The sequence below is a fragment of the Canis lupus genome, chromosome 22, assembly GCF_003254725.2.
Source record: "Canis lupus dingo isolate Sandy chromosome 22, ASM325472v2, whole genome shotgun sequence".
Classification (NCBI taxonomy): Eukaryota; Metazoa; Chordata; class Mammalia; order Carnivora; family Canidae; genus Canis; species Canis lupus.
In genome coordinates, this window is record NC_064264.1 from 39,811,764 (window position 1) to 39,955,942 (window position 144,179).

Consider the following 144,179-nt stretch of genomic DNA (forward strand, 5'->3'; position numbering starts at 1 on the left):
ACTTAAATTTACATCATAATCTCAGGGTCCTGGGATGGAGCCCAGCTCTGGGCTCTATGCTCAGCAGGGAGTCTGTTCTTCTTCCCTTCCTCCTTCTCCCCCTCCCACCACTCATGCACATTCTCTCTCTTTCACACAAATAAACAAAATCATAAATACATGTTGGAATGTAATTTTTATTATATACTCCGTTGAGTTTATTTATTTTTTAAGATTTTATTTTATTTATTTATTTTAAGATTTTAATTACTTATTCATGAGAGAGAGAGAGAGAGAGAGAGAGGCAGAGACACAGGCAGAGGGAGAAGCAGGCTCCATGCAGGGAGCCCAATGTGGGACTCGATCCCAGGACTCCAGGATCACGCCCTGGTCCGAAGGCAGGCGCTTAACCATTGAGCCACGCAGGGATCCCCACTGTAAGAGTTTATATAAGATTGCTAACATTTCTTCCTTAAATGTTTGGAAAAGATTTATTAAAAAGCCATCTTGACTTGAAGAAATCTTTGTGGAAGAATTTATCACTATTTATCCTGTAGCATTTATTATAATGCCTTTCCTCAAGGAATCTCCGTATACAAAATGATTTTTCAAAAAAAAAAATAGTTGCATAAGTTATTGTAAATGCTATAATTATTCTCTATATTTCTGTAGAATCTGAAGTAGTGTTTCCTTTTTTATTCATAATATTTGTAATCTTAGTTTTCTGTATTACTTTACCAGTTTTGTTAAAGATTTTCTTTTTACTTTATTTTCCAAAAAAAATATTTCGAGATTTTCTATTACATGTCTGACTGCTATGTTACTGGTTTTTGCCTTCATTTTTATTATTTTCATTAATTAGTTTTGCTCTACTGTTTATATATTTATTTATGTATTTATATATTTATTATATATGGTTCTTAGAGTGGAGTTTACATCATTGATTCTGTTTTTTTTTAATTTATTTATTTTTGAGAGACACACAGTGAGAGAGAGAGAGAGAGAGAGAGAGAAAGGGAGTGGGGGGGCAGACACACAGGCAGAGGGAGAAGCAGTCTCCACTCAGGGAGCCTGATGTGGGACTCGATCCGGGGTCTACAGGATCAGGCCCTGGGCTGAAGGCGGCGCCAAAATGCTGAACCACCTGGGATGCCCGATTCTGTTTTTATTAAATGAATTTACTTATTAGAAAAGTTTTAGGTTGGGGTGCCTGACTGGCTCAGTTAGTTGAGAAACTCAGGATCATGAGATCTGCGTCAGGCTCTTTGCTAAGTGAGGAATCTGCCTGGGATTCTCTCTCTTCCTTTGTCCCTCCCTGCACCATTTGCTATCACACCAAAAGAAAAAATTACTCAAGGAATAAAAGATCTGTACTCTGAAAACTAAAACATTGATGAAAAAATTTCAAACAAATGGAAATATATTCCATGCTCATGGATTGAAAGAATTAAGACTGTTAAAACAGTCTACAGATTCAATGAAATTCCTATCAAAATACCAACACCATTTCTCACAAAACTAGAATAAATAATACCAAATTTTCTATGGAATCACAAAAGACCATGAAGAGCCAAAGCAATATTGAGAAAGAAAAAGCTGAGGCCTCACAATTTCAGATTTCAAGAGATATTATAAAGCTGTAGTGATCAAAACAGTATGGTACTGGCACACACAAAAAAAGAAATAAAGAATAGAACAAAATAAAGATTCCAGAAAAAAAACCCATGCTTATATGGTCAATTAATCTATGACACAGGAGGCAAAAGTATACAATTAGGAGAAAGTCTCTTCAATAAATGATACTAAGAAAACTGGACAGCTACACGTAAAAGAATGAAACTGGAGCACTTTTTAATGTCACACATAAAAATCAACTCAAAACCGATTAAAACCTAACTGTGAGACCTGAAACCATAAAAATCCTAAAGAGAACACTGGCTTTGGGTTTTGCTGGACAGAATACTTCTACTTAGTAAGCACACCGCATAATAAGCTTTAGTCTATCATCTCGCAATTTATTTTCTAACAGTTTTATCTGCTTTTGTATTTATATTTTACTCCTTTGCTTTCTCTTGGATAATTCAGGTTTTGTCCCATATTAAGCTTTTCTTTTGCCTTGAATCATATATTATTATTTAGTTGTACCTTATGTTATTTGATTATTCTCTATTAGATTTATAGATGCTATGTTCTTTTATTCTTTTAGCAGTTATAATACCAATTTCAACATGCATCAATGATATATTGCAATCTACTTTAAATTAGTACTTGTCACTTGCCCTAAAGGCAAGAAACTTCCAGTAGGTCAACATTATTTATTCCACTTTTGCTATTATAATAGCATATTTTATTTTACATGTTACCGATTCCACAATATGTACTATTAACATCACACTGATTTCTATTTACACATCTATTTACTGCCTGCTGTACTTTTACTTATTTCTTGAAGTTGCTTGACTTCATCAGATTATTTTTTTCATAGGAAAGGTTATAGCTTTGAATTACTTTAAATTTTTGTGGGGAGGTTAAAAACATCTTTATTTCACCTTCGTTTTTTGCACAGTTCTATTTTACTCTGCTGCAGTATGGACACTGTCCTCAAGGAAACAGCTATATGGATATGGGTCACAATTTATGATCTTCTTTTCAAGCTATTCACACTGTTTGATCGTCTGGTACAATAGTTTTAACTAATGTATCAAGATTTAATTGGAAGAAGAGCAAGTCGGATACCTACTACTCCATCATGGTCATAGACAGAGGTCTTCAAACTTTCTTCATACTCTAATTCACCTGAGGCATTTTACCTATTTTTTTTTTTAGTTTTGAAAAGCCTATAAAAACAGACCACTTTTTATTATTAATGTAAAGTTATTCAGTAATGTAATAGAAACAGACATAATAGAAATTTCTTAATCAATGATTCAAAATTACAACTTTAAACCTACATTTTTCCACAACTTAACTGATTCTATTTTTTTTTTAACTTAACTGATTTTGAGTGTTTTCCAGCAATGTTTAATTATCTAATGAAGAATGATTTAAAATGATAAAAGCATCACCAAAATTGTAGATAGAGGAAAATATTTTTACAAATAAATTGGTATAGTAATTATTGCATTATCCATAGGCATGCTTTGATATATTTTCTAAAGTTAGTTGAGATTGTTAAATGAGGATGTCTTCCTGAATACAGTTTTATTATGTTGTAATAATAAAATGGTGCTATATTATATGTGAAATTAAACATCTACATTATTATGATTTTTGAATAATTTATAATTTCAGATTCTGATGCTTTATTTGATGAATGTTCAAGTATTTGTAGTTTTTTGTCTTGTCTCCCTCTGTAGATACAGAGTTAAGGTTGGCACAGTAGTTTGCATTCTTGAGATTTCAAAGACTTTTACCTCTCATAAATTTACTGATGTCCTTGTGGTTTCAAAGATTCTTGGTCTCATTAGGCATCTGGGCTTTCTAATTTCTTTTTTCTTATTTTAGGTATGCATGTTCTCAACTGCCAGATCTCTACCACTGCTACTAATATCCAACATGACAGCTATTTTATATTCTATTCTAACTTCCCCAACATATTAATTTTGTCATCTCTTTATTTTATCTGTCAATTTTCAGAATGTAGGAAGGTGCAATAATCCTTTTACAAAACTGTCTTTTCTTCCTTTTGATGATTTTTTTTTCCTTTTGATGATTTAACCAATACGAGTGCATAAAGTATAATATCTGACATTTCAGTTTATAGGAGTCTTTATCTTGGTGAAAATTATATATTTAGATTTTACATTACAGATAAAAGACTTTCACATTCTTCAGTCAATAAGTATGATATACTTTGATAAATAAAACATTCATACGTATACAGACTCTTTATCTTTACTGATGATGAGGGATCCAGTGTTGGTTATAATCTAAACAAATGGTCACTCTCATGTCACATTCATCTCTTAAATGCTGTCAATAATTTAGAGTGATCAAATGTACCCTTGTAAATTATGCTTCAAGTGAGCAATATTTTTTAATAACAATTAAGCACTCATGCAATATTTTTAATAACAATTAAGCACTTATGAAATGACTTTTTTGGCTATAAATTTAGAAGGCTAGTTCATAAAAATACCAAGGTGAGATTATAATATTTATCATAGATCTTGTTTATTTTTCAAAATTACTCTGCTTATGTAAACATTATATTCATGAAGATATATGTATAAATATGAAAAATTCCAAGTTTTCTATTTACTTACACACACATACATCTGCACACATATCTTGCCTATGTGATAAATGATTAAACATTTCAAACATGGTCAAGAAAACATTTATTTTTATAAACACATGTGACTGATATCATGTGAGTTTTCTTTCAATCAGCAATAATTGTAACAAAAAATAATTTTGCCAGGGGCCATTATTAGAAAAGGTATCATTGTAACTAAGAACAAGTGATACTTTCACTACCTTTGTCAAAAACATTGGAAAATTGTTCCCTAAATTGTTCCCTAAATTTCTCCTTTATTTTTTTACTCTACAGGAACTATGTCATCATGTATTATTTATGTTGGGCCAGGGATAGAGTGAAAAAATAATATTGTGAACATGAATTTACAGTTTTGTAAAAGACATTTTTCAGAATTTTTAATGGAGAATAAACCACATTTCTATAGATCTGAGTATATTATCACTATAACCCTTGACAATAAATTGAATGCTTAAAATTAGTACATAAATTAGCCCATAAACAAAATGTAAATTTCATTTTTTAGCCCAAATTAAGCTGTGCAATTTTATCATTAGAAAAATATAAGAACCCAGTAAGAATCAGCCTTTCCCACTAATAATTCCAAAATATGACTTATTTATATTCCAAAGGCTCCAACAATAATTAGTGAATCAAAGAAATCTGACATAAGCTTCTTAAATTAGCCATCAGTCCTTATTAATTTTTGTATACTTAGACTCATGTAATGTCTCTCACTTGAATGAATGGGTGGATAAATGATGTAAAATGAGCAAATGATTCTTAAAGTAATTTACTTCTGCAAGGCTGTTCATGTTGATCATTTCTTGATTCATTTTTCTATTGCCTTTAATTACATTAGTGTGATGCAGTATCACCAAATAGTATCCTGAGTGATAGAAAACAGGTAAATTAGCAGCAAATATTTAGTCAAGAACATACTTTAGTAATGTGTTCGTATTTAAGTAACAGAAGTAACAGCAACAGCAATGGCAGCAGTAGTAAAAATAACAAAAGAAATAGCATTTTTGTAGAACACATATGGACAGGAAAGGGTTAAGTGCTTTGTATACCTTATATCAGTTCATATTCACTATAAGTCTGAACATTACATTAACATTCTTCTTATAGATAAGGAAGCCTGGGGTCTGAGAAACTTACAAAATAATCCAAATAATCCAAATGTCATAAAAATTATATACGATAAAGCCAGCTCTTGAGCTCAGGTGCCCTGGGGTTCATACTTTTAATTATTAATATGTTATAGTGCAGGTCTATGGGGATAAATGGATAGACAGACAGATGGATAGATATATAGATGATCCAAAGGTAATACCTTTTCAAATACCTACCAACAAGCAGGAAAGGACTGTCTTCAGTTCAGCATTTGATAAATAATTTTCACACTAAACATTTAATGATTTACAGAATTCAGAGATTTACAAAAATCTGTGAGTATTTAATTAAGGAGAATTATATATATGGCCACATGTTAACATCTGAGACGCAATGAAGCTATTTGGGGGATGATGATGTTGTAGACAGGCTGCTTATGCAAGAAGGGATTCAAACATGGTCAAGACAGTAGAATTCTAGTATATAAGATTCATCTGTAAAGGCAACAGAGCCTCTGACAATAATATCAGATATGATACTGCCCTTTAAATATTATAAATGACCATGCTGTATAACCATGCATTCAATTTGACATGGCTATGTATGAATGGACAACGTCACTATCTATGTAGGTCTCATTTAATATAGACTAGTGTTCAATGAGCTCTTCTATTGGGTAAAATATCAATCCCTGAGGATAACCTTTTCAGTTGGTCATCATGGAGAGATGAGAATGTTCTTAACACAGTTGGAATTTCCTGTGTTCTTGTATGTGAAGAATTTAGATGTGGTGTGAGTGGGAGTTGATAAAATCTCATTCTGTCTCAGTGTTTAGATCCTTGTAATGACTGAAATCTCTGAGACATTAATTATGGGTATGATTGAAAAACAGACATAGCAGTGTGTGTGTAGAATAGGAGTAGGAGTCAAGGGGAAGGGAGATGAAGATGGAGAGTTTGAAGGTGAGTACAAAGCATATAAAGTAAAAAGGGATAAAAGATACAGACTTTGTAGGGACTTTTGGGTCATATTGAGTATTCTGGATTTTAAATCTGAGAACAATTAAGTGTTATGAATGAGAGTTCCATTACTTAATTTAGAGTTTAAATATTATTCCTTCTGAGTTCACCAGTTGCTTTTTTACGTGCTTTCTTTGTTCCTCTTATGTCTCTTTCTATTTGTGTTCTCCCATAGCTGCTTCATCTCCTAATGTGATAGCCACTTAATTGTCTTCTCCATTTTTAACTCCTTTCTTTGCTCATCATGTCATCAATGTCATTATATATTGTCTATTTTGTCAATTCTTAGAGAGAAATGAATTGTCTGAAAAATACTTAGGTATTTTTTAGGTTTCTTGATTTACTCTGTATTTTAGTATTATATTTATCATTTTTTTAAAAATCTACATTTCAGGAACCTATGTCTTTTCTTGTTCTCTGTGGTGTATATATTCTTGAGTAATTTTGACCAGCTTTATGTCATTAAATTAATTTTCCTAAGCATTTGGCAAAGTCCTTTCTTGATTAAAACTCTTCACAGTGTAGGGATAGAGGAAACATACCTCAATATCATAAAAGCCATATATGAAAATCCCACAGCAAATATCATTCTCAATGGGGAAAAACTGATAGCTTTTCCCCTAAGGTCAGGAACACGACAAGGATTTGTACCATCACTACAAATGATATCACTATCACTCGTCTTAGAAGTCTTAGCCTCAGAACAGACAACAAAAAGAAATAAAAGGCATTTGAATTGGCAGCAAGAAGTCAAACTCTCACTCTTCACAGATGACATGATACTCTGCAGAAAATCCTAAAGACTCCAACCCAAAATTTCTAGAACTTATTCAGGAAAGCAGCAAAAAGGCAGGATATAAAATTAATGCACAAAAGACACATTGCATTTCTATACACTAACAATGAGACAGAAGAAAGAAACATTAAGGAGTTGATCCCATTTGCAATTGCACCAAAACCCATAAGATACCTAGGAATAAACCTAACAAAAGAGGCAAAGGATCTGCACTCAGAAAACTAGAGTACACTCATGAAAGATATTGAGGAAGATACAAAAAAAAATGGAAAAGTTTTCCATACTCATGGATTGAAGAACAAATATTGTTAAAATGTCTATACTACTCAAAGCCATCTATACATACAATGCAATCTCTATCAAAATACCATCAACTCAGGGATCTGGGTGGCTCAGCGGTTTAGCACCTGCCTTCGGACCAGGGCGTGATCCTGGAGTCCTGGGATTGAGTCCCTCATTGGGCTCCCTGCATGGAGCCTGCTTCTCCCTCTGCCTGTGTCCCTGCCTCTCTTTCTCTCTGTGTCTCTCATGAATAAATAAAATCTTTAAAAAACTACCATCAACTCTTTTCACAGAGCTGGAACAAATAATCCTAAAATTTGTATGGAACCAAAAAAGACCCCAAATAGCCAAAATAATGTTGAAAAAGAAATCCAAAGCTGGGAGCATCACAATTCTGGACTTTATGTTATATTACGAAGCTATAATCACCAAGACAGCATGGTCCTGGCACAAAAACAGACACGCAGATCAATGGAACAGAATCGAGAACCCAGAAATGAAACCTCAACTCTATGGGCAACACATCTTCAATAAAACAGGAAAGAATATCCTATGGAAAAAAGACAGTCTCTTCAATAAATGGCGTTAGGAAAACTGGACAGCCACATGCATAAGAATGAAACTGGACCATTTTCTTACATCACACCGAAGAATAGACTCAAAATGGAAGAAAGATCTAAATGTGAGACAGGAATTCATCAAAATCCTAGAGGAGAAACAGGCAGCAGCCTTTTTGACCTCTGCCATGCAACTTTTTGCCAGACACATCTCCAAGAGAAACAAAAACAAAAATGAACTATTGGACTCCATCAAGATAAAAAGCTTTTGCACAGCTAAGGAGTCAGTAAAACTGAAAGATAACTGATAAAATGGGAGAAGATATTTACAACTGTCTTATCAGATAAAGAGCTAGTACCTAAAATCTATAAAGAACTATCAGGGACACCTGGGTGGTTCAGTGGTGAGCATCTGCCTTTGGCTCAGGGTGTGATCCCGGAGTCCTAGGATCGAGTCCCTCATCAGGCTCCCTGCATGGAGCCTGCTTCTCCCTCTGCCTGTGTCTCTGCCTTCTCTCTGTGCCTCTTATGAATAAATAAATAAAATCTTTTTTTAAAAAAGGAACTGATCAAACTCAACACCCAAATAATCCAGTCAAGAAATGGCCAGAAGACATGACAGACATTTCTCCAAAGAAAACATACAAATGGCCAATAGACACATGAAAAATTGTGCAATATCACTCAGCGTTAGGGAAATGCAAATCAAAACCACAGTGAGATATCACCTCACACCAGTCAGAATGGCTAAAACAAACAAGTCAGGAAATGACAGATGTTGGCGAGGATGCAGAGAAAGGGGAACCCTCTTACATTGTTGGTAGGAATGCAAGCTGGTGCAGCCACTCTGGAAAGCAGTATGGAGGTTCCTCAAAAAGCTGAAAATAGAACTACCCTATGACCCAGCAATTGCACTCTAGGCATTTGCTCCAAAGATTTAAGTGTAGTGATCCAAAGGGGCACCTGCACCCCACTGTTTCTAGTAGCAATGTCCACAATAGCCAAACTATGGAAGGGGCCCAGATGTCCATAGACAGATGAGTGGATAAAGAAGATGTGGTATATACACACAATGTAATACTACTCAGCCATCAAAAAGGTGAAATCTAACCATTTGCAATAATGTGGATGGAACTAGAGGGTATTATACTAAACAAAATAAATCAATCAGAGAAAGAAAATTATCGTATGATCTCACTCATATGTGGAACTTAAGAAATAAAACAGGATCATAGGGGAATGGAAGGAAAAATCAAACAAGACAAAATCAGAGAGGGAGATAAATCATAAGAGACTCCTAATCATAGGAAACAAACAGGGTTGCTGGAGGAGGGGTGTAGGGGGATGTAGTAACTGGGTGATTGGCATTAAGGAGGGCATATGATGTAATGGCACTGGGTATTATAGAAGACTGATGAATCCCTGAATTCTACCTCTGAAACTAATAATACATTATATATTAATTTAATTTAAAAATGAAAGAAGTATAGAAAAAAATTATCCTTATAATTCTTAATAAATAAGTAATCTAAAATATTAGTTTTCCTTTAAATGTATTGATTCCTACTCTAGTACCTGCTTATCATTTTTTTTGTTTTTATTTTTTTTTAGTACCTGCTTATCAAATGGATGTATAAGATAAGAGACAGAATTATATGTAATAGACGGCACTATTTAATTTGTGCTCAAACCCTGCAAAATAAACATTTAATCCTGATTTTTATGAAAAAATAACATTGCTCCAAATTCAAGCTCATTTTTATTTTTAATAAATTTCCCTTTTGTGATATCCTTACTAAATACATTCAAGAATGAAAAAATCATTTTTACAGCAGATTTTTAGAAAGAGTTTTCCATGACTTACTTTTTTAGTAACCAAAAGTTATACATACATCAAATATATCCAAAACAGGCTGCTTATGCTCAACATGTATAATTATAATTCTTCAGCTGCAGGATAAGTAAGGAAACAAATATATACTTATATTTGTATATTTATATGTATACAAATATTTATAGTAATATATTTATATTTCTATAAATATACAAATATTTTGTCTTCTGGTACCAGAAGTGATAGCTTGTACTAATAAAATGGCTTAATAGAAATACAAATATACAATTGGCCATTTATAAATATCAGAAACAGTCTCTCGGATAAGACCAAGTCTCTTGCTGATGAGTTAACACATCATCTTTAATATATTATTTTCATTTCCTTTCTGATTTCATTCACAACTATTTACTCAGGTAATCCGTAGTCCTGTAGTCTGGTTGGTAATTGACATTCAAATAATCAAATTACACTTCACTTTAGTGCTGTAGGGAAGGAGCTGAAACTTCCCACATCATTCTGTAGGTCACATGGTCTTTAACACCAGTGTCCACTAATATTCTATTCTTGATTGCCATTTATAGGATCGAGGAAATATTTGACAATCACTAGGGTAATTAAATAATGGTAAAGCCTTTCATATTCCTATAAAAACTCAGAAAGTCTGCAGCTGAGTCTAAACCCAACAACATGAAGGAAATACTCAATAACAAGTTTGGACTTTGTTAATTTAGCAACAACATTATGAGGAATTTCAATCATTTTAGTTTTCAGTAGTATATGAACAGGTTGGCTTTAGAAAGCCAGGAGTTTGAATAATTTCAATTGCTTATAGTCTAGCTAGTAATGCAGAACACAAATGAAACAAGGAAGAGGGAAATGAGGAGTTGTTCAACGGATATAAAGTTTGGATGGAAGATGAATAAGTTCTAGAGATGTGCTATACCATACAGTGCCTGTAGTTAACAATATCTTATTAGACACTTAAAAATTGTTAGGAGAGTAGATCTCTTGTTAAGTAATCAGACAAAAAATAAAATAAAAACAAGAAAACTGTGAGCTTCATGAAGCTATGGTAATGGCAATATGCGAGGGTAAATAAAGTTGTTTTCAGATAAATTTTCTCAGACGTTAAGGAGAAAATATTTTCCTTATATTGTAAATCAGAAAACCACTGTAAACATTACTGTCAGTCACCAATTCTTCCATTTCAGTGATAGGAATGGAATGCCCATGCCATTTGAAATTAAGTGAGGCTTAAAAAAAGAGCCAGTACTATCAGTCTAAACCTTTGAAAATGTCAGAAGCCTGTTTAAGTCTCAGAAAATCTATCCTTTATCTTCTTTAAATTGCTTTATCACATTTAAAGATAATAGAAACTATATCTTATTTAACATTATTTTCATTTTGATTGAATTACTAATACTGCAATATTTTGGGAAAGTACTATTTTTTATTTATTTTATTTTTTTAAATTTTATTTATTTATGATAGTCACACAGAGAGAGAGAGAGAGAAGAGAGAGGCAGAGACACAGGCAGAGGGAGAAGCAGGCTCCATGCACCAGGAACCTGACCTGAGATTCAATCCCGGGTCTCCAGGATCACGCCCTGGGCCAAAGGCAGGCGCTAAACCTCTGCGCCACCCAGGGATCCCCTATTTTTTAAATAGTACTTTTAAAATGCATTTGATTAGGCTTGAAGAACAGTTGTCAAAACATAGCCTACTACCTTCGGCTACTTCAGTATTTTTTATCAAAAATAAACATTTGAAAAACTACATTATTATTAAATGTATTTTAACATTAAGCTATAAAGCTATCATCAAAACTTTATCATGTTCAAATGTGAAAATATTTATACTGGCTTGCTGGGGAACCTGGGTGGCTCAGTCAGTTAAGCATCTGCCTTCAGCTCAGGTCATGATCCCAGGGTCCTGGAATCCAGCCCCAAATTCCTGCTCAGAGGGGAGCTGCTTCTCTCTCTCCCTCTGCTGCTCCTCCTGCTTGGGCTCTCTCTTTTTCTGGTTCTGTCTCACTAATAAATAAAATAAAATATTTAAAAAAAAGAAACTGGCTTGCTAAAAGAAGTACGATCTACCATAAGTTGAATATTCCTTGTAAATGCAATGATTAAAAATGTACCAGTTTTGTACAAAGCTGATGACTTGGAATTTAGAAATACAAAATATAAATTGAGGGAACATTTGTCCTTTATTTAGAAATTTAGAATTCGAGTTTAGAAATACAAAATTTAAATTGTATTTAGAAATTTAGAATTGGAAATTATTTATTAGAAATTCAGAATTGGAATTTAAAAATACAAAATATAAATTGAGGGCAAATTTACTTTAATTTTATCAAAAAAATTTTTTCTAATTGTATGCCAAATGATTAAAAATATATCTAAAAAATACAGGCTTGGAGAAATGGTAGGAAACTAATTTTATAATGGTGAGAAAGTTAATATAAAGGAACTTATAACATGTACATTTACACATCTATTTTAGAATTAACATATGCTATTTTGTTATTTGTTTAGATAAAAGACTACTCTTAGAAATATTATTTTTTATGTATGCTTTATGTGGGGCTTGAACTCATGCATGACCCTGAGATCAAAAGCCATATGTTCTTCCAGCTGAGCCAGCCAGGTGCCCTTATTAAAAAAAAAAAAAAAAAAAAAATGTAGTAATTGATTAGTAAAGGGTCCAATATAATTGATTACTTCTATTTAGACATAAAGAAAAAATGATTAACCCAAATAATTACTATTTATGAGATAAATTCAAAACAGCTTTATCTTTTTTAGCTAATGTAAAAATATTTGATAAATATATACGTAGTACTTCTAGTGTGAATCATTGGAAAACTGTAAACATTTTATGTTAGTGAGTCCTTAAAAAGGAAGTATCTTATTGGGACAGCTTAAAATAAGATTCATTTTGGGGAAAAAAAGAAAGAAAATAACCTTTCAAACATATGTAATTTACAGAGATAATGGTATTTGAGTAAATTTTATATATATATAAAACTTCAAGTGTGAATCATTGGAAAACTGTAAACATTTTTTGTTAGTGAGTCCTTAAAAAAGAAGTATCCTATTGTTTGTTTTTAAAGAAATATCTTATTGGGACAACTTAAAGTAAGGTTCATTTTAGGAAAAAAGGAAAACAAACTTTGAAACGTGTATTATTTACAGAGATCATGGTATTTGAGTAAATATTAGTTCAATAAGAATTTATTTATAGACAAAGAAATCCTCTAATCACAGGGAAAATCTAAATGGCACAAAATGCAATACAGTAAAATATGGATAATAGGACAGAAAGGGAAAAAACCTATCAAACTGTGGGATAAACATTAACTTTGAAATTGCATAGGATATAAACCTCCTCCTTGACAAGAGATTGGAAGTTAAACAGACCTAAAGGTGGGGGAGTGCACCTGGGTGGCTCAGTCATTTGAGTGTCTCCCTTTGGCTCAGGCCATGATCCTGGAGTCCTGGGATGGAGCCCCGCATCAGGTTCCCTGTTCAATGGGGAGTCTGCTTCTCCCTCTCCTTTTACCTCTCCCATTTCTCAAATCGCCCCCCCTCTCAAATAAATAAATAAAATCTTAAAAAAAAAAAAAGAATTATAGTGGGAACTCAATTTCAGTAGTTTTACTGTGTGATCAAACATACAGAAAAGAAGTAAACATGTTCTGTTAACTGAGGTGCGACTTATACCACTAAAATGTTCATTTTCTAGTGGACTAGATTATTGTTGCCTATTCTATGTACTATTACTACATTATAGTTAATTTTTATCAATTACAAAATCTAGGTAAATGTGTACCGAATATGTACAAAAAAGAAACCAATCTAACAAAAGCAGATTCACCTACTAAGTACACATTTATGGAGGACCTGCTAACCCTAGTCATTGCATTCAGCTTTGAGAATACATCTGTCAGCCTGAAAGGCAGGCCTCTACTCTCAAAGAATTAATATCTTAAGTGATTGTTTTTCCCTTTTTTTGGTAAAAAATATATTAGTTATGACAAATCAAGCTGTCCTGCAGGTATCAGGCAACAGCAGTTTAGAACAGTAATTAAAATTACAATGTACAAAGATTTTTGTCCTACTCTTTAATTCTGGAAAATACACTGCTATGTCTTAAGGAATTCTAAGAGAAAAATGAAAGATTGTTTGAAATTATAATTCCTAGCTGAGATAAATAATAAGCTAGCTCATGTGTAGAAAAATGAACATGAAAAGTGAAACCACCCTGACTCAAAACAGATTCTGACTCTCCCTCTCATAAATCTTTCTTAAATTTCTTCAAGATGTAGAATTCTAGATTTAGACTACATAACTGAAATACTATAATTCAGCAGTTTAAACATAGAAGTATTATTAAAGTTTCACATAAATATTTCACAGAATCTTAGTACCTGATATGAAAAAAAAAAAAAAAAAAGGTGAATCAATTCTGAAGTGAAGATAGTCCAATTTCCTGAAAGCTAGATCCTGATTTTGGCTGTCCCAAGTTGGCTTGTGAGGCTTTCCAAAATCTCTACTGCAAATCTAAGGATCAGAACTGAAAAATTCTTCACTTACCCATCTTCATTTAGCAAGGAATACAGTCCAGATAATTTATTTCCATTCTCTTTCCACAGTTATTTGTGGCCTACTCGCAACTAAAACTTACTCCTCTAAATACCAGTTTATCAAATCTTCCACCATTGTCAAACTGTTTGGAAAGAAATGGTAATGTGTTATTCAAAGGGAGAATAAAAACAAATATTATAATCCATTCTGTTAGAATTCCCTGCCAAAGTGAACACCATTTTGTTAGATGTAAAACAAAACAAAACAAAACAAAAACAAAACAAAAACACCTCTCTTCTACCCTGATTTTATAGGATTTTAAGAAATGGGAAATCAGAGGACAAATGCACAATTTGGGATGGATGTATTATAATGATACCTCTCCATGTTGTCAAGATAGACAAACTTTATTATTTATACCATGCTTTTCTCACCATCCCTTTTCCTAGATCAATTTGCATTTAAAAGTATTCGTGTTATGAGTAAAGATCAAAGCCATGCCAGTTTCTAAGGCTCTTAAATTAATCAATTAAACTAATATTAAATGAATATGCAATGAACTCCTGTTTACTAAAAATAATGTTTATATTATTCATATAATAAACATAATGTTCATATATATGAACTATAATCAATATAATGCTGCTAAGTTATTAACCAATGCTACTAGGGTTTATTTGCAAACTCTTATAGTTCTTAAGAAATGTTAAAACTTGGGCAGCCCAGGTGGCTCAGCAGTTTAGCGCCACCTTCCGCCCAACGCCTGATAGTGGAGATCAGGGATCGAGTCCCACGTCCGGCTCCTTGTATGGAGCCTGCTTCTCCCTCTGCCTCTCTCTCTCTCTCTCTCTCTCTCTGTTTCTCATGAATAAATAAATAAAAATCTTGAAAAAAATAAATTTTAAACCTTTATAAGTAGTTGCAATGAAATACTGTGCAGTTGTCACTTTCCACATAATCTATTGATACTCCTCCATTTATCATTATCTAATTTCAAATAGAAATGTGATAGCACCCTGCTTAGCCCAATAATTATTTTGCCCAATATAATCTATTTCTTAATAGCTTATAATAAATAAGATATAATTTGGTTGTAAGTTGTACCAAATTGTCAAATTTACTATACTTGCATTGAATTCTGTTGGGTTTTTTGTATTCATGAAAAAACGTTTCATTCAATAGCCAAATCTATTGATATTTGGGAGATACTGAATTTTTTATGGAAACAGGCAGATGAAATAAGAGAAAGGAAGAATGAAAAAAAGAAGAAGAATGGAGATAATTAAAAGAAGATAAAAGAGAAAAAATGAAGGGGAGGGAGACACTTTAAAAATCAAAAATGAAATATAGGATATTTTATTTATAACAAAGCACAAAATATAAATGTATGAATAGTGCCATATTTATACTTTAATCCATCCATGATTTATTGAATATTTGCTATGTTCAAGGCATTCTGAAGGTTGACAGGAATCCAGGAATCCAACGAGGAACACACAGTCCACTGGGAACATTGATAAGTCAATGGATATTGTATTACTGTGTTATGAATGTTTTAATAAAGAGAATCCCAGCTGCTATTAAAGTATATAAAAAGGACATCCTTATAGTTCTGTAGGTCAAAGAAGTCCTGTATGGGTCATCAAAAAGTCCACAGGGCTCTGTTCCTTTCTGGGGGCTCCTAGAACAAAATCTATAGGGCTGTGTTCCTTCCAGGGGCTACTAGAACAAAATCCACCTCCTTGCTCAATTCTATTATCATCAGAATTCAGCTCCTTGCATCTGTTGGACTTGGACTAAGGCCTCTGTTCTCTCGCTGGCTGTAAAACCAAGAAAAAAAAAAAAACAAAGAAACGAAAAAAACTAAACAACAACAACAAAAAAACCCAAACCAAACAAACAAACAAACAAACAAACAAAACTAAGGACCATTCCCAACTTCGAGAGGCTGTCACATTTCTTGGCTCTTATTCTCCTTTTCTCCTCAAAACTAACAGTTGCAGGTTGAGTCCTTCTCACATTGTATCTTCTGATTCATTCTTCTACCTTTCTTCTCTACTTTTAGGGACTCATGATTTGATTGGGCCCACCCAGGTACTGCAAGAAAATCTCCCTACCTTAATGTTCTCAGCCTTAATCACATCTGTAAGTTCTTCTGCCATTTTAGATAACATATGCCTGGAGATCAGGGTTTGGACATCTCCAAGGTAAGGGAGCATTATTCCATCCACCAGGGATACAGCAGGTAAGCTGCTTAACCAAAGCATATATCTAAGACAAACTTTAAAGAATAAGTAAGATTTCCCCAGAGGGAGAAAAATTAGTTTAGCAAGAACATTTCAGGGAGAGGTTTTATGAGTCAGAAAAAAAGGGATGGCAGTTCTGAAAAAATGTCTTCAGTTTAGCAAGTTTAGGTGTCATGAAAGCCTGAAGAGATTATCAAAGGAATGAAATGTTTCCTATGCCTGGGTGTTTGAGTTTTGTTCTAAATGTGGCAGAAAACCATGGAAGCTTTTTAAGAAATAAAACAATATCAAATGTTCATTTTATAAAAATTAATGACAGCAGCCTAAAAAAGGAATTGCAGGAAAGGGTCAAAACTGGAGGAACAGAGACAAGTTAGAGGCTAATTCAATAAATGAAAGGAGAAATGCTATTAGCTTTATCATAGACAGTGACAGTGATGACCTTGAAGAGAGGATGGATTCTACAAGATCCAGGAAGTATAAGTAAGAGAACTTGACAATAAATTGGATGTGAGGGATAAAGGTAATGGGGGAGAAAGAATGATTTCAAGAATTGTAGCATTGGAAGCTCAGGCTGGGAGATGAAAATGTCAACTCATGTTCCTTTAAAATGTATGCCTGAGGAATTGTAGTAAGTAAGCCTGGAAAGCCTGATTTACTCTGTGATACATTGAGTTTGGCTGCTCTACACTGAAATTTCAGTTAGAATGAAGAGATTGAAAACAATTATATCTTTATAAGATGTTGCTCAGTTCTTATAAAATCCATACCATTGCTGTTCCTCATTAATATCGTGTCATTTATCTATAATTCGAAATTGACAGAAATTTAAATTGCTAATTGACACAGAAATTCAGTGCACTAAAAGTATAACACCCTTGAAGTTGAAAAGGAAGAGAGGACATATATCAAGGCATGAAAATGTCCTTGGCATCTACAAAGCCTCACAGTGTAAGAAAGGTGTGTTATAATGGAAAAATTAGTTGGAAATCAGTTACAAAAAGAAATACCTTCCAGCTCTATAATCTCTAAAAGTATTTTTTTCTAAAAGTATTTTAATAGAATAACTTCAACAATTTAGTCCATGAAAAATTTTCATGAACATCCTTACAAAATAATTCAGATGTTATTTTCACTTGTTATTAATCTCTACTAAAAGTTACTAGGGCTCCTTGGAGGATCCTTGATTTCAGGGCTTTGGGTAGGAAAAAAACAAATAGGCTTGGTATGAACTCTCTTGGCACTACCTAACATTAAAAATACATTCAGAAAAATAAATAAATAAATAAATAAATAAATAAATAAATAAATAAAGTACAATACAATACATTCAGGATGTGTTATAGTTATCTTAAAGGGTCTCTCACTGCCCAAGTTGTAATAATTAAATAGACAATTAAATATTAAAAATTATTATGATGGGGCACCTGGTTGAGGGTCTGCCTTTGGCTCAGGTTGTGATCCTGGGGTCCTGGGATTATGTCCTGCATTGGGTTCCCTGCAGAGAGCCTGCTTCTCCTTATGCCCATGTCTCTATCTCTGTGTCTCTCATGAATAAATAAATAAAATATTTTTTTTAATTAAAATGGTAATTTGGGTCATTTGAGTTTATAAAAATCTATGAGTTCAAAAGAGAACATTATACGAGGTACAGAATAATGTATTCACTTACACAAGATTAAGAGGTTGATAAAATAGTATAGTTATCATTTTAAATTATTTTCATATAGAGGGACATTGTATCTTAATAAATACGTACTTTGTCATGAAACATATAAACATATATATGTTATATATTTAAATGTATAGAATTTTTAAAACTGGAAAGTACAAATACTAAAATGTTCAGGCAAAAATAGCCTCAAATACTGAAGAAATGCAGCAAAAACAAGGATAGAAGTGAGTTCATATATTGACTATCACTAGTGATCATGCCAAAAGACCAATTATTAAAAAGATCAGTCTCTATTTTAAAAAACATAAATTAGTCAACAATTTAAAGAATAGATTTGTGTAGACATGATCTCTTAGTCAAAATATTGAAAAACTGCTAAATTCCTTTATAAGTTTTGAAGAAATACTGTTAAACTATATATCGGTTTTCATTCATAAAAGATGGACATAAAACCTGATAATATATAAAGTGAAACTTTATTACATTGGGAAAGAAAAGAGACAGACAGACAGGCAGACAGACACACTCAGGATAATATTGAATGCTTTAATTTGAAACAATCTTCTTGGACTAAGCCCTCGTATCTTAGGTCCCTGGCAAGACTCAACTCTCCAGCAATCATAAATTTATAACTTTAGCATGGTCTTCTTTTTACTACGTATTGAAAGAGAACTAGAGCAAATGTAAAAATAATGCATAGTATGCTAAACGAAACCCTAGGAATATGGGGAAATGGCAATTAAGTGAAACTATAGAAATACAATGCAAAGAAGTTTATGTTACAAGCACCTTGTAACTTTGAACTTTTATTTCTGTCTCCTTAATTCAGTGAGGCTGTGCTCTGCTTAAAATTGTTTCCCAACTTTGCAGTTGGGGAAGGGCTTCTAGGTCCTGCCTGTGTTCTATTGTTCAAAAAGTGATGGTTGGGTAAGTTATGTCTCAGTTATTCAAGAAAATCTAATGGCAGATTTCTCTCCAATACAATTTTGCCAACTTAACAGTTTCAGTGTCTAGGCTACGCCTCCAAAAGCAGGCCTTGCATTTCTCTAACTGGATTATGCTGTAATCTAGTTTTATTACAGACCTTTTTGTAATGGGGGGGAGGTCCTGTAAAGTGGGTCTTGAGGACAATTTCATCCATGCATAAGACAAGGTCAGATAAAATCATTTCAGGTTTTATAGATAGATAGATGATAGATAGATAGATAGATAGATAGATAGATAGATATAGATATAGATATACAACAGAAACTTATTCTCTGTTCCCTTAATTCCCCTTACTCCACTTTTGCATATTTGGAGACAATTCTCCATGGGTTGCTTCCCTTCTACACAACCATTCAGTAGAGGTACAGATTGCCTTATTTCTACACTATATTTTCAAGGTTGTGTGTATAGCAAACAGCCTTCGAAGATATTTTCCTCCAAAGCAAACAACAGGTATGTTTACTGTCCACTATAAAAAAATCAAATTTCTTAAGAAAAAAATTTCTCTTCTGTAAATCAACCCATTGTGTATGCAAAAGTCACTTGCCTCTTTTTGCATCACCTTTTAGAAATATGAGCTTATAGTACAGGTGCAATAAGAACATGACACTGTGACTATTGCTACTGAAATGACTAATTCCTTTGTCTCTGTTCTAGGAGGGTCATATCTTCTGCCAGCATCTATGACAAAGTAAGAGGCTAATGTTTAAGCTTTCATATAGGGTAGCTAACATCTCACACCCTTCACAGTTCTTTTTTTTTTTTTAAGATTTTATTTATTTATTCATGAGAGACACACACTCACACACACAGAGGCAGAGACACAGGCAGAGGGAGAAGTGCCCAACCTGGGACTCGATCCCAGATCTCCAGGATCAGGCCCTGGGCAGAAGGCAGCACCAAACTACTGAGCCACCCGGGCTGCCCCCAGACCCTTCACAGTTCCTGAAGCTTGGCAATGAGGATGGGCTGCTGACAGAGACATGGCTTTCAGGAAGAGGAAAGATTAGTCCTGGTGGGCTTGATTAACAGAATTTGAGGGAATGAGAAAGCAGATTAAAAGGCAGCTGCTCCAGCGGTACCATAGTTATTGCTAACCATTCTCTGGGCATGTGGACTTTGTTATCACTATGGCAGTCAGACTTCGGTCCTCCTGGGTGGGCAGAAATTACTGATCCCTTTCAGGTAAAACTAACAGAGATGTGCACCTATACTAAGCATGATAATAAATTTGCAACTGCTATATGCAAAACCAGATGAATCACTGAAGAAACTTTGGATAGTTCACTTGGGTGAAGAAAATGAGTACATAATGCTTATTAAGGGATAATTATATCACCTGAACAACTTTACAGTCCACCTTCCCTTTAATGCATGTCAAGCCAACCTTAGTCCATTTGAAGACAGGGATTATCTCAGAGATTTTTTGCTGTTGGTCCTGACTGTTATAAAGCTGCTCATTAGCCCTACTGGGGAGATTTCTCTAAGAAAGACAAATTCCTTTATGAAATAACAGATGACAAATGAGTAGTATTTGTGGTAAGGGCTGTTCTCTGATGTGATCAATGGCAATCCAGCCACTGATCAAGTCTGCACCTCACAACTCTCACTGTTGCTGGCTGGATCTATCATCCAATCAGATGTGGAAATACATTCACTGGACATAAATAAAGGACGCTATTGTTCTGATGTGGAGTACACAACTCTATGCCAAATAATGACTCTTACCAGAAGCTGACCCATTCGTATGCAGTAAGAGAGGCAAAATCATATGAGGCAATTGCCCAAGACTGCTGCCAGGAAATTAATTAAATCAAACTTTTGTCCTACTCTCAGGGTGAAGCTCTGCTACTAGAATGGGAAGCAGTGATTTTGTGGTTTTGGAAGGAGAACAATCACCCCAATCTATGGGAGGTATAAGGGAGAGAAAGAAACTTTATAGCTTTAGATATATATGATCCAAAGGTATAGATACGATATTTATTCTATTACAACGTCTTCATAATGTCCCTTTTGTGAGCCTTCCTCACAAAGAGAAATGTTGTGGTGTGGTTTTCACCAACAGTTTCAAGCTCCCTAAATTTAACTCACCAAGATAGCTGCTGTTCTCCTCCAGTGACTCCAACCATGATTTAATAATCACCATTTCTCTTATTATTATCAAAACTCTATCAGAAAAAGCTGAGAATGTTCCCAGCTTCTGCATCTTCCAGAAAAAAAAACACCTCCATATGTCTTCCCTACTCTCATTCATTTGAACTCAATGCAAATATCCGGGGCTGATATTGGAGACCTGGGATCGAGTCTCACGTCGGGGTCCCTGCATGGAAACTGCTTCTCCCTCTGCCTGTGTCTCTGCCTCTCTCTCTCTCTCTCTCCTCCTTGTGTATTCTCATGAATAAATAAATAAAAATCTAAAAAAATAAAAACAGGTTTAAAATAGTCATTTTAGATGAAGATAATTTAGTTTTTATTCTATTTTATACTATTAACATTTTTTATGCAAAAAGTTACTTGTAAAAGCATAGCCTTAACCTCTTATGAGCATATAAATAATGAATACTCCTTTTACACACAATTAGCAATTAAGTTTTAAGATTAGTTATTTGTCACATTGAAAAGAGCACAGATCTCAGATTAAGGTATGCTCAGCAGATAAGAATAAATGTTGGACAGATTTTCATAAAACATTAGAGATTCAGTAGGTTGTCCTGGAAACCTAAGGGCAACTTAAAATGAAAGAGGAAACGAATGAGAGATTAAAACATAGATGATAGGAAATTGTCTACTTTTCTACGTCACCTAATTCTGCTCTATGTTCTAGTGCTTCAGAGAAGCACCACAATTAAAACAGTGGAAATACTTAGGTTGTTTTCATATTTCCACTATTGTGAATAAAGCTGCAATAAACACAGGAGTGCAGATATCTCTTTGGGGTCCTGATTTCTTTGGATATACATCCAGGAGTTAGATTGCCTGACTGGATTACTGAATGGATGAGATGTGTTTTGGGTATGTGTATGTGTACATGTGTGCAGATATATTTGTATATATATATTTTTTTAATTTAAATTTAATTAGCCAACATATAGTATATCCTTAGTTTCAGATGTAGTATTCAATAATTTATCAGTTGCATATAACACCCAGTGCTCATCACATCACATGTTCTCCTTAATGCTCATTATCTGGTTACCCCATCCCACTGCCGACCTCCCATTCAGAAACCCTCAGTTTGTTACCCAGAGTTAAGAGTCTCTCATGGTTTATCTCCCTCTCTGATATTTTTTCCAATTCAGTTTCTCCTCCTTCCCTTATGGTATTCTATACTATTTCTTATATTCTGCATATGAGTTAAACCATATGATATATATCATATAATTATATTATACTGTTATAACATATAGTAATAATACATATATATGTGATATATAATAAGGGATAAGACTGAAGAGGAAGAAGGAAATCTTGCCATTTGAAACAACATGGACATTATGCTAAGTGATGTAAGTCAGAAAAGGGAAGACAAATACAGTATCATATCACTTATATGTGGAATCTAAATAGCCGAACTTCTATAAAAAACAAAATACAAAACTAAACTACATCCTACAGAATGGGAGAAGATATTTGCAAATGACCTATCAGATAAAGGACTAGTATCCAAGATCTATAAAGAACTTATGAGGGATCCCTGGGTGGCGCAGCGGTTTGGCGCCTGCCTTTGGCCCAGGGCCTGATCCTGGAGACCCGGGATCGAATCCCACGTCGGGCTCCCGGAGCATGGAGCCTGCTTCTCCCTCTGCCTGTGTCTCTGCCTCTCTCTCTCTCTCTCTCTCTCTGTGTGACTATCATAAATAAATAAAAATAAAAAAAAAGAACTTATGAAACTCCACAGCAAAGAAACAAACAATCCAATCATGAAATGGGCAAAAGACATGAACAGAAATCTCACAGAGGAAGACATAGACATGGCCAACATGCACATGAGAAAATGCTCTGCATCACTTGCCATCAGGGAAATACAAATCAAAACCACAATGAGATACCACCTCACACCAGTGAGAATGGGGAAAATTAACAAGGCAGTAAACAACAAATGTTGGAGAGGATGCGGAGAAAAGGGAACCCTCATACACTTTTGGTGGGAATGTGAACTGGTGCAGCCACTCTGGAAAACTGTGTGGAGGTTCCTCAAACAGTTAAAAATAGACCTGCCCTACGACCCAGCAATTGCACTGTTGGGGATTTACCCCAAAGATACAAATGCAATGAAACTCCGGGACACCTGCACCCCGATGTTTATAGCAGCAATGGCCACGATAGCCAAACTGTGGAAGGAGCCTCGGTGTCCATTGAAAGATGAGTGGATAAAGAAGATGTGGTTTATGTTTACAATGAAATGTTACTTAGCCATTAAAAATGACAAATACCCACCATTTGCGTCGACGTGGATGGAACTGGAGGGTATTAGGCTGAGTGAAATATGTCAATCGGAGAAGAACAAACATTATATGGTCTCATTCATTTGGGGAATATAAAAATTAGTGAAAGTGAATAAAGGGGAAAAGAGAGAAAATGAGTGACAATATCAGTGAAGGTGACAAAAGATGAGAGACACCTAACTCTGGGAAACAAACAAGGGGTAGTGGAAAGGGAGGTGGGCAGGAGGTTGGGGTGACTGGGTAATGGGCACTGATGAGGGCAATTGGCGGGATGATCACTGAGTGTTATGCTATGTTGGCAAATGGAACTCCAATAAAAAAAAATTTAAAAAAAAGAAAGTTTGGAGCCAGATGGATGTGGGAATTGGGGAAGAGATAGCTCCCTCTATGTTACCAACGAAAGAGAAGATAGCTCTTTTACACATAATTTGGTTTAATTCTTGACAAAAAATATAACGTTCCTACATATAGAAATAAATAAATAAATAAATAAATAAATAAATAAATAAATAAATAAGCTGAACTTAAACTTACTTAGAATAGAACAAGAGTTATCAGGGGCTGGGGTGAGGAAATGGGAAAAATGGGAAGATGATGGCCAAGAGGTACAAGCTTCTACTTATAAGATAAATAAGTTCTGGGGACCTAATTACAGCATGGTGGTTATAATTAATCCTACTTATATACATGGAAGTTGATAAGGGAGTAAATCTTGAATTTTCTTACTGTAAAACTAGAAACAGTAATTATGTGATATGTTGGAGGTGTTTGTTAATGCTACAATCTTAATCGTTTCATAACAAATACGTGTAGCAAATCAACACATTGTACACCTTAGACTTATACCATGTTGTAGGTCAATTATATCTCAATACAGCTAGAAAAAAATGTAAAAACAAACAAAAAACCCAGAAAACCAAACCAAAGCAAAAAGTAATAGATAGTGGAAGTGCTGTACCATCTTCTAACTGAGGAAGAAAGTCAGCCTAATGAGATGAATGAGTTGGACTTTGGGAAAGAGCTTATAGGACAAAGGGAAAAAAGGGAAAAATTTAAAAAATATGTCAAACTATATCATAGTAGATAAGGCAAAAAATTCTTTTTTTAAAGTTTAAGTTTGTATACAATATGCTTTTAATAATTTAATTTTAATTAATGAATTCATATGACATCAAAATACCACAGAGTAGGGGCACCTGAATGGCTCAATCAGTTAAGCATTCAACTCTTGATTTCAGCTCTGGTCTTGATCTCAAGGTGTGAGACTGAGCCCTACATCAGGCTCTGCACTGAACATGGAGTCTGCTTAGAATTTCCCATTTCCAAAAATAAATAAATAAAATAAAATAAAACAAAATACCACACAGTAGTAATATTAATGGGATAGTTCTAGAAAAAAATAAAGTGACTGTATCTCCATGTGCAACTGGAGAAATTTCCTCTGAAATGCAAAAGGAAATAGAAAGTATTTCCTTGTTTGACCATATTACTTACCTTTATGATTCATTCATTAAGCTCTTTTTACACTAAAGGAATAAATTTTAGTTTTCCTCAATAATCTCTGTGACTATCAGAATAATACGAAGGCTTTTGTTTCTCCTGCAGTGGATTTCATAAAACAATGAACACAGTATATTTGAAGTTTTCACTGTCATTGTTTTCCCTAATAATTCTTATAAGAATCCTAATTTTAAAATTATGCCAAGAAATACAGTCAGTGGTAACAAATATAAATTCAGTCTTACTCGTTAGCAATGGTTCTAGATTCTGTCACAATCAATGTGTATAAATTATAAAATGTCCCTATTAAATTCTAAGCTCAACATTATTAGATTAAAATTCTCTCTTTTGTTTTTAAGGATGATCCTGGTGAGCATCTACTAAAATAGCAACTTCAAAGAGGAAGCTTCTCTTTTTCCTCTGCTGCTGTCCTTCTTCATTGTTGTATAAAATCAACCATTCTGAAAAATCGAAATTCCCTTCTACATTTAAATTTCATCATTTTCTCTTTCATTTACTAGTGAAGAGATATGCACCTATGACCTCCCCTATCTACTACTATCTAGAGCTTTCACCTCTGACTTCCTCAAAACCTTCCACTTGGTCATTTTCTCAAAAGGACATAGAATTAAAGGAGGCTGAGTAACACATTACAGATGTCGGTACACTGATACGCTCCCTCTTAAATCAATCAATCAATTAATTAATTAATCCAACACAAAACCCAGTAATGTAAGTGCATTTATTTTATAGTACAGCTACACAAATAATTCTATATTTCTATTTCTCTTAATTGTCATTCATTGATTCATTCAAAATATTTATATCAAATGTTCATCATGCATCTGGCACTGAACTAGATAGATATGGTTGTGCCCATGAGAGTGCACAAAGTGTGCTGACCATTAATTGGGGCAGAGAATGTGGGTATGTGAATAAGCAACAGTAGCCCACAGAAGAAACAATAAACTCAGGCATCAGGAAAGACTGAAAAAGCTGAATCCCAGATTATGAGAATTTGGTGAATAGATAATAGGGCAATAGGAAAGAGACCAGCATTTTAACCAGAAAGATGTTTGAAAGTCTATAAGTGAGGGGGAAACAATCAATCACAGATCAATTTTTTTTTAAGATTTCATTTATTTATTCATGAAAAACACACACACAGAGAGAGAGAGAGAGGGAGAGAGAGAGAGGAGAGAGAGAGAGAGAGAGGCAGAGACACAGACAGAGGGAGAAGCAGGGTCCATGCAGGGAGCCCGACGTGGGACTCGATCCTGGATCTCCAGGATCACACCCTGGGCTGAAGGCAGGCGCTAAACCACTGAGCCACCCAGGCAGCCCAATCACAGATCAATTTTATATGACTGGGTCAGAAACAGAAAGATAGCAAGTCTGGCTAGACTACATTTACATAATAAAGAATCTATAGGCATCATTGAAGCACTTGGATTTCAACTTAAATTAATATGAATTCAGTTGAGGGTGGTGACAATTTGTTTTGGAAAATTCACCTGGATTGCTTTCAGGGAAATGAATGAAGACTGTCCCTTACCCAAATTAGAATTATTAGTTGTCTGTACCATATATGTGAGAACGCAGATGGCAGGAAGAAACAGACAAGCTGAGAATATAAAAGATGGAGTCAATCAGATTTAGTGATGGATAAAGAAAGACAAGAGATATAAATGGGTATAGTCTGATCTCAGACACTGGCAAATAAATTTATGGTGCTGCCAATCACTGGGAAAGAAAACTTAGGTGAGAAGCTGTTTGCTAAGTAAAGTACTGCATTCAATTTAAAAGAAGAAGGTAGTTATTTGGTATTTAGATTTTTCCGATTGTATTAACGATTTTGGCAACAGTATTGATCTAAAACATGTCCTGTAACTTTCTCATGATGTCTTCATAGCACCTCAGAATGGAGAACAGAAAAGGTCTAAAAGGCATGATGTAAGCAGTGAGAATCTCTGGTTAATAAGACTTTGGGAGATAGATTGGCCTACTTGGCAAATGAAATACACATGATTTTAAATCTGCACATGGTGTAGCTTATAAAAAATATGAAGTCAAAAAGCACATCCAAGACCTCCAAGGGTAAATATTTAAGCCAGTAATAATTTCAACAGAGTCAAGTTACTAAAATGCTGATTTTGTGTTAGCTCTAAGTACATATTTAATTCTTGGACATATCTTTGATCTATTGGTTTTAGGATTGAACACAGAGAAAATAAAAATTAGTGAATTAACCGTCTTTGCCTCATCCCAAAGAAGTAATAAAATTCTGACAGTTTTATGCTTTCTACTGACATATGTTAGCAAACTCTATGATAGATTTTTTCTAATGGTAATAGCACATTCATATTCTTAATGTTTTGTCTGTACATACCAAACATATTTCCATACCACAAACATGTTTAATTGTTTGATAATTTTAAGAAAAAGTAGCTAACATGTTCTTTATATAAATAAATAAACAATAAACACTGCAATATCTCTTAGTAACTTTATTATAGCCAAATACAGTGATCAAGAGGACAAAGTTAAAAATTAACTCTGGCAAGTCTGAATACTTTTCAAAAGTGTTCAAATGCAAAGTACATTGACACTACCTAAGTTTTCCCATTGTTCTACTGAAAGGGGATTAAAAATTCAATACTTAGACTCTATTTATAGAAAAGCCTTCTAAAGATCAGCATATTAAAGAAAATGAGTGATTACTGAAACACACCTGTTGCTAAACCTTCATGTAGTTCAAAGATATCTTACAAGTATGTGCTAGTCCTTCATTTAAAATAGCTTCCTGCTTATTGAATACAATCAAGAAAGTTTGGATTATTCTTTTTAGGAATCATCTCTTAAAAATTATATTTACTTCTTTGAATATTTTTTTCACTAGGTTGCACAGGAAAATTAGGCCATCGATTCTCATGTAACTACTGAAGAGGATATACCCAGAATAATGTGCACAGTATTTTTTAAGTTTCTAAATTAAGGCACATTCAAATATTTCCATTTACTGTTTATAGCACTTTTCTAAGATACTCGCCACATAAAGCAGGTTTGGAGATACTCTCAAGTGTATATAACAACCATTTCAGTTACTTTTACATTTTGCATAATAAAGCAATGCCATTTAACCATCATGCTCACAATTCTCAACTTTTTAAGATAGTAGAAGATCAGGGCACTTTGAAGTGATATAAAATTTGAGCTTTATAAGATCCATATGAAATAACCTTTTTCCCTCCCTATCCCCTATGTATGCACCTACTTTCATAGGTGCATATAATATATATCATCTATCTATCTATCTATCTATCTATCTATCTATCTATCTATCTATCATCTATCTATCATAAACCCCTTCACTCCCAAACCTGTATAAATTTGTACAAACTCTGTATAATTCCGAGTGCAAATAGTACCTGGTCTCTCAACAGTTTGATAAAAGCAGCTCTGGAAAGAAATATTCTGACAGTTTCCAGAATGAGACTGAGAATGAATAAGAGACATGGAAAAATGGAAGAATCTCCAGTCATTCTGACCACAGATTTAATGGCAGTTACAAATGAAGAAAACAGTGACCTGGGCCTGTATCCTTCTTTCTCCTTAACTTATATAAAATTTCTAATTCTGCTATGCCTTAGGGAATTACCTGATTTTCAGATTTTCCCTGATGTTCAACAACTGAATAAAAGCTGTTACCTCTGTTTGAGCCACTAAAACTATTTTTTTTCATTGACAGGATCTATATAACTAATTCTTATATTGAACAGTCAAAACTGTAGGTTTTTTGTTTGTTTTGTTTTGTTTTGTTTTTGGTACGGGCAGAGAATATAGAGCTTGTGAATGGCAGGAATAAGCTTCAAAATTTAGCTAAACTAAATTCCAGACAACTTTTTTCCCATGGTGTCGTGATGTTTTCTGAGTTATGTTTGGGTTTCATACTGTTCAGAGATCTTCAGTGAGGTAAGGGTAGAAAGGCAATATTTCAGAGTTCCTAAGTCACTTAGAGAGACATTTTAGGTAATTTCTTCCTATTACCTACATTTCCCCATAGCTGCCCACATCACGACTAGTCTCACTAAGTGCTTCTTATCTCTCAAGTAGATGTCAGATAAGTGCATTGATTTCACTACTGATATAAGAGCTTACATAGCACAGAAGCTGGTCATACATAGCACAGAAGCTCCATGACACTAAGGTGTTTATTTCTGTATATTTAGTAAATACAATAGCATTTAGCACACAAAAGAAATTCAATACATGCTATATATAAATGTATTATATATTGTCACCTTTTATTTTTTATTTTATTTTTTAAGATTTTATTTATTCATGAGAGACAGAGAGAGAGACAGAGACAGAGACATAGGCAGAGAGAGAAGCAGGCTCCATGCAGGAAGCCTGATGTGGGACTCAATCCCAGGGCCCTGGAATCATGCTCTGAGCCAAAGGCAGATGCTCAACCGATGAGCCACCCAGGCGTCCCCATATAGTGCCACTTTTTAAAGAACTCCACACATCACTAGATGGCGGTTTAGTATAAAATTATAAGGAATATAAAGCCTAAATTTCCTTCTACGGATGAGTTAATAACAAATGCTTTTATAGATAATGAATCTTACTATTGGCTGTTTAAGTGGAAGACTTAAAATAAGTCAACTTATTAACTTCAAATTAAAGTTAATTTAAAGAAATAACGTTTTACATTAATTTAATATTTAAAGAAAATTTGATCAGTTTCAAAGGGCTAGATTTTCCTTTAATGAGAAATCTTAGTTCTAAAGTCATTCCATTTTAGGAAGTTAAAAAATATTCTCTTGTACCGTTTAGGATATTTATGATGAGCACATGAATGACCCAATGAAACAATGCTAAAGAAATGTTTACACAAATATACACATATACAAGCTAACACACACACACACGCACACACACACACATAAAAGAATCATGCAGAGAAGAGACATTATGGGGAAGGCTAAGTAGATAGGAATATATACCATGTAAACCACAGTTAGAAAGACCATTAAAAAGGCAGTATTACAAATGGTAACCCTTCATTCTTTGGTCAAGAATTTCCAAATTTAGTCTTAGAGATAAGGCAGTTTCAGATATGGTAGCAAGTGAAATAGGAGCCAAGTTGATTATTTCAAGGAATGGTTATAGCTTTTACAGTTGGTATCCTACTTTTACATGACAAGTAAAATTTTACCCCAATGAAAGCAAATAGGAAATTTAAAATGTCCCAAGGAGGTAAAAAAAAAAAAAAAAAAAAAAAAAAAAAAAAACCCTACATAAAATAAAATTAGATTGGCATCAGGCTACTTATTACTAACACATGATATTAGAAAAAAAAATGGAAAATATGTTTGAATTGTTAAGAGGGGGATCCCTGGGTGGCGCAGTGGTTTAGCGCCTGCCTTTGGCCCAGGGCGCGATCCTGGAGACCCGGGATCGAATCCCACGTCAGGCTCCCGGTGCATGGAGCCTGCTTCTCCCTCTGCCTGTGTCTCTGCCTCTCTCTCTCTCTCTCTCTCTCTCTGTGACTATCATAAATAAATAAAAATTTAAAAAAAAAAATGAATTGTTAAGAGGATTGAAAATACCTTTAATCTGGAATTTTTATTTCCCATAAAACTATCAGCTGGGAGTGAAAGCAAAACGAAAGGTTCTGAAATTTTTTGAGCAGATTGTTTCCATATATTCTTCTTCACCTACCACAAAAAATTATATACATTATTATATATTAATTCATTTTATAAACTATATATTGTTATGCATTATATATCAACACATTGCTATATCATATATATTTCAAGTATATAGTATATTAATAGTATAAGTATTGCTAGTTTAGAAAAAATATGGAAGTTAAAATACACAGCAAAACATGGTAGATAATTCTCTAAAATAAATCGTGTGATTAAGAAACTAATTTATTAAAATGAATGCATATTAATTATTTCTTGTTTCTGTTTTTGGCCTAAGCAGTACTATATTTCACTAAAATAAGTTAAAAATAAATTAAATTCTAAAGACAGAACTAAGTCACAACTGTTTCATGGCCTTTTTTCTCTATCAAATATAATACCCAGATAACGTTCAAAACCCTCCTGATTGCATTAAGCCTTCTGACAGAGAAAGCAGACACTGTAGTAACAGGAATCTTTCTGATGTCTAATAATCTGCTCTTGATAACTGAGCCTATCTCTACTAACTCAACCAAATACTATATTTCCCCAAGAAAAGGCACATCCTGATCCTTATAAATTAGTCTTCCAGGTCTGAAATTGTGTCTTAAAGGGGTATCTACTTAAAACAACTCTTCTACCTAAAATTCAAAGGCATTATTTCTCTTCAATTAACTAATGAAAACACACACAAAAAATGTGATTTTAAAATAAAAATAGGTGTAATTTCAAATGAAGACATGTTTGCCAATTTCCAACAGTTCAGACACACAGTTGCCTTACAATAATGGGTACAATAAATGTAGCTACTATACTAACAGATAAATAACAAAACCAACATGTTCTGGGGTTTTAAGACCAAAATCTTGTGAGAGGGGAATCAAGCTATACTCTTCAAATTTCACAGTCGGTTTGGGGACTCAACACAGATTATTTTATGTTCCTATTTGAAGAAATAAAAATTTAAATGTAGTATGTACTTCAAAATGGGATAATAGCTATGATAAAAATCTAGTATCTTAAATGTTATAACAGTTTACTTCTGAAAGAACAGGAGTTCAATGTGGAGGGAGGAATGACTTTTCCTTTTTCTTTTATACTGTTTATTACTATATGGATTTCTTACCATATGCTTGTATTACTTTTATTATGTTTATTATATTTATTTGGGGGGTTATATATCCTCCCAGCTTATTTTTATGTGCAGATATCCATTTTTTTCTTTTACAATTTTGGAGTGATATTGTACTCTTTGTAATCTTTTATTTTTCCCAAATAACATTGAAAACATTTCTAAACTACTAGGTAGTCTTGGTGTAAAATGATTTTTCAGCTTTACTGAGGTATAATAAAAAAAAATACATATAATACACAACTTGATGTTTTGATGTGTGTATGCATTGTGAAATGATCACCACAATCAATGTAATTAACATCCATTACCTCACATTGTTGCCTTTCTTCCTTCCTTCCTTCTTCTTTCTTTCTTTTCTTTTTCTTTCTTCCTTTCTTTCTTTTCCTTTCTTTCTTTCTTTCTTTCTTTCTTTCTTTCTTTCTGTCTTTATTCTTTCTGTCTCTTTCTTCTTCTTTTTCTTTTTTTTCTTCATTCATTCTTCCTTAATTCCTTCCTTCCTTCCTTCCTTCCTTCCTTCCTTCCTTCTTTCTTTCTTTCTTTTTCTTTCTTTCTTTCTTTCTTTCTTTCTTTCTTTCTTTCTTTCTTTCCTTCCTTCCTTCCTTCCTTCCTTCCTTCCTTCCTTCCTTCCTTCATATAGTGAGAATACTTAAGATATACTCTCTTAGCAAATTTCAAGTATACAATAAAATATTGTTTACTAGTCACCATGCTGCACATCAAATCTTCAGAACTTTTTCATCTTGTATAATTGAAACTTAATGTTATTACAACTACTGGTAATTTGCAATATTTTCCATATTCCCTGAGTATGTGAATGTGATTTTAAAATTAAAAAAAATGTGATTTTAAAATAAAAATAGGTGTAGTTTTAAATGAAGACATGTTTGCCAATCTCCAACAGTTCAGACACACAGTTGCCTTACAATAACGGGTACAATAAATATAGCTACTATACTAACAGATAAATAACAAAACCAACATATTCTGGGGTTTCCTTCCTTCCTTCTTTCCTTCCTTCTTTCCTTCCTTCCTTCATATAGTGAGAATACTTACGATTTACTCTCTTAGCAAATTTCAAGTATACAATAAAATATTGTTTCACTTGGTTGAGAGTTTCACTTGGAAAAGGAATGTTTATTAATAAATATGCAGAAAATGGTGACCTAGAGGGTCAATTGTGAGGAACGCAGGGAGCCTGATGTGGTACTCCATTCCAGACCTCAGGATCATGACCTGAGTATTATATTGGATGTTAAGGCTGATCAATAATAATATATAGTTTCACTTGACAAACGTTAACACTTGGTTTAAATAATGTTATAAGTCACATACACCATACAGACACACAGAGAGTTGAAATAGGCAAACATAGGACCTAGGCTTTCCTCCTATTAAAGAAGCAATCTGCAATAATATAAAGGGGAGAAAATGTGTTTTGGATCAGAAGTAGAAATGTCAGGTTAAAGAAATAACTAAATACATATGTATTCATATATATCTACAACTGTGTATATGCATGAGTGTGTTTATGGGTACATACTCATGCATCTGGCTACATTTGTATTCTCTAGTATGTATGCAGACAAATCCTGGGAGCAGTGACCTCATAAAAACAAAGAACACATTCAGTATTCATATATTCCATCCCCTCTGCACTTATGTCTCTTCCCCTGCATGGGCATCCTGCATACTGTGCTCCGATTTCGATACAATGTGTTGGCCACTCCCTTCAAGGATTCCCTTCCTAACCTGGTTGGACTTGAACACTTCACTCCAAATGGTCCCTCATAGAATGTCCATCTTATCCTGCTTGATTTCTTTTTTTTTTCCTGCTTTATTTCTTATATACTATACCAGATTGTACATCTTCCATGTGTAGGCTGCACTCAAACTCTGAATTCCCATGTTGTTTGCCAATTCCTTCTCCACTCCAAAACTTTCCTACCCACCATTGTCTCTGACAGTCTGCACTGGGTAGTGCCTTCTCCCATCTCTGCTGTCTACAAAACTGCCTAGGTGTGTGAACACCTTCCTAATCCACCCCTTGTAAAAACACTCCTTACCCTGCTTTGGCCTAACATACTGCTCAGATACCCTTCTCACAGTGACTGAGCTGGAATATCTCACACTAAATATGCTCCCACAGCATCCTTCTCCATTCTCTCCCACTTTCCTGATGTCTCCTCTGGAATACTGCCTCCCCCATCTCCAATTTAGATGCATACTTTGTTCTAAGATAAAAATAGCTGATGGAAAGAAAGGAAGGAGAAATAAAGTGGCTTTGAAAGAGAAAAATAACAAGAAGAGATAGAGGCCAAAACAATCTTAAAGGCCATCAATTATATGTATAATGATGGCTAAAAAGTTGAAAAATAATCAATCTTTGGATCTTTAATAAAGATATATCTAACATATAATAATTTGGTTCAGGGTTTCACTTGGAAAAGGAATGTTTATTAATAAATATCCAGAAAATGGTGACCTAGAGGGTCAATTGTGAGGAACGCAGGGAGCCTGATGTGGCACTCCATCCTAGACCTCAGGATCATGACCCGAGCCAAAGGCAGAGGCTCAACTGCTAAGCCACCCAGGCGTCCCTGTCATAATAATTTCTAAAATCACAAGATTTAGCATAAACAAATAAAGATTTTTGGACCATGGTGGCACATTCTAAATATTTCAAGGATTCCCATATGTAAAAGTGTTATATTTATTCTCTATGATTATGGAGAGATAACCAGGATTAATGGATAAGGCATAAATTAAAATTAATGAAAACATATTTGATCCTATACTAATATTGGATACTCAATGAATCCTAGATTTCAATAAAAAATGTTTAATATATATTAGTTTTTGTAGGAATTGTTTTCATATACAAGGAAACATGGTTTTAACTCATTTGCCCAAGGTCAAACTTTTCAAGCTGGTACATCCAAAAACCAAATATCTGACAAAATGATCCTATAATCCATGTTCCAAAATAAAAATTAAAAGGTCCTTTTAAACATAAAAGCCATTAAGACATATGATTAGTGTTTCCTTAGAAATATAGTGATATGAGCTCATGCATCTGTCATTTTCCTCACTTGATACGCCTTATACTGTTACTTATCAAAATACATGATTTGTGCAAAAGCATGTGAACACATGGGAAAGGTTGGATGCATGTTAGAGACCCTGGAGTCTATCTTCAAATAGAGACTTTATGGAAGTTCTTGCCACTATTGTACAGACAGTATAAGATAACCTGAAATTAAAAAGAAAAACATCACTTCCTGAAGTATTTCTGCAACGTCATGAGAATTAAAATAAAGCAATATTAGTACAACTCCACCAGTAACTTCTGGGAGAAACATAACTCTGCTAATCACTTGACTACTCCATAGGCAGGTGTGTTTGATTTGGTATGCCATCGTGTAGAAAACCTATGGCATCCATCATGGCTTCGCTTATCAGAGCTTTCCCTGACACAGTCTTTCCCCACGCTTCTTCACCCTTGTGAATTTAGAGAACCATTTAAATCTTGGAAATAACTGGAAGTAAATACCAAATTGGGAAAATAGATAGAATGAGTATTTTAAGCCACTGAAAAGAATAACTGTATACTATGTCTAATTTACCCTAAAAAAATGGGATTTCATCCATTTTTTATTTACTAAATGCTCATATTTACCTTGACTTTTCAGCCATTATTTAAACGTTTGGGTTTTTTTTTGGAATTTCTTCATTTGTTTTTGTCTGCTTTTCTTTGGCTCTTCAGTGGAATGAACAAAAGAAGGAGGACAAAGAGAAGGAATGAGAGAAGCTTATTCTGAGATAAGTTTAAATATATAAGGTGAGCTGAATACTAGAAACAATTGTAGCTAACTCTTAAATATATGAAAGATTGTAAAGTGGTATTAACAGAAATGTGTCAGGCTGAGGTAGAGGATGGCATACACACAGTCCTCATTTGGCAGAGGACAGACAGTTCTTCCTTTTCTCTGTGATTCTAGTACAGTGGCTGATGCCAGGGTGGTGGGGTGAATATAGGGGGTTAGAAAAAAGAGAATTTCATCTCTGTAATGGAAGTCATGACATATGGAGGGGGGAGGGAGAAACAGTATATATGTGACATTCTTGTGTTTATCTAAATATTTGTGTTTATTGAAAATATGGGTGGCTGAGAAAGAGCAACAAAGATATACGGAATTTATTTATTTATTTATAAAGGTTTTATTTATTTACTCATGAGAGACACACACAGAGAGAGGCAGAGATACAGGCAGAGGGAGAAGCAAGCTCCACACAGGGACCCCGACATGGGACTCGATCCCCGGTTTCCAGGATCACACCCTGGGCTGAAGGCAGTGCTTAAATTCAGCCATTAGAAATGACAAATACCCACCATTTGCTTCAAAGTGGATGGAACTGGAAGGTATTATGCTGAGTGAAATAAGTCAATCGGAGAAGGACAAACATTATATGGTCTCATTCATTTGGGGAATATAAATAATAGTGAAAGGGAATAGAAGGGAAGGGAGAAGAAATGTGTGGGAAATATCAGAAAGGGAGACAGAACATAAAGACTCCTAACTCTGGGAAACGAACTAGGGGTGGTGGAAGGGGAGGGGGGCGGGGGGTGGGGGTGAATGGGTGACGGGCACTGAGGGGGGCACTTGACGGGATGAGCACTGGGTGTTATTCTGTATGTTGGCAAATCGAACACCAATAAATGAAATGGTAAAAAAAAAAAAAAAAAAAAAAAAACTGAGCTGCCTGATTTATGGAATTTAAATCAAATAGTCAAATAGTTTATAAATGAAGAAAGCGAATGTCTTATATATTGTATACTTCTTTTAGATACTTCATTATTTTACGTAAGTTGAGTTAATTTGTCATAGACATTTAACTTAGTAAGTTTTATTTTTATTTAAACAGTTTATTTATTTATTCATGGGAGACACAGAGAGGCAGGCAGGGACATAAGCAGAGGGAGAAGCAGAATCCATGCAGGGAGCCTGATGTGGAACTCAATTCCGGGACTCTGGGATCACGCCCTGAGCCGAAAGCAGACGCTCAACCACTGAGCCACCCAGACTAACTTAGTAGGTTTTAAAGAAAATTATTGAACTATATCTATCTTTTAAAAATAATCCTACCGGATAGTCATAAATGTTCATTCCAGTAACATACTTTTACTAATTATACATTTTCAAGAGAATTTATAGTGCATGTAACACTATAAACTCTATTTACATGATCTTTTAGATCCTCTGAATACACATTTGAAGCTAAATGTTAAAAATGTAACAGGTATTATCACATAGCTAGATTAGGACTATTTGACATGACATCTTTTTTTTTTTAATTTTTATTTATTTATGATAGTCACAGAGAGAGACAGAGAGGCAGAGACACAGGCAGAGGGAGAAGCAGGCTCCATGCACCGGGAGCCCGACGTGGGACTCGATCCCGGGTCTCCAGGATCGCGCCCTAGGCCAAAGGCAGGCGCCAAACCGTTGCGCCACCCAGGGATCCCCGACATGACATCTTTTAAAACAGTGCTTCAAAGTCTAAAAACCTAGCAGTCTCAGTTGTAAAACATGAAGCTGAAAAGAGTACCTAGCGCAAGGAGAGTGTTTTGCAAACTGGAACTGCTAATGAAAGAATAGTTCACATGAATTAATAATACCATTTCTCTTCAGCTTGAAACCCACTATGCATCACTCATATTCTTTGATTCATAGGCATACGTTTCAACAACTAAGTCTCTCTTGTTATTTCTTTGAGATAGTTAAATTGAATAGCAGGCAGTTTTCTCATTGGGTGTCTTCAATGAGACCTTAATAACTCTGTACCTGTATCTTGTCCATAAAGGTAAAATCTGAATTTATACATTACATGAAGCATGTCACTATGCTGAGATCTGTGTGGTACCAAACTAAATTTAACAGTGATTATCCCCCCATAGCGGTAGAATTGCCAAAGGGGCATTGTGATACTGTGTAAGCATTATTTTGAATACCTGTCTCACTCACTAGTACAGCATATTCAATATGCTTATAAATAAAAAATAGGCGGTAGCTTCCATTCATTTTCATAGCAATCTAATAATCAAAAACAATTTATTTTTTAGTGAACTCTGTACAACTTATAAGACTAAAAGGCAAATGCTCATACAGCCAGAATATTTTTAATGAAGCTAAAGGTATTCATAAAACATCAGGTAATGAGGTAAATGAATTATACTTCCTGCTCCCCTAATAATGCTAGGATGCTAGGAATTCAGTATAATTACACAGATAAATTGGAGGGTCAGTATTAGAATTAAAAGATAGGGGGAACAGGACTGTGACTCTTTTAGCACAACAAAACTAATTTAGAAGAAAGATGATAAGAACACATTTGTAAACATTTCAGTTTTTCACAAGTGTTAGAAAATAACACGGTGCATAATTATTTATAATAGTATAATCTCCAAACCAAAACTAATAGACTCTGAATAAAATATGCCAAAGAATACAATAATGTGCTACATAAAATATGTAGCATATATTTGCTTTTTAAGTTGAACTCAGGGTTCACACATAAAAAAAAAGCCAAAAAACACTTCATATTTTAAATAATTAAATTAAAATTTATTTCCATTTGGACTGAAATATGCATCTAATAAACCATTTATTATTCCCTATTATCAGAATATTATATCATTATCCAAGCTTTGGGATGATGGGTGGATGCTAGATATGGACAATGAAGAAAGAGGAACAAAGATCTCACTCTCCCTTTTAGGAGAATTACTAAATGTAATTCTTTGGATGTGTGGGCCTTATATGCTAATATTCAAGAACTTATTTACTAATCCTTTCAATAGTTGCTGTTTGCATTTTCTAACAAAACTACTGACTGACATATTTTTGAGCTACTTTGAGTGATTTTCCTTATTCATAATCACTTTGTCTATTGTAGCCAAAGGGATACATTTGTAAAGTGAAGAGCCAATTATGAAGTGCCATCTGTTAACTCTATGTAATATTCTTTTTGCTTGATGTGCTGTATAAGGATCAAACCCTCAAACTTGACCTCAATAGCATCATGATCTAGATAATGGATCTGGTTAGTACCAATATGACTCATTCTTATTCTATTGCTGAACACATTGCAGTCTCAACTCATATTTGATTAAATTTCCATTAATCATTATTAAAGATTCCTCTGTGCAAATGAAATGGCATTTAGTTCATTTAACATATAATTGGGTTCTAATTGAGCAGCAACTGTTTCATAGAATTGTTAAGTACTTTTGAATGTAAAATAACACAGGTACCAATTTTGTCAGTAAAGTCTTATGTACCATTCACTCTGTTTGCCTATTAACTTTAATTTCTAGATACTGGACAAATAGTTATTAGTTTATCTTGATTAATACTCTCCTCATCAACTAATCTCATTTTTCATTCAGTTATGGGGTCTTGTCATTTCAGGGAAATATATTACACCTTTGTGAATCATTTTAAAATTATGTAATTTTTTAGTTTTGAGTGGAGAGATAAATGTCTTATTGTAAAAAGAAAGGAGGATGGTTTATTAGAGAAAACTCTTTCTTTTAGATGATGCTACCCCTGGCTTATGAGCAGTGCCTACAAACAGAAGAAAAAGCATTTTATTTAGCTTGATCAAAATCATAAATCAAATATTTCCTTCTCAATATTTTTACTATGCATTCTCAATTTCAAAATGGAAACCACCTCATTTTTTTTTTTTGGTTTTATATCCGTACTATGCAGATTTGAGACCCAATTTCATTTTACTTAATTTTTCTTAATAGTTGATCTCCATTTTTCATGTATTCCATATTTGTAGATTTGTCTACTTGCTAAAATTTATTTGTAACCTCAAAATCAATACTAGTGGCACCTTCATGATTATTCATGGGAGAGTGTCGAGTGGTGCAAACAGAGTCACTATTGCACACCTTCCCAACTGAAGTCAAGCAAGGCAAAACTGCCTTCTTGTTTCAGTTCTACTATAAATCAGAATCCCTTCCATGGTCTATTTAGTGTCTTTTTTTTTCTTTTTGTTTACAATTTTGTATTTTTTGTTGGTGATTACACTGTTTAAGATGGGCCAGGAATAGTGTTTACATACTGTTTTGTTTTCCTAAATGCAGAAAGGCTATGCTATAACTTAGAAAAAAATAAATGGGTTAGATAAGCTTCATTCAGTCACGAATTACAGTGATGATGGCAGTGAGTTGAATGTTAATGAATTAGTATATTTTATATTAAATAAGGTGTTTTTAAATGAAAACTCACATAAAACAAGGTTATGTATTGGTTGCTTTATGAAAATGTGACCAGAGGCTCACAGGAACCTACCCTGTATTCCCCTCTAAGAGCAGTGGTCGGTATTTGTTGTCTTCAAAGTAAACATTTAAAACATAACTATCAACAATAATGAAAATCACCTGTATCAGTTGTAGGGATGTTCAAAGAGTCAGAGAAATGAAGAAAATAGTTCAAAAAAGATCCAATAAAATTAGAAAAGAATACACAGTATCAAAAGCAAACCTAGCTCTAGTGCTAGCCTGTGAAGTGTTTCAGCTATAAATTCTGGAGCCAGGCTGCCTGGACTTGAATTCTGATATCACGCCTGTAATCATGATCATGTCAGTGAAGTCTGTTTCCTTATTATATAAGCAATAATAGTATGATTCTTGATCATGATCACATCAGTGAAGTCTCTCAGTCTGTTTCCTCATTTTACAAGCAAGAATAATATGATTCTTACCAAATAGGAAGAACGGTATGGATTAAAGAAACTATTGTTTGCAGTGCACTTAAAACTGTGCCTGGTAAATGAGAAATGCTATGCAAGTATTTTAAATTATTCATCATTATTAAGGGAATAATATACTTAACCAAATGTGATTTTTTCCCCTAAATGCTAGGGAAAATGGTTTGTAATTCTAGAGACCTGGTCTCTTATCAAAGTGAAAAAAAAATGCATGTGAGAGTAGGTAAAAGTACCTGCAATACAACATTTTTCCCCCTGAAAAACTTTAGTTTCTCTTCTAGTGTGAATCAGCTAAAGGGCCATACTCCTGGTGGTTCTTTAGCTCCCATTTTGGGCTTGGTAGACTGCTTTTACAGCTGTAAGAGTAGAAGAACAAATAATAACCTAGTAATTGACTAAAAGAGTCCGTTGTCCAAAAAACAGAATGGGGAATTGGTATAACATTTTTAATAGTTTTATTATTTGTAATTCTCAAAAAGCTGACTCATTTAACATACAAAATAGGGACTATATTGAAACTAGTTTCAATGCTTCCTATATTAATCTCATTATCAGACTACCCATCACAAAACATGACTTATGAATGCATCCCTCTAGCATTGCTCTTCTTTTTCTGCTTTTCAATTATTCTCAGATGTGTCTTAAACATTAGAAGACATTCTAGTTTACTGTTTGTAGGGGGTTGCCAGGTTGCAGTACAGGTAGAGAGACTCTAGAAAGAACCCTATAGTCATGCTGAACTGAGAAGATAATGACAGTAAGTTCAGGAAGACAAAGGTGGCTGGAATTTGTTGGGCAGAGTACCCAAGAAGAGGAAGCTGCATAGAGAAAAAGTGCTCCAGGAGTGTACTAAGGAATACCCTTCTGTCTTGCTGAGAAATGATCTACACTTGTGTGAGTGGAAATTCCCCAAGACAAGGACAAGTCAAACCATGAGGCACCCAGGAGACCAACAGTTCCTGGAACTTCCACAGGGCTGAGAATAGTTTTGCATTTCCATAAGCTAGTGTGGAGAAACCTTATCATACAATGGAAAGGATTCTCAGAAGCATCATATCTTAGTAGCAAGTATCAAATAAAGCAAAGCTGTTCTGGACATGGTAAGCAAAGTGTTAGGGAAAAATGATATATCATGGCAAGACAAAGAAAAAGCAAACTGAAATAGTAGGCCAAGAAATATTTCTAGAGATAGAGAGGGATATTTCCCAATATGAAAGCAGTAAATTCATCAACAAAGCGTACCAGTCCTAAATGTATATTACTTAATAATCGAGTATCAACAAGTATGAAGCAAATACTCATAAAACTGAAAGGAAAAATAGGTCTTATTTTTTTAAGTAATGTAAATAAAAATTGTGAATCAATTTTTGTGATCTCTTTCCTCCCATCTTAAGAAAAGCACTCTTGAGTTCAGACATTTTGTCTTTTTTGTTCTCAATACATATTTGTGAAGAGATAAAGTGGTATTTCTAAGCAAAGTTTTGCTCCAAATTTGCCATTTCATTTTTGTTCTATCCTTAAATCCTTACAACCTTTTCATTTTCTTCACATTGTATGTCTTTATTATTCCAAAATGTTTCTATGTTTTCAAGGATAGTTCCAAATTTTCTGAACTATCCTTTTTCCAAATATCTGTCTCAGAATTTTTAAACCCTGGGCTTTTTGGGTGTCTGACACACAGAATGGATTCCTCCTCATATGGTACAAGGACCAGAAGAGTCAGGCTGACATTCTCTCTTTCCTGAATTATCAGTTATGTCTTTTCCAGCCGCTTTTTATCTTCCAGAAATGTATTGTTATCTCCCCTCTACTGATTGTCCTATTTATGTAAATGTGGTTGGTTTAGATCTTCATTGTTCCTTTGAGATATAACTGTGGTCTCTTAAAAAAGGAGAGATTAATGTGTGGTGAGGCAGCTAATAGAATTAGGGACCTTGCAATTTTGAAGATATTTTCTGCACTTCGGTCTTCATTTCATTTAAAAAGTGAAGGAGTTTATTGAAAATCAAGTTGAAGCAACCATTACAATTTTTTGATGAATGCATTTCTCCTTTTTTTAAAAATGTATTTATTTATTCATGAGAGACAGAAAGAGAGAGAGAGAGAGAGGCAGAGACACAGGCAGAAGGAGAAGCAGGCTCTATGCAGGGTACCCGATGTGGGACTTGATCCTGAGACTCCAGGATTATGCCCTGGGCCAAAGGCAGGTGCTAAATCACAGAGCCACCCAGGCATCCCAACATTTCTCCTTTTTAAAACATTTAAGTAATTACATATTCATGAGGAGTTGCCAAATTAGAACACAGGGGTCTCATGTACCCTTAATCTACAGAAAGGGCTACCAGTCCTGTCTTCCCTTTTAGCCTCCTAGGACACCGCATCAGAGAGAAACAGAAAGGGAACTGCATTACCACAAGGTTGGTGTAGAGGTCCATACTGCCCTTATGGCTTTGCTGGGAGGAAGGGCTGGAAGCTGAAGGGTGGAAATGGAGGTGTGAGGGGGGTGTCTTTACTGCCGGGTGGTAGTGAAAGCTCTGGCTTGCTTTTAGGCCTCTTCTCATGCCACCCCACTAGGGAGGGAGAGGGTATTTCTTACAGCCAGGCAGTGGTAGAAGTTGGCTTCCCACATAGCCTCTGTTGATGTGTGTAGTGTGGGGTCAAATTTTTCCCATGTGTTTGGATAGATTAAAGAAATATCTAAGTTTTCTGTTGTGCTAGGCTGTCCCTTTCCCAGTCCTTTGGGTAGAGAGAAAGAACTTTTCTTTTTCCTTTCTTTTGCATGTGTGTGTGTGTGTGTGTGTGTGTGTGTGTGTGTGTGTGTTGGTGGTGGGGGGGGGGTTTGTTTGTTTTTTAGTATGATTCTTTGGTGTAGGTTGTAGGCCTATCCAGCACCCAGTCTAGAATAAATGAGGCAGAAAGAAAAGCCAGTGAACTCACTGCCATGTTGCTTTTCAATTACAAAGACCCTAGCTGGTCTGCCTTCTTCTCTCCACTTTTTAGAGTTGTAGGTTGGTGTCATATAGCTGTATCGAGCATGAAGACTACTGAGAAGTATATCAATTTGTCTTGTCTAGGACTTTACTTTTTTTTTTTTTAATTTTTACTTTTTATGTTTTAAATATTTTATTTATTTGAGAGAGAGAAAGTACCCACGTGTGCATGTGTGCTCATGTGCATGGAGGAGGGTTGTGGGCAGAAGAAGAATGAGAAGCAGACTCTGTTGAGCAGGGAGCCAGACTCAGGGCTTGATCCCAGGACACTGAGATCATGATCTGAGCCCAAGTTAGATGCTTAATCCACTGAGCCACCCAGGAGCCCCTTTTTTTTCTTTTTAAAGCAGATTTAGTACATAGAAATTAAGCTTTAAAAATGTTAATTTTTCACGTTAATATTTACTTTAACATAAAATTATTTACCTTGCACAATATTTCACTTTGGAATTGAAGTAACAGCTTTCCTAAATAAATTTAATACATAGTCCAATTTCTTTGGATGCAAAAATATACATGACTTTTCAGGAATACATCATTCTGTAAAATGATGCATATTTGTATTGCAAATTGTAATAGTGACACTGGGATGGTGATTTTAGAAATTACCTTCTTTATCTTTAAGGCATGCCATGCAGTCTTTATTTCTTTGTATTTATGTTAATAACAGGAACTCACAAATGACTGGCATTCATTACAAAGCTTTTTATACTTTAATGTATGGTTGTAACCTCTACAGAGATGGAAGGCAGTGCCATTTTCTCAATTAATATAAGAAAGTAAGGCTAAAGGATTTATTCAGGCTGAGAATACACATACAAGATCCTTGGACCATTAATACATCCATCATGCACAGTTATTACACAAAATTTAATTTGAATTTTGTTTTCAGTTTTGTATGAATCACCAATTCTGCAGCTAAAACAGCATAATATGGGAGAGTATATACACTCCATTATTCAAAAGAAAAGTTGTATATTAAAAGGTCTCTAATGTGTACAGACTCCAGAAAAAAAATGTGAAAAATACTTTTTTCCCAATTATATGCTATTTGCCCAGCCTTGATGTCTCTATCAGAGTCTGTTCTTCCATTGCCTTACCCTATTTTCTCTCCTTTAGTCTTTTATCTCCTCTGCCTTCCCCCAGATACCTTACTGCTATACCCTGAGGTCTTTGACATCTTGGTCACTCCTCTGGCTTCATGGGCAGTAATTATTCTGCTTCATTGGAGGGCATCATCATCTTGGTATCACCTTGGACGACTGGCAACAGTATTTTTTACCCTGTTCCCATTGTGTTATTTCAACTTCCATACTCTATAAAGTACAGCTTTAAAAAAAAATAAACAAACCATTTCCTTTGGAATGTTGACCACACTGACAGCAACACTTGAATGAATCATTCTCCTGGAGTATGTTTCTTCACTCTTCACTAAGTCAAGCAGAAACAGGAAAAGAGTTGTTGAAGCAGAATGAAGATTTTGCTTTGCCATATGTGGTTTAGTTTTTTTTTTTTTTTAAGATTTTATTTATTTATTCATGAGACAGAGAGAGAGAGAGAGGCAGAGGGAGAAGCAGGCTCCATGCAGGGAGCCCGACATGGGACTCGATCCTGGGTCTCCAGGATCAGACCCTGAGCTGAAGGCGGCGCTAAACCACTGAGCCACCCGGGGTGCCCTTGTGGTTTAGTTTTTAACTTAGTCTTCAAATTTACTTCTGTCACACAAACTGTAAAAATTAGAAATAGAGGGATGCCTGGGTGGCTCAGTGGTTGAGCATCTGCCTTTGGCTCAGGGCATGATCCTGGGGTTTGGGATTGAGTCCCACATCGGGCTCCCCACAGGAAGCCTGCTTCGCCCTCTGCCTGTGTCTCTGCCTCTGTGTGTGTGTGTTTGTGTGTGTGTCTCATGAATAAATAAATAAAATATTTTAAAAAAGATTAGAAATAGAATCTTTAAAGTCAGTAAAAATTCAACATGTTTGTAGTGTATTTATATTTTAATTATTTTGTTCATGTAAATATGGAAATAATATATTGTATATAGATATTTATAAGTATAAATATCCCAAGTTGTTACATATATGTAATTTGATGCTCCAAAATAAAAACCAAGCAAAAGCAAATGTATTTTTCCTAAGAAATTAATCCCTCAGTTAAATTGGAAATACATTTGATTTTTATGAATGACTTATTTTATTGAGGTCAAAATGAAGTCCATAATAAGGTCCATTGGAAGTGGAACCAATAATAAGCTAATAAGCAATGTTTGAATAGCTAATCTGGCATTTGAGATATGACACCCAGAAAATATGAAGACAGATAATAGCTGGATGTTGATGTACAAAGCAGTCAAGGAGGTAAAACATGGCATAGTAGAATTTGGATGGATCATAATGACTAGAGGAACGGGAGCAGGAAAAATGGGGAATTTTAAGTAGATTGTCCAGGGGCCAGACAATTATGACTCCAGTTCTCATTCCAACCCTTACCATTTTAATTTGGAACAGTAGTTCTAAAGCAGGTGTGGTGATCAGTGGGGGTGATGATGAGCATATATTAGAATTACCTGGGGAACCATTTCATACATACTCTTGCACACTAAAGGACATAGATAGGGGAACTGCTAGACAATAAAATCCAGAGATGTTAAAAAGTAGTCCTCTCTGGGCAGCCCGGGTGGCTCAGCGGTTTAGCGCCGCCTTCAGCCCAGGGCCTGATCCTGGAGACCTGGGATCCAGTCCCACGTCGGGCTCCCTGCATGGAGCCTGCTTCTCCCTCTGCCTGTGTCTCTGCCTCTCTCTCTCTCTCTCTCTCTCTCTCTGTCTCATGAATAAATAAATAAAATCTTTAAAAAAAAGTAGTTCTCTGGAAATGAAAGATAATTATTTTGCCCAAGAGAGAATTATTTTTCTACAGTTTAGCTTTTCTGCAAATTGGAACATTTTAACTACTACATATAAGGTAATCTTGCTTTCATTTCTTTGGCTTATGATAACTTTTTACCAGGGCTGCCATAAAAAATACTACAGACTAGATGGCATAAACAACAGATATTTATTTTCTCGCAATTTTGAAGGTTTAGAAGTCTGAAACCAAGGTGTTGGCAAGGTTGATTTCTTCTGGGATTCTATATCCTTGGTTTGTAGAAGGTTGTCTTTTCCCTATATCTTCATATGGTCTTCCATCTTTACATGTTTGTGATCCAGTCTCTTTTTATAAGCACAGCAGCCATATTGAATTACAAACTACCTTAATGACCTCATTTTAACTTAAATGCCTCTTCAGAGACACTAATATCCAATCATAGTTACATTCTGAGGTACCTGGGGTTAGGACTACAACATATGAATTTGCTGGAATAAAATTCAGCCCATAACACATGGTGTGGTTTAGTTATTTTGAATCCAGTATCTTAAGCATTAGTAATATTATTATCACAGTTTTAATTGTGCGTATTACTTCATTTTAGATTCATGCTTGGATTCGTTCTTGCTGTTAAAACATGTTTCTGTTTTACTCTTTTTCTACATCCCTATTTGGATAATATGTCCTCTGCACTACTTTACTCTGCCATTAGGACCTTAAATACATCTTGGCACTGAAAGATTAGATGATCCTTCACTGTTATTTAAAAGTAAACTGACATAATTCTGTATTTTTTTCTGCTATTTCCAGAGCTACCAACCTCTTTCATCTACATATTTTTTTCTGCATAATGCTGGCAATTTCCTTTACTTGGTATTGAATCATTGATGGTTTGATTGAACTGTAACTTGCTTGAAATATAACATATTTGATACAATGTGGTAAATACCATGAGGTTATGGATAAACACAAATTGTTCTTAAGTCCTGAAACTAGGTCTATTTCACATTGCATGTCATATGTCAATGGCTGGGTAAGTTCATAGTCCAACACATTTCTCTCTGTTCCAATCCCCCTTAATTAAAACAGGCCTAGTCATAGCTTGTCATTTTAGAACACAGCTCCAGCTGTTGGAATACAGTTTATGAAAAATCCTTTCTGTGGCATTTTACCTATTAATTAATTCATTCTCTTGATGTCATGACTAATACCTATTTAAAAAATCAACCTGGCAACAACTGTTTTTGTCCATTGTGCTTCTTTATACTGCATGCTAAGAAACATATAGGAAAGGGAGGTGGTAGACAATAGACACCAAAGAGATGCTAAAAATATACCTTTGTCACACATTTGACTGTTCATATCCAGTTGTTCCTGTATTATGTTGTTCTTTTTAATTGACTAAGGAAATGCTGTTGAGTACTGCTACACAGATCTGGCAATGCCTATTTTCTTTCATGTAAAATCAAACATGTGAGTTAAAGGCCTGCATTTTGTAATATGAGGTCAACTGGCTTTGACCATAAGATTAAAGAATATTTTCTTATCATACCTTTACTTGAGTTTTTTCCTCGGCCTAAACATTTTATTCTTTCTCTCTGTAAGCTCTTCTTCAAGTATCCTTGTAGGGGAAGGTTCCTATTAGGCACATAAGTCCTTAACCATGATAATCTTAATAAGACTTCTATGCACAGAACAGAGCTCCTGGATTATTGGAAAATTGGTGTTCACACTAAGCAAGTATAAATTCAGGAGACACATACAGGGTAGCAGTTAGTAGTATCAAAGTTGATGTTTTGACAGAGGAACCAATTGAAAATCAAGTTTCTAACCAGTTTTTCTGAATTAAATTTCAGAGAAGATCCAGGCAATTGAACTAGGGAGACATAAAATTCTCATGACTAAGCTTTGCAGCTGGAATGTATTCAAACAATGGTGAAATATACAGAGTGGAGATACTTGTGTTAGCAAAACCATGTTATAATTTTATGCTAGTAACTCCTTATGGGGAAGGAATAGATCTAATTCACTGTATTGTCTTTAGTATCTTGCACAAGAGCTGACCTAAAAAAGATATTAAATAAACCTCCTTTCCAAAATTTTAAAAAAGTACACTGTCAAAAGAAAGAACAAATGTTAGTCAGTATTTATCAGTGTGTGTGTGCCAAAAATTTTTGCTAAGCGTAGAAAATGCAAATTTAAAAATCAATGCTCTTGACCTAAGGTCTTTCACTTTTACTAGAGAAAAGAATGAAGAATGGAGGAAGAAGAGAGGAGAGTATTCAATGAATGTGATAGAGAAGTAGAAGAAAACATGAGGAATAGAAAATGCACAATAGGGAAGAAATAACTACATAGTGATGAGAAGGAAAAAGGAAAGAAGTAGTGAATCCTGAAGAGATAAGAGGATCCTGTAAAGGAAGGGAAAATAAATTCCAGTGGGAAAGGAAGGCAGAGACATTAACAAAGAAAGAAAACATGATGGGCAAATTAGATTGGAAAGGACCAAAGGGAACAGGAATACAACAAAATGTTCCTAAATCTGCTGTAATTAATTCATTGCAATAAGTGATACGCGTTTTTATACTTATAGGCTTAGTAGCAATCAATTTGAAATTATTAAGATATGTAATTTTGAAATTTCTTTTCAACACATTAAATTGGTGGCACTGATTGAATAAATGACCATTATGTAGAACAGTAGATCACAATTTAAAAAGGGAAAAACTTGACAGAAACCTGCTGCAGAAACAATTGCTATCTTATGTAACAAACACAGAACTCCATTAACTCCAATTTAAATCAAACTGACAGGTTTCACTAAGAATTTGTTATGAACACTAAATATTCTTGTAAAATTATGTAAGAAATAAATCTTCCATTATAAAAAAGGAAACATATAGCTTAAACAAAATATAGATACTAGATTTTTTTTTTCCATCAGGAGATTATAATTAGTCTTAAAATATCTGTGCTTATGTAATAAAGCAATTTGTACCTACAGGCACATCCTTTCTCTCCCCCCACCACACCTGTTCTGAGTAATTTTAATTGTTGATACTGTCAGTACCATCCTTATTTACTTTTCTCTGTGACTAATTTCTCTCCACAATTAAAATGTCATGGGACCTGATAAGAAAAAGAAACACATTCATGGGCTTATTCCCAGCTTCTCCATGTCTCTTGGAAAATCCATACTGTGTATTTTTTTTAAAGATTTTATTTATTTATTCATGAGAGACAAACAGAGAGAGGCAGAGACATAGGCAGAGGGAGAAGCAGGAGCCTCACAGGGAGCCCGACGTGGGCCTCTATCCCCGGACCAGGATCACACCCTGAGCCAAGGGCAGACACTCAACCTCTGAGCCACCCAGCCATCCCTTATACTGTGTATTTTAAACTAAGAACAAACAAAATTATCAGAGAGAGCCTCTGTCTCTTGACTGCAACAATATGCATTTTCATCATAATTACAGAGTAAAGTATCCCAGGTTGGTCTAGCTGCCGGTACTGCTTATTTGTATAGCCTAAGCCTCTAGCAACTGGGGACCAACTAGCCCCAGATATGAACTTGTCTCAGGTGGGTCTAAGCACACCTACTGTATTTTGAGAAATTCTGAAATCTGAAATTATCCAGTGAAAATGAAACATGCAATCTAGGTCATTACCTTTTATACATTGTTATTTCAGAAAATGCTACTGAAGCATGTTGAAAGACTTGTTCATTACTATCAGGGATTGGTAAAGTCTGGACATGTGCCTAGAAATCAAAATCTATCATAATGCCATTATAAGAATGAGGATGAGAAAATAATTGCTACTGTGTTGAGAAAAATAAATTTTGTTTATTGTCATTTGCTGATTCTTTATCTGAAATATTTTATAATTACAAAATGATTGACATGCAAGTAATTTTCATCATTGGGGTAAAATCTACATAAAGTATATTATTATGACATGAATAAAGACAATAGAATAGGCTAGGAAGTATTCATAAACACACACTGAAAGAAGTGTGTTTTGTTACCCCATATTTGACTGAGTTCCTTGAACAGCCAGTGGCTTATTTTAGAAAGGCAAGGAAGAGTAATTTAGGAGGAATTCACTATGTGGCAGCTCATGTTAATATCCTATTCCATATAATTGTTGAATGCCCTGAAAATGAATAAATCATTATAATCATTATATATACAAGTAATATATATATATATATATATATATACACACACACAAGTAAATACACACACACACACAGAGACACACACACACATATATCCTATGTAAATTAAACATTTCCATAGGTCTAGAATATAAAGTCAAGATGAATCAAAGAAGTGTGCTTCTTCGACTGAAAATTATTATTATTTTTATTTTTTATAAATTTATTTTTTATTGGTGTTCAATTTCCCAACATACCCAGTGCTCATCCCATCAAGTGCCCCCCTCAGTCCCGTCACCCAGTCACCCCCACCCCCCGCCCACCTCCCCTTCCACCACCCCTAGTTCATTTCCCAGAGTTAGGAGTTTGACTGAAAATTAATTGAATCTTTCTCTAATATTCTGCTCCCCCGTAATATGGTAAAAATTATTTTTCAAACTTCCCTTCCTATTTTCTTCTTCTGTTTTTCTGTTACCTACATTTTTCAACTAAGTTATTTCCTGTTTCCTAAGTATGCTATCACTTTCTACTATTTAGTCTTTACACATGCAGTTTTAAAACCCTTAGAATAACTCATAGGCTTCCATGATATCTGGATATTTCTTATTTCTCCAATCTCCTTAGAATCCAGTCCTTTTCAAAAATCCCACTTGCTTAAAATCTTACTGGAGTAGATCATGAATTCTCAAAAGTGGTGGTATTGCCACAAAAGGACTAAGACTGAGGTAAATATACAAAAGTATATATATATATAAACAATTATATATATATATAATAACCCAAAAAAGAAAATCTCTGCATATTTACTTAAATCAAGTAAATATGATTGAGTTAGTAATATTACTTACTCAAAAGTGGTGGTATTGCCGCAAAAGGACTAAGACTGAGGTAAATAAACAAAATTATATATATATAAACAATTATATATATATAATTATATATATATATATAATACCCCAAAAAAGAAAATCTCTGCATATTTACTTAAATCACAAAGGCAGACAATGTAATTACAAAAGCCAATGGAGATATTTAGTATTGGAAAAAAATAATACAAAAGATTTAAAGTAATTTAAGTGCCAATTGAATGTCAGAGAGATGAACACACCTTACAAACATTATTCATATTGGCTTATTTTTCAGAATGGAAGAGATTATAAAACTACCGGGAACCAACATGGGTGAAGAAAATGGGAAATAATGAAAGGAAATGTTGGAGATTTATATCTGATACCATGCTATCAAACATTTCTTGTGTTTCATGTAGATCTTCCTATATTGCAAAATGTTCTTCAGTTTCTAGCATAAGCATAAATGACATTCACAATTCTTGAAAAATGAAATTATAAAACATATCTTTGCCTTGTTGAAAATAATATGAAGTCCCCTTCTAGGATGGAAAAGGTCCATCACACACTTTAGCACAGTGGAATTCTATGTAAATTGGGGTTAGAGATGAAGTAAACATACTTAGAACAGTTAGTTCAATCAGCATTCTCAGTAGGCTGCATTCTTCCTTGTTGAATAAAATTTTCAAAGCTCACCTCCAATCTTTTTATTTGTTAAGAATTTCACTTATCACATATACAAAATGTTCTCCTATCTTGGTAATTAGCACATTTCTTGGTAGCAGCCCAATAAGTAAAAACAGTTTCTTCCTTTATTGTGCTATGGACTTAATCTCAACAGGATGCCCCTCTCTGTCCACTCTAATTAAGAAAACTGGCATATGAAACTTTCTGCAGATGGATTAACAGCAGGGGCTGCTTAGTTTTTCTTCATAGGCTTAATAGTCCTATCAGCAACCCGCATCACTTGAAAATCAGGAGGGCTTTCTACACTTCACAAGCCTTCCTGAGCCTCAAGCTTCCTGCCAGTGCTTCCTCTACAATGACTACTCAAATTCCTCTCAAGGTTCTCCAGAATACTCTTCTACATGTCAGGATTTTTTTTTAATACCATTTTCTTTTTATTTTTCTTCCCTGGCTCCCACACACTGTGTTCATCTGGCCAAGAGTTGATTCTTGCTATCTTAACAACAGTCACACATTAGAATTGAAGGCTACTAGATTAAAGAAAATAATGAGCAAAATGGAATAAATCTAGCTTAAAATATTCACCTGATTCACTTTACTTTTTTTTTTTTTTTTAATTTTGCAGACCAATTAAAATGTTTCTGTGTCTTATTGGGAGCCCATAGATGTTTGGGTTTTTTTTTTTATTGTTTTTGTTTTTTAACTTTTCCAAGTTTTACCCAACAGAGAAATTTAATATTGGAATAAAATAGCACAGAAGGTTAAAAATGATTAAAATTCCAACTGAATGTTAAATAGATGCAGACACCTTATAAACACTCTTCTTATTGCCTTATTTTTCAGAATAGAAGAGATGATAAAGCTATAAGGAAACAACATAAGTGAAAAAAACAGGAAATAGTGAAGGGAAAAGACTGCATTGAATATTTATATCTGAAATCATGGTATCAGCAGATACTGGCTTAGTTATACCCAATTTATATTTGTCTCCTATGAAAAAATGGCAAAACAAAAACAAGTATCCCAATTTCATCCCAGCTGCTTCATTTGGATATCTTATTTCTCTTTTCTTTTTTGTGAAGACTTAACTAATGCATCCCACTGTGGTTTTCTTAACTTCTGTTAGTGCTGGTTAAGATGGAGCCTGTTGTAGCATAAGTGGAGTTGACCAGATGTCATGTCTACAACAAGCTCTCAATGCCTCTGTAGTATCTTGTCTTCATTTATAAGCTGTAATGTAAAGAGAGATGGAAATATACATGTAAAGACTGATTCCTGTTACTCCTCAACTTCCCATCAAAAACTCTTAGAAAATCTTGAACGGATTTTGCAGGAAAAGATGATACATTCTAAGTTTCAGTTAACATGGGCATTAAATATCTCATATACGAATTTAGAATAATCTAAGTATATACAGAATTATATATCAGTCAGGACTATTACTAGTATACAACATAATCTATTTAAATTACAAAGCAAAAGTAACATGATTAAGTGCCTTAACTCTCACCATCTCTAGGAGGACCAGAAAGATGCATTTGAAGGTTGCACAGCCAGGAAGGACATCCAAACACTGCTCCATACATTGCTTAGATCTTCCCCTCTAAAGAACAGGATATTACTATCCTTGGATGCTGAAGGCTGAAAGATGAGTCCATCTCAAGGAAATACCTTAGACAAAGGTAGCTGTCTCACCTAAATTTGTACCTCACTTTAGAAGTAACCCATATCCAAAGACATAAATGGTATACAAAGCCTAGCCCCCTTATTTCAATTTGGAAAATATCTGAATTGGTACTTCAACTCTAGAGTGCCCCGTGGGATAAGCCCAGAGTTCTGATTGAATTTTATGGCAATTCAACTTCTCCTTCTCTCCAATTCTGCATCTTTCACTCTTTTAAAACTATGGTTGCTCAAAGCACCCCACTCCCAGTAAATTTTGGCTGGTATATCTCCCTATCAAAATCTGCTTCTCAGGGAATCTACCTAAGGCATCAAAGCTGTGACCCTACTAATGTTGCCCTGGTCAGAGACATGATCAGCACCACTGCACTGAGCAATGGCTTCCAGAAACTGCTATAGATAGAGCAGAAAGACAAAGTTTTCAATAAAATTGTAATTGCGTATTACCTGTATCCTCAGATTGCTCTCAAGTATCTATTACAATTTTAGAGATTGGTCAGTTTCCTTGGATTAGTGCTAGTAACACACCCATGCTTCATGACTTGCTAATATCTTAAACATGCTTCCCTTTACTGGGGAGTTAACTACAGTATAAGTTCTTTTTCTCCAACGTATAAGCAAGGAACTTTGTTTCCCACCCTCTTCTGCTGCTAAAGGCACAGACTTATGTTCTATGCAACAACAGTTACCTATATCCGAACAAGACTTTCCTCTTAAGGAGAAAATAGAGTACACATTCTAAATTATGAACATTTAAATTAAAAATTTTCAATCTTATAAAATTGAAACTTTTACATATTTTATCTTGTGCTATATTAACAATAATTTTGGTCAAATAATATCTGATCATTATTTGTCTGAATTTCTATCTTCAGTGAATTCTAAAAAGGAGAATCTCTACCAGTTCTTTTTCTTCAATGCAATTGCAGTAGAGATGAATCATTCATATTGGAGCAATGTAGGGAAGATGGAATTTTGGTGACTGACTTAATTTAATTTTTTAAAATTCATTTTCCTTTGCTAAGTTGATATAAATTTCATGTTTCTGCTAATTTTAGAAATTGCACAGATGACTTCCTTTAGCCAATCTAGCCAAGTGGTTTAGTTTTTGTTTTGTTTTCTAAATGAAAGATATTTCAGAAACCACATATATTTCTCACAGGAGGTACTCCTCCTAAGTATTGAAAGTAATTATGTAATACAAGGTATACTAAAGGAAATCAGATTCTAGTGAAATATTCCTACACAAAGTTTTTAACCACAGCTAAGTCAAATAAATATTCTTTATTTATTCTCTGATATTCCTTAATTATATAATGTTATGGATATTTATGTTTCTAATATTCCACCATACTATGCTTCCAAAAACTGTTGTTAAAGTTAATTATTTTACACTGTATGTTAAACCAACTGAAATTAAAATAAAAGCTTAAAAGCACAGGAAAAAATGAATTATTATAAACTTCAGGTGGAGCACTAAAATAAACAAGTCTTTGATTCAGCAGAGAACAGAAGATACCATTCTTTTAAGACAGAAAAAGAAACTAGCACCCTTTACACAATAAATGTTTACAAATGTAGTAACAGGACTGGCTGGAGGCAACAGAGGAATTGCAACATCTGTCTGTGATATATTTCCAATTCCTCAGTTTTCTCTCGGCAGCTCCAGCTATCTTGGTCCAAAGAATCTTTTCAGCTTCAGGCTTAATTACATTCATGCTTCTGAGTACATTCTGACTATGGGAAATCATAATTATATCCAAAGAACTAACTGTCCTGTGACTTTGCACCTTGTCCAAATGCCCAGACCCAAGATTTGTGTTATCCAATATGAGTCCCAGGGCTCCAACATTATTTCTTTATTGCCATAACCAGAGGGAAATTACTGAGCCCCAATTTTCTACCTGCAACATAGCACTCCTTCCCTTCAAGGTATCTTATTTCTCAAGACTTGGATTCTGTATAAATTCCTTTATTTCCATGGCTCTTGCTTTCTTCATCACAAGCAGATAATTAACTCTATTATTTTGTTCCCAAGCCAATTACTCTCTATTGAGAATATTTAGTAAGTACCTATAATATGGTATTCACTAGAGCTTGCAGATTGTATGTATACGTATTTATAAATAATTAGCTCTTAACACATTCAGTTATAGGACAATTACCTAATCTTATCTTTCTCCCCCATTGAGACAAATTGTTTTTTTTTTTTTTTTGATGCTGTGACTTTTCTGTAGTAAGCTGATCTGTTCCCCCAGTAACTGTGCTACCCAAATTCTGGTGAACTTCAACACTCTTCCATCACAACCCAGAGCAAAGTTCCTATTAATTGGAACTCAAAATAAATAATATATTTAATCACAGTCTGTATGACTTTCATTCACTAGCCTCAGCACAACTGTCGCTATCCAAAGCAGCTGCTCCTACCAAATCCTTTAACACCCTCCTTCCTCAGGATGATAAACTCTCTCTTGCTACTCTTTGTTTGTCTTACCAATAAAGAAAGAAACTAAATTATTCTACAACAACTTTTAGTGACAAGTTGCTCCATTATGGATCAGATACAACTTAAAGGAGATTATTTGTATAACTTTTTTTGCTAGAACCTTTAAAACATATGCAGAAGTGAATGAATAGTATAAAGAAGCCCTGACCTACCAGTCAACTTCAACAGTTACTTACGTCATCAGCAATCTAGTTTTATCTTTACCTTGTTGGATTACTTGGAGTCAAGTGCCCCAAATCATGTAATTCATCTATAAACAGTTCAGCACACATTTCTAAATGATTAGGATTCTTTATACCATTATCACATCAAAACATAACAATAATGCCTCAGTACCGTAATTATCAAGTCAGTATTCACATTTACCCTATTCTTTCTTTACTACTTCTTAAGGTTGCTCTGTATGCATGCATATCCTAACAAGTATACACACTGTACTGAATTGACATGTTTCTGAATACTATTTTATTTTTATTTATTTATTTTTAAAGATTTTATTTATTTATTCATGAGCAACACAGAGAGAGAGAGACAGAGAGAGAGAGGCAGAGACACAGGCAGAGGGAGAAGCAGGCTCCCACAAGGAGCCCGATGCAGGACTTGATCCAGACCCTGGGATCACGCCCTGAGCTAAAGGCAGACACCCAACCTCTGAGCCACCCAGGCATCCCTGAATACTATTTTAATATACAGGATCACTGCCTTCTTTTATTTTTTGTAACTAAAAATTTTTTGTTGTTGATGAAACTAAATCATTTGTTCCTATGTGTCTCACTATTAGTTTGCACCTTTAGGAGCTTGCTGGATGAAATCTGAAACTGGTCCCTTTACATGGAGGGTAGGAAGAGGCAAACCACTCTGGATAGGTAGGTGGCAGGCTTAATAAGCAAGGAACCTGACACAGGAGGCCTGTCTTAAGTGGCGGCAAGACAAGGAGATCTCCACACCAGCCCGCCAAATTTCAAAAGTTTACACAGAGGCCTTAGCTGGATTCAGTCATATACACTGTCCAGATGGTCTCAAAGACACTGTACTTCTCAAGACTGTCCTTATAGCAGCTCTCACTGTGGGAATGGTGGACATAGTGTACATTCCAAAGACAGGAAAGAGAGTGGGAATCCTATGATTGCTTGGGTCAGCTCACAGGTCAACTGGCAGTTACAGCTTCTGGATGACCTCTTCCAATGCTCACACAATGGATTTTGCATCCTTGATGTCATTTATTTTCTCCTTCTATTTTCTATATTTCAAATAAATTCATAGATTGGTTGGTTTTATCCAATTCAGATTTTATATTTTGGCCTCAAAGAGTCAGAGGTAGTATTTTATATTTTCTGTTACAGAAATATTGTGTGATGCCTTCCTTTTAAAAAAAAATGTTAATATTGATTAATGAGTTCAAATATTGTTAGCACAATCCTTTTCAGCCTCTCTCCTAATAATTTAAGCAGTCATAGACAATAATTTTCTATTTCAATAATTTAATGAGTGGTTACATTATGTTGATATTCCAATTCTATCATACTGCTTTTCCTTTATTAGCTGGGATCCTTAATTTAAAAAAATTACTTCATCAATTATTTAGTTGAAGTTTGTACAAGAATGTTAGGATGAAACTTTGAGTCTTTTCCTTTATTTCTCAGTTTTCAGAATACTTTGGCTTTCCAGTATCCACCAAATGTGACTAATAAGTTTTTCGTTACATAACATTATCAATTCATGAATTTATTATCTTATTAATTATTAAATTCAATAATTTGTTCAGTTAATTCCACTTGTTTGGCTGTTCAAATTGCCTCTTCTAACAACAGAAGCCTCTTCGAATTGGACCCCGAATCCCTTTTACATGTTCCTGTTAGCTTTTGATAGATTCCTTGATTTTTTGGAATGTTTCAGACCAATTTTGTGCATTTTTGCACTATATCTAGATTTGGCTATTTATTTGAGGACCACAATTTATCTTAATGTATAAGTACAATCTAGGAGACCACAAATCTGTTTCCCAAGGTGCTCACTGTTACTGCGTTGGTCATTGTTTCTAGGCTTTTTTAGCAAAGATTTTATATATATATATATATATATATATATATATATAGCTTGAAAATATATATGTCACGAAAAAGAAAATGTGCATGCATGTGTGTGTTTATGAAAAATATTTTCCATTGTCTAAAGTGAATGAATAAAATATTATGGAATATGGAAAAATATTTTCCATTGTCTAAGGTGAATGAACAAAATATTATTGCCTTATAGATAATAAAGGTGTTGAAATATTGTCATGTGCTGGTGGGATAGCTTTCTCCTTTTGAACTAAGCACTCTTATTAACTTCTTATAAGTCAATCTTTTGTATCTTAACTCATCCATTTGTAAAATGAGGAAAGCTATATTTCTTTTCATGTATATGACAGTGTTATGATGATACATTTAGAAAATTCTGGATATGTTCCAAAAATAAAATGCTGCAGTCAGCTTTCAATCATCAGTAGGCAGCTTGCTCTTTGGTATATCTTAGCTTTCAATATTATTGACAAGGAACTGCTAAATGATTTATTTCATTGGCAAAACTTTCTAAAAATGACCTAGAAAAGAAAATGGAGTACATAATAACCATAAGAGTAGTTAAGAGCCAAGGAGAGTGGTTATAACAATCAAAGAGGATGCGGTCACTAACATGTTGTTTGCCCAGGTGCAAAGGGAATAATTAAGGTACCTATTGGATTCCATTGCAAAAAGGAGGATACTATTTTGTGCATTAAACAGCAGCATAAGACTCAGGACCTATAAAGACCATTTTGAACGATAGAACCATCTGTAGAGAAGTGTTTGATGACATTTTTGAAGCATCTGTGATGATGGGTCACTCACCCAGACTTCAACTATCTCACCCTCTCTTGAGGTTCAGCGGAGGAACTTTGAAGCAACCCAGTGAATAACTGCTATTGACATTTTCTAAAAATAAGACGTGAGAAAGGAAAGTTTCAACAAACTTCTTCAATTCATTTCAACTCAATAAACATTTTTGAGGCTCACTAATGTGTCTATGCTGCTCTTTGCATCTCTCCTATCTATTAAATGTTCTTCTTGCTTCAGATCCCAGTCAGATTTATCCTTCATGCTGCTGATACAATAATCTTTTTCAAACATACTTCTGATAGGGTCACTTCCCCACCTCAAATCCCCAGGATAAAATCCAATAACTTTAGCAAGATACAAAATGTCATTAACAATTCCTCTTCTCCATCTCCTCTGATAGTTCTTACTTATCCTCATGCCCCTGACATACAAAGCTATTTATATATCTTCTGGTGTTGTGCTTGTTTGACTTCTATATGCAATGCTCATGCTGTATCTTCTTCTTGAAATGATCATTCTATCTTAATAACACAATATAGTAATTGCCCTTCAGATAACTCACACATTGTCTTTTATACAGAACCTCTCATGATTTTTAAGCTTGCTTAAATATTTGGAGGTTCTCTCCATTAGAATGTAAGTGACTATAATGTAGGAGGCTAGGTCATATGTTTCTTTGTATAACCGACCCTTACGTCTGCAACAGTACCAGTAAAAGTATTTTTTAAATGAGTGATTTACTTATTTAATGAATCCTACAATATATCAAACTGTTGCCCTTCTATCAGAGAAGTCCTTGGTATTTAAAAATTCTTACAGAATTTACGTTTAAAGGGAATCTGGAAGTGAACATTTCCTAGTGGAAAGCTTTATAACTGTCTGAAAAGCAAACAATGAATGTGAAGCATGAAATAGATTACACAGAGAAGTTTTATACTTGTCAGGAAGGAGATTGATTAGCTTTCTGGATCTTCAGAATGGTAGTTCATTATTTTATTAGTTTCCAGAACAAAGGAGTTACCCAAATTTAAATCCAAGTAACCAAGGATTCCATAGGCAAATACAAATTGCACTTGCATTGACAGGCTCAGTATCTCATTGCCTCGGAAGGATGCCAAGACATTATCCAGGCTGTCTTCCTGCTCATGCCATTGTAAAAGCCGAAGACTTGGGAATTCGGTGACTTTCCAAGCCAAATATCTGAAACACGCCCCCAATTTCTGAACTCTCAAGCCATTGTGCTTTTTATAATAATGAGGACTATTACATTATAAATAATATATATCACGGTAAAGCACCTTTTTAGATATTATTAGCTTTAAAATTTAAAAATTCATTACTGACCAGCATTTTACTTTTAGACTCAAAATTAATCAAAATTATTGTTACTTTTTCTTTTGTCCATGCATATTTAAAAACCTATTCTTTTATACTGTTTTCCCAAATTGAATTATGTCTCAGACCTCCACATAAAAGCAGCTGTAGAGTTCTTTATAAGAGGCAGTCTGTTTGATGACCATATTAAAGAAATTGTGTTTGTCTTACAGCACTGAGTAAGATGATTACATTACAAACAAATTACTGGGGGGGAAATGAAGCAACCAACTCTTTATATAAGGTTTGAAAGTAAACAAATAAAATATAAGTGGGTAAAAATATCAGAAGAAAGGTGATGAGAAAGGTAAAAGAAAATAGACATGAATTATGATGTTTAATACTGCTGATAAAAACTAAGTAGAGGAAATAGAAATAAAAGTGATATTGATATAATAAGAAAATATTTTTATATGTGAAATCATTGTAAAAAAGTAATAGTGATTTGTCAAGCTGACAGTTTCAAACAATATCAGATAATACTAAATACTATCACTGGTATAAGAAGTTGTAGAATCTCTGAAGAATTTTAAAACATTTTAGAATAACACTCATCTACTGAAAATACAGTGATGCAAAGTCATTTGTAGGAAGAGGGAAAAACTGGAAGAGCTCTCACATAAATTCTTTACAATGTAGATATAGATAAAGGGAAGAAATCAATATAATAATAATGTAATATGACATATAATGTTCATATGAATGATACAATATAACAAAAGTGATGGTTCATTCTTAAGTTACATACTTATATCAAGTTATCTGTATTACCAAGCATGGATCTTTGTAAGTTACCTGCTTGGTGATATAGACGCTTTGATAGAAGGATAAAGCCAACAAATATATTCTTCGAGGATATCCTTTAATAATGCCTTCTTCTTTTAACTAGCTATTAACATCATTGTATTGGTGGGGTTTCCCCCCCTCCATTTACAATTATGCTACACTTGTGATTTATTATATCATGAAAATGGCCTGTAAAATTCACAGTTTCTTATTTAGGATATTGTTCTAATGACTCTCTACTCCCCTGAACTTGCAAACTAGTAAATTTAAAGTTATATTCTCTCTTCCATCATAGAATTTCCCTGTCTGGAAATTACTTATACAAGGTGTGTTTAAGTAGCAATTCTCTTCCCAAGATTTCTGTGGCTGCTGATTTGTTACAAAGGCTGCTAATTCATCTTTGCTCCCTTCCAATGAGTTTAATAATATCTCCAATGAGAAGCAATTTCTTCTAATAGAGAGTATTTTACTCACTGTGCTCTGTACTGGGTAATATTAAAAATCTTATTCATTTAAACTAATAATTTTCCTTTCTTTAGTATATGCTGGAAAACTAATGAAAACTACATTTAAAAATAATATTGGAGTCAATGTCATGTTTTTCATAATAAATTTCCCAAATTTAATGCATAAAATATTGAGAGCCTGAGGTATACTTTTAATATTATAAATCTCTCCTTGCAAAATGAACTCTAAGAATTCATTTTTAAGCCAGGTGCTAAGGTTAAGCAGATGTACAAAAGCATGAACCTTCAAATGCTTAAGGTAAACTATGCAGTATAAATAGAAGAAGCTTGCATTACATTGTTAAAGGAATTTAAAACACGAAAAGATAGATTTTTTTCCATGTAGATATAAAAGCTTCTCTATTTTTAAAGATTTGGATTCATTAGTAGTTATATGATTATAGTATTCTTTGATTTTTCTTATGCTTCTTTTACTGCACTGAAAATTATTATGAGTAAGTCAATGGTGAATTTACCAAGGCCATCATAAGAAATGTGATGTTTTGGGAATGAGATATTTATCACTTCAGTGGAAGTGAACTAGAAGTTTACTTGTGTATAAGTTATCAACTCATATTTTCCCCTGAATTGAGAATAATAGAGGTACCATAACTGATATTCATTATCTACCACATTTACATAATCTAATACAAAACTTGAACATGTTAATGTATGATATCCAGGAGATTTATTCTACTCTGTTTATAAGTTGGACTTACCACAGTACCAGAATTTTCATGTTTATATTATTTTTTAAAGATTTATTTATTTACATGAGAAAGAGTGTGTAGGAGGAGGGATAGAGGGAGAGGAGATAATTCTCAAGTAGACTCCCACTGAGACAGAACCCAACACAAGGCTGGATATCAGGATCCTGAGATAATGACTTAAGCTGAAATCAAAAGTTGGATGCTCCACTAACTGAGCTATTCAGGTGCCCACATGTTCGTATTATTGAATTTTTTTTCCAAAGCACACTGGCACTTCATTAGATGTATAATCAAATCTCATAGTATATGACAAACTCTGGACAGGGATTTTCTGACATGTTCATTCACTGCCATATCCTCAGCACCTAGGATAGTGCCTAATACATAATGAGCTCAGAAAGTATTTGTAGAATAAATAAAAAGTTAACAAATGTGTATCAATTTACAAGCAGATTAATTCCCATATACAATTAAATCTTAAAAATCTTTTTTTTTCTATGACAAGCAGAATACATTATTACTACCCTGTAAGAGTTCATCTTAGACTGTTGTTAGGGTTAAAATCCATAGCATGTAAGCGTGTGAGACTCCAATATTTGCATCACTAATAGTTACCAATATTTAGTCAAGATACCTAAACAAAGACTAAAGCACATTGATTCTGGCCATGGAACATAACCAATCAAGTTCTGATGTCCATCATGTCCAAGGATGCTTTTATCAAAATCTTAAAGTCAATAACAACTCCATCCCCACTGTGCAGTAATCCTGCGTCATACAGCAAGTATTAGCCCCCTACTTCCTTCCTCAAATTCTGTTCCTATTTGTGATGGTTAATTTTATTTGTCAGCTCAACTGTGCTAAGAGATGCCCAGAGAACTGGTAAAATTTTATTTCTGAGTGTGTCTGTGATGATGTTCCTGGAAGAGATTAGCTTTTGATTCAGTAGACTGAGTAAAGGGAGCCACTCTCACCAACATGGGTGAGCATCATCCTACCTTTTGGGGACTAGAAGGGAACAAAAAAGTAGAAGAAAGGTAAAAGGTAAATTCCTCTCTCTTCCTGATCTGGGATATCCATCTTCTGCCCAGGACATAGGAGCTCCTGATTCTCTGGTCTTCAGACTCTAAGACTCACACCTGTAGCCTTCTGGTTTTCAGGCCTTTGATCTCAGACTGAGAATTATACCAATGGTTCCTCTGCTTCTCAGGCCTTTGGATTCAAACTGAATTGTATCATCAGCTTTCCTGGTTCTCTAGCTTTCAAATAGCAGACTGTGGGACTCCTCAGCCTCTGTCACAAGGTGAGCCAATTCCTATAATAAATCTCCTTAATATTCCTTTATATATAACCTATTGGTTCTTTTCCTGTGGACAACCCTGAAAAATAAACATGTTACTTGAGATACGTTCTCAATTCCATTTTCTTTGTTCTCTCTTGAAATCTCTCCCCTTTACTTGCTGGAACTTTATTTTCCATTGCAAATAAAGTATTATGAATCTCTTCTTGAATCATATCCCCTTTACCTGATTGCCTGCCAAGGATATTGCATCCCTGGTATGATTTATGTGGAATATTGATCAATTTAGAAAGGTTTATGTTAGGGGCACCTGGGTTGCTCAGGCTGTTGCACGCCTGGCTCTTGGCTTGGCTCAGGTCATGGTCTCCGATTGTGGTCCAGCCTTGGCTGGGGGCTCCATGCTCAGTGGGGAGTCTGCTTTGGATTCTCTCTCCTTCTGTCCCTCCCCCTGCTTTACTCTCTCTCTCTCTCTCTCTCTCTCTCTCTCTCAAATAAATATATTTTTTAAATTCTTTAAAAGAAAAAAAAAACAGGAAGGTTTATTCTAGGCCATGTAATGAAAGTGGGTATGGCCACTCTTAGGATCTTTTAAATTAACAATACTGAGGGGTAAGTAAGCTTCATATATGAGTTAGTGTGGAATTAAGAACAACAAACCAAAGATACCTCAAAACATCCTTTCTCACTATTTATTGCATCCTCAGGTTTCAATTTTTATCAATTGGTTGTCTTGGCTTACAGCTCCTTTCTGTTCCAGTTCTTTACCATTGTCCTGGGAACTTCCTTTTCTTCTTTATTGGACTATACCTGTATTACTCAGACTCAGGTCAGGTTAAGAGAAATCACAGAAATTATTTCTGTGAGAATAATACTAACATCAGGGATTGGATACATAAGCTGGAAGAGCAACCAGAGAAGTGAGAAAAGCAGCATTTAGCCAAAACCAAAACCTCTGCCACTTACTTTTGATGAAACGATGGAAGGAAATCATTTTTTTAAGATTTTATTTATTTATTCATGAGAGTACAGAGAGAGAGAGAGAGGGAGAGAGAGAGAGAGAGAAGCAGAGACACAGGCAGAGGGAGAAGCAGGCTCCACGCAGAGAGCCTGATGGGGACTTGATCCCAGGACCGAGTCAAAGATAGATGTGCAACCACTGAGCCACCCAGATGTCCCTAGAAGGAAATAATTTTTACCCGTGCTCAGAAACTGAGGTTTTCCAGAAACTGCTAGAACCATAATGAGAGTGGGAAATAGGGAGATTCCCTATAGAAACTGTGATCACAAAGGAACTGTCTTTTGTAGTTTAAAACAAACAAACAAACAAACAAACAAACAAATAGAGTTGCTGCTGGACATACCACCTTAGAGAGAGCAAGCTTCATGGTCCTCCCAACCTCCAAGATTCTGCTGACAGCTTCCACTGGCTGTACCTACCAGGAAGCCAATTTTCATAGAAGCCTGGAAATTGGAGAAAGCTGACACACAGAACAGAGCTGAACAGGAACAGGGAAGAGATGAGAACAAACATGCAAAGGGACGGTATAATAGGCTTCATAGATAATGAATGTTTTGTTTCTTCTTTTTCTTACCAAGTCCTTTGTATTTATTTTTTTACTCTCAATGTACAACCATTTCAATATTGAACAGAAATGGCAATAACAGACAGTCATATTTTGTTCCTTATTTTAAACAGAATGACTTAAAAACTTCTCCATTAACATGCACTTTGGGGGCACCTGGGTGGCTCAGTCTGTTGAGCATCCAACTGTTGATCTCAGCTCAGGTCTTGATCTCAGGGTTGTGAGTTCAAGCCCAACATGCACTCTTGGTGGGAATGTAAATTTGTGCAGCTACTATGGGAAAAAGTATGGAGGCTCCTCAAAAATTAAAAATAAAAAATACTATATGAACCAGTAATTTTACTCCTGGGTATTTATCCAAAGAAAACAAAACATTGAAAAGCTACATGCACCCTTATGTTTATTGTAGCATTATTTACAACAGGCAAGGATGGAAGCAACCTAAGTGTCCATCAATAGATGAATAGATAAAGAAGATGAGATGTTTGTATAAACATATATGTGTGTGTGTATATGTAACATACATATGTATGTTTATATATATACACACATATACACACACATATATACACACACACATACATACATGAATGAGATCTTGACATTTGTGACAACTTGGATGAATCTGAAGAGTATTATGCCAAATGAAAGAAGTTTGACTGAGAAAGACAAATACCACAGGATCTAACTTATACATGGAATCTTAAAAACAAAAGAAAAAACAAGAAGCAGAAACAGATCCATAAATACATGGAAAAAAACTGATGTTGCTAGAGGGGAGAGGACTGGGAGATGGGCAAAATGGGTGAAAAGGAGTAGGAGATACAGACTTCTAGTTCACAAGGATGAATAAGTCACAAGGATGAAAGGCAAAGCATAGGGAATATAGTCAATGGTACCGTAATAGCATCATACAGTGGTAGATGGTAGCTACACTTGTGGTTTACCATAACCTACAGACTTGTTGAATTATTATGCTATACACCTAAAACTAATGTAACGTTATGTGTCAACTATATTTCAACTTTTAAAAAAAATTAATAATAGGGTGTGTTATAGAGTGTTCTGTTGAGTTTACTTGATGTACCTGAAATTTCTAGTTTGCTAAGAATAGTTATAATAAATGGTTACTAAATATATATTCTTATATATTTTTAAGCTTTTTAGCATCAATAAATATGATTCTATAACCTTTAATTAGTACATATGGCAAAAGTATTCATGTATTTCTATTGTTAAATCAACCCAGATTTTTTAAGGATAAATTCTATTTACTCATGTTATATCACTCTTATATGCTACTGAATTTAATATCAATTACTAATATATTTTAAAATCTTTCATATGTGTTCATTGGTCTGTATTTTCCTTTTTGTACTCTTTTCTGCTCTGGCATTAATCTTAATGAATGAACATAATGAGTTTCAGAATATTACTCTTTTCTATTTTCTAGTTTACTATAATATTGGAATGATCTACACACTGAAAATCTGGTAGAACTAGTCTATAAAATCTGATCTAATGTTGTATTTTACTACTATTTCAATTATTTTAATAATTATGTCATTATTCAGGATGCCTATTTGTTCTTGACTTAGCACTAGTAAATCACATTTTTCTAGATAGATATTGCTGTATTTGTCCATGCTTAAATTTATTTGAGCAATATTATGAATAGTAAATCACATTTTCTTCCTAACCATTGTTATATCTATCATTAATCCTGTATTAATTTTTTCCACTTATTTTCTAGGTAACATTTGTTTTTCCTAGATAAGCCTGAATAGTGGTTGATGAATTTCATTACTAATTTCAAAGAATCAACTTTTGGCTTTTTTGATCCTCTTTATATGCCTATTTTCCATTTTTTTATTTTCTTAGTATATACTTTACATACATTGGGGTTATATTTTGTTGTTTTTATTTATTTATTTATTTTTGTTTTTATAAACTCATTAACATTCAACTTTCTTCCATTCTAATTATGCACTTAAAGCTATACAATTTCCTTTACATAGAATATTTGCTGCATCTGTCAAGATTTGAGATGTACTATTCTATTATCTTCCAGTGCTAAAAGCTTATTTATTTTCATTATATAGAGCTCTCTAATAGATTTTCTATAATGGAGTTGTACCATCAGTATTATCCAACGTGATAGTCATCAGCAGTACCTGTTTATTGAATACTTGTACAGTGTAAGTGAAAAACTAAATTTTAATTATATTTAATTAAAATTTAAATAGCCACTTGCAGCTAATGCCAACCTCATTGAACAATTCAGCATAAAGAAAAATGAGGCAAAGTTAATAGAAAATGGTATATAACAAAAATGTTTTAAGGTAGAAATCATACTGGAGGCACCATAATCCCTAATTTCAAACAATATTACAAAGCTATAATAATCAAAACAGTATGGTGTTGAAATAAAAACAGATTCATAGATCAATGGAACAGAATGCAGAACCAATAATAAACCCATACATATATGATTAATTAATTTATGACCAAGGAGCCCAGAATATACAATGGGAAAAGGATAGGTTCTTCAATAAATGGTGTTGTGAAAATTTGTCAGCCACATGCAAAAGAATGAGACTGCACTATCTTACTTATGCACAAGTATTAATTCAAAATGAATTAAAGATTTGAATATAAGACCAGAAACTACAGAACTCTTAGAACAAAACCTAGGCAGTCATCCTGGAGATTATAATTTTTTTGAAACTGATACCATAAGAAAGACAATAAAAACAAAAATAAGCAAGTAGGACTACATGAAACTAAAATGATCTGCACAGTAAAGGAAACCATTAATGAAATGAAGAGGCAATCTACTGAATGGAAGAAAATATCTGCAAATCTTATATCTGAGAAGGAGTTAATATCCAAAATATATAAAGAACTCATACAACTAAATAGAAAACAACAATAATCAATCTAAATAGACATTTTTCCAAAAGAGACATAAAGATAGCCAACAAGTACATGAAAAGACACTCATCAAGGAAATGCAAATCAAAACTGCATGAGTTATCACCACATCTGTCAGAATGGCCCTTATATATTAAACAAAACAAGCACAAACCAAAAACAAAAAATAACAAGTGTTGGTGTGGAAAAAAAGGGAACCCTTGTGCACTTTTAATGGGAATGCAAAATGGTTCAGCCACTATGGAAAGCAGTATGGAGGTTTCTGAAAACATTAAAAAAATAGAACTATAATTTACCATATAATCCAGCAATTCTGCTTCTGAGTGTCAGAAGAAAATGAAAACACTAATTCAAAGGATATGTATTCCCATGTTCATTTTAGCATTATTTAAAATAGCCAACATACAGAAACATTAAATATATTGCTAATATATTGCAAAAAATTACACGAGGAGCCTAAATATTCATTTAGATAAAGCAGAGTGAGTATCCATGCAGATGTGATGATGGGGTTATGTACTCTTTTGAATCCTTAATTATTGAATAATCCTTGTATTACTGGAGTTGGACAATATTTTTAAAGTTAAATGTCACAGCCACTCTTGCAATAGCTTTTGCTACTGAGAGTAAGCATGATTCATGGTCTGTGATCAGTTAAACAGAGCCTTTTCTCCTTTACCCATCCTTCTGTCTCCTTCCTTAGAACGAGGAAGAGTAGACTGAATCTTCATCAGGAATCTTGTCTCTCTGATATACAGAGAATAGAAGACATTCATTTCTAGTATGAAGACACCAGAAGCAAACATGGACTACCTTCTTCCGGGTATGTTTTACTTGAAAGAAAAATAAGGGGCAGCTCGCATGGCTCAGCAGTTCAGCGCCACTTTCAGCCCAAGCCGTGAGCCTGGAGACACGGAATCGAGTCCTATGTCGGGCTCCCTGCATGGAGTCTGCTTCTCCCTCTGCCTATGTCTCTGTCTCTCTGTCTCTCATGAATAAATAAATAAAAATCTTTAAGAAAAAAGAAAGAAAGAAAAATAAACTTCTAACTTATTTATGCATGTTTCTGGTGTTTACTAAACACAATTCTTTTAGTAGACACAATTTGTGAGAGGTTTGTAGTGACACAAAGTAAAATGTGGCTGAACAAAGGTAGTGAGGAGGCATCACATAAGTATAAACCAAGAAAGAGTCGATGTATTAGTACTACTACTACTACTACTACTACTACTACTAAGTAATATTTGGTCAAACCTGTACTTGGTGTATATTTAAAAGCAGACTGCATGCTTACTGAGAATTTGAAACTAAAGAAAATGCTAAGAAATGTTTAGAGCATTCTATATGATACCTCCTTTAGGCTTTATTCAGTAAAGTTCTTCAAGAAAAACATGAATTCAGATAAAGTTATCAAGATTGCAAGCAAAAATGAAAGGAAATACTGTTTTTTTTTTTTTTTTTTGGAAATACTGTTTTGATAGTGGGGATGTACTCTGCCCATGCCCTGCAATCAGAGTTCATCGAGAGTCCTATAATTTGGAGCCAAGCACAGGGAAAAAAGCCAACTGTTACTGTTCTGTAGCCCAAACTGGAGCTCTTAAAGCAGTTATTGCAGAAAATTAATCTTACCAGGAGAGAAACCATATGCAATAGACTTTTTAAGGCATCTTCCACTGATAATCCCTGCCATATATTGAGATTGAGTTTACCCATGATGACCATATTAAAATATTTTCTTCTTAATTATAGTTTTATATAGTTTCAGGATAACTGCCAATATGAGGCTTGAGAAGATAAATGGAACATAATTGTCAGTAAGTAAAACATGAGAATCTTTGTGCTTCAAAAGCTGTATCTAGACAACATCTTGGTTGTAATTAGTCACACAAGGAATTGCCCAGGAAGTAAAGGCAACCTTATAGGATTTTGAGAATATTAACTACAAAAATATTTAAAACTTGGCTGTCCTTGTCTACCACCCCCTTACACACACACACACACACACACACACACACACACACCTACCTTTGCATGTGATACAGCCCTCGGAACAATCATAAACTCCCAAAACTATACTATTCTTTGAAGTGTGAAATGTCCTGTAAAACCCCTTCTTCCTCAATAAGCATCTCAGAATGAATTACAAAGGTAATTAATAGTGAAGAAACATTTTATTTATGATGCAGAGACACATGTACAGAGGAAAACAAAGTCCTTATTCTATTACCAAGGTAAGAGATGTTAGCTAGTCCTCATAAATGGGTTTTGAGCATTGTTCTGAGTCAGTGCCTGGCATGTTTTCTGTTCTCCTCTTTTCTGATTGGGAAAGGTGTGTGTGTGTGTGTGTGTGTGAGAGAGAGAGAGAGAGAGAGAGATATTGATTTTCCTGTACATTCTCTACTATTGTATATTGGGTGTGATGGGACGAGATACATTGTGTTCTACTTTATACCTTCCTTCTCCTCATATAAAACAACATCCAGATGAGATGGAAAGGATTATTCAGTGACCTCATATTTTGTTTTTTGTTTTTTGTTTTTGTTTTTTTTTGTTTGTTTTTAAATATTTTATTTATTTATTCATGAGAGACACAGAGAGAGAAAGGCAGAGACACAGGCAGAGAGAGAAGTAGGCTCCATGCAGGGAACCTGATGGTGGCCTCAAGCCTGGGGCCTCCAGGATCATGCCTGGGCTGATGGCGGCACTAAACCACTGAGCCACTGGGGCTGCCCCGTGACCTCATATTTTAAATCAAGATTTTATTATTTCTCAGACTTTGGCCTAAGGTCAAGTGTGAAGATTTTGACACACAGGTAACTGTCATACACATTACTAGCTGCTAATCCAATATCCATTGTCCCATCTTTCACAGACATAGACTCCCTCTGTTATGAGCATTACCCTGTGCCCAGTCTTCCATGAAATGGAGAGATGATAAACTATAAGTAAAGAGAATGAGTGTAGGCTTCTTGCAAATTCTTTTAAAGGGAGCTGATTTAGTAGGGGATATGTACTTTTCTTTTTGTCCTTTCTATTTCTGCTTGGAATTCAGAAATCATCATTGGAAATCTTGTAATCATTTAATGCCCAGAGTCAAACTTGAGAGTATAAGCCATTTATTAAGAACAGGAAAGCAGAAAAGAGGAATACAATTCTGTAATTACTAAGGAGCTTCCATGGCATCTCAGCACTTTGTCCTCACAGACTTTTATATAGGTTAAAAAATATAAAAGTCGGGGGGGAAACTCATTGCTCCAGTCACAGTTTGAAGACTTCTTATTTCACTAGTAAAACAAAAACTAAAAAAAGAACACTACATCAGTTCTTTTCTTATGGCTTTTGTTTTACCAGTGAAATAAATAAACTCTTCAGCTGAGAGTGAGTAGGGAATTTGAAGAAACGGGGATTTGGAAAGAATAGAGATATGAAATAAATTTTTAGGAGAACAGAAGAATAAGTGGACCAAATGTTTTATATATGTGATAGAAACGTCAAGCAGCACTAAAGCCCAACTGAGTTTAGCCACAGATTTAAATTGAAACTAGTTAGCAAATTTTCACCAGCCAACATTAACTAGAGTGGACAGAAAACTAGAATTAACCTCTTGTTGTTTTGCTGGTATTAAGAGGCAAGAGTGTGACTCACTGCTTATTGCTCATATCTGTATTGTATCACATTGAAACATACTGAGAGGTATATCTTGTTGAATAGTCACTACTATTGCTATGGAGCAAACCTACTATGCTGACCTCTTAAAGAGTTTGCAGCTCCTCATGAGCTACTCTTTTTCAGGCCAATTAACTTCACTTAGAGTAATAACTAAGTAATTTCATTTAGAATAATAATGTAAAAAGTTAGTGGTTTATTTACTATCTTCCAAAGAGAATGCAGATAGGGAAAGTGTTTGATGCACTTTTGAATAGGTCATATTCAATCCACCTATCCATACATCCTGCCCTATAAAAATGCAGAGATAGCAATTGCACTTATGGATTGAGATTCTTATTTATAATGCCTTTACTAGAGCAGTGAGAACTAGTTTATATTGAAATTTTGTTTTGAAACATTCATAAAAGTTTCAGGGAAAACAACCATTTATCTGCTTGTTCTTTCCCATTCAGTTTTATTTGGTATGAAATTTCTACCTCTTACATTGAAAATTATATAAATTCTAACTTGCTTAGCACTCACCAATTCTTATGTCTTGGTTGATTTTGTATTGTTAAAATTAAAAGTATATGTTTGAGCTATATGCAAAAGAATGAAACTGCACCACTTTCTAACACTACACACACAAAAAGAAACTCAGAATGGATTTAAGACCTAAATGTGAGACCTGAAACCATAAAAATCCTAGAAGAGAGCACAGGCAGTAATTTCTCTTATATTGGCCATAGCAACATATTTCTAGACATGTCTTCTAAGGCAAGAGAGGCAAAAGGAAGAAATAAAACTATTGGTACTACATCAAAATAAAAAGCTTCTGCACAGCAAAGGAAATAATCAACAAAACTAAAGACAACCTACTGGATGGGAGAAAGTATTTGAAAATGACAATCCAATAAAGGGTTAGTATCCAAAATATATAAAGAACCAACACAAGTTAACACCAAAATAAAATCCAATTTAAAAAAAAAGAGCAGAAAATACAAACATATTTTTCTAAGGAAGACATATGAATGGCCAACAGACACAGGAAAAAAATGCTCAACATCACTCATCAGCAGGGAAATGCAAATCAAAACCACAATGTGATATGACTTCAGACCTGTAAGAATAGCTAAAGTAAAATGCACAAGAAAAAGTGTTGGCAAGGATGTGAAGAAAAAGGAACCCTTATATACTGTTGGTAGGAATGCAAACCGGTGCAGTTACTGTGGAAAACAGTATGAAGATTCCTCAAAAACATAAAAATATAATTACCACATGGTCCAGTAATTCTACTACTGGGTATTTACACAAGGAATATGAAAACTCTAATTTGAAAAGATATATGTACCTCTATGTTTACTGCAGCATTATTTATTACAGCTAAAGTATAGAAGCAACCCAAGTGTCCATGATAAATGAATGGATAAAGAACAGGTAGCACATGCATATATAAAATGGAATATTACTTAGTCATAAAAAATGAAACCTTGCCATCTGCAACAACATGGCTAGATCTAGAGGGTATAATGCCAAGTGAATTTAGTCAGATAATGAGAAATACCATATGATTTCATTCATATGTAGAGTTTAGGAATCTGTAAAACAAAGAAAAAGACAAAAATGCAGACTCTTAAATATAGAGAATAAACTGATGGTTAGTAGAGAGGAGGTGGGTAAGGGATGATTGAAACAGATGAAGGAAATTAAGAGTATACTAATCATGATGAGCACTGAGTAATATATAGAATTGTTGAATCACTACATTGCACACAGAACTGTGTTTCCCATGGGAAACAGAACTGTATATAAATTATACTGCAATTAATTTTTAAATTAAAAATATATGTTTAATTTCTTCTACAAAGAAAAAGTGTAAAAAAGTAATTCAATGTAAAGCAGAACTGTACTTTTCAAGAAACATCTCAACTTTGACTAGAGCATATTTTCTATTTTTTTAAAAAATTTTATTTATTTATTCATGATAGACACACAGAGAGAGGAGGAGACATAGGCAAAGGGAGAAGAAGCAGGCTCTTCGCAGGGAGCTTGATGAAAGAATCCCAGTACCTCGGGATCACGAGCTGAGCCAAAGGCAGATGCTCAACCACTGAGCCACCCAGGTGCCCCTGACCACAGCATTTAACTAGACTGAAGACATTAAAAAAACAAACAAACAACAACAAAAAACACTGAATTTTCAGGATTTTGTTCCCATAGGTGAGTGTTACTAGGTAATGGGCTTGATCATTCTAAAGTGTTAAGTTGCTGAAATACAAACAAAGAACAAACAAACAAAACAGGCCATTGTCATTGTACCAGGAAGAAGTTTGATATTGGCTATACCCATTGGCTAATCTTTTCTTAATCACATAACTGAAACTCAACATTTACTGATTTAATATAAGCATATTTCTAATAGAAGGAGCACTTCTGGAAGTTGATCCTCAAAATTCAAGTTTTGAAAAATGTCCTAAAATTAAAAAAAAAAAAAAAACCAGAAATACATGTCTTTATATACTTGGTTGAGAACGTTTTCTGAATAGGTGAGAAAAAAATGAAAAAAAAATATGAATTGATTTTACTGACAACAGCTAAAATTTTAAGAGTGTCTGTCTTTGTAAAGTAGATGAATGAAGTAGCATCTATAAATAAGCAGGGAATATTTCGGTAAAAATGCCCTGAAGCAAAAAATAAGGAGTTAAATTAATAATGGCATTTATCAGCAGTAACTATTTTAATTATCATTGGTCTTTTTACTTAAAATTTAAGATTACTGAGGATTAATAAGACATCAGTTCAAATTGTTCCAGGTTTTGATATGAACTTGACTTACTGGATAAATATTATGCATGAAATTACACATCTTATCTAGTCAGGGTAAGTCAAATCTTAACATGATGTTTTTGTGATAAGTATATAGAAAAGACTTGATAATAACCCCTGAGGTTTATGTTGAGTGCATAAATTTGAAGCATCATTAGTGTAGAAGATAATACTCAGGTTTCAGAGTTCTGTAACTTGGAAAATAAACTGAGACATAGGTTTAATATTGGTCTCATTTAATTTTGCAATTAAAATACATTCAATATTAATAAAATTAATAAACTTGCACCCTGACTCATCAAGAACACAAAAAAAGAGAGAAAAAGCTCAAATAAATAAAATCAGAAACAAATAAGAGAATTAACAACTGACACCACAGAAAAACAAAGGATTATAAGATAATACTACAAAAATTATTTGCCAACAACTAGATTACCTAGAATAAATGGATAAATTACTAGAAATATACAGTCTTCCAAAACTGAATCAGGAAGAAATAAAAAGTCCAAACAGAACAATTACTAGTAACAAAATTAAATCAGTAACCAAAAAACTACCAAAAAAGTAAAAGTCAAGGACGAAATGGATTTACAGGTGAATTCTATCAAACATTTAAAGAAGAGTTAATGCATATTCAGCACAAACTACTCCAAAAAATATAAGTGGAAGGAAAGCTTCCAAATAGAGTCTATAAAGCCACCATTACTTTAATACCAAAACCAGAGAGACACCACAAAAGAAAACTACAGGCCAATATCCTGATAAATACAGATGCAAGAATCCTTAATAAAATAGTGAAAACAATATTTAACAAAACATTACAAGGATTATGCACCACAATCAGGTGGGAATTATTCCAGAGATGCAAGAATGTCTCAATATTTGCAAATCAACCAATGTGATGAACCACATCAACAAAAAGAAGGGTGTAAATCATATGATCCTGGCAACAGATGCTGAAAAAGTATTTGTGAAAATCTGACGTCCATTTTTGATAAAAATTCTCGACAAAGTGGGTTTACAAGGAAATGCCTCATCAAAATAAAGGCCATATGTAAAATAAAACAAAAACAAAACCACAACCCACAGTTAACATTATACTCAATGGTGAAAAACTGAAAGCTTTTCCTCCAAGATCAGGAACAAGGCAAAAATGTCCACTCTTGTCACTTTTATTCAACATAATACTAGAAATCCCAGCCACAGAAATCACATAAGAAAAAGAAATGAATCATCCATATTGATAAAGAAGTTAAACACTCATTATGTGCAGATAACATACATAGAAAACCTTACAGACTCCCCAAAACAACAGCCAGAAACAATAAATAAATTCAGGAAATCTGCAGGATAGAAAATTAATACCCAGAAATAATTAATGTTTCTATACAATAATAGTGAACTAGCAGAAAAATAAATGAAGAGAACAGCTCAAATTACTGTTGCATGAAAAACAAACAGAAAACAACCTAGGGATAAGTGTAACAAAAGAGGTAAAGGCTTATTACACTCTGAAAACTATAAAGTACTGATGATTGATGAAAGAAATTGAAAATAACACAAATAGAAAGTGCATGCACATGAACTGGAAGAACATTGTTAAAATGTTGATAATAGTCAAAGCAATTTATGATTCAATGCAATCTCTATCAAAATAACACTTTTCATAAAACTAGAACAAATAATACTAAATTTTGTAAAGAATCACAAAAGGCCCTAGATACCAAAACAATCTTGAGAAAGAAGAACAAAGCTGAAAATATTACAGGTTTTTAAATATTTATTTATGGTTCCCAAGCTTTCCTGCACCTCGCAATCCCTGGAGCGTTCCCAAAACTTCTGACTCCTATTTCGTACCTCCAGAAACTGTGGTTTCATTGGTCGGGGATCTGCTCTGGGCTTGGAGTCTGTAAAAGATCCCCACGTGATTCCGAGGTGCAGCTACGTTTAGGAAGCACGGAGAAAGCACACGGCCAAATAGAGCCCTAAAGAAGACAAACCAGTAACAGACCATTTGTTTGTGACCATGAAGGCTGTGGCAAAGCCTTTGTCAGGGACTGCCATCTGAGCCGCCACATTCTTTTTTTTTTTTTTTTTTTTAATTTTTATTTATTTATGATAGTCACACACACACAGAGAGAGAGAGGGAGGCAGAGACACAGGCAGAGGGAGAAGCAGGCTCCATGCACCGGGAGCCCGACGTGGGATTCGATCCCGGGTCTCCAGGATCGCGCCCTGGGCCAAAGGCAGGCGCCAAACCGCTGCGCCACCCCGGGATCCCTGAGCCGCCACATTCTGATGGACACTGGGGAAAAGCCATCTGTTTGTACAGCTAGTGGCTGCGATCAGACATTCAACACAAAATCAAACTTGAACAAACATTTTGAACGCAAACACGAAAATCAACAAAAACAATATGTATGCACTTTTGAAGGTTGCAAGGAGGCCTTCAAGAAACACCAGCAGCTGAGAATCCCTCAGTGCCAGCACACCGGCCAGCCGCTGCTCAGGTGTGCCCATGAAGGCGTGGGAAACAGCTCACCTCACCCAGCGGGCCGAGGCGACACGGGAAGGTCCACCAGGGCTATATGCGTCAAAAAGACAAATGTAGTGATCCCTGGGTGGCGCAGCGGTTTGGCGCCTGCCTTTGGCCCAGGGCGCGATCCTGGAGACCCGGGATCGAATCCCACGTCGGGCTCCCGGTGCATGGAGCCTGCTTCTCCCTCTGCCTATGTCTCTGCCTCTCTCTCTCTCTCTCTCTCTCTCTCTCTGTGTGACTATCATAAATAAATAAAAATTTAAAAAAAAAAAAAACACGGAGTTTGGCCTCTGTCTCAGTGGCTATATTCCTCCTAAAAAGAAGCAAGAACAAGGCTTATCTGTGCCTAAGAATGGAGAGACCCTGAACTGTACCGAAGACAAGGTGCTCTCGACCGTTGCAATCCTTACCCTCAGCTAAAGCTCACATTGCTTTGTTTAAATGACTACACACGAGCGAGCTATTTCCTCTCAGAACCACGTTTTTCTTTATTAAAATCAAATCACTGATGCACATCTGAAAAAAAAAAAAATTTTCCTCCAGGAGGAGCCCCTGGGTGGCTAAGGTGGTTAAGCATCCCACTCTTGGCTTTGACTCAAGTCATGATCTCAGGGTCCTGGGATAGTCATGGGTCGGGCTCCATGCTCAGTAGGGAGTTGCTTCCCTCTCCTTCCCGCTCTGTCCCTTCCCCCACTCATATTCTCTCTCTTTCTCTCTCTCTCTAAAGATTTTATTTATTTAAAACTATTTTCTCAGGCAGCCGTGGTGGCCTGATGAGTCCCACATCGGGCTCCCTGCATGGAGCCTGCTTCTCCCTCTGCCTGTGTCCCTGCCCAGTCCCCTCTGTATCTCTCATTAATAAATAAATTAAAAAAAAAAAAAAACTATTTTCTCCAACTGGTTAGTTTGGTTAGTTTGACCTGTGCTTTTTCTGCCTGGTGCTTGGGTGTGAGACGTGGCAGCCACTTGGACAGGCGGTTCTGTTCCTGCTAAGGTTGAGGAGGGTACCATCCTTCTGTGGCTCTGTGACAGTTATAAATCAGAAAATCAGGTGCAATGGTCTTTGAGGCAAAAATTTCATTCTGAGTGAATCTCCTGTCCATTCCCACAATATTTTAATTGTGCATTAAATATGGTACTTATAAAAAAAAAAAAAAAAAAGCCTGCCTTACAAAGTAGCTTGTACCTGTATCCACTACTCTGGAAAGATGGGGGGGGGGTGCTGAATCTTATTTTCACTTGTATTTCCCTCAGCCTAGGATGGGCCCTTTCACTTGATTGAAATGTACAATAAATGTTCATTAAACTACAAAAAAAAAAAAATTGCAGTCCAGTCTGCGATTGTTACGTCCGCCTGCTACCTGGGCCGCCTGGGCTCCCTGGGGTCACTGTCATGCCTTAGTCCCAGGCAGGGTGTTAACCAAGGGCTGGCACGTGCCACTGGGTCCTCCTTAGCTTCTGTAAATAGTGACCCCTTTTTCAGTGCAATTTTTGCAGGGTAGTTCTTAAACTCCATAGACGGGGGCAGGCACACCAGCTCTCTCTGATGGGAAGATGCTCATGTTTCAGACTGGGAACTGCGAGCTCTTAGGGGAAGTGTCATGATGAGTGTCCCCGCTCTCAGAAGCTGGGGATCTACTTAGTCTCGGTGACAGCACTCCTGGCATAAACAGTACCCCACAAGGACGTCTTCGGGGTTTTGTTTTGGGGATTTTTTTCTTTTTCTTTTTTTTTTCTTTTTCTTTTTCTTTTTCTTTTTCTTTCTTTTTCTTTCTTTTTTTTTTTTTTTTTTCACTTATGCTGGGTATTTCTGGCTGAAGTTTTGATGTGGTTCCTCCTTAAACTGTGCGTCCTGTTAATAAATAGGTACTGTACTGGGCTCCGTGTGTCACTGGGGTAGGACCTATATTTTAATACTGTTCCTAACATTTCATCTTACTAGCAAGAAATCTTTGATTTCATTTTATTCTTTGTAGTTCTAGACACTAGATTGTAGCGTAGCTGACTTTTTTTTTTTTTTTAAGGGATCTATTTTCTTGCACAGGTGTTCACAGAGATGTGTGTCAGTCCTCAGCTCTGCCCTTCATTTCACAGGTACACGCCTTCTTCTAGCTCAGATCACCAACAGACGGTGGGCTGGCTGGGGGCCTGCTCGGCGCCCCCGGGGCTGCGTCTCTGAGCCGCCGCCCGGGGGGGACTGCGATGGTACAGTGTGCACAGGTACTGTTCTGACAGACTGGGATTTTCTGTACTAAAACCTTACTTTGTATCAAAAGTTAAACAGACTTTAGTACAACAAATAAAGGTCAATTTCTGAAAAAAAAAAAAGAGAGAGAGAGAGAGAGAGAGAGAGAGAATGTACAATTAGGTAGAGGGAGAAGCAGGCTTCCCGCTGAGCAGGGAGCCTGATGCAAAGCTTGATCCAGGACCCAAGCCAAAGGTAGATGCTTAAACAACTGAGACACCCAGGAGCCCCCGGATTTCAAGATATACTACAAAGTTATGGTAAGTAAAACACTATGTTATTGGCGCATAAATAGACACATATATCAATAAAATAGATAGCCAGAAATAAATCCATTCTTAAATGGCCAATTAGTCTATGACCCAGGAAGCAAGAATATACAATGAAGAAAAGACAGTCTCTTCAATAAATGGGAATGGGAAAATTGGATAGCTACATGCAAAAGAATGAAACTGGAGTACTCTTTAACACCATAAACAAAAATTAACTCAAAAAGTGAAACCTGAAGCCATAAAACCTCTAAAAGAGAACATAGTAATTTCTTTGACATAAGCCATAACAACATTCTTCTATATATGTCTCCTAAGGCAAGGGAAATAAAAGCAAAAATAAACTATTGGAACTACATCAAAATAAAAAGCTTTTGCACAGCAAAGGAAAACATCAATAAAACAGAAAGGCAACCTACTACATGGGAAAAGATACTTGCAAATGACTTATCTACTAAGGGGTTATTCCCCTAAATTTATAAAGTACTTACACAACTCAACCTAAGTGCCCATCAATACATAAATAGATAAGAAAGATGTCATATATAAAAATGGAATATTACACAGCTATAAAAAATGAGATCTTGCCATTTGTGACAACATGGGTGGACACAGAAAGAAGTATGTTAAGTGAAATAAGTCAGACTGAGAAACACAAATACCTTATGATTTCACTGATCTATGGAATCTAAAAAACAAATGAATAAACAACCAAAAGCATTATCTATTTGATCTTTATTCATTTATTTGAGAGAGAGAGAGAGACAGAGACGGAGCAAAAGCAGGGGGACGGGCAGAGGCAGAGGGATAAGTAGATTCCCCACTGAGCAGAGAGTCCAAGGCTGCACTGGATCCCAGAACCCTGAGACCATGATCTGAGCCAAAGACAGATCCATAACTGACTGAGGCACCCAGGTGCCCATATACAGGTTTTATAAACCTCTTACAATTGAGTAAAATTACCAATTTTCCAAGTACTACTGGTACATTTTTTTAAAATATTAACAACCATGTATTTATGGGATGTTTCTTATTATGGAAAAAAGTAAAAAAAAAAATTACCTAGATGTTGACACAAGTCATAGTTTTGTCATTTTTTTCTGATACAAAAACAAAATAAATTCATTAGATGACAGAGGAAAAATAAAATGAAGTAATCAACGAGGCATACTTTAAGGATATATATTGGACACTGTACCTTCATAATAGAAAAGACATTTTCATGGGTTCCTGGGTGACTCAGTGGTTGAGTGTCTGACTTTGACTCAGGTCATGGTCCTGGGGTCCTGGGATAGAGTCTTGCATCAGGCCCCCCATGGGGAGCCTGCTTCTCTGTCTGCCAATGGTTTCTGCCCTTCTCTCTGTGTCTCTCATGAATAAATAAATAAAATCCTTTAAAAAAGAAAATATATTTTCTTTCCAAATACTCATGAACATTTAAAACTTAGAATAATCTTAAGGTGTCACAGCTCAGTATTTGTAAATACACAAATGTGGAATTAATATAGACAGTAGTCTGATTAAAAAATACCATACTTTTCAAAGATACAAAGAAAATTTACAGGGAAAATCTACCAAAACTTCAAAACTCAGACGATTCCAAAGTTGTTTAAATTGTTCATAAAGTAGAGAAAGAAAAGTAAAGGTCTAAATATATTTTATTAGGTCAGTATGAGACAGATACTAAAACTTCATAAACATCGGGCAGAAGGATGCCAGAGGTATCTTAATATGATAGTATAATTCTAAAAATAGAATTAATTAGTAAACAGAATCTATCAGCTCATTAAAGAATATTGTGTCATGAATAACATTAGTATATTCTAGAAATACAATAGATACTCTAATATACCACATAATCTATTAATACAACACACGTATTTCATAGTTACTAAGCAGAAAAATAACATAATTTTCATAGATGTTAAATAAGAATTTTTAAAAATTCAATACCTATACTTCATTTTTTATTTTTTATTATATTTTTAAGATTTTTACTCATTTGAGAGAGAGACAGCACGTGCACACACACAAGCATGGGGAGGGCAGAGGGAGAGGGAGAAGTAGAATCTTCACTGAGCAGCGAGTCTGATGCAGGGTTGGATTCAAGGACTCTCGGATCATGAGCTGAACCAAAGGAAGATGCTTAACTGACTGAACAACCCAAGTGCCCCTATATTTCATTTTAAAATAATTCAGGAAAATTGGAATCGAGTGATACTATCTTTTTTTTAAATTTTTTTAATCAAGTGATGCTATCTTAACAAGCCATATGTAGTTAGATAATCTTACTGAAATCAGAAACAAAAAGTGATGCCCATTATCTCCATCACTATTTAGCATTATCTGTACATATCAGTCAGTACAATTAAGACAAAAGTAAAAATATAAATGATGAATATTTTAAAGGAAAAATAAAAACTAATCCTTGTACAGAGACTAAGAATATGTACTCAATTAACTCAGATCAGTTAATTGAAAAGTACTACAAAGAAAATTACAACTGGCATATGCAATTGTTATCTGGATATCATTAGCCAGAAACACAAATACACACATACAGCAACTTAAGAGAAATAGAAATAAAGTTAACAAAAAAGAAAGTACAAAACCTGCTTTGGGAAAAATGTTAAACATACACGAAGGAAAAAAAATGTAAAATAAAAATTAATTTCATGGTACTGAATAAGAGCATCCATTGGCATAAAGTTGTCAATTTTCCCAGATTATTCAATAATATAATATGCACTTTATTTTTTGATACTAACGATGCTTATGCTAAAGTTCAGATAGGAAAATAAATTATCAAAACTAGCCAACAAAACTCTGAAAAGGAAAAGCAATAAATCAAGACTAGCTCTATGAGTTACTTGAAATATTACAAAACCTCAATAGAATAATGTGGTACTACTTTGTGAGTAGTTAAAAAGACCAATGGTTCATAGGGAGTATCCAAAAATGTATGCAAATCACACAGAATTAATATATAATAAAAGTGGCATTTCAAGTTAATAATGGGAAAATGAATTTTTTAATCAACAGTGTTTGATAACTAATTAGCTATTTGGGAAAAATGATGTGCATCCATCTCTCACATAATATATCAGAACAAATTATGAGTGACTCAGGGTTTTAAATGTAACAAAACTAAACTGTAAAAGGAATGAAAAAAAGTAAATTATCTTTACTCTTAAAGTAAGTTTGACTTCTAATCTTTCTTTTTTTCAAAGATTTATTTATTTGAGAGAGACAGAGTTTGTGTGGCAGGGATAGAGACAAGAGGAAAAAAACCCAAACAGACTCTCAGCTGAGCCCAGAGTCCTAGGCAGACCGGTACCTGAGCCAAAACCAAAAATCACTCAACCAATTAAGCCACTGAGGCATCCCTTGACTTTCGATCTTTAAGTGAAAGAATTTCCGTCTTCAATTTTGAACTGAGTCTTGACTTTTAATATTAAAATTAAGGATTTTTGGGATACCTGGGTGGCTCAGCAGCTGAACGTCCGGATTTGACTCAAGGCATAATCCCAGAGTCCTGGTATTGAGTCCCACATCGGGCTCCCTGCATGGACCTTGCTTCTCCCTGTGCTTGTGTCTCTGCTTCTCTCTCTCTCTGTCTCTCATGAATAAAAAAAATAAAATCTTTAAAAATAAATAAATTAAATTAAATCAAGGATTTTCTATTTATCAAGAAAAATTCCAAATCAATATTGAAATTATAATGATTTATGTATTTTAAAAATCTGTATGCTTAAATAATACACAAATGAAGTCAAAATACAAATGACACACTGGGAAATATTATAGCACAAGCAATGAATTACTCTCTCTATTATGTACAGAACCACTATAATTTGAGAAGAAAAAATACCTATAAGCAACACAAAAATTGTGTGAGACATAAATTTACAAAGAAAAAGTTATTGCATCAAATTATTTCTAATCATATTAATAAGAAAAATGCAGTTTTAAAGTATTTGTTTTTCAGCCCTGAGATTGCCAAAAATCCTGGAGTTTGTCATAATATTCATTTGGTGCAGCTACAGGAAAATCTGCTTTCTAGCACATTACAGGTGATACTGAAAATTGGCTAAAACTCTTATGGAGGATGATCTGGCTATATCTATCATCACGACTAAAAGATCTATCCTTGGTTCTCCCAAAACACTTAGGGAATTTTCCTTTAGGCATTTATGCAGATATAGAAAATTACATATATACAGAGTTCTTCATCATATTGTAGTAACAGCAAAAACTGAAAACAAATGCCTATTTACACAGAACTGGTTCACAACAATACAATATGCCAAGACAAATGACCATTATCCCTCTATAAAAAGCAAAAAGAGAAAAAAATACTAATGAATAAATTGCCTAGTGTATTGGTATTGTCAGGTGAAAAATACAACCTGCAATGAAAATCTTATGGTATGCTTTATTTATATAAAGGGTGAATATGAACACATAGTCATATTTTGTAATGAATTACTGACAGGAAATAAAATTAGTTACATGGGGAGACTAAAATGGAGAGAAAATAATTAAAAGAGGAAAGGGGTGAGATAAAACTTTTCGATATATAGCTTTGTGTATTGTTCTAAGATTAGGGCCAAGTGAGTTGCTGTCTACAAACTTAAAATGGGATTGTTCATTAAAAATTTTTAAATTGACTATATATCTTCCTGATTTGGTTCCTGCTGATATAATTTAGCCCATCCTTATTGTTATGAACATATGAAAAATAGACTTACTGTTATCTGAGAATTGTTTTCAAATAACTCAAGTACTAATCATAGGGTTTTTTCTTTTTTTTCCCCCATAGGGTTTTTTCATATTCTAATTTCAATAAAAAGCAGCTTTTAAGGTATTTTCCTGGAAGTGCATTTATTTTATAATATATTAAAATTATGTAATGTTTATTCTATAATTTAAAATTATAGGGATGCCTGGGTGGCTCAGTTGGTTAAGCAGCCAACTCTTGATCTTGGCTCAAGTTATGATATCACTGAGAGCCAGCCCCAGCACTCAGCTTACAATCTGCTTAAGATTCTCTCCCTCTCCTTCTGTCCGTTTCCCTTTGTGCACTAACTATAAAAAAATATATGATAAAATAAAATTTTTAAATGACACATCATATATTATCACATTAAATGTGCCTCCCAATAAAATTTTGACAATAATTAATTGAATTCCATACCATATCAATTTGGTAGATTTAGGGTACTATTCCTTCATTGGTAAGGGCATACATTTCTTGCCAGCATGTGGTAAAACTGTTCCTTCAGGACAGGTATATAATATTGGTATTCAATTTGCCAACATACAGAATAACACCCAGTGCTCATCCCGTCAAGTGCCCCCCTCAGTGCCCATCACCCATTCACCCCCATGCCCCGCCCTCCTCCCCTTCCACCACCCCTAGTTCGTTTCCCAGAGTTAGGAGTCTTTATGTTCTGTCTCCCTTTCTGATATATATTACTTTAAGATGCCAGTTTATATTGTCTTAGTAAGCAGTGAACGAACAGTGAGATCAAGCTCATTAAATTACAATTGTTTCTGAGATGACATTAATTTATGATGAAAAAGTCCTTACAATAGAGGTCATTAATAAAATGTTTACATTGATCCAAAATATTTGGGAAAATAAAACTTTCATTCATGTTTTCTACAATGCATCTTAGCTTCTGATAATGAATTAATGCAATGTCAATAGTTACATTAAATTGAAAGAATACTTTAAAAAGGCCAAATTTTAGGTAAACCAATGAAATTAGAATTTACTTTTATTTGATTTCTGAAAAAAAGAACAATATTCCAAGTTTAGAAAACTATAAAAATGGAAACAAAAAAAAATAAGAGCAATTGTTATTATATGAACATTATAAAAATTTATAAGGAATTATTCTATTCATTTTTCTTCAGAATATAAAGCATACAATAACCTACTGCATGTAGAAGTCAGAATATACATGAGTTTGTTTTTTCATGGTACAAATTAACCATGAGTTTGTTTTCTAAAAGGAATTAAACAACCTTTCAGTTCAACAAAGATGAGAATTAGAATAAAGCCTAAAGACAGAAAAATGCATGATAAAAGTCCAGGTTTAGAAGATTAAAACATCTAAATATTTCATGAAGACCAGACATATCAAGAATCAATTTTCAAAAGGCAAGTTTTAACAGTTGATGGTATAGAAATGATGATATAATTATTGAAAATGTAGTGTTCCTGTATTGACTGACAGTCAACAGGAACAAACACTTTTAACGTTATTGTCTATTATAATAGAGGTTCAATGTCAGCAATATAAAATGGCAATAGGTATTTAAAAGATTACTTTAAAAATGTTAATTTTTTTACATGAGTTTTGCCCTTTTTTAGGAATTAATGTAAGAACTGGAATTAATCTATAGACTCAAGGAAATTGAAATACTGGTGTGTGTGTGTGTGACTGTATGGAAACAGACAAGGTAATCCTAAATTTTCATAAAAATGCAAATAGTAAAATCAATATGAAAAGAAGCAGCAAAGATGGATGAATACCAAATATCATTACCTGGAAATGAACCTATAGTTGTTAAATCTGTGCAGCACTGCTGTAAAGATACATACAAATAACTGAGGAATAGAGTCTGGTTTTTATTTTTCAATGTTTCCTCTTCTTTCACTTATTTTACATTTAAATTGTAACCTGATTAGTTCTTTTGGGCTAAAATATTATTTTCAGAAGTGTGCCATCTAATATAAAACGATCTCAATTTTGTTTTTGTTTTTTTCTGAATGTGCCTTGATTTTGTTTTAATTATAACATATATTTACACTTAGTATATAAATCTACCATGAGAGACACTTAACTGTCAACAGGCACTTTTAAGACATCATTCTAAGACTCTCAACTATAGAGGACAAACTGAGGGTTGCGGGAGAGGAGGTGGGGGGTGGGATGGGTTAAATGGATGCTGGAGATGAGGAGGGCACTTGTGATGAATGCTGGGTGTTGCATTTGTAAGTGTTGAATCACTAAATTCTACACAATCACTAAATTCTACAATGATGTTAGATTAACCCCTTTCAGACCATAAAGAATGATCCTTGATTAAACTGAGCATTCTACCTTGACAGGGACTAGTTTAGAGTTATCAAATACTAAGTATGTGGCAACAGGTACATAAGAGAAAATATACTCTGGACTTTTAAAAGTGAGAGGAGACATTTATCACTTCTAGACACCCAAATTTTTTTTATAAATTTATTTTTTGTTGGTGTTCAATTTGCCAACATATAGAATAACACCCAGTGCTCATCCCATTAAGTGCCCCCCTCAGTGCCCATCACCCAGTCACCCCAGCCCCCCTGCCCATCTCCCCTTCCACCACCCCTAGTTCGTTTCCCAGAGTTAGGAGACTCTCTCATGTTCTGTCTCCCATTCTGATATTTCCCACTCTTTTTTTCTCCTTCCCCCTTTATTCCCTATCACTATTTTTTATATCCCCCAAATGAATGAGACCATATAATGTTTGTCTTTCTCTGATTGACTTATTTCACTCGGCATAATACCCTCCAGTTCTATCCATGTCAAAGCAAATGGTGGGTATTTGTTGTTTCTAATGGCTGAGTAATATTACATTATATACATAAACCACATCTTCTTTATCCATTCATCTTTCGATGGACATCAAGGCTCCTTCCACAGTTTGGCTATTGTAGACACCCAAATTTATTGTGTGAGGTGAATTTTAAACAGTCATTCATTTGACACCAAAGGAAAGAATATTAGAGCAGTTAACTCTCAAAAATGTTGGTCTCATATAACCTTTAACCAATGCAAAATTGCTAAGAACTCTCAAAAAATTTTACTACATGTCTCACATCTGTGAATATTTATTTTATATTTAGGAAGAAATATGTAATTATTTAAAATAAATCATTGAATATTAATTAATTATGCATATTAATCATTTTGATTTCTTATATAATTTTACATATTGAAATAGCAACAAATTCATTATGTAGGTAATATAGAATTTTTATTAGCAATAATAATATACTTTAATGAGAAGAGTAGCATTGCTTTGCACTTCATACAATTTTTTTAAGATTTATTTATTTATTTGAGAGAACGCATGAGGAGGGAGAGGCAGAGGGAGAGGGAGAGAGTGAGGAGCCGAAAGTGGGGCTTGATCTCACGACCCTAAGATCATGATCTAAGCTGAAATCAAGAGTTAGACCTTAAACTACTGAGCCACCCAGGCATTCCCACACTTCCAAATTCCTTTAAATCCTGGTGTGGAAATATAAAATCATATCAACCAAAAGACACCTGTATAGCAATACAGAAGAGATTTATAAAAGGTTTTTTGGTCTGCAATTAAAAATAGAGGCATTCAGGTGGTCTAGTTTAGAGACTAGGCATTTAAGACAAAATATCACATAATCTATACTGCCTATGTATAGCCTAAGAAATTACAATAACTTATCCCAACAAGAGACAAAAAGTTGTACAACATGGGGATGCCTGGGTGGCTCAGCAGTTAAGCGTCTGCTCTCGGCTCAGGTGGTAAACCCAGAGTCTAGGGATCAAGTCCAAACATGTGGCTCCTTGCAGGGAGCCTGCCTCTCCCTCTGCCTATGTCTTTGTCTCTCTCTATATATCTCTCATGAATAAATAAATAATTTTAAAAAAACTTGTCCCACATGAATGTTTCCTTTTCATCTCCTGTGAGGCCGTTCAGTTAATTCTGGAAGTTGGAAATCCTCAAAGAAAAAAAATGGCCCACAGAAGAGCTGTAAATGAAGCCAGAGAACAAGCCTTATGAAAACATGCTTGGCAGGGCGAAGAGGAAGTGCAAAGATTTTAAAACAGGGGTGTATTCGACATGGCACTGCAGTGCAGTACTGTTAGTGAAGAGTAAGAGATGAAACTGAAGAATTCTTTGTAGACCAGATTACTTAGATTTTATTTAAAACATTATTTTATTCCAAGTATGGTGAGAAGTCATTGAAGGATTCTGAGCCTAGGCTTTACATTATATATAATATTTCAAAGTATGATATTGTTTATCTTGAGAAAATTAGATTGAAATTGGGTGGAGAAACTAATCAAACCTATCGTCACATCCTACCAAAAAACTGGTGAAGGTGAAAATAGTAATTATGGTGAGATTGGGTGGGTTTAGGTAATTATTTCATGGTTTGAGCCAAATGTATCTGTCAAAAAACTGAAATGTGGGGCATGAAAGAAAGGCAGAATTTAATGAAGACCATGTGAGTTTTGGTCTGAATAAAAAGATGCATTCTAGGTGCAGCCTGGGTGGCTCTGCGGTTTAGTGCCGCCTTCAGCCCAGGGCGTGATCCTGAAGACCTGGGAGGGCGTGATCCTGGAGACCTGGAATCAAGTCCCACGTCAGGCTCCCTGCATGGAGCCTGCTTCTCCCTCTGCCTATGTCTCTGCCTCTCTTTCTCTCTGTCTCTCGTGAATAAATAAATAAAATCTCAAAAAAAAAAGATGCATTCTAGAGCCATTCATTGAATTATGGAATGTAGCACACATAACAGATTTAGAGTGAAAAGCTATACTTGGACTTTTGCCATACTAATTTTTATTTGAAATGTCTGTAAGATATGTCACTTAAATTAGGATTATTATATTTTTAATGTAGATAATTTTATAAAATTTATAAATATAATTTTCCTAACCTGAAGAATTATGGGAAGTTATTTTACTCATTTTCTTATTCTCAATAAGAGTACAAAGATTTCTAAATGGTAAGTCATTCTTCAGGGTCATATATCTACTTAGGAATAAACCTTATCTCTCATGCCTATTGCATGTCCCACTACAGATAATGCCTACTTACTTTTTTTTTTTTGAGACATATCAAATATAAGAAGTGAGAAAGTGAGAACATAATTGGTGATATATACAACTGTTGGATTAGAAGTTTTTGCTTTTACTTTTATTTAGGACATGTTCTAAAATGCCCAAGTCAGCACAACAGTATAACTAACAGTATAATTAACTATATTAATTTCCCAGGTTCAACAATTATTTCAAGTTTTATTGCTAAAATGTTCTGATTGCTAGGTAGCTCAGTAAATACTATCTCATGTAATTTAAATGTCATAAAAATCATGTTTATGACTTTACATTTATAAAATATACTTTATGCGTGAGATACAGATTTTTCCTAGGTCACAGAATTAACTGGTTTATATAGACTGTAGTACATATCCAATGCAAAAAGACAATTTTCACTGTTAGGTTATGATACAATCCATCTGGAAAATCTAGGGATGCTTGTCTGTGTGTGAGTGTGTGGTTATAGACAGAGAAAGAGAGAAGTAAGAGAAGAAGAAGGAGAATGAGAAGGAAAAGACAAGGACAAGATAAAGATTTAAAAATTGTATAAAAATTATATATTTGAAATGATATTTTTCATTTGAAAAATCTGTCTTCTAATTTGTCCATATATCAGAGTGTGCAAGAAATAAATACAGACATCTAGTTAAATTCTAAGTAGTGCTTTTGGAATGTGCAAGTGCCATTTTAAATTTCTCTCTAGGGATCCTTGGGTGGCGCAGCGGTTTGGCGCCTGCCTTTGGCCCAGGGCGCGATCCTGGAGACCCGGGATCGAATCCCACGTCGGGCTCCTGGTGCATGGAGCCTGCTTCTCCCTCTGCCTATGTCTCTGCCTCTCTCTTTCTCTCTCTGTGACTATCATAAATAAATAAAAATTAAAAAAAAAAAACATCATAAATTTCTCTAAAAAAAGGAAAACATTAATTTCAGAACAGAAACATAGAACTACAGCATAAATGACATTGAAAAGAATTGCCGTGTGCACTTGTTCATTACTAACTTTAAAAATTAGTATAAGTTGGGTAGCCCGGGTGGCTCAGCAGTTTAGTGCCTGCCTTTGGCCCAGGGCGTGATTCTGGAGACCCAGGATGGAGTCCCATGTCGGGCTTCCTGCATGGAGCCTGCTTCTCCCTCTGCCTGTGTTTCTGCCTCTCTCTCTCTCTCTCTCTCTCTCTCTCTCTGTCTCTCATGAATAAATAAATAAAATCTTTAAAAGAATTAGTATAAGCATTTTTAAAGAATGTTTAATTCAGAATATAACTTGCTATCAAAGAAATCAGTCATTTTAGTGTACGTATTTAATCTGAAAAAGGACTTTTAACTCCCAAAGTATATACTGACCATATAATCCTACATAAAAGATAATTAAATCTAAAAGTTTTTAAAAACAATTAAATCAAATTAAGCTAATAAGAGGTCAAACAGGTCTGAATAAATATAGTAAAATAATTTTCAGCATATTGTCTTAATAAAAAAAGCTAATGTTAAATTATCATTATAAAAACTCTGGATTGGCGAAAATATTAAAGTTGATGGCATATTCAGATACCATTACCAAAATAAATTGAGATGAAAAAGGTTTTTCATTTTAAACTAATTTAGAATTCATATTACTTATTTTTCAGATTAATTATAGATAATGTTTTCTAATGAACTACTGATGATACAGTGGTTTCATACAGTATCAAATTTGTGTGTATATGAGGATCTAAAAAATTTGGGATTCTAAATAAACAAGACAAATTTTCTCCTTCTACCTTCAAAAAAATGCTGCTGTTAAATGAGAAAAAGCAATTTTTGGATATTTTGGATTTCCTTATTTCCATTAATTTCCTTATTTTTATTTTCAAGTTAGCCTTTGAAATACAAGGATATAATGAGAGTATTTTTTTAAGATTTTATTTATTATTCATGAGAGACACAGAGAGAGAGGCAGAGACATAGGCAGAGGGAGAAGCAGGCTCCCTTAGGGGAGCCCAATGCCAGACTCGATCCCAGGACTCCAGGATCACGAATTGAGCCAAAGGCAGATGTTCAACCACTGAGCCACACAGGCATCCCTATAATAAGAGTATTACTGGAAAAAAAAAAATCCAAAGTTTGTATCGACAAAGACCTGCATTTTTAAGGGTAAAATGAAACATGAAATTGAAAATTCACATTAAATAATAGTTTAATTATAGGCTTCTATTTCTTTTTTGCAAAGCTCTTGAGAAAACAGTAGTCACAAAAATGCTATTAACAGTTCTTAAAAGAATGATACATTAGTATGTCAAAATCTGACTTAAAAAAATACTCTATATGAGCCCATGGAAACTAAACTCTCTTCATCTTGAGACTTTGGTTATAAAAATTGGCATCATCACCAGATACTTGGATGCTCTTATGGGCTGAATGTTTGTGCCCTCTACCAAATTCATATGTTGAAGCCCCAACACCCAAGTATTTGAATATGGAGCCTTTAAGAAGTAATCAGATCATAAGCATGGGGACCTGGTCTGATGAGATTAATGCCCTTTATAAGTATGGACACCAGAGAGCTTCTTACTTGTGCTCTCTCTCCCTCCCTCTCTCTCTAGCTCTCCCTCTCTTTCTCTCTGTGCCAGGTGTGCACACAATGAGAAGGCACAGCCATGTGCTATCCAGGAAGACAGCTCTTGCCAGAAACTGACCAGCTGGCATCCTGATCTTGAACTTCCAGCCTCCAGAACTGAGAGTAAACAAATACCTGTTGTTTAAGCTATCCATTCTACTATATTTTGTTATGGCATCTTGAGGTGCCTAAAATAAATGGTAATACTATCATGTTGTGGTTTCTCCAGGTCTGCCTCTGTTTCTGAGAAATTTTAGCAAATCTAAATCAAGTCTATATGTTTTTATTTAAAACTTTCCAGCGGACATGGTAAGAAAAGGAGACTGAGGTATGTGGTCATATGAGTTTTGCTATCTCAGTCTTTCCACTTCTGTATTATATGCAAACATACTTTTTAATTGAATAAATGAACATTTTTGTTATAGTTTTCATTTTAGTACTATATTTAAAATATGTTGATTTAATGTATCCAGATATTAGGAAAACTTTCATTTATTAGGTTCTAATTATGTGCCAAGAACCAATAATGAAAAATACAAAAAATATATAAATAATATTTGATCTTCACATCTTTCCTAAGATGTTAAATATACTCAGCCTTGTTTTCAGATAGGATTTAATCTTAGTGAAGTTAAGCAAATTGTTGAATGTCATGTAGCTAGTTAGTGGCAATGCTGAGTTGCTGAGTTGGGAGCCTGCTTCTCCCTCTCCTTCTCTCTTTGCCCTTTTCCCCCTCTCATGCTCACTCCCTCTCTCTCTTTCTCAAATAAATAAAAATAAAATCTGAAAAGAAAGAATAAATAGTATGAGATCCAAATAAATATCTGTATAAATCACTTAGATGTTGGGACCATTTTTACTGTAGCATAAATTAAATTGATCTGATTGAGAATCCTTTACATTTTCACTCCCCAAATTTTGACAGTATGGTTTATGCCTTCCAGGATTATATCACTTTATATGAGGAAATGTAATTAGTCGAGGAAAAAAGACTTAAAGATTTGCAAGTTAGAGGTATTTTAGCACATCAGTACAATCAGACTATGAACCTTATTAGATGAGCATGACACTTCCAGAAGGAATTTCTAATCTTTCCCATAGGAAAACCATCAGCTGAGATCTCAAATAATGTACATGTATGAGAGTTCAAACAAATGTAAGGTCACATAAATATGTACAGACAAACCTGGAAACATCCTGGTATGATTCAGATATACTAACTAGCTCCTTAGTGTCCTACTCTTACATAGAACCAAACAAGCAAAAATAACAAAGGGTTACAGAAAAGTCTTTAATAGAAACGCAGAATCAAAACCAAATTGATATAAAGAAATTTAGCAGAAATTTGAACTAGTCTTTAAAAATTTTTAAAAATTTAAAAACTTTAAAGCTTAATTAGTATCTTCAGAAGTAAAAGAAAAATAAGAGGATTTATGTATCATTCAACTGAATATTACAAAAAGGAACATGTAATTAATAAGATGGAGCACTTAAAAACTATTACAGAATTTTTTGTTTTGTTTTTAAAGATTTTATGTATTTACTAATGAGAGACACACAGAGAGAGAGAGAGAGAGAGAGAGAGGCAGAGACATAGGCAGAAGGAGAAGCAGGCTTCCTGCTGGAGCCCGATGTGGGACTCAATCCCAGGACCTCAGGACCGCGACCTTAGCCAAAGGCAGAAGTTTAACCACTGAGCAACCCAGGGGCCCCCTTTTTATTTATTATATAAATTTTGAAAATCAATACAATTATTAGAATATAGAGCTGCTTCCAAATAATAAGGCATATAAAGTTGATGAAATAAGCAAATGAAAATTAGATGACATGGTTTAAGAGAATTAATCCAGAGGCCCAGTATCTCAATAATAGAAGTGTAAGGAAGGGAACAGAATAAAAAGAAAAAAACGTAAGTTATCTAGGAAATAAAAGAAGATATTTCTAAAGAATTTAAGGATCTCCATTTCTAAATAGAAAAGGCAAATAAAGTAACCAGCACAAACACTATGCAAAAATTAACCAACACCCTCCTCCTAAACACAAAATAAACCTCCATTTATGGTTTTTCTATGAACTAGAAATATTGGAAGATTCTTGCTCAAAGTACTAATAATGTTAGAGAAAGCAAAATATTAAAATCATTAAAATGGATTGAAAGAAAATTAGGAACATTTCTGAAGTCAGCAAAATGTATGATCATGAATACTGGCAAGTAAGTGAACCATGAAAACTAGGTATTCTTGGGGATCCCTGGGTGGCTCAGTGGTTGAGCATCTACCTTCAGCCCAGGGTGTGATCCTGGAGACCCAGAATTGAGACCCACGTCGGGCTCCCTGCATGAAGCTTGCTTCTCCCTCTGCCTGTGTCTCTCATGAATAAATAAATAAAATATTTTAAAAAACTAGGTATTCTCTTGTTATCTATATATTATCTTAACTTAGAGTTTTGGTTTACGGATGGATAATGGAAGAAAATCCTTGAACGCACACAGGATAGGAAGCCTTACTATAGATCATACTGCATAGGGACAGGACTTAGAAAAAGTTAATGCAAAATGGGTGAATTAAAACAAACAAACATTTTTTTTTAATTCCCCTGGCTATTCGGGGTCTTTTCTGATTCCACACAAATCTTAAAATAATTTGTTCTCTCTGAAGAAAGTCCATGGTATTTTGATAGGGATTGCATTAAACGTGTAAATTGCCCTGGTAACATTGACATTTTCACAATATTAATTCTGCCAATCCATGAGCATGAAATATTTTTCCATCTCTTTGTGTCTTCCTCGATTTCTTTCAGAAGTGTTCTATAGTTTTTAGGGTATAGATCCTTTACCTCTTTGGTTAGGTTTATTCCTAGGTATCTTATGCTTTTGGGTGCAATTGTAAATGGGATTGACTCCTTAATTTCTCTTTCTTCAGTCTCATTGTTGATGTATGGAAATGCCATTGATTTCTGGGCATTGATTTTGTATCCTGCCACATTGCCAATTACTGTATGAGTTCTAGCAATCTTGGGGTGGAGTCTTTTGGGTTTTCTAGGTACAGTATCATGTCATTGGTAAAGAGGGAGAGTTTGACTTCTTTTTTGCCAATTTGAATGCCTTTTCTTTCTTTTTGTTGCCTGATTTCTGAGGCTAGGATCTCTAGTACTATGTTGAATAGCAGTGGTGAGAGTGGACATCCCTGTTGTGTTCCTGATCTTAGGAGAAAGGGTCCCAGTGCTTCCCCATTGAGAATGATATTTGATGTGGGCTTTTCATAGATGGCTTTTATGATGTTGAGGAATGTTCCCTCTATCCCTACACTGTGAAGAGTTTTGGTCAGGAATGGATGCTGTATTTTGTCAAATGCTTTCTCTGCATCTAATGAGAGGATCATATGGTTCTTGGTTTTTCTCTTGCTGATATGATTTGTTTTACGAGTGTTGAACCAGCCTTGTGTCCCGGGAATAAATCCTACTTGGTCATGGTGAATAATCTTCTTACTGTACTATTGGATCCTATTGGCTAGTATCTTGTTGAGAATTTTTGCATCCATGTTCATCAGGCTTATTGGTCTATAATTCTCCTTTTTGGTGGGGTCTTTGTCTGGTTTTGGAATTAAGCTGATGCTGGCTTCCTAGAACAAGTTTGGAAGTACTCCATCTCTTTCTATCTTTCCAAACAGCTTTAGTAAAATAGGTATGGTTTCTTCTTTAAACATTCTATAGAATTCCCCAGGGAAGCCATCTGGCCCTGGACTTTTGTGTCTTGGGAGGTTTTTGACGACTGCTTCAATTTCCTCCCTGGTTATTGGCCTGTTCAGGTTTTCTATTTCTTCCTGTTCCAGTTTTGGTAGTTTGTGGCTTTCCAGGAATGCGTCCATTTCTTCTAGATTGCCTAATTTATTGGTGTATAGCTGTTCAACATTATATGGTCTCATTCATTTGGGGAATATAAATAATAGTGAAAGGGAATAGAGGGGAAGGGAGAAGAATTGGGTAGGAAATATCAGAAAGGGAGACAGAACATGAGAGACTCCTAACTCTGGGAAACAAACTAGGGGTCTTAGAAGGGGAGGAGGGCGGGGGGTGGGGGTGACTGGGTGGCGGGCACTGAGGGGGGCACTTGACGGGATGAGCACTGGGTGTTATTCTGTATGTTGGCAAATTGAACACCAATAAATAATAAATTTATTATTAAAAAATAAATAAATAAAATGAAACAACAACAACAAAAAAAAAACCCACATCCGGCAGTGATATTCAATAGAGAACACTGTCTCAACCTCAGTTCTGGCAGGAAGTTAAAAGAAATCTATAAGAATTCATGGCAAAGGGGTAGCTAACACATGGATTTCAGGTTTGAGTATATAGTATTTGCAGTTTTAAAAAAAACAGAAAGTCATTTTAAAAACTTAATAAAAGAAAAAAAGCAACCAAAAGTCAAATATTCTAATTTAACATAAACTTGGGTATGCAATCCACTCAAGTGCTTGACAAAAAAGACACTAAAATCATTCTTAGAGAAAAGCATCATCAGTTAGATATTATTTACAGACAACTTTCCAAAAAACATGAGATCAGAAATAGAGACATACAAAAGAAATAGAGACATACAACAAGCAAATGTACTAAAAAAGTATTTATAAATGAGAATCAACAGGAAAATTAGCAACAAAATCATACCTGCAATGATCACAGATACTTGAATTATTAGAAATAGAATATAAATAGCTATGTATAATAATTTTAAAGAAATAAAGTAGAAATTAAACAAATGAGAAAGAATCCAGACACTTTTTGAATCATCAGCACACATTTCAAAAGGAACTAAGTTAAAAATTTCAAATCTTGACTGTACACTCAAGTGGAAAGGTCATACCCTTAATAATTTTATCTTTGCCTTGGATTGTGTCAAAGTGAAACAAAGCCCAGTACTAGTTTAAGTTGGTAGGACAGGTTTTATTCACTACTGAAGCAGTAGAGAACTTAGTGTACTCCAAACTCAATTCACCAGAAGTAAAGATAAGAGGGCTCTGAAACACTAGAAAATGCTCAGGGGAAAGAACTGAAAGACATTCAGGAATGTTATAATGGACTGAATGTTTATGTTCCCCAAAATTAGTATGTTGAGATCCTAATACCCACTGTGATGGTATTAGAGGTGGGATCTCTGGGAGGTAATTAGGTCATGAGGGTGGCATGAATGGAATTAGTGCCCTCATAAGAGGGATCATAAAGAGTTATCTTGCTGTCCCTCCACCATATGAGGATATAATAAGACCTTGAAACCAAGAAGAGGGTCTGCCCAAGGCAGTAAATCTACCAATGCCTTGATCATGGACTTTCATATTTATTCAGATCAGGTTAGTATGTCTACTAACCAGTGCTTATAGAAATTAGGTTCCTACTCTTACACAAAGACTAGGAGAAAGGGGCCTTATCCTTCTTGACATTTATATTTCAAAGCAATGGCTAACAAGCCACTGAATAAGATATTCCTGAGTTGAGAAGATACATACAGAACCCAAAAGGACTAAGAAAAGGCTTTTAATTGCAAGTTTATACAAACCAAAGTATATACTGTCAGAAAAGGGATATCAGAGGCCTGTTATCAGATTTTGACTGGAACAAACGGCAAATGATTTTGGCAGACTTGAGCTTTCCCAGGTGGAAATGTAAGAGGGTCTAGACTATTCCAAGGACATGACTGTAGGCTGCCCCAGAAGCCATGACAAGAGTTTGGCCAAATATCTCAGTGCAGATGTTTGGATGGAGTCACTGGTATTGAGAGATTTGAAATTCTTAGTTGATTTCAATTTTCTGAACTTCAAATTATGGGGTTAAGATAAGTATTGAGAACAAAAAATACACTGCTAGTTCTACCTTTAATGAATTCCTCTTATCCTATAGTGCAAGACAAGTTGTCTGGAAAAAAAAAGTTTTTAATTTTGTGGGTAGCTGTTATAAAATGAAAGAAAAATTATATTTGACATAAGAGTCCTGGAAATTTTAAGAATTCAATCCTAAGCATTGCTTAGGAAAGAAAAGAAGCCAAACAACTGAAAAGGAGACATGTGGGTGTTTTCCAATAATTATGAATATGTTGAACATCCAAGTGTTACTAAGATTACTGTTTCCAATGAAAGCAGCCCTCCTTCCACATTGTAAGGTGTAGTATAGTATATTGATGGTGCCAGTTAATGATCTTTCTGTGGCCATGCATTTTTTTCTTATAAATTTATAATCCACTTCTAGTATGACTTTGGTATTGACCACGTGACTTGGTTTGGGAAACAGAATATTAGCAAACTTGATGCAATCAGGAGGATAGATATGTTCTGGCTTATTATTATGTAGTGGTTTGACACAATTCAAATGTACTTGTTTTTGGCAAAAATTAAGTTGATACAAACCCCAAGAGATTCTGTAGTCAAGAGAACAGAGGGTTGCTGGAGGGGAGGTGGCTGGGGCATGGGTTAAATGGGTGATGGGTATTTTACTTATTATTTTTATTTATTTTAATTGTTTCAAGATTTTATTTATTGATTGATGAGAGAGACAGAGAGAGGCAGTGACATAGGCAGAGGCAGAAGCAGGCTCCCTGCAGGGAGTCTGATACAGAACTAGATCCCAAGACCCCAGAATCACAACCACTGAGCCACCAGGCACCCAGGTGACGGGTATTTTAAAGAGGGCACTTTGTTGGGATGAGCATTGGGTATTGTACATAAGTAATGAATTACTAAATTCTACTCATGAAACCAATACTACACTATATGTTAAATAACTTGAATTTATATAAAATAAAACATTTTTTAAAAGATTTTATTCATGAGAGATAGAGAGACACAGAGACACAGGCAGAGAGAGAAACAGGCTCTCCGTGGGGAACCCCATGTGGGACTCGATCCTGAGACTCCAGGATCACACTCTGAGCTGAAGGCAGACGCTCAACCACTGAGTCACTCAGGCGTCCAGATTGTTTTTAAGACCAAATTTGTATTTATAATTAAAGTTGTTTTGGTATAATAATAAAGTTATTGTGTCAGGATGTTGTCTTTTAACATCTGTAGTTACTGGTAAATACTCATGAGCTCAATTTCTGAGGAAAATTGTTGATTTCTATGGATAAGAACCTATGAAGAAACAACTATGGCAAGGGAAAATTTAGACTATATGTAATCAGAGGTTGTGAGGACTATCCTAATGTTCAGTCTGGTCGAGGCTACACTTTGCTAGTCTAAATAGCCCTTCAAAAACCTTGGGGCATTAGCTCCTGCCATGACAAGGCAACTCATTTTCAGCAGTGGTAAAAACCATGCAGAGGCCCCATGAAGATTATCTTTCCTACCAATAACTGTACTCTTGTTCCCTAACAGCATGCTCTAGCAACATGGGACTTGTACTTTTGCACTGGCCATTAGATTTCTGCTCTTGGTTGGTAAAGCCATCTCTCCTGAGTACCAACTAGCATAAAGGTACACCTCAACTAAATTTGGACTGTATTCCTTTCACTTCCCCTTACTTGGGACAACAGTGTGATTAATATATCATTGGTTTGGAGTATATTAGCTCTTTATTGGCTTATTAAGAGATGTTATCTTGTGTACTCTTGGTCTGTGAATTTCCCACAGTGACACAGTGTTAAATTGCTGGCAAAGACAAGGTCTCTGAGCATAATCTGCATTGAAACAAAGCAATTACTTCTCTCTGTTCTCTTGCTCCTCTGCACTTCCCATGAGAATATGTCTAGACTAGTTTTCATAAAGGACCATGTGAAGCAGAACTGAGTTGTCTTAGTCAAGACTATATTGCAATTTTATAGGAAGAAATATGTATTTGGTCTTCTCCTCACATCTTACAAGGTATTCATAAAAACCTTGAATCTCCTAAGCAATGAAAGACATAAATGTGTCTTCTGCTATGTTACAGTTGACTTCACCTAAGTATTAGGGTTGATTTCCAAAATAGTCAACTATATGATTAGAGGGTTGGAACTTTTAGTCCACCCCCTGACATCTGGGGAGGAAGGCTGAATCAATTGCCGTTGGCCAATGATTAAATCAATTTTACCTATAACATGAAGCCTCCATTAAAAACTCAAAAGAATAGTGTTTGGAGAGCTTCCAAGTTGGTGAACATGTGAGATTCAGGGAAAATAGCATGCCTGGAGCAAGCATGGAAGCCTGTGTTCCTTCTTTGTACTTTGTTCTCTGTATCTCTTTCTTCTGGCTACTCCTGAGCTATATTCTTTTATAATAAACCAGCAATCTAGTAAGTAAAATGTTTCTCTGACTTCTGTTAGCTGCTCTAACAAATGGATTGAACCCAAGGCAGGGGTTGTTGGAACCTCCCAGTTAGTCAGAAGCACAGATGATACCCTGGACTTTCAGTGGTATAACCTCCCTCCCTAGATGAAATGGGGAGTGATGGCAGGACAGTGTGGTAGAACTCAGTCATAACCTATGAGCTGGCATAGACATTTGATGTTGTCTTCAGCTGGTGTTAGAACTGAGTTGTTTGGTGGTATTGGGGAACTCCTCCATTGGAATTGGATGTAGAACACCATATTTACCCTCCTAAGCTATTACTTCTCAGCCCATGTGCCAGCTAACCGAGACACAGGAAAACATCCAAATTAAGCTGTGGCTGGTGTAAAAAACCGCTCTTAGTGGTCCCACTGACAAAGCAGCTAGAATATGTGTAGGAAGCACATTAACGTAAAATTTGAGACACATTCCTGGCAGCATATTCATAAATATGTCTTCTTCTGAAGCCAATCAAGAACCTTAGGTTAAGTGATACTATGTAGGTTAAATGTGTGTCCAAGATAACACACTGCTTTGCTTCATACACATTTTGGACACTAAAAACAATAAATAGGGGCACCTAGAATCAGTTAAGCATCCAACTCTTGATTTTGGCTCAGGTCATGATCTCAGGGCTGTGAGAAGAAGCTCCAAGTGGGGCTATGCACTGGGCACGGAGCCTGCTTAAGATTCTCTCTCTTCCCCCAGCTCCCCCTCAAAATAAATCCCTTGTTTCTCTTTTTTTCTTTATGTTTTTTTTTCTTTCATTCTTTCCTTCCTTCCTTCTTTCCACTCCTTTTTTTTTTTTTTCTTTCCTTCCAATTAATATACTTCGGCCTCAGTAATATAAAAAATTCCTCCAAACTCAGACCATAGACTCATGGTTGGAATCAACTCTATTTTGTAATATATTTCACACAAATCCTTCCACACTATTAAACTTATACTTAGAAAAATAATTAGTAAGTATACTTAAATTGCGAAAAAGAAAAAAAAAAGCTTCTACATATAAAAAATACTTTACATAAATTATTGCATTTTAAAATAACCAATCACTTATAGGAGACACTAGTTAACACTGAAAATAAATACATCTTAGGGGCATCTCTATTTAATTAAGTTGTCACGGAATACAGGGAACAATTATGATGAAAGCAGGTAAAAATCTATATTCTACTGTTCAATATAATAATGGATTTGCATAAGCAAACGAGAATATGAAAAATTATTTAGGTCTTCACATTTTAATTTACATTTTTGAATACTGAGCCTAACTGGTACAATGATAAAGTAGTACTTGCCTTTACCTATTTTGTCTAGTAAAATATATTTTTATGCTACTCCATTCAAAAATTACATTTAATAAATTTAAGACAAAAATAAGGCTGGGATTTTGCTGATATCATTAAAAAATGCAAATTGTTTAAATTTTATATGATGCTAGTTATTTTCTTTGGTCTTACAGAGGATTTTTAAAATTAAGTTCTATATTTTAATTGCAGTATAGTTAACATACAGTGTTATATTAGTTTTAGGTATGCAATATAGTAATTCAATAATTCAATACATTACTCACTGCTCATCATGCTAAGTGTATTCTTTAATCCTCATCACCTATTTCACCCATCTTCCCCTCCTAGGAACCACCAGTTTGTTCTCTATAGTTAAGAGCTAGCTTCTTGATTTGTCCTTCATTCTTTTTAGACATATATACATATATACTTGGGAAGAGGGTACTATTAAATAGTCCACTTAATTATAAATTAACTTAAGGTATTATTCTAATATGTAATTTTTATCCTGAAATACATTTTTATAAATGCCACTATTAATATAAAAAATCCTTTGGAGAGAAAAGTCAACTCCCTTCCCAATTACCCCCAGTGCCATGCACCCAGTATATGAATGGCAGAAACAGAAACAATGCATCTGAAATGATAGTGATTACTTTTTTAAATTTACACTTCCTGTTATAGTTGGAGTGAAGAAGATAAGCTCTATAGAAACACATAAAATCATATTTCTTATATTATTTCTGAGGATACAGAATCTAGATATATAGTTTCTATGAAATTTTGTTCTGAAAAGAAGTAATTTGCTAACGATATCCTCACTAGCCAAAGGATACATGAGGTTTCCTAAAGCACTTTTTACTTCTTCTGCTTAAAAGAGAGTATTTAATAACTGCAATACAACAGGAATTGTGCTAGGTCCTGGAACCATAAAGATGAAAAACACAAAACATTCTCTCTGCAGCAGGTCAAGGCATAGGGAGGGAGACAGACAAGCACTCAGAGTTACAATGGAACAAGATATATTATATCTGAAAAACTCAAAATACCCTAAAGAAACTCTTCCCACCCCTGGAGGTCTTACTAAAGCAATTAGGAACTTGGAATTGAGAGAGATAGAAGGCAAGGAACATACATTCTTGTTTCATTCCCCAAGCTGCAAGCTGAACTCAGGCACATACAATGCGAATTTTTGACAAGGGAAATGACCTAGAACTTTGTCAAAGGGTCATTATGTCATGTTATCTTTATGTGAATATTTTCACTTATCCATAGAGAATGCAAAGAACTGTCAAATGTCTAGAAGTAGAATTCTCTTTAAAATACCTTTAGTACTAATCCTGTGTAAGCTAAAGATGAACCACAAAAATAATAACACAATTTGTAAAATTTACTTAAAAATAATGCTATTCGGGATCCCTGGGTGGCACAGCGGTTTAGCGCCTGCCTTTGGCCCAGGGCGCAATCCTGGAGACCCGGGATCGAATCCCACGTCGGGCTCCTGGTGCATGGAGCCTGCTTCTCCCTCTGCCTATGTCTCTGCCTCTCTCTCTCTCTCTCTCTCTCTCTCTGACTATCATAAATAAATAAAATTTTTTTAAAAAGCTATTCAGTTTAATTATATAACACAGAATTGTTTCATAGAATCATCCAGTTGGAAGAGGAAAAATGAACACTGAATTTAACCTCTTCATACATTACAGATTAAGAAACAGAAACTTGAGAAATTTGTAACTTGTTCAAGGTCAAGCAGAGTCCTCTTGTTCTTAGTTCAATTGGTCCATTATGGGACTTTAATGGAAGCTCAGAGGTAGAAGAAAAAATAATCTAATTCCATCTGGAAAAAAAAAAAGAAGCAAATATTTCTCAGAAGTCTTATTCGGTCTGTAATTTTACTGCCTTCTCCATTATGCTTCAGAGAATCTGACACAGAAGCTTTGAAAGCGGTGGGTTCTGAACACAAAAATAGAATGTCTATGGTTTTATTCATATTTAGGAGCAGCAGTTTGAAGGAAGTGAAGCTGCAGCTGTACTTTTCCATGTTACTTAGCAACTGGGATGAGTCAAGAAAAATCACTGAAACTCATAGGCACTGGTGAGACCATGACAAATGATATTGGGAAAAAGAAATCCTATGAGGTCAATTTACCCATAGACTATCAACATGCTTTTAAAAAATAAAATACAGGTCATTCCTACATTAATGATGTAAATTGAATTTTAAAGATGACAGTGACTGCACAGGGAGCCTCTCACAGCACCTGGCATAGGGCCTGTCACACAGATTCTGAACTGAATTGTTAGGCAAATATTTCTGGCCTGAACTGCTGGTTTAGTTTATAGAAGATGAAAAGCAGTTTACATCTTTTCACTGACGTATTTTGGGGGAAATTTATTAATGGCATGTTTATAATTTGTCAAAATGAATAAAAAATAGGAAAAATTCTGAGATATTTAAAATTTCTCTAAAATCACCATATCTGGGACACCTGGGTGGCTCAATGGTTGAGCATCTGTCTTTGGCTCAGGGCATGATCCCAGGGTCCAGGGACAGAGTCCTGCCTCAGGCTCCCTGAGGGGACCCTGCTTCTCCACTGCCTGTGTCTCTGCCTCTCTCTCTCTCTCTCTCTCTCTCTCTCTCTGTGTCTTTCATGAATAATAATTTAAAAAAAACTTTAAAATAACCATATCTGAATATGCACAAATAAAATATGTGAGACTTTTGGGTAAGGAAAAAAAAAACAAAAGCTAAGAAATGAGATATTGGGTAAAACAATAATTTAAAGAAACTACAAGAATATAATACTGTCTGAGTTATTTGACATTTAGAAAAGTGTCTTAAAAAAATAAAAAAAGAAAAAAAAAGAAAAGTATCTTGCTTTCAAAAGTAAGAAATGTTCTGTAAAATTACAGGTAAAGAAAGTTATTTCCAAACAGAACACTATATAATGTTTAAGACAACAGCAATATTGATTAAACGAAAAAAAAAAAAAAAAGCATACCATAAAAAGCTTTTAAAACCCTAGAAAGGATAATTTTAGCAAAGTTTGGAGGAACACAATATATACTGAAATTTCTTTATGTTTTCATACATAGTTTATCTGAAAAAATAAAGTATAAAAATGTAGAGAATATTATTTCAGCAATGTGGTCCACATACATTTTAAATCAATACACCTTGTCAATAACTTGAGTTCAGCTTTTTCTTTCCTCTAATGTAAATCAGATAGGACTGTCCAAAATCAATCTCTGAGCATCCACACCCCTTCATCATTATTGCCATTACCTTACTGTAGGCTCCCTGAACTGCAAAAAAATCGCCTTCTAGTGATATTACTACTGCTTCCTCAATGTCACTTTAAACATTTCCAGAAGTCATCAGAGTGATGTTTGTAAGATTTATTATATGGGTATTACTAGATCAATCACTTCTTTTCAATTGTTTCAAATGTCCTGTATAATTATCTAATTTCATCTCATAAACTACTTACTAACTTTAGTAAGCTTACTTCACCATCTTTTGTCAATTCCTGTTCTAGAATCTCTGAGGATCTGACTGTAGGTTTAAAATGTCCTTTTACTATTATTTTTAATTCTTTCCAATTTATGCAGATATTCCCTAATGCGCAAATGAGCTTCCTTAATCTTTGGGCCTTTTTCACTTAGTATATTGTTGTTTTCTCTACTTAGTATATTTTTATCCCACATGCCTAAAGGTATGGTCTCAACTCAAATATTATGACCTTAGAGATTCCCTCCCCCTACCAAAAAAAAGGTGCTAAATAGGCTCTTCTTCTTGAAAGCTACTCTATATCACCTTTCAATTCATTTCTGTGAACATGCTATCACATTGAATTAAGAATCTAATTTTTATTGTTTTTGTCTCTCTCCCCCCATCAGTCTGAGAAACACGTCAGAACAGAGCCTTTCTATGAACTGTTTATTGGTGTATTCTTAGCAGTGAGAACACATTACTCATATATTTTTGCACCCAATAAACATGAGTTGCATTCATGGATGATAATCAGTGCAGGCCCTTATTATAGAGTCTAAACACAGCACCAAATACACGTCTGAGATGGTACATGATAGCTCATGCACTTTGTTCCACCAGGGTCAATGGTGAAGGCTCATGTTGAGACGATGGCATCCAAGTATATTGGAGACCCTGACAGCCTAGATTCCCTAAGTGACACAGCAGAAGAAAGAAAATAAACCTTTGGCCTGTTAAAAAACTAAGATCTAGGTAAGCTTATCTCCTTGGAAGTCTGTGGACAGATTTCAGGGGGTCAATGCACACATGTAAATTATACACAAAATACTAAATGTGTGTCTATCTCTCTGAGAAGAGCATTCATGGATTCATCAGAATTTCAAAGGGATTCTTCTCTTTGCTATCATCACAACTTCCAACAACCCGCAAAATAAGATAAATAAAAAATAAAACAAAAAAACCCCAACATGGTTTATATACACATAGAAGAACTTAATATCCAGTTGGAATGAGTGATGCTAAAAGTTCAACTTGCATTAATAACACTCTTATAGAGTGTTTTGTTTAATATATTTTATCTATTCTGAAAAAAAGTGCATGTATGCATTTATTCATGTCTAGCATTATCAGGTAATGATGCTCTAAAAGCAATTCATCTCTTTAAAGAGAATTAATTAATATTGTGAAAAATCGCAAAGGACAGGAAACTTTCTATTTTAAGTATATTACTTCATTCATTAATTTAGAATACCAGGAGTAATAAGGTATTAAGACTAAGAGCTCAGCATCCAAAAACAAGGTCCTGGATTTGAATCCTGATTATGGATAATTATGTGACCTTGTATGAATTTACTCTATAGCTCTGTGCTACAGTTTCATCATGTGTAGAATTAGGATTGTAACAGTGCCTGTTTACGATTATCATGCTAATATTTATTGTATATGCATGAGATGTAGTATAGTAAATAGATGAGTTCTTATTTTGCATGGTTCTGATATGCAATAGTTTCATTTACCACAGTTTAGCTAAATAACGTCAGCTTCCTCTAAGAACATAGATCAAATTTCAGCTGCCCTGCTATATTAACCAGGAGTACTTGCATTAGATGTCATCTGCAGTACTCATTCTTCAGTTCACAAATCATTACAGAAACAACAGAGGTGTATCATGATTAGCAGCCATTATATTACTTCTTCCAAAGTCTGTCAGTAATTGATCCCCACATATCTGTTATCCAGGTCACAAACAGCAAGCAAAGCATTTAGTTAGGTCTCCTCCTTGTCTCACAGAAATAAACCTATGTGATCTTTTATAAAAATGGATCATTCAAAAGAATACTGGATAACAAAGATGAAGGTGTAGAAACAAATGGAAAGAACACTAAGTGAAATTAGAATGATAAGGTAAATGAAGTGAAAAGAAATATTAATATATATGAACAAAATGGTTGGGACAACAAAGATGAAGATTTCCCAGAGGAAGTAACACTCTCAAAAAATTTCATGCTAAAGGAGTTCTCAGAGGCATTTCACAACACGGAAAGAGAAAAGAATGAAACACTGGAAACTGATCCCAAATTAGAAAGTACAATGACAATTTGCCAAGGCATCGGAAAGATGCTCACTCTATATCATAAATTTAAAAAGGTGAAGCAGAAGATAAGAATGAGGTCCAAACTTCTTGTAGATTTTTTTTAAAGAAATAAAACAATGAATTTCGATGTTTCAATGTTTTAAATTGCAATGTACTAAGTAAATGATAATTTTACTAATTTGATTTTTCTGTACATTTATAACTTACAGTAAGTTTTTAATGTTCTGACAACATAATTTAAGGATCACAGAACTGTAAACTTTCCCGTTAGGTACGATTACTTTGGACTGTTTTAGCTTACATGGCCATTTTCACCATGTGGTACTTACCATGCAAAGTGAGAACTGTCTATATTAAATAAACTTTAACAAGAAATTATTGATACAATCTTATTTTTCATATCATTATTAACTGCCTTGGTCATTTTTGAGGGTTTTCTTTTCCTATTGTTTGATTTCATCTTGCTTGTACAGATTTGCAAATATTTGTGGCAATTAAATATTTAATCCTCCCCTGTTTAAATAGTTAAAATATACTCCACTTTCAGATTTTGGTTTGTTTTTGAGCTTGATTATGTATTTTATTTCATATGGAATTTTTTTAAAAATTAATTAGTTAAGTTTTCTTACCCTTTTTTGTTGTTGTTCTAGTTCTGTACTAGATGCAGTAGGTAGGTGACCTTTGAGAAATTGACTAGCTCTCAGTCTTTCCTTTTGTTACCTATCATCTGGAGATAACATTACTATCTATCTTATATATTTCCTGAAATAATTAAATGTGCTAAGCTTTATAACACAGGCTACCCCTATGAACAACAAAGTTGTTTTTATTAGTAGTAACTATAAGTAAATCTATCAGAAATTGAATTAGAGGATGAAAAATTATGCTTATTATCCTTTAGAAAGCTTACCATCTCATGGGAAATAGAGAAGTAAGGTGCTTAAATAGTGATAAGGGTTATTATCGAGATGAAAAACACAGAGGACTAAAAGAACATCTCTAGACATAAGCCAACCCACATTGTTGGCACCAGGGAAGTGATTTCAGGAAAAGTGGTAATCATACTGAAATTAAGGTGAAGAAAGACACTTTAAACAGTGACAACAGGATGTGCAAAGACATAGAAAATGTGAGAAGAAAAATGCCAAATTTTGTGAAGCACGTGTAGCTTGGGATGACTGCTGGAAAAAAAAGTAAAGTTTCTGAGTGTTTGGAGTTAATACTCTAAACGCTCTAAAAAGGAGACAAAAGAATGTATTATACAGTCAAATAAATCAAATAAATCATTATAGGAACTGAAATATTGAACAAAGAATGGCCATAAACATATTAGCAATTTAGAAAAATCAACCTGGAAGTGGAAAGGAAGCTGGCTTAAGGCATATAAACAAGACATAGGAAAACTGGAATGTAAGAATGAGGAATGGCCCACATGATAGATGATGAGACCGTGAACGGCAGCAGTACTGATGGCTATGTGGAATAAGAAATAATATGGGAGATATTAAAAAAAAAAAAAAACATGACTGGTACTGAAAGGGTGTGTTGGCCAAAAAAGAGGCTGAATTTAAAGGTGAATTCCTAAGAGAAAGAAATCTGATTATGGAATTTAATAACATCCAATCTTATTGTAATATGTGCCTCCTGCTTTTTAAATATGACATTAATTTTAAAATTGGATTTAGCAATATCTCTTTTAACTATACAGCTACATATTTAACTACAGATAAAGATATTTTCCCATAAAGATAATCTGTGGGAATTTTTTATATAGGAAATGGGATGAATTACATAATAGTGCTTTATCTCAAAAAGTTTAAGGTTCTGTAACAAAGAAATTCTCTCATCTCTAAGAGCAAAATGTGACATTCTGGGTACATCTGATTCATCTGCATCTCAGTGTCCTTTTCATGAGGACCCCCAGGAGAAACTGTTACCTGATTTAAGTATGAAGTATAGTGTACTTCTCCTTCGCAATTGCTGTTTGAATCTCATGGCTGTTGTAAATTTTGTAACTTACAAGCTTTTAAATTTATAAGTCAGATCTGTTTTTGTGGTTTATCTACAGTAGACTTGTGGGTTATTTTGACATTTTTTTATTCTGCTTTGTTCCTACATCACTTTTCTGTGTGTGAAATGGCACTCATCTTTTCATTTTATTCATCCTTGTAAGATATCTTAAATCATTTGGGGAACAATATGTGACATGTAATAGAGAAAAATCATTTCCATGGCTTGATTCCCTCTGCATTGGGAAATGTGTTTTCTATGCATTAAAGGTTGAAGAGTCCGCTCTATCCCTTTCGTACATTTTGTAAAATCTCTCTATGTAGAATCACTTAACCAGCGAGTTGATGCTTTGGACATATCCAAACTGAACAGAAAAGTATCTAAAGTATCTGGCTATTACCTCTGTGATTCTGAAAGCCGTATCCTGTCCTGCCTGAAACTATGCCTGACAAAATGATGTTGCCTTTGATGAATGTGAAAGAACAGCCACTAGAGGTGCTCACCTACTATCAAGACAGAAATCCTTCCTCACTGTGTAATCAGACACTGAACTGCTCACCTCAAAGTTAACATTAGGGCTGCTGTATAAAATGTGGACTATAGCAAAAGTCCCACTGATACCCAATGTTTAACGTTCCCTGAGTATTGCTAAATGCTTCTTATAAAACTCCACTGGAGATTTCAAATTCATTATGCTATGGAAGAATGATCTAATTCAAAGGTATTTCTGCTTTGATAACTTATCTACCTTTAAAAATCACATTTCTTATTTCTATTTTCTAGCTGCGCAGGAAGGAAAAGAGAACATATTTGACAGCCTTTGAAAGATAATTGATGGCGATAGAGAAAATCATATAGCTTTGAACTAGAGCATAAAAATGACAAATCTATTACATGGGATCTTTTTCTCACTCTCTCCATCTTTGGGTATTTGGTCTTAAAATGGATCTAATTCATATAAAGGCATTCTTATAACATTTCAGGCTTACATTTTGATACATAAGTTATTTGGGCTTAAAAGTGTGCAACCACAAAATGAAATGTATACTGTGCATGATAGCAGAGGGGAGGTGCTGTCTTAAAGAGAACTGATATTTTCTTCCACTGAGTTCTCTCTTTAGAGTATAAGACCCTCTACTCATACTTTACCTTCCTTGGTAAAAAAGTTGCTTGAAGATAGAATTAGTTGGAAATAAATTCTATTCTAATCTTAACAGTAAAGCTTACTAATCTAATTCTCTTAAGTAAGAATTTAGATCAACATAATCCATTATTTCCATTTTTGGCATATTGCATTCTTTATGTCAAATGTAATTCCTCACTTTTTTCATATACATGACAAAACTGATATATTAATTGATGCAATATTTAAACAAGCTCTTCTGCTATACAAAGAAAAATGACAAATAAATCTCTGAAAATGGATTCTGGAATTTTTATAGAAGCAAAGGATTGTATGAAACTAAATGATCTCTCTTGGTGAGAAGTAACATAGTAGAAAATAAATTGTTAGGGGGTGGGACGCCTGGGTGGCTCAGTGGTTGAGCATCTGCCTTTGACTAAGGGTGTGATCCTGGAGTCCCAGGATTGAGTCCCACATCGAGCTTCCTGCAGGGAGCCTGCTTCTCCCTCGGCCTGTGTCTCTGCCTCTCTGTGTGTCTCTCATGAATAAATAAATAAAATCTTTAAAAAAAATTGTTAAGGGGCTTGGGTTATTTATATTGTCATTAATACCTAGGGAAAGTCCTAGATTTTCTAACCTCAACTTCTCTGTTTTTGTTATATAAATCTTGACATTTCTTTTTTTTTTTTTCTGACATTTCTTTCTAAAATAATGCTGTAGGTATTAAATTGAAACAACATACATAAATCTTTTGACATATATATAGGGATTCTAGAACTTGGTTCCATTTTCCTCTGATCCCAATTCTATGGTACTTTTATCCTACAACAAATACTATGATCTTTGGACAGGTGCATGCAGCTGAGGCATGGGTTAAACTAGTGGAGAAGAGCTTCAAGGTGTTGGAAATGGGCAGGAAGAGAGTATCCAACAATGAGTCTGACCTTTGGTTCCCCAGGCTGAAGTAAAGGAATATGTGTGACTATTCCTTCGCCTTAACATCTCATTAAAAAACAAAACAAACCTTAAGTAGTTGTTGAGCTTGTGAGCTCAGACTTTCCTGCTTTGCCACTATAAGAATATGGGGATTTTGGAGAACAGCAAGGTTTCGTTCAGGGGGCTCAGCAGAGCACTAACAGCTGCCCCATGATGCAAGCCTACATAATCAGACTCTCTTGTCTTGGTCCTTTCAGGGGTTCCACGGCAAGAAGACACTCTCACAAACAAACTTGAGTTTCTAGGAGCCTAGAAGAAAAATAACAGCCTACCCACGGAGGCCCAACAGCTAAAGAAAGGATAATCAAGTCGAATAATCAGCATATCCACTTAGTGAAACTAAACTGTTTAATGAGAACTGAGTAAAAACAAAACAAAATAAAAAACTATAAAGAGTACATAAGGAGACCAATGAGCAGTATTAAGATCTAAAATTCAAACCAAAAAAGCATTCTCTCTCTCTCTCTCTCTCTCTCTCACACACACACACACACACACACACCAGCAATAACTAAAAATAACAAGAACCCCATTAAAAACCCTCCAAAAAAAGCCATTCTGGACCTTAAAAACCTAATTTCATCTCAAATTTCACTTTAAGAACAAAAGAACTTTTTTTTTAAACCGAACTATGAGATCCTAAACAAGAATTAGCAATTTTTTCCATAAAGGGCCAGATAATAAATATTTTAGGTTTGTGATAGCTTGGAAGGAGGGTAAAGTCTCAAGTCCTGAAATTAAGTACACATAGATACAGATTTTTTTCAAAGGTATTTAATGAACAAGTATTCATAGTAAAGAAAAATAAGTAAAGATGAAAGCCAATAAACAAGTAAAAGACTAAATATAGTATAGCCACACTATATTATATAGTATCACATACAATTTACCCAAAGGAAAGAGTGGTACCTTTTTAGTAAAGAAGAGGGCTCAGGAAAGGAAGAGGGGACAGTCATGGAAAAAATAAAAATGAAAGATTAATAAAAAACCATACATAAAAAGAAAAACTATATAAATAATAACTTACAGCAGTTAATGCTATGTTGTTTGTATCAAGTGGATTGTACTTACCCTGGCTCTGCTAATCATATTATTTACAAAAAGCAGGCTCATGAAGAATGACACACTTAAATTCTAAGGAGATGGGAGGATGAGTATTAATGAAAAAGGCCTTAGCAAATCACGAGTCAGCTGTCTATTATATACATGAAGGAATTGTAACACAACAAAAGAATATAAGCATATCAGCAACATATTAATTGGCAACACAAAATAATTTTACTTAGGATTTCTAAAAACATTTAAGAGAAATAGTTCCAGTGTTGTCATGCCAGTTCGATTTGCTCATGACAAATCAGGTTACTCAGGTTTGTTTTTCACCTGTATCAACTGAGTAGGAGTTCATAATAAAAATCAAAACAACAGGACACAGCACTGAAGGACATACACATAGAGGACCTCAAAGTCTTTCCTAGTTCTAAGATGATTCTGTAGTTGCTGCATGTGCTCAGGTCTCCTAAGGATTTCTTTTTGCCTTCTTAGCCTGGTGCTTGACTTATTTTTTCTACTTTAGTATGTGTGGTTCAGTTTTTCTCCTATATGAATTTGCTGAGAATAAACATAAAAATAACTACTACATATCACTTAAGAGGATGAGCCTTTTAATGTTTCTAGTTTTAAAGTATATATAAAAAAAGATTTTCGTTACTATAGGAATATTGTGAATGTAGGAAAAATTCCAGTTTCTGATGATTTTTATAGAATTCAAGTGCCTTCCACTGAATTGTGTCCTTTTCAATATGATGCAGTCATTAGTGTCATGAATTTAATCTAAGTTCAGAAAAGAAAATAACTAAGAGGAGTTTGCTTTTGAAGCATGTACATGGGTACATGTTTTCACCATATTAACTTGTACATCTCCTCATTTGTTTTTATTTTTTTTCAGAAATGGAAGACTTATTTAAAATGATCTCCAAACATTCATTTAATATAAATCAGTCTGTGCTACTATTGCTATGCCAATCACTAGAAAGATTAAAAAACTGGAATTGGGAAATCAGTTCTGCTGGACTTTTGGTAGCAAGGGAAGCCATATCGATTGACATTACAAGTGTGCTGGGGAAGAAGGTGATTTAGATTAAAGTAATAACCATAGCACAAGAGGAGTCTAGGGGGAAATACAAACATACCAGTGTTCTTTTTATTTTATAGAGATATTTCCTCAGTATTTCTTTGGTTTAAGATCTTTGACTTTTTCCCCCAGTTTTCAAAGCATATTTCATCCCAGGCATTCAAAATGGGAAATGTTAAGCTTCTTTCATGAGTATGTATTTGTACTCCAAAATTCTCAGTCTCTTGAAGATTCAATACTAAACATTCTGAGGTGTTTTGGGCAAGTTGCTTTCATTGCTTCTTTTTGTTAATCTATGTCATGCAATTAGTATTTAACTAAATGAGAATAACTTAAATATAAATATGACTTCTTTCATAATCAGGAAGGAGGCATGAACCACGCATGATGACTCTTAACCAATCTGATTGAATGGTAATTACAACACTAACTCTTGCTAACTCTTTACTTTTGGGCAAGTTTTAAAATCTCTCTCCTACACAATTTTCTCATCATAAAATGAAGATAATAACACAATCTAAAGCACAGTGCTGTTGTAAAGACAAGATAATACTTGTAAGGATCTTGAAAAAGAAAACCTTACACAAAGTAGTTACTTAACAAATGCTATCTATTATTGTTATGACTTGGTAAATATGTATTTTTCTTAGAATACTTGGAACAAGCAGCAAATGTGGGAATTATTCTTACTGTCATTTAGTTTTGCTATTTCATTTCAAATAGATATAGTTTGCAGACAGTTCCTACGAATCTTTTTTCAAGTTGGCCAGAAACATGCTTTAAGATTTCTGGAATAAAATCAGAAATACTAACAATGAAACTCAGATGGAAAGACAAGAGCCAAGAGAAACTAAGGAGTCTTCTCTAAATTATCAACCTAGGTGAGGCTTCTGAGGAACACTTACCTTAATTTTCAAGTATTCTAAACTCTGGGCTGCCATTACCCTTAAAGGTTGAAGTCACTGCAGATTTAGTCTTCAGCTTTCCTACCAGGGCAACAAATGCTATTTTCAAGGGATAGGTCTCATTGTTACTCACTGTTACATGGCTGGTTGATGGCATTATGTTCCTTGGCCAATGCAAAAATACCATATCAACACCATATCAAGCTGGCATGTTTAGGCACTCTTATGGGCTGGACTGTGTCTTCCCAAAATTCATATGTTGAAGACTTAATCCCTGGTACTACAGAATGTAGCTAATGGTGGGGCCCTGATCCATTATGATTGATGTCCTTATTATAAAAGAAAAAACACCAAGGGGCATGCACATACAGAGTAAAGTCCATTTGATGACCCAGCAAGAAGGTGGCTGTATGCAAGCCAGGGAGAGAAATCTTGGGAAAAACCAAACCTGCCAACACCTTAGACTTCTATCTTTCAGAACTATAAAAAATAAATTTAAGCCACCCTGTCTATGGCATTTTGTTACAACAGTCCTAGCAAATTAATACAAGTACTAAACATGGATGGGAAAGGACTTCACAAATTGGATGTATTGTCATTGTCCAATAGTTTTTGTTGTGTTACTGTTATCATTCTCAAAACAATCATATCAGCATGGGGGAAATATTTGTAGAATTCCTCCAGAAATACCAGGAATCCTTTATAGTCTATGAAATGTTTCTCCAACTTATGGAGGAAAAAATGCCTTATGGATTTTGCTTGAATAATTACTTCCCATCCTCAGCCTTTAGTGAATGATGTGTCAACTCCTATTGATATTAAGCCTAAAAAATAAAAGCCTTTTAAAATCCACATGGCATAGGTCTCCTTTTAGAACTTGTCTCTTTGCCTGTCTTCTGTTAAATTCAGTTAAAGGGGTCTGGAGATTCTGGGTAGCAGTTGTGTGGGGATAGGGTAAACAGTAGCCAGATGGGTTAGATTTAAAATCAATAGAGCCTTGATGATTCCAAGAACTCCAGAACATCTGCATGTAAGTCATTACTTAGTAGGATGTAGATTGCATCATGCATACCAAATGTTGCTTGCATCCATCTCCTCTTAAGGAAGACTCTTGGAGGGCCTTAGTCCCTATTGTCTTTAGTATGGTTGTTAAATCTGTCCTATCTAACTAAAGGTACCTCTACATCATTTGCTGTGGAATAGACTTCTAGAGATTACCCATAATCAGTTTCTTGTCCTTCCTTGGCATAAAGAATACTGAGATTTGTAGGAAGGATTCAATTCCCAAAGCAACATTAGGATGAAGTTGTTAGTTTTATTATCATTTTACACAGTAAAGAAATTGATGTATAAGAAGATAACTGAAAATAAAAGTGTTCAGGTCAACAGTCAATTGGTGGGGCTGATATTCAAACACAAAACTACCATTTCCAACCCTGCATCCTTAAACACCAATCTACCGTTTATTGTTCTTTTTGCAAAACTTAACTTTTCATATTTCTCCTCAGTCTCCTGTTTTATTCAATTTGTTTTATGATTTTAACTGTGGTAAAACTAAGTTGTTAAAAATACTGTAGGGGAAGAATGGGGTAGGCAGCATGGAAAGGGTAGATAAAGAACCTGTCCTAAAACATGAGGAGGTTAATTTAGCTTTCAATTTAGCTAAAAATTGAAAGACTCAACCTTCTAGATAGGCAGATATTGCTACCGGGCCTATCAAATACACAAGGAAGAAACTAATTAGACATTTGATTCAAAGAGCAGTAATATCTTTTAGGATAAACCAGAATAAAAGGGCCATTTAATTATGCTCATCTTCCTCAACTAACTTCAGATCATTTCTTTAAGCTCAAGCATCTTGTAAATGCACCAAAGAAGAGAGCACATGGTTAAACTACAGGCTATTAGAGATGATCTAAGCCTGACATCTCCCTCTTAATATTACACTATCAGAACCTGTCAGATTTTACCTTTGGATTCTTGAATTTATGAACAGATCTTTTCTGCACAGCTCCTATTTTCAGTTCAGACTCCATGCTTATTGAATCAGGAGGAAATTTGAAAGGAGATATTTATGTCTAGCTAATCTGACATCTGACTCTTCTAGGAGTTCTCACTTGCTTCAAAGCCTCCTAACCAGTCTGACTCTAAATTCTTGGCTCCACTATCCAATCTCCAAACGTTATCCAGAGTATTTTTTTAAATGATAAATAAGCATATTAACAAATAAATTAGATCATGGCAATTTCCACTTAACTCTCTTAAATGGCTTTCCTTCATGTTTAAAGTAAAATTCCAACTCTTCATTATGGTTAACAAAGCACTGCTTTATTTGGTCCCTGGCCACTTCACAGGAATTCAAGACTTACCATAAAACTACATTTATCGAGATAGTGTGGTATTGGCAAAAGAACAAATAGACCAATGAAATAGAATAGGGAGCTCATAATTAGACCTACACAAATATTATCAACTGGTCCTTGATCAAGAAGCAAAAGCAATTAAATGGAGAAAATATGGTTTTTCAGTGGTGCTATAAAGACTCTACATCTACAAGGAGAACAAAGAATGTAGACATGGATAACACACCCTTCTTAAAAAATCAAATTGTATTATAGACATATATTTAAAATGCAAACTTTAAAAACTTCCAGGAGATAGCACTGGAGAAAGCCTAGATGCTTTTGAGTTTACATACAATATCAAATGCACTCTCCATGGGAAAAAAAAAGTTGGACTTCGTTAAAATGAAAAGCTTCTGCTCTGTGAAGGACACTGTTAAGAAAATGAAAAGACAAGCCATACACTGAGAAAAAAAATTTGAAAAACTGATAAAAGGACTTGTATCCAAAGTATACAGAAAACTCTAAAAACTCAGTAAGAAGGACAAAAGATCAAACATCCTGTCAAAGAAGACACATGGATAGAAAAAAAAAAAAAGCAAATGAGAAGACATTCAACATTTATGTCATTAAGAGATGACAGCTTAAAACAACTCAATACCATTCATTATACGTCTATTAGAATGGCTAGAATACAAAACACTGACAACACAAAACACTGGTGACAATGTGGAGCCATAGGAATTTTCATTCACTGCTGGTAGAGAGGCACAATGGAGTAGTCATTTTGGACTTCTTTAGTTTCTTACAAAGCTAAACATAATCTTACTACATGGCCCAGCAATTGTGTTTTTACTCACAGGAGTTGAAAGCTTATGGCCATATAAAATCTACTCATATATTCATAGTTACCAAAACTTAGAACTAACCAAGCTGTCCTTTAGAAGGTGAATAGTTAAGGAAACTATGGTACATCTATGCAATGGAATATTATTCAGTGCTAAAAAGAAACGAGCTATCAAGCTATGAAAAGACATGGAGGAACTTTAAATACATACTATTAAGCAAAAGAAGTCCATCTTAAAGGCTCATACTATGATTCTAACTTACAGGAAAGTCAAAATAATAAAGAATATTTTTTAAAAATCAGTGGTTACCAGGGCTTGGATGGAATGAATACATGGAACATAAGGAACTTTTAGGACAGTGAAATTTTTCTGTATAATACTGTAATGTTGGATATACGATATTATCCATTTGCCAAGATTCATAGATCTATACAAGACTAAGTGTGAATCCTTAATACAAACTATGGGCTTGGGCAGCCCAAGTGGCTCAGTGGTTCAGCCCAGGATGTGATCCTGGAGACCAGGGATCGAGTTCCAGATCAGGCTCCCTGCATGGAGCCTGCTTTTCCCTCTGCCTGTGTCTCTGCCTCTCTCTCTCTGTGTGTCTCTCATGAATAAATAAATAAAATATTTTAAAAACAATCTATCTAGTGATAAAGGTAAGAAACAGGATTTGCTTAGGCCTCCAAGTTACTTAGAGTGTGGAGACATAGAGAACTACAGAGGTACAGATGGAGAAGACAGCCTGGTGAAAAATTCTTTGAAATGTTATATAAACTATCAAAATGGCCATTAAGCTTACTTGCTTTCATGGTCTGAATATTTGTGTCCCTCACAATTCATATGGTGAAATCCTAATATCTGATGTTATGGCATTATGAAGTGGGGCTTTGAGCTCTGACCTGATGAATTGGATTAGTGCAGGATACAACAGAACTGCCACACTTTTTTTGTTTGTTTGTTTGTTTGTTTGTTTGTTTGTTTTGCCATGTGAGCTTTAAACTGGAAGTCTGCAGCCTAGAAAAGAGTCCTTGCCTGACCAGGACAGTGCTGTGATGTTGGACTTCCAGCCTCCTGGACTATGAGAAATACATTTCAGTAGTTTATAAGCCACTCACTCTGTGCCACTTTGTTAGAGCAGCCTGAACTGACATGACATCTGTTTTTTCAAAAAAACCCAATATCACTCTTTGTTTTCAGAAAAAAAGGAGCTTTTTTTTCCTTCCACATAGTGAGGATGCGCCATGTATTCATTCAGTGTGCAGCATGGAACAAAAATTAAATAGTCTGTTGGGTGACTGAAACTGGTCCCGATGATGTAGGAATGAGTTACGGGGAGACAGGGCTAGGCAGCAAAAGATAAGGGAAAGGCCCCAAAGTCAGGCTCCTACCCATACCCACTAAACAGAGCTAAGACAGTAAAAACAGAAAAAATAAACCTGGTTCCCTAGCTCCAAAATGTTAGGGAATGTCTCCCTTTTAATGACCACTAAGTAATCACAGAAATAAATCATTAAGATGAAAAAAAAAAATAAAAAAAAAATAAAAAAAAAAAATAAAATAAAAATAAATCATTAAGATGTTATCAATAGTCCCTGCTCAAACCAAGAAGGCACAAGAATCTCAAGGCCATGGGCTACCTTACTAGAGTCACAGAAATCCCAGATGTAGAGAAATATTATGGAAAAGATACCAATCAGAGAGAAGGGAACACCTTGTTTGGGTTTATGATTTCTACAAAAATATCTTGTTTGTTATTATGGTAGTTACAAGCCCACCTTTGTTCTAAATATCCACCTTAATATTGACAAGAAACTTACCAAGTTCCCTGGTCAATTTCCTATAAAAGAGAGACCATAAAAGCCCTCAATGGGCAACCCTGTAGGGATGCCTCTGATTTCTGAGCACTTTCTCTGTATCTCTTAATAGGCCTCTACTGCTTTGCTCAGTCTATGTTGTCCGATTCATTTTTCAACTCTGTGAGACAAGCTCTCATGTATCGCTGAGTTGTATCTTATCTCTGTAAGCAGTAGTCAACTGCATAAATATGAAGAAAATGTCTTGAATGGAAGTGAGGTCACGTTTTACTACCACCAGAAGAAATGATCTTTTTTTTTTTTAAAGGACCTACTAAGTGACAAACTTTTCAGTGTTAGGAACAACTATTTCTGTTTCCTCCACTACCATGTCTCTGGGGTCACAGCTTTTTAATATGTATTCTCTGAAACAACCACATATAGAAGCTTTTTTGCAACAAGATAAATAATGAGCTTCCACTTACACCTCTTTCTAATTTATAAGCAAATCACATAAGCATCATCCTTTTTTTAAAAGGTATTATACTATATTTGTTTAAAAATGACTGCAAAGTTCTCATCCATGAAAAAATGGGCTAGCAAGCCACTTGCAAGTAGATTATTGGTGTCTTAGACCAACATATTGGTCTCTCAGAGCCTTATAGACAGAACCCCAACTTCTGGTTCTCCTCCTGCAATGTATCTCACCTTCAATTTTCCCTGCAGTTAGGATGCTTCCCTTACTCTCATCTGTCCCCCAGTCTCATCTCCTTTGGGACATCACACCAATTTCCTTAGCAGCCAGCCCTGTGGTGGTTTAGAGCCCTATGGACTGTGATCTCTAGATAGTGCTCTTGTGGGTCTGATAAGGATTTATGTGCTCTTTATGGGGAGGAATGTGTGAAAAAATAGCACCATTTATTACCACAACATCATTTAAGCACTCATGTTCCAGACTCAGTGACTAAATGCTGGTTAGTTTGTATAATTCCCAGAAAAGATTCTATGAAGTGGGAACTACCATTACCTCCACATCACCAGGAGAGAGGATATCGAGGCACAGAATGGTCAAGGAGTTCAACCAGTGTCCCAGTTAATTATGCTTAAGTAGTTTGGCTGGTCCCAGAGTTGATTATGACGTTTAAACCCACGAAGTCTGAGCTGGCCAAGCACTTACTGTGAGCTTGGGTGGTGATGGTCATCACCGGGATGCACACCAGGTGTGTGCGGGCCCCATGAAGTACCTGGCTACCTGCCCTAACGTTGTCCGCCCCAGGCACCCTGCATCTGCTCTCCGCCTCGGCGGGCCTCGCTTCACTTGGATGCGCTGAGACAAAGACCTCATGTGCCTCATGTGCCAGGCACGTGGTGCATCTGTGACCAAGGCGAATGCGGCCTCCACGTGCAGCCCGTGGGCCCGACCGTGGCGGAAGCCCCTCCCCGGGGTCTATTAACTGACGGCCTGAGGGGGCGAAGTGGAGAGAGATGCTGTGTTTTAGCTCATGGGCTGCACGACCACAGCTCTGACCCTGGTTGGGGGACGGTGGCCACCCTGAAACCCACCTTCCCACGACCCAGCGCAGGTGCTCCTGACCTCTTCCAAGGACCCCGCCCGGGCGGGCCAGGGAACAGGGGTCTGGGGTGAGTGGCGGAGCGTAGACATGGTTTGTACCCACCGGGGGCCTAGACTGCCGCGACATCAGGAAGCCACACAGTGGCAGGGTTCCTTTTCCAGTGCTCAATTGCTCTCATGGCCCAGCTTTTGCTAAAGCTGCTCCAGCTTCGTGCGTTTGGCTCTGCTCACACTGGGTGCCAGACTCTCGCTGAAGTCTTCGGCGTTACTTGTGGTAAGTGTAAGAATATCTGGAATTTGTACAGCAACTTGCTTCCGTCTCAACAATAAGCCTTGGCTCCCCAATGCAGCCAGGGGCCCAGCACGGCCCTTGCGCACCTTGTTCTCCACACTGCTAGGATTCAGGGGCCAAGCTCCTCTCCCAGACTCCTCTTCCTGGGGAAGATGAGAAATTTGTTACCTAAGTTCCAGGGGGTAGGAACTTGGCATAGAACATTAGCTGCACTTAGTGTGGATAAGCAATATTTCAACAAATAGAAGTTTTTGACATCTTAATACTAACAGGCCATTAGGAGAGAAGTTCGTAGACTCTGCTAACCCTCTAAAAGTTACACATTAGGGCATTTTACCTGAGCGCTTCCTTTCTTCAGATATGCAAACTAGTGAGTGGATTGGAGGATTCGTTCTAAAAAGTTTTGCTTCTGGCATCTCTATAAACAGGTGATTCATAGTGTTACAGGATTGCAGGATTCTTGTCTCACGAGTGGAAGAATGAATCTCCCCAGACACAAAAAGGTGAAGTGAAGTGAAAGGTCATTAAGCGAAGGTGAGACCAGAAAGGAAAGAAAAAGGCTCTCAAGAGGGCGGGGGTGGGGTGGGGGGTGGGGGTGGGGTTCCGGAATGGGCTTTCACTGGTTGTCTTTAATTGACAATTGACTGGGAGACTTAAATCTTCTTGACATCTCTATCACTGATAGCACTATGTTTACTTTCTTTTTGAAGTTTGGTAATTTTCAGTGATCCAGCTGTAGCTGTTAGAGATCTTATCTCTGACATTTAAGACAAAGGAGGTAGTCTTGTTAGTCCCATTATATCCCCTTATCTCTGGTTTTGTGTGCCTCAGCTCTTTTCCACATCTGGGATTTCTGTGAGACTGAAGACCTAGCCCTTGCATGCCTAATCATATAGCCCCCTATCTCTCCCTAGCTAGCTCTGCCCATCCCTTACTTGAGAGGGCTTAAGATATCCAGACAACAGCTGGCTCTCTCTTTTAAATAAATTGCAACTCTTCTCCCTTTCTGGAGCTACAGCTTGGGGTGATCTAGGAATTAGGTTCTCCATTTAATAACAGCCTTTCATTTGCAAAATGCCCACCAGTTATACTGTGATTCCCTCCTCTAGGTACAGTGATGAGTAAATGGCTTAGGTCAAGTGGACACATCTTGGTGGCCCCAGTCTTGTATTTGTTACTAATGTATGCTCTTTTTAATATTCAAAATGCTAATAAATTTTGAGAGAGGACACTTTTTATTTATACTGAAGAATCTAATAATGACCTTACTCTTTTCCCATTTAAACAATTCAGATAAGCACATGATGGCAAAATTCAGAATTTTGCCTCTTATGTTTTAGGGGAGTGAAGGGAAATACTTCAATACTTAAGAATTCAAAACCTTTCATATGATAATTGGAAACAGTCTTGATGTCTTCAGGTTCACTTTCTGAGTGAAGGAAATTGCTAGATTTTACCTGATGGAAAATCATGGCACCTGTCTTCTTTAAAAGCCAAAATATCAATTTTAGGCTGCTGCGGGTATTTGTGAACAGGTTCCTAGAGGCTGTAAGGGAATGTGTATTTTGAAATTAAGTTAATGAATCTCCGAGCTGTGGCAGTGCTGGCATGTAGATTTGAACCCAAGTTAAAGATCAGTCTCCTCTGGACACCAGGTACAGTGGGGGCTCACTGTGCTTTCTCTCTTCTTTTGGTTACTACAGTTGGATTCCTTACCTGTTGGCATTTGTTAATCCCTTCTCCATATTTGGCTGCCTTTATGGTTCTAGTGACACAGTAATGGCAGCCAATGTTTCTGGATTTCTTACTGTGTTACGTTCCTAGAAGTTGCCAAAGTGCCACAAACTAAGTGGCTTAAAACAACAGACTTGCTGTCTCAGTGCTGGCAGCCAGCAGTCCATAGTCAGAGTCAGCAGGCCTCCACTACCTCTGAAGGCTCAAGGGAAGCCTTAGCTGTTTCCTCCTAGCTTCTGGTGGTTGTTGGCAATCCTTGGTATTCCTTCAATTGTACATTTGTCTTTCTAGTTTCTGCCTCAGTTGTCATGTGGCTTTCTTCCCTATGTGTCTGTTGTAAGGATACCAGCCCTATTGGATTAGGGCTCATCATAATGACCTCACTTTGCACATCTTCAAAGACCCTAATTTCAAATACCAAGCACCTGGGGTTAGGATGCTACCTATTTTGTCACTGACACAATTCAATTCAAAGCCCCTATCACTACTTTTCTGTGCATTCTGGCAAGTGGCTTTGTATTTATTTCTCTATTTTGTAAACTGCCTTTAAAGGGGCTACAAAGATTAGGGACCTGATTTAATGAATGTTAAAAAAAAAAAAAAAAGTCTATATGCCAACTTTCAGCCAGTACTTTGGACACTGGCTTTTTAATGTAGACAAATACAATAAGAAAAATCTTACGTTATCCCTTTATATTGTCACCCAATTCCTTGAGCTCCCTGGAAAAGTGAAGCTAGGTCAATTCATAGTACATCACACATTTTATCTCCTTAATATGAATTAAAGTAGGGACCAGTCCTTTACTAACATAATTTTTGTAATGTTTTGAGAAAGATTTATTATATATATATATACTTGTCTGTAGCCTTCAGAGGCAGTCTCTTTCCAGCCTGAACTCTCTAATGTGTTAAAGAAAAGTGAAGTTTGAACTAGCAAAAACAATATCCAGTAAATGTGTTACAGTCTTAGGATAGTAGTACAGGAAGCCCCCCACCCCACCCCACTCATGGCATTCCGTTTCAACAACCACAATACATCTTATATATTTTCATGAGGTTTTGGTTACTCTCCAGTAGTGTGGCCCTTTTCATTTATCTTGACAATTCTGTAATGTTTTAGAACCTCTTTTGAGAACTATTCTTCCGTAAAGTTGCTCTATCCTAAATGTTCAAGGATTTAGCTTTTGATAGAGTTAAAAGCTCTGAAATGTGTCACATCTTGTCTCCTTCTGATAGTCTTTAGTTGGTTAAATACTGTTCAGAGTTTGACCTTACCTAAGTAGTAGGAGTTGGTAAAGGGAAAATTTCTTGAGGGTGAAGACTATGTAGATCAGAAGGAAATATCATACTTTTCATATTTAAATTTCAGAATAGATTGAGATTTAGGAAGCATGAAGTTAGTACATACTCTGTTCCATATATCTCACACCACTTCTTCCTTGTTGGTCTTGTTTATTTTATTTTTTTTTTTTATTTTTTTTTTTTAATTTTTATTTATTTATGATAGTCTCACAGAGAGAGAGGGGCAGAGACACAGGCAGAGGGAGAAGCAGGCTCCATGCACCGGGAGCCCGATGTGGGATTCGATCCCGGGTCTCCAGGATCGCGCCCTGGGCCAAAGGCAGGCGCCAAACCGCTGCGCCACCCAGGGTCTTGTTTAAAGATTTGACAGAGCATAAGCAGGAGTTGTGGCAGGGAGAGAAGGAGAAGCCGACTCCCCACTGAGCAGGAAGCCCAACTCTGGACTCTATCCCAGGACCCTGGAATCATAACCTGAGCCACCCAGGACCCTCACACCAGTTTTATTAACATTGTACATTAGTATGGTACATCAAAATTAACCAATACTGCTACATGACTATTAGCCAAAGCCCATAACTTTACATTTTCTCAGCTTTTACCTAATATCCTTCTGTACCAGGATACCATCCAAGATACTATGTTAAGTTGTCCTGTCTCCTTTGGTCCGTCTATACTGTGACAGTAACCTTTTGGTTCTACATCTGTTGATTCCTGGTCACTGCCCTAGCAACTTTGCATGTAGTTAATACCTCCTATGTTCCTCACAATAACTGAAGTGGAATTAGTGGTTTTGCAACAGAACAGTTAAGCAATTTGCCTAAGATTGCATTATTAGTAAATAATGGAGCCCAGGAAAGAAGCCAGGTCCCTGGAACTCCTAAATCCATGTTCTTTGTATTTGTAGTAATTAGCTCTATGCCTGCTGCACTAGCACAATTCCCAAGTTAACCTGAAGTTTCTAAACCTCAGCATTATCGGGTACTTTCTTTGTTTTGGGTGGGCTGTTTATAGGATGTTTAATAGCATCCCTATCTTATCTCCTACTAGATGTTAGTAGTACTCCCACCTACCTCACTCTTCACCAGCCAATAATAAGCAAAAATTTATTTCATGGGGATAAAATTGACCATGGAGTAATGTTTCTAAGATGTGTTTCAGTAGATGGCAATATATAAGAAATATTGAATATTTCTGGATTGAAAATATCTGGATGACTGGCAACAATTGCTTTTGTTTTGTACTTGTTTGTAAAAGATCTCCAGTTAAATATTTTGAAAATTATAAACAATTTTGATTATTTGAAACTAAAATAGTAATGGGTAAGTGGTAAATCACCCATATTTTTTTGGTATTGGGAATATATATAAAGAGTAAATGATTTTGTATATATTAGTACTTTCATAGCAAAGACATTAAGTTTGCTGGTTATGTAACAATTGCACTATAAGTGAACAGTGTTGTGGTGCACTGCACTCCTTATATTTATAACACAAAAGATGAATTCCAAGTGATCCACTTAAAATTTATGACTGGTGCATTAAACGGAGTTTTAATATCCTTCAGGAACTTATGCTTTCATTTTATACATTCTATTTTATCTAGAACGGTAGGAAGGTTATAAGTAGCAGTTTAATTATAATTCCTTAAGATTGTGCTGGTTCATATTTTCCTTTTAAGACCATCTTAAGGGCAATAGTAACTTCTTTGCCCAAAGTCTCCTAAAAACAAAGGAGTATACTTAAATGGGAGCCTAAAAATACAGCACCACTGCATTTTTAGAAGCTCACTAAAAAGTATAACAAAAGGGTGGTGTGCTTCAAAAATGCACCCAGCAAATTCATGATGAACTAGACTCCATTTAATTGATTTACTAAAACCTAAGTTCAACTTTTAGTTTTGCCAAATATCAGTTTTACAGTAGAGAATAGCATGATAGAAAAACTTTGAAAGTTTATCCCTTATCTGGTTAAAATCTTCATTTCTGGGCCTACACTATCTTTGTAGTAGGTCTAAGTTCTTATTCAGCAGAAACCAAGTTGTTTGCAAGGTTTAAAAATGTACATCAGTCTTAGTCCTGCATATTAGCTTAAGGTTGATTTTTGAAAATACGTACACATACATGACACCTATAGAGCAGTTTAATAACTTGAAGTCCTGTAGACCATAAGGCCAAATTTCAGTACCACCTCTTACTAGGTTTGAAACTTCTGTTTAACCTGTTTTGTTTTGTTTTCTAATAGAGGATATCTGCTTCCTAGAATTGCTATGAAGAGAAGTTATGTAAGACGCTTAATAGGGTGCTTTGCTTAAAACTCACTGCTGTGGAGTCCTGTAGGATATGCTCTACTTTTATCCCAAAACCCATCTCCACACTCCCTCTGATCTCTCACCTGCCCTTTCTGCTTGTCCAACACCACTGAGGCCATGCTTAGCCCCCTTTCTTGCTCTCCTAATGAGCACCTTACCTAAACCCAGAGCCTTTGCTCTCTTTTCTCTGATCTTTCTCCAGATATCTACATAAACGGCTTCCACATTCTCCTTCCGCATTCTGCATTAAAAGGAGATACCAACTTATCAGAAGCCTTTTCTGACTTCTGAAATAACGATCTTCCTTATGCTGTTTTGTTTTTTTGCTTTGATCTGATACATTTATTGATGGACTGTCCATATCCTCCCACAAAGTATGGGCACATGGGGTAGGGACATTTGTTCACTGCTTTGTCTTGACACATAGAACATCATTTAGCATAGATTTTTTTTTTTAAGATTTTATCTATCTATTCATGAGAGACCCAGAGAGAGAGGCAGAGACGCAGCCAGAGGAAGAAACCGGCTTCATGCAGGGAGCCCGACATGGGACTCAATCCCGGATCTCCGGGATCACGCACTAAGTCAGAGGCAGGTGCCAAACCACTGAGCCACCCAGGGATCCCTATAGTTTTTTTTTTTGTTTGTTTGTTTGTTTGTTTTTTAATGAACTTGTATTCTGTTAAATCTTTGGAAAAGACAAACCCATATATAAAGATATATAATTCACAAGAATGCCATACCATGACAATTAGACAAAGGGAAGAAGCTATATTCACCTTCCAGGTTAGTCTATAATGGATCTTATGGATACTGGGAGGATTTTGTCTACTTAGGAAATACTAATTGGCTTTGTTACTTTTTAAACAGTAAAATAGGCTAAAATTTGAGTCTAAATTGCACAAGTACAGTGAACTTCCAGGTTATGTCCTATAATCTCTGTTTATATCTTATATTTAACAGAGACTACTAAAGAACTTTACCTGTTTTAGGCTACTTACAGTGTAAACTGATAGTAAGCTATTACAGTTTGTATGATGTGGCATATGAACAAAAAGTAAAGGCAAGCAGGTGGAAAGCTAAGATACCATATTTCATATGACCTTAAAGGATTTGGATTTGATTCAACAGGTGGTAGGGTGACTACAGAAAGATTTTAAATGTGTGATTGTATTTCAAAAAAAAAAAAAAAAAAAGGTCATACTTGCAGCTTTATGAGAAGGCTGTTGTAGAAATCCAGTTATGTCTTGCAGTATTGCAGTATTGCAGTTTACAGAAGAATTTTATTTAAAAATTCTTAGAATGAAAAATAACCTAAAAACAAAAACAAAACAAACAAACAAACAAAAAAAAAACGATAGAGTACAGAATCAGAGTTTGACCTAGAATCATATAGATGATTAAGGTACATCTTATAAACTTGATGAAGTTGATTCCCAGAGAAGTGTAGTGACCTGGTTAAGTGTAGTGACCTGGTTAAGATAACACCACTGAGTTGTGGCAATTAATTATTCTGATTTTTATGACAGTGAACTGTGTGATTTTACAAGGTAGTTAATGGGTTATATATAAAGTTAGCTTCCCCCCCCCCTTGAAATCTAGCACTTTCTAAAGCTACCCAGGTGCCATTTTACTAGAAATAGTATTTAATACATAGCTGTTCTGGAATTTGTTTTCCTCTGTTCTTTCCTAGCCAAAATCAGATGATAGATCACATTTAGAGCCTTAAAATAAGCAACACCATGTTGGAAAATTATGCTCTAGGATTAAAATTTGGAATCTAGTCCTGGCTGTGACCCTAGGCAAGTAAATTAGAATTTGGATCCCCATTCTGAATTTTAAAGAGTAGAGTTTGAATTTTGATGTTCTTTTCAGATTTCTATATAGCTTTTGTTATGGCTTAAAAACATTAGAACATTCAGCTGAACCTTTTATTGGAGCTATATAACCTAACTATATGGTAAAGAATTATATATATATATATAATTGTTTCTATACACCTAGATACATGTATATATGTATCTAGGTGTATAGAAACTCTGGCTGGCTGCAAACATGAAATAGCTAGTAAATTATGTACTATGTCTGTCTTTTTCCTTGTCTTTTAAAATATCCTCCATAGGAAAGATGAGTAGCTCCCTGCAGCAGTTTACTGCTTGGAACACCTTCCAGACCAGATGGTGTTGGACATGAGTAGAAATTTTCCCAAGTAGCAGATAAAACAAACTTAGTGAAGTAACTTGTTTGATGCATTTAGCAAATATTACAGTAGTAGGAAACCTCTGTTAGATCACTTACCTGATTTTGTAATGGAATTTCAGAGCTCTTAGGTAAGATCTTATTGAATACTAAAACTTATCCTTTGGGAAAATAAGAAGATGTTAATTTTGATCAATGTTGATGAAAATTTTTGAGGTAGGTATAGACTTGGATTAATCCTCAAATATGCAGTTTAAAAAATATGCAATTTTTGAATTTTCACATCTTAAACAACTTTGAATTTGTTTCAATTAAGGGTACAAATGCAGTCTATCAATTAAAATTGGTAAACTTGCTTATTAAGTCTTTTATGGGGATGCCAGAGTGGCTCAGTGGTTGAGCATCTGCCTTCAGTTCAGGTCGTGATCCTGGGGTCCTAGGATCAAGTCCCACATCAGGCTCCCCATGGGGAGCCTGCTTCTCCCTCTGCCTGTGTCTCTGCCTGCCTCTCTCTCTGTCTCATGAATAAATAAAACCTTTTTTTTTAAAAAAGTATCTTATAGATCTTTTTCTCTCCTTTTATTGTGTGTGTGTGTGTGTGTGTGTGTGTGTGTGTGTGTGTGTGTGGTTAAAGAATAAATCCTTTATCTTTCCATTTCCCATTGTCTGGATTTTGATGATTATTCAAACTCCTTTATCATGTGTTCTTCAGTGTCCTGTATTTCTTGTAAATCAGTAATTAAACTTAAAGCACTTTAATGATTTTTTAATTGAGTTAATGATTATCTTGGAACTATCGCGCTGCAAAGACATTTGGTAAATAGACAGTTCTACAACTTGGCAAAATTATAGCATTACAGTATATAATCTCTTAATGAAAAATTTCAAACTAAATGGTTAAAAAGATTGCATTTAAAAAAATAAAAACTGCATTTAGTCTATTTTCATATTAGACTTTAATGTGAAGTGGGAAAACTTAAATGATACATCAATATGACAGTATGTCCTCCTAAACTTCAGGATCTTATAACTGCTACTGGCAGGTATTTAGATGAAAAAGTTGAAGATTCACATGTACAAAATAATGAAGCAGGCAATAATTTACAATAAAGTTGTAAGAAATTTTATGGGTTGTGCATGCTATAGATATGGTAGTACAGATCTCAGGAGAAAGATTGTTCATGATTTAAGAATGAGTTTTTCTCAGAAATAAGCAGAAATTTGGGAGATGATGTGCAGAGTTGATTTGCCGACTGTCAGTTTACAGCCTTTGTTTTGCACATAATTGAATAACCTGAATTAACAAAATTCCCACCTTTCAGGAGAAGACCAGACTACTCAGTTACATTCATGCTCCCAAAAGAAACAACAGTCTCGTAATCTCATGGAAAATATTCCAGTAAAACCAGTTTTACTAATAGTCATGTTAATTGCAAACATTGCTGAAGCATCCAATTCTTGACTTTGGCTCAGATTACAATATGTACTTTGAGACTGGGGCTTGAAAGGGGCTCCACAATGGATACGGAGTCTGCTTAAGATTCTCTCTCCCGCTCTGCCTCCCTATTCCTCACCTCACTCCACCTGCATCTCTCCCCCCACCCAAAGAACAAAAGTTTAAGAATTAGGACTTACTAGTGGATAGAATATTTTTACCACTGTACTACAAAAAGGACTAAATAACCACAAATTTTAAAATTTTAGGTAAAAAAAAATGTATGCTTTATACATAAATGTATAGGTTTTTTCATAGATGCAAATAAAGTCATGCACATTTTTACTGTATTTTATTTTTCTCTAGCTTATTGTAAGAATGCGGTAATACATATAACAGCTGTTAGAATATCAGTAAGGTTTCTAGTCAACAGTAGCCTATAAGTTTGTTTTTTTTTTTTTTCTTCCTTCCAAGGGGAAGGAGGAGAGTGTTAGAAGTCATATGTGGATTTCTGACTTCATGTGGGATTGGCACCCATGACTCCATTTTTTTCAAAGGTCAATTAGTTTTATCTTCATGTCACAAACTAGCATAAGAGTAAACTATTGCTGGACTTGGTGTTTTACTGACCACTTATCAGTGTTATATGTACTTTGAGAAGTTTATTCCAATTATATACAGGTGATTAATGCCATGCAATAAAAGTGATCAGGTAAACATTCATAAAGAGCTCCCAGACTATAGATTTTAAGCCTAAACGAGAAGTTCTGACATATTCATAAGTCCTAATTGGAGTATGGGGAGCTTATGGCACCCACAAGGAAGTCTTGAGGCCAGGAAGGAGGGTTCTGGCTGCTGGTTGCCTATATATGAAGGGGCAATGGTAGCTCCTTTGAGCTATTCCTGCAAAAGCTGGTACAGAGGCCTACTGCTTCCCTGGGTTCCCTCTTCCCTGCTGAGATTTGGCAGTTTGAATATTTTTAAGAAAAATATTTTGCTAAGATGAATTTTAAAAAGGGACAAAATGATAAACCTATTTCCTTAACCACTCAGGCGTCTAGAATGGCCTCACCTCCGTTTTCCTGGGTTTGTTTCCAATTGTTAATAAAACACTGGAACAAGAAACCCAATAGAATGATGGGGGGGGAGGAGGGATGAAGCAAGATCCAAATAATTGGATATCCAGTGCTATTCTGAAAGCCTTGGACAACCGTCTTATGTTTACGAGAACTTGGTGTCCTCACAGAGTCACCTGTGGTGGCTTCTGGGGAAATCTTCCCTACTCATGTGCATGACATCCAGGTGGCTGTGGGCCTTGCCACCAGTAGAGTACACTGGAGCTGTGCATATGATCTAATGAAACTGACCTAATACAAGAATCAGCTTGACCAATCAAATTGTATATATGGGCAAGTTACATGAGGGACTATCAACTGAGAAACTTAGAGAAACCAGTTTAGAGAGAGGATTAGAATGGACTTTACCAAGAAGCATAGATGTGATTAGAGAGCCTCTGTAGTCTGACAAGGTCACCTAGTAGCTGATCCCTAGAACCAGCTATTAGCTTTACATTCCAAGCCCTGTGTAGTAGGGTAGAGGTTTATGTGGGTCTTTGTTTTCTTAAATCTTGAAGTAATTGGAGTTTGTACTCCTTGTGGCCATAGACCAAACTACAACATTTATTAGTATACTTTAATACTTGAAACAAATTATGTCAACAAATTGCAGATAAGCCAATCCACATCAAAATTGTACTCTCCAAAAAATTAGCACTATCAATCCTTTAAGGAAGATAGGGAACTCTCACTTGGGAGGTAGGTAGTAGGGATTAAATCTCAGAAGTCCCTTTGGCTTGGTTGCATCAGAATCACTTGCTTAGCTTTTAAAAATCCTTACCTGGTCTTAAACCCAGAGCTCTTACCACAGTTGAATCTTTTTTTATATGTATAGTTTTTAATTGGAGTTCAATTTGCCGACATATAGTATAACACCCAGTGATCATCCCAAGTGCCCCCGCTTCAGTGCCCATCACCCAGTCACCCCATCCCTCCACCCACCTCCTCTTCCACTACCCCTTGTTTGTTTCCCAGAGTTGGGAGTCTCTCCTTTTGTCAACCTCTGATTTTTCCCACTCATTTTCTCTCCTTTCCCCTATAATCCTTTTCACTATTTGTTATATTCCCTGTACAAGTGAGACCATATAATGATTGTCCTTCTCTGATTGACTTCACTCAGCATAGCACCCTCCAGGTCCATCCATGTCAAAGCAAATGGTGGGTATTCGTCATTTCTTATGGCTGAGTAATATTCCAATGTATATATAGACCACATCTCCTTTATCCATTTATCTTTCGATAGACACTGAGGCTCCTTCCACAGTTTGGCTATTGTGGACATTGCTGCTATAAACATTGGGGTGCAAGTATTTCGGCTTTTCTCTGCATCTGTATCTTTGGGGTAAATCCCCAGCAGTCTAATTGCTGCGTCATAGGGTAGCTCTATTTTTAACTCTTTGAGGAACCTCCACAAAGTTTTCTGGAGTGGCTGTACCAGTACACATTCCCACCAACAGTGCAGGAGGGTTCCCCTTTCTCCACATCCTCTCCAACATTTGTTGTTTCCTGTCTTGTTAATTTTCCCCATTCTCACTGGTGTGAGGTGGTATCTCATTGTGGTGTTGATTTGTATTTCCCTGATGGCCAGTGATGCAGAGCATTTTCTCATGTGCTTGTTGGCCATGTCTATGTCTTCCTCTGTGAGATTTCTGTTCATGTCTTTTATCCATTTCATAATTAGCTTGTTTCTTTGCTGTTGCGTTTAATAAGTTCCTTATAGATTTTGGATACTAGCCTTTTATCTGATATGTCATTTGCAAATATCTTCTCCCATTCTGTAGGTTGTCTTTTAGTTTTGCTGACTGTTTCTTTTGCTCTGCAGAAGCTTTTTATCTTGATGAAGTCCCAATACTTCATTTTTGCTTTTGTTTCTTTTGCCTTCGTGGATGTATCTTGCAAGAAGTTGCTGTGGCCGAGTTCAAAAAGGGTGTTGCCTGTGTTCTCCTCTAGGATTTTGATGGATTCTTGTCTCACATTTAGATCTTTCATCCATTTTATCTTTGTGTATGGTGTGAGAGAATGGTCTAGTTTCATTCTTCTGCATGTAGCTGTCCAATTTTCTCAGCACCATTTATTGAAGAGACTGTCCTTTTTCCAGTGGATAGTCTTTCCTGCTTTATCGAATATTAGTTGACCATAGAATTGAGGGTCCATTTTTGGGTTCTCTGTTCTGTTCCATTGATCTATGTGTCTGTTTTTGTGCCAGTACCGCACTGTATTGATGATCACAGCTTTGTAGTACAACCTGAAATCTGGCATTGTGATGCCCCCAGCTCTGTTTTTCTTTTCCAATATTCCCCTGGCTATTCAGGGTCTTTTCTGATTCCACACAAATCTTAAGATGATTTGTTCCAACTCTCTGAAGAAAATCCATAGTATTTTGATAGAGGTTGCATTGAACATGCAAATTGCACTGGGTAGTATAGACATTTTCACAATATTAATTCTTCCATAAGTTTGGAATATTTTTCCATCTTTTCCATCTCTTTATGTCTTTCTCCTTTCTTTCAGAAGTGTTCTAGAGTTTTTTAGGGTATAGATCCTTTACCTCTCTGGTTAGGTTTATTCCTAGGTATCTTATGCTTTTGGGTGCAATTGTAAATGGGATTGACTCCTTAATTTCTCTTTCATTTGTCTCATTGTTGATGTATGGAAATGCCATTGATTTCTGGGCATTGATTTTGTATCCTGCCACATTGCCAAATTACTGTATGAGTTCTAGCAATCTTGGGGTGAAGTCTTTTGGGTTTTCTAGGTACAGTATCATGTCATTGGTAAAGAGGGAGAGTTTGACTTCTTTTTTGCCAATTTGAATGCCTTTTCTTTCTTTTTGTTGCCTGATTGCTGAGGCTAGGATCTCTAGTACTATGTTGAATAGCAGTGGTGAGAGTGGACATCCCTGTTGTGTTCCTGATCTTAGGAGAAAGGCTCTCAGTGTCTCCCCATTGAGAATGATATTTGCTGTGGGCTTTTCACAGATGGCTTTTAAGATGCTGAGGAATGTTCCCTCTATCCCTACACTCTGAAGAGTTTTGATCAGGAATGGATGCTGTATTTTGTCAAATGCTTTCTCTGCATATATTGAGAGGATCATATGGTTCTTGTTTTTTCTCTTGTTGATATGATCTATCACCTTGATTGCTTTATGAGTGTTGAACCAACCTTGCAACCTGGGAGATAAATCCCACTTGGTCATGGTGAATAATCTTCTTAATGTACTGTTGGATCCTATTGGCTAGTATCTTGTTGAGAATTTTTGCATCCATGTTCATCAGGGATATTGGTCTATAATTCTCCTTTTTGGTGGGGTCTTTGTCTGGTTTTGGAATTAAGGTGATACTTGGCTCACAAAACAAGTTTGGAAGTATTCTGTCCCTTTCTATCCTTCGGAACAGCTTTAGTAGAATAGGTTTTGTTTCTTCTTTAAACAGTTTGATAGAATTCCCCAGGGAAGCCATCTGGCCCTGGACTTTTGTGTCTTGGGAGGTTTTTGATGACTGCTTCAATTTCCTCCCTGGTTATTGGCCTGTTCAGGTTTTCTATTTCTTTCTGTTCCAGTTTTGTTAATTTGTGGTTTTCCAGAAATGTGTTTTTTCTTCTAGATTGTCTAATTTATTGGTGTATAGCTGCTCATAATACGTTTTTAAAATAGTTTATATTTCCTTGGTATCGGTTGTGATCTCTCCTCTTTCAGTCATGATTTTATTAATTTGTCTTTTTCCTGTTTAATAAGGCTGTCTAATGGTTTATCTATCTTATTCTTTCAAAGAACCAACTCCTGGTTTTGTTGATTTATTCCACAGTTCTTCTGGTCTCTATTTCATTGAGTTCTGCTCGAATCTGTATTAACTCTCTTCTTCTTCTTAATGTAGGTTTTATTTGCTCTTCTTTCTCCAGTTCCTTTAGGTGCAAGTTTTGCTTGTGTATTTGAGTTTTTTCCAATTCTTTGAGGGATGCTTGTATTGTGATGTATTTCCCTCTCAGGACTGCTTTTGCTGTATCCCAAAGATTTTGAACGGTTGTATCTTCATTTTCATTAGTTTCCATGAATCTTTTTAATACTTCTCTAAGTTCCTGGTTGACTTATTCCTCTTTTAGCGGGATGCTTTTTAACCTCCACATGTTTTAGTTTCTTCCAAACTTCTTGTGATTGAGTTCTAGTTTCAAAGCATTATGGTCTGAAAACTTGCAGGGGACCATCCTAATCTTTGGTATTGGTTAAGACCTGATTTGTGACCCAGTATGTGGTCTATTCTGGAGAAAAAGCTCCACATGTACTTGAGAAGAATGTGTATTCAGTTGCGTTTGGATGCAAAGTTCTGTATATATCTGTGAAATCCATCTGGCCCAGTGTATCATTTAAAGCCCTTGTTTCTTTTTGTTTCTTTGATGATGTTGTGCTTAGAAGATCTGTCATTTATAAAAGTGCTGTGTTGAAGTCTCCTACTATTAGTGTATTATTATCTAAGTATGTCTTTACTTTGGTTATTAATTGATATACTTGACAGCTCCCACATTAGCAGCATAAATATTCATGATTGTTAGGTCGTCTTGTTGCCTAGACCTTTTACGTATAATATAGTGTCCCTCTTCATCTCTTACTACAGTTTTTGGGATAAACTTTAATTTATCTGATATGAGGATTGCTTGCTATCCCAGCTTTCTTCTGAGGACCATTTGAATGGTACATGTTTCTCCAACCTTTCATTTTCAGGCTAGAGGTGTCCTTATGTCTAAAATGAGTCTCTGGTAGATAGCAAATAGATGAGTCGTGCTTTTTTATCCGGTCTGAAACCCTGCATATTTTGATGGGATCATTTAGCTCATTCATGTTCAGAGTAACTATTGAAATATATGAATTTAGTGTCATTGTAATACCTATTCAGTCCCTGTTTTTGTGGATTATTTCTTTGGGCTTCCTCATTCTTTTACAGGGTCCCCCTTAATATTTCTTGGAGAGCTGGTTTGGTGGTCACAGATTCTTTCAGTTTGTGCCTATCTTAGAAGCTCTTTATCTCTCCTTCTATTCTGAATGAGAGCCTTGCTGGATAAAGTATTCTTGGCTGCAGGTTCTTCTCATTTAGTTCCCTGAATATATCCTGCCAGCCCTTTCTGGCCTGCCAGGTTTCTGTGGAGAGGTCTGCTGTTAGTCTGATATTTCTCCCCATATAAGTTAAGAATCTCTTGTCTCTTGCTGCTTTAAGGATTTTCTCTTTATCTTTGGAATTTGCAAGTTTCACTATTAAATTCGAGGTATTGAACAGTTTCTATTGATTTTGGTGGGGGGAACTCCTATGTCCTGGATCTGAATGCCTGTTTCATCCCCAAATTAGGGAAGATCTCAGCTATGATTTGTTCAAATATGCTTTCTGGCCCTCTGTCCCTCTCGGTGTTTTCTGGAACCCCAGTTATACGTAGATTTTTCCTTCTGAGGCTATCATTTATTTATCTTTTTTTTAAAGATTTTATTTATTTATTCACAATAGAGAGAGAGAGACAGAGGCAGAAACACAGGCAGAGGGAGAAGCAGGCTCCATGCAGGGAGCCCGATGCGGGACTTGATCCCGGGTCTCCAGGATGGCACCCTGGGTCAAAGGCAGGCACTAAACTGCTGTACCACCCAGGGATCCCCCTCATTTATTTATCTTAACCTTTACTCATGGTCTCTTAATTGTTTTTCTCTTTTTCCCTCAGTTTCCTTCCTTGCTGTCAACTTGTCTTCTATGTTGCTCCTCTTTCTTCCACCTCATTAGCCCTTGTTAGGAAATCCAGTTTGGATTGCATCTCATTTAATTAATTTTTAATTTTGGCCTGATTAAATCTAAATTCTGCAGTCATGAAGTCTCTAGAATCCTTTATGCTTTTTTCTAGAGCCACCATTAGCTTTATAATTGTGTTTCTGAATTGGATTTGTGACATCAAATTTTAATCCATATTCTGTAACTCTGTGGCAGAGATTACTGTTTCTGTTTCTTTCTTTTGTGGTGAATTCTTCCTTCTAGTCATTTTGCTCAGTGCAGAGTGGCTGTATGAGTGCGCTGAGTAAAGAATATCAACCATGACCTAAGTAAATTTCACCCTAGATGATTCTGATGAGGTCAGAGACTAGAAATTGAAACCAAAGGTGAAAGGTCAGAAGAAAATAAAAAGAACAATAAAGTGAAAAATTTTAAAACAAAGTAGTAAAAAATAAAAGGCCAAGAATCTCAAAGAAGAAAAAAGAAAAAAAAGCAAAAGTAAAGAGGAAAAAAGATAAAAGAAAAAGAAAAAAAAAGTGGAGGGAGACTGGGAGATGGTGATGTTAAAGAAGTTGTAGTGGAGGGAGAATATAGTCTACCTGAGGGGTGCTAGAGGGTGATGCTGTTGGTTCTGAGTGCAATAAGTTCTGTATGTTAGAAGCAGCTCAGTTCCAAATTTATATAAACCAGCAATACTTGTAGAAAGCCCCAACATTGACCACCAAAACATTAATGAGATAAAAGAGGGGGCAGAATGGGAATGAAGAGAGAATATAACCTCACAGAATGAACCAGCATGGTATACCACTGGATTCAGGGTGTATGCTGGTCATGTTTTAGAAAGTATTAACTTTGCCATTGTAGAACAAAATTAGGCAGAGAAAAAGAAAAACACAAAACAAAAAAACTTCTCTTGTATATCTCCCAAAATTAAATTGAATATGTTGAAGGGAATCTATAAGTGGAAAATATATCTAAGACATGTAATTGTAGAAATATGAGCATCAAAAAGGAAGAAACTTAAAACTGAAGAGCTGGTAAAATATTGTAGTTAAGGTGGGAAAAGAGAAAATTGGAAAATTTTAGTCTGATACAAAAATGAGTTATACTAGGGAAAAAGGGGGGACTCTCTAGTTCTTTATAGTATAAATCCTTCACCTCCCCCTGGAACTTTCCAGGGTGTTTGGTCAAGAACTTGCTCTTCCCCTGCTCTTACAGCTGGTCTTCTGGGGGAGGGGCTGCTGTGCTGACTTTCAGGTGTGTGCACCTGGAGAGATGCCCCGCCCCCCAGCGGGTGTCGGGCTCAGTGGGAGCTGTTTACCGCGTGAGGCCCCGGTTCCTTGGCTGCCTGCTCTGTCCCAGGAACAGGGTGACACCAGGAGGAACAACAACACTGGCAGTGGCTGGGTCTCCAGCTCTGGAGTCAGCCCCCCCCAGTAACTACTCCAGTTCACACTGGCCTAGATGCTCCAGGGCCGGGGGACACTGATCTGCACAGCTTGGGTGAGACCAGCAGGAGGAGAGTCCTCGCTGTCCTGTGCCCTCCCTACCGCCACCTGTCCCAAGGGGAGCACAGGATCCTGGGCTGTGTCCCCTGGTGCCCTGGGATCCTGGGCCTGTGCTGCTGGCATCATGCTCCCGGGGCCACAGCCCCTGAAGGCAGCAGGTGCAGCCCCCTCCGCCCGGAGCCCCCGCCTGACCGACTGGCTTCTCCAGAGGCCCCGCGGGACGCTCCAGCCCTTTACCGAGGTGGTCCCGCGGTGTGTCGCCTGCTCTCCCCCAGGCACACCTTCCTCTGTTAGTGACCCTGGGAGACTGGAGGCTCCACTGCCCCTCCTGCAAATCTGCCCAAGTTCTCTGCTGAGCACCTTTCTGTCCAGGAAGAATCCGGTGTGGATTTTTAAAGTTCCTGCTTCCCCAGGGCTGGGCCTTCCTGTCCTGGAGGCTCTCACCGCCCCCCTTAGCCCGGCTCCTCCTGGGGCCCGCCCACACTAGATTCTTTTTTATTTTATTTTTTTCCACCTTCCTACCTTGTTAGAAGCAAAAAACTCTTCTCAATGTAGCATTCTGGCTCTTCTCTCTTTAAATCTCAGGTCCAATTCATAGGTGTTCAGGATGGTTTGGATGGTTTGAAAGTTATCTAGGTAAGTCGGTGGGGCCAGGTGACTTGGGGACCCTACTCCCCCACCATCTTGCCCCCTAGACCACAATTGAATCTTGAATCTGAGAAATAGGAAATCTTCTTAGACCAATAATAAAAAGTTGAATTTGGAATCCAGTATCTTACAGTAGAAAAGCCTAAGACCATATGGTTTCATTAGTGAATTCTACCAAATATTAAAGACAAGATTTATCAAAATCTTACAAATAATGGAATAGAGGGAACATATTCAGAATAATTCCATGAGGCTACTAGTACTACCCTGCTACCAAAGCAGATTAAAAACAATTGAAGAACATTTAAAAGGTCCAGTTTGTTCAATATAAGTATTGCTACTCTGTAAGTATTGCTATTCTTCTGACATTCATTTGAGTGACAAATATTTTTCTATCCTCTCGGGCTCAATCTGCAGTTGTCTTTAGGTCTAAAATGAGTCTCTTGTAGGCAGCATTTAGATGTTTTTTTTTTTTAATCCATTTTGACACCCTATACCTTTTGATTGGAGCATTTAGTCCATTTAAAGTGATTGTTGATATGTATTGCAATTTTATTCTTGTTGCTGGATTTTTTTTTTTTTTGATCCTCTATCACTTTTGTTCTCCTTTGCACTCAAAGTCCTCTTTACATATTTTTTGCAGGGCTGGGTTAGTAATCTTAAACTCCTTTTAGTTTTCATTTGGGAAACTTCTCTCGTTTATTCTGAATTATACAGCCTTGTTGGATAGAGTATTCTAGCCTATAGATTTTTTTTTTCCCCTTTAAGCACTTTGAATATATCCTTCCCCTTCTGGCTTGCCTATTTTCTGTTTAAAAATCTCCAGCTAGCCTTATGGATTTTCCTTTGTAAGTTAAGGATTTCTATTGTTTTGCTGATTTTAAGACTTTTTTTTCATTATTACTGTATTTTGCAAGTATAATTACAGTATGTCTTGGTGTTGGCATGCTTTTATTGATTTTGATGGAAGTTCTCATTGACTCCTGGATCTGGATGTCTGCCTCTTCCCCCAGATGAGGGAAGTCTGGTGCTATAATTTCCTGACATAAATTTTGTTGCCTTTTCTCTCTTCTTTTGGAACATTTACAATATGAATTTTACTATGTTTGATGGAGTCACTGAGTTTCCTAAGAATATTCTCATATTCCATAATTTTTCTTTCTTTTGTTACCTTCGTTATCTTCTATTTTGTCTTCTAGGTTACTAACTTGTTCCTCTGCTTCTTCCAGTACACTGTTCATTACATCAAGCCTGTTTCCAATCTTTTTTATTGCATTCTTCATCTGATTCTTTAATTTCTTATCTCGGTGGTAAGGGTCTTCCTGATGTCCTCTTTTCTCAAGCCCAGTGAGTATCTTTATGATTGTTGCTTTAAATTCACCATCAGGCATGTTACTTATATCTGTTTGGTTAAATCTCTGGCCATAACCTTACCTAGTTCTTTTATTTATGGTAATTTCCTCCATCTTGGCATTTTTTAGTTAGAAAAGCCAGTTATGTCTCCTGCTTCTGAAAGTAATGGCCTTATAAGACAAGGTCAGGAAATTCTCAGGGCCTGGTGCTTTAAGGAGTGTCTCCAGTGTGTGCTGCATGAGCTCTACTGTTGTTTTGTGGCTGCTTTGTCCTTCAGGCCAGTTGTCTGTAGAGGCTCTTATTGTGTATTATGGACAGTGTTTGGTCCCTGGCCAGAATGTGGTGAGTTTTAACTGTGCTCTGGTCCATTTGTGAAAGGAGACCTGACACCAACTCTGCCAGAACTGAGGCTCTGCAGAACTCTGGTTGGGTGATGTGGTGTAGGCAGGGGCTTATGATGGTCAAATAGGGGAGGGCCCTGCTGCACTGGGAATGAAGTAAGCTTGATTGAGAAGGGAAGTTCCAGGGGAGTGTGGGGGGAGGGGCTTGGCATCAATAAGTGAGGCAGTCAGGGTGCTGCGTTGCTTCCCTTAAGTGGCTCTGCGTTTATACTGACGTCTAGAAGGGGAAGTAGCGCCAGCCAGTTTCCATCCCAGGGATACTCTCCCAGAAGAGTGCATAATCTCCCCACTGTAATTCCCTGCCTGCCCCCACCTCTCACCCCCCCCCAACCCCCCTTCCTCAGATTGCTGTTTCCATTCGCCAAGGTATCTGCCCCCAGGTGGTTTGCTTTCTTTCCAGGAACAGGGCAGTACTTTCAGGACTCTATCCCAGCCAAGCTTGCTGACTTTAAAACTCCAGGATGTCTTCCATGAATAAATAAATACAATCATTAAAAAAATTAAAACAACAACAACAAAAAAATTCCAGGATGTGAGACTCGCTCATTACAAGAATTCTTGAAATTCAGCCCCTCTTGTTTTCCAAGCCATTGGATTCGGGAAAATGTCCTTCTTGTGTGTTACACTGTGTGCTTGGTTCTCCTGCCTTTCTCTGTGACCATAGCTCCCTCCTCTCTGCAGCGCTGGGGATTTGCTTCTCCCATAAACTAAGTCCCTGGCCTTCCTACCTTTGATGTGGCCTCTTTTTCTTTTAGTTGTGGAGGTGGTTCTGTCCGTCTTCAGGTTAATTTCTGGAGTATTTAGAATGACTTGATTTCTAGCTGTATTCCTGGGACCAGACCAACCCAGTGTTCTCCTACTCTGCGGTTCTCTTTGATTCCAAAACTCCTATATATGTTACATAGTGATTCGTGTATTCTGTAACTGTCTATACTTCTCTACATTCATTAGTAACTGTTCTCTACAGAAGTCTCTTAATTAATGTTGCAGTAGTATTTCTAAATTCTAGTGGTTCAATTTTTAGCTATCTTAATACATTGGTTCCAATACTTTAGGGCACAGGTGAATTTCATTTTAAAACTTAATTCCATTGGTTGTGTTGCCTCTTTTTTAAATGACTTTAGTATGAGGCATTACATCTTCCTGTTTCCTATTAGCACTTTCAAACGCTAATCCCATGAAAGGATTTGTTCTTTGTACTTTTGGAGAGAGTGAAGTGTAGGGGAAAAAAGTTAAACTGGAAGAAGTATGATTCTTAACACTTTCAGAAAACTAGTTAAACTTCTCTGGCCATGAGGTCAAGTGATTGAAAAGATATGTGGAGACTACAAAATCTTCCTACTTGCTATGTTACCAGAAAAACCTCTAATATGTAATCTTATTAATGAGTGTAATGGAAACTGTATTATTTGTTTGCAACATGCATAATTATAACTCTTGAAGATATAAATACCCAGGCATTACTTCAAACATTTAAATATGAAACTAAGAGTAATCATTTTCCAATGGAAGTACCTCATTGCAAAGGCAGCAATTTGGATTGAAATGGCAATAAACTGAAAACTGCTATACATACCTGGGCATTATAGGATTTGTATTAGAATTTTGTTTTTCATTTGTTTTTATCTTTGAGTTTCTCTAAAAGTTTGGTGACTTAAAGTGGATTTAATTTAAAAGGACTTTATTAAATTCTAATCTTTGTGAATTAAGTAACATACAAAAATATAGACAAATTAACCTAAAATACTTTGATACCTTCTTTTCATTGCTATAATCATTAATACTTAGATTATCAAGTGAAGAAGAGAACACTTGGTGTCAGCCAATCAAGTAAAAGGGGTTAAAGATTTCAAAATACTCTGAACCAAAATAAGTACTACTGAGGATATTACCAGTTACATTAGCTAATGCACCTTAAATGGTATAATTAAATCAAGAGAGAGATTAACACACTACACTTGTAGAGAAGCTTATAGAACAGCATATAATCAAATGTTTGAATATAGTGAATACACAGTATTGGAACCTTATTTTTTCAAATTTCTGTCCAGGAAGAATGTTTAAAGAAAAATTTCTTAGAGTAAATTAGTGTAGACTTCAGATCATTTTGTTGTCATAAGGATATCTAACTCTTTACATATAGAAGATTAAACACCACTCACCTGAATGTTTAGCCAGTGAGAATGTTAAGCATTCTTCTGTAAATTGGAACACTACAGGAGTGCATTGCAAATTTTCCTCTGGGCTAAGTAGGCACTTGATAAGCATTTTCAGCGTATCTAGAAATCCCTTGAGTATGTATCAATCAGGCTTGGAAAATAGTTTTCTTAATTGCAGGTTCTCATGGCTCTTTAAAAATACTTCCACTATCTTAATCTGTAAATATAAAGACTATTCTTAAAAGAGTGTTTGTGCCTTCTTTAAAACCAAGAGTCATAAAATCTCATAAGAACATCACAAAAACATTCTATAGGGGATCCCTGGGTGGTGCAGCGGTTTAGCGCCTGCCTTTGACCCAGGGCGCGATCCTGGAGACCCGGAATCGAATCCCACGTCGGGCTCCCAGTGCATGGAGCCTG

The 144,179-nt window shown here is 35.4% G+C and overlaps 1 long non-coding RNA gene across 1 annotated transcript; it reads right to left on the reverse strand.

The window, feature by feature from the left end:
* Positions 1-53,326: 53,326 nt before the first annotated feature.
* Positions 53,327-121,086, reverse strand: LOC112655891 (uncharacterized). The gene is made up of 3 exons (XR_003133938.3): positions 121,023-121,086; positions 59,510-59,593; positions 53,327-53,680 (listed from the first exon to the last, which is right to left on the reverse strand). It is a non-coding gene; the product is annotated as an uncharacterized LOC112655891 (long non-coding RNA).
* Positions 121,087-144,179: the final 23,093 nt, after the last annotated feature.